The sequence below is a fragment of the Eretmochelys imbricata genome, chromosome 2, assembly GCF_965152235.1.
Source record: "Eretmochelys imbricata isolate rEreImb1 chromosome 2, rEreImb1.hap1, whole genome shotgun sequence".
Taxonomy (NCBI): domain Eukaryota; kingdom Metazoa; phylum Chordata; order Testudines; family Cheloniidae; genus Eretmochelys; species Eretmochelys imbricata.
Window position 1 is genome coordinate 22,054,008 of NC_135573.1, and position 144,179 is coordinate 22,198,186.

The window sequence follows — 144,179 nt, forward strand, 5'->3', positions numbered from 1 at the left end:
TTCATTGGAGCCAAGCAAGCCTCCTGCATGCCATAGTGCCACTCCTAGCAAGGGCATAAGGTGTAGGATGGCCCCAAGACCAGTGAGTTCCTTCACCACCCTCAATCCTGGGGAAGATGGGTGGGTTGTGGGATCCACAGGGCCAAAACATCTCAAAGAACCACAGTTACTGTAAGGTAAGTAACCATTCTTTCATCTTCAAGTATCTGTCCACATCTTGATTCCATGCTTGGTGAGTTAACCTCCCAAAGAAGTGGGAGCTAGAAATCCTACTTAATAAGCATTAGTAGGACTTCCCTGCCAAACTGGGCATCAGATCTAGAAGCTGACAATGGAAAATAAGGACTAGCAAAAGTATGTACTGAGCTCCAAATGGCTGCACTACAAATCTCAACTATAAGGACGCCTGAGCTCTAGCAGAATTAGATTTAACTTGCGAGTGGGGAGCCACTTTGTTCAAATCACATGAAAGCTTGTGGCAGGGCTCGCTCACCCTTGGAGCACCCCCATGTGCTGAGGTAGGATTTTTCTGCTACGTTCAGCTCCATCACATCCTGCCGGCTGTCTACCTCTGGCCCCAGATCTTCTGAGTCTCAGCCAGGTTTTGGACCTTTAGAGCCACAGCACAAACCTCTACCACCTGAACTAATGGAGTAACTGGTAGCAATAGTAAGTTATCTTCTATGTGGATCGGTCACTAAAGAAGGGATGAGATACACATTCTGTCAGTGGGTTTCACACCTATTGGCTGAGAGCAGAGGAATATAGAGACTGCAAACTCTGGGCTCTGAAGGGGAGTGTTTTCAAGTGGTTATCTGCCCCTGTGCCTCCAGCCTGCCTCAGTTTCTTTCCATTCCTATCTGACCACCCTCCAGCTCCTGCTCTTGATCCAGTTCTAGTTCCTGTTCTTGCGCAAACCCTGTTCCAGCCTGCTCCAGCCTTGTCTTTGCCCTACTCTGACCTTGTTCCAGCCCTGCCTCTGTCTTCTGGCCCCCCCTCCTGGGACCCTCGGACACTGATCACTCAGCTTCGACTTTTGCCTTATATCTGGACTCCAGCTAGAGTACTGATTTGGCTTGTTGATGGACTCTGATCTCAGCTCTAACCCTGACCTGTCCCTGGGCCTGGTCCCGACCCTACATCTGGTGCCAACCTCCTCTCCAACCCCTAGGCCTGACTACTGGGCACCAGTGCCTGACACACTGTGACTGAGACACCTCTCTGAGTCACAATTCTGTTTCTGCTTCTTCCTTGCTCTGTGAGCTGGCTAGAAACTTGCTGCTGGCCTATACCAGCAGCTAGTTACAACACCTCTGTGCCAGCTCAGCTGCTCTGACCAACAAGGGCTTGGTTCTGTGCCCACTGAAGTCAATGGCAAACCTCCTGTTGATTTCAATGGTGCAGGAACAGGCTTCAGCCAGTCAAGAGTCTGTCCACCTCTTGCTCCGACCACCTCCACCGGGAAGGAAAAAGCAGACACATAGCACCTGCTTATTGCTCTATACCTAGACCCAGTGGTAGCCACTGCATGGGTGCCAGAAGAATTCTTACTCTCTCATGTTGGCACATAATCAAAATCATACTCTAATCCTAAAATCAGTAGGGAGGTGGCACCTTGAAGGATCAGACCTATTGTCCTATACTTAAACAGAAGGTTCTGCTTAAAGAATCAGCATGTTGCCTTCCAGACTATTATAAGACGGTAGAAACTGTTCAGCTGAGCTTTTTTATTAAAATAATTTTATTTATGCATAACAAAATTAGCTCAGTTAAATCATCATAATTCAAAGGTTCATAGACACAGAAAGGCTTATTAGGAGAAACAGGATTTGTACTTCAGTGTAATACAGAGTTAAGTACACAGTGAAATAAAAACTAGCAGTGTTAGAGGAATACTTAAAAATGCCAGGCAAGCATGTACCATACTGGGTTAGGGCCTCTTAAAGACAATGCAGAGTGTCCTCAACTCCCATTGTGATCAGTGGATACTGAGAGTGTGCGGCACCTGGCAGCATCACTTCCTTATCCTGTTAATGAGTAACTAGAACAAACACCATCTATTTATTTGTCATATTAAACACATAAAGGTAAAATACATCATGTGAAGGCCCCAGTCCAGCAGAGCACTTAAGCATATGTTTAATTTTAACAGGACTGCTCACACACTTAAAGTTAGCTTGTTAATGTTTATAACACACTTAGAATGTGAAAGCCACAAGAAATACTAAATCTTCTTGTCACTATTTTCATGGAGTTTAATCCCGTTTAAACGCAAAATGTTTGCTATTTGGCAGTTTGATTTATTTTCATTTTTTAAAATGACCTCAGTGCTTGCCAGATGGACAGCCCTGGAAAACCAATGTCCTCTGTAGCGCCCCAGAACAGGCAAAGCACCAGCAGTGACAATGCAAGCTTCCCCACACTGTCTTGCTAATGTGCTTCATATCCTCACATAGAAAGATCAACCTACCTTGAAGAGAAGAGAGCACATTTCAGGCTCTTTGCCCATTCAATCTCAACTGTGTGGCAACACTGCATCCAAATGATTCATTTGTATTACTATGTTAAAGTGTTCATGCTTTCCTGAACACACAAGAATAGCTAGTCACTTAACCAGAGAGCTTACATTTTAATTGTTACTCGTATGGCTTTAGAATGGTGGAATGAATTTCTGGAAGGTCAAATCTACTCCATGTCTGTCTAACCAACTATCAGCCCATGGGGATTTTTTTGGCTGTTAATTATTCATATTCATGGATTATAAGGCAAGAAGGGAACATTATACAATTCTAGTCTGACCTCCTGTTATAACAATGTATAAAATGTTCTGTGTTCTGGACTGGGATGGGAGTTGTGCCATTGACTTCAGTGGGGACAGGATTTTACCCCTTGTTTTTTAAATCCCCCATGACTTGTTCCAGCCTCCACCTTCTCTTTGTTTCCTTTCTCATTCTCTCTGTTCATCTAGCAGGTAGAGGGAATTCTCTTCTCAGTACAATGTTCCCACTACTTATGCAAGAGCCCTTTCTCTCTAGTGGACAATCTTTCCTGCATCTCTCTCCTTCACTAACTCTCAATAGGTTTTCAAACCACATCTGAAAATAGATTTTCCCCCCTTCTCCTATGCCTCCTCATTCCTCTCTCCCTCATTGGTTATTTACATGAGGGCAATATCTTGAGATTTGGGAGCATAATACATTTATTTTAGAAATTTTAAAATGTGTATATGACAACAAAGGAGAGAATTTCACCTTTGATTTTCATGAACAAACTATCTTTAAAAATCAATATAAAATCATGAAAAAACATTAAACTCATCAGGTGCCACATTATGCAAAGAACACACAGGGCATCCTTCCTAGTTTTCATGTTTATTGAACATTTCTCTCTCAATATTTGATAATATAGATATAATATTAATTAATATTTACTCTTTATAACACAGTTTTTGTGCAATATCAAAGAATGTATTTTCACATTTAATAATGGACACAGAATCAAACTTTAAAATAGTTAATAAAGTTCTGGCAGTTCTTTAATGATAATGCACATTGTGGTTGCTTCTGAATAAGCAGCCAAAGGAGTAGAGTGTTAAAATATTTTGAGTCAGTTTCATTTTCCTGAAATGAATGGTTATGTCTTTATCTTTATAACTGGCAGAATGTGTTTCAGGTTCATTAATTGTGAAGTCACGTTTTTATTTTTAACTGCAGTACTTGTGTATGATTAGTTACAAGGAGAGATGTAATTGTCTAAGTTCCTACAACGATCTTACGACTGATTGCACCAGGCAAAGTGTAAATGAAAAGCACCAAGAAGATCATCAGAATAATCAGAATCAGCGCAATGATGATGTACTTCTTGTAATTTCTCCAGATGAGGTGATACAAACACTTGAAAGGATTTACAAACCAGGAGAAGGAAGTGTCTGGGCGGCTGAAGGGAAGAAAAGAGAGAAAAAATTGGTAAGCGCAGATCCAGACATTTCCAAAAGATATTACATTATAAAACTCATGTTGTGTAAAAAATATCACTTACAAAAGGACCTTTTAACACCTTGGAATCCACTAAAAGTTCTGAATACTCAGAGCATTTTTGAAAGTGCTAAGCACCTTTGGATCACTCAGCAATCCATCATGAATAGAGAAAGTGAATAGGGGATGCATTATTTATTTCTTGACATAACACAAGAACCAGGAGTCATCCAATGAAATTAACAGGCAGAAGGTTTAAAACTAACATAAGGAAGTATTTCTTCACAGTATAGTCAACCTGTGGAACTTGTTGCCAGGGGATGGTGTGAAGGCCAAAACAATAGTGAGGTTCAAAAAGGAATTAGATAAGTTTATGGAGGAAAGGTCTGTCAATGACTATTAGGCAAGATGGTCAGAGAGACTATCCCATGCTGTGGGTGTCCCTAGACCTCTGACTGCCAGAAGCTGGGATTGGATGACAGGGAATGGATCACTCGTTGTTTGCCCTGTTCTGTTTATTCCCTCTAAAGCATCTGGCACTGGTCTCTGTCGGAAGACAGGATACTGGGGTTGATGGATCATTGGTCTGACCCAGTACGGCCATTCTTCTGTTCTTAACCACCACATCTCATAACACACACCCACGTGCTACTGTGAAGAGTGAACTCTATATTTTAAATTTCATAGCTATGCAAATTAAGACAAATCTGGGGGTCCTAATTTACATATTAACCTACATCAAGTTTTAAATGTGAAGTTTAGAGGTCCTGTGCTTCTTGGGCCTGATCCAAAGCCCAGTGGAAAGACTCCAGTGTCAATTGCATTAGGATGAGAGTCCTAGCGAGTAGCCACTACAAATAATCTGCTTTCCTGGTTATAGTCACATTGCTAGATTTTTCAAACACGTATGGCATGTGTGAGTTAGTCCCAGCAGAGTGCTGGGAAGCCTTAGAATGGAATCCACTCACATGCAGTTTTAAAATCTGGGTCTTGACCAAACATTATTTGGGAATCTCCGGCCACCAAACCCCAGTGGCCAGATTGTGGTTGTTTTTTGCATGTGTGCACAGGGGTGGGAAAGGTACGAGGAACCTTTCCACTATGGAGGGGGCAACCAGAGCTGCAATCCCAAAATTCTTCTGAGTGCTGGGATGCTTTTTCCTGCCCCAAGACTAGAGCACATTCATCAAAAGAGGTAGGACCATGGCCCTGATCCTCTTCACACAGCCCAGCAAAGCTGACTGGCTGCAGAGAAAAGTGCAAGTCACACGCAACCAAGAGACAGTGTAATAGCCATCTCCCTGTTGCATGCCAGGGAGCTCTGGAAGACATTGTGCCTCTCTGACTTTAAAGGCCTTACCTCAGGAATGAACTGAGCCAGTGTCTGTCAGTTGTGTATAATGGGACTATTCAGAGTACAAAATACTATTTGGAATAATTCAAGGTAACAGAATATGTTCTTTTGAGATATTGCTTATTGATCCTATACCAAGTATACCCCAAGGTTGCGAAGATGTTACAATAAGGGAAATAAAATTAAAATGCTATATCATCATGAATATTGTCTGCATATTTTTTCATAAAACTGTTGAAGTCTTGTAAATAATCTCATTGTCACCCACAAATGCCATCTTGTAGAAGATCAGAAAATCTGGAAGCTCAACTGAACATCTTTTTGATGTAGAGAATGAAATTCTTCACCGGTTAAAATTACCACTTGGAATAAGATTTTAAAAATCTTTTGTAGTAGGGAATCTCATTTCAAATTCCTTGTCTTTCCATAGCTCATCCCTGAATTAACTGCATAAACCTAAACTGACGACATGAATGTTTTTCTGATTCAAAAACCTCACCTGGCAATTTTTTGAGAGTGGTGGAATTTGGTTAGATAAAAAGTTCATTCTGGACCTTTTGCTTTGTGAAAGGACTTTAAAAAAACCTTACGCAGTCTTATGTTGAAAAATAGGTAGCCTCATTCTTTGACTGTGAAATTCAATAAGTGAATATAGATAGATGTGATAAAATTGCACCATTCCCATGTGCGCAGTTATTGGCATGTGTCTAATTTATGCATATAAGTACTAGACATATACACACAAATCAGATTTGTGGATTCCTTCACGTATGGGCAAAGAATCCCTCACATCTAATATTGAGAAGCAAGCCCCTAGACATATAGGTTAGCAATGACAGGCATAGCAGATATTGATTAACATAACAATTGTAAAGCACTTAGCAAATATTAATTATTTAAGCCTAACGATATTCCTGTCAGATACTCTAGGTAAATATCATTACTCCACATTTTTATATCTGGGCAAACTGAGTCACAAAGAGGCTAACGGAGTCTGCTGGAGTTACATAAAAAGACAGTACCAGAGACAGAAGCAGACATAAGAAGCATTCCTGCTAAATTCCTTGCTCTAACCACTATATCAGCCTCCTCATCTCACTTAGTGAATATGCTCCCACTCACTTGGGTTTCTCCAAAGGCTCAGGTTCCTTCCGAGCTTTCCCTACAGGACTCTTCTCAGCTTCCTCTGCAGTGACTAAATGGAATTCAGCTTCCACTTTGCCCTACATCAGAGAGTAAATTTTGATTAATATCTGTTCAAATATTTAATCCAGAGTTATTAACCAATAACCATCCATTAACCAATTAGCACCCGTGAGACAGTCACAAAAATAGATATGCCTAGTTTTAGATTAGTTGACTGAATAATAAAGAACTATATTCATTAATAGTCTGCTAGTAAAATTCAAGAATTGACAACCACAAGCATAGAGAAGCAATTCTTGATTTACCTTTCTTAGTTATTATGAAGAGTCTATAACAATGTAATTTGATACGGCTCACCCCCTAAATGTTAATACTGATAAAAATCATGTCTATTGGACCATCTCATAAAGTTATATCACTTGAATTATTAATGCTCTTTTTAATAACAGCCACAAGTGCAGTCATGTAAAGTTAGGTTGTCCTACATGGAAGTTACAATACACAATATTACTGCTCAGCTGATCTATGTGAGATTAGTACTTTTCTGTCTCTTTGTAAGGTGCCTATCATCAGAGAATCTGTACATGAGAGAGGCACTTCTGGTCATCTCAGATTGCTCATTTTAATCATTAGTGATCTGCTTACAGTGAGATCCCCAGCTTTGATGAAAGGCCACCATCCTCTGACACGCTTTTGCTGAAATATGGATATCTTGTTTTCTTTACTTGTTGCTATTACCATGCTGATGTCACAACTCTTGGCAGATTTTGCTGCTCGAGGAAATTCATTCAGTTTCATTTCAAGGGAGCCTAGGGAAAAATATACCATCTCTTAGACATTTCAGATGTAAACACAATCAAAGAACAACCAATTAATTCATGCATAGCCTAGCTTGGACACAGCAGTAAACTATTCTGAGATCATATATGTAGCTAAATATAATCTGGATGTATGGCCTCCATGTCTGTGGTATCTGAGTGCCTAACAGTTCACTTTGCTACTAAACACATGGCTCTTATTTAAATACACCTAGTTAGTTTGCTATCCAAACTGTTACTCAGCAAATACCCCAATACCTCTTCCAAGGATCTGAGCAGTAGTTCTCAAAGATATTGGCAAAGCAACCGTGTGAACTCTGAAGGGTCCACCAAAGCTTTTGAAAAACATCATCAGAAGTTGGACAGATCAATCTGCCATAATAAATGAGGATTTTTAACTCCCTTATTAAGACAGGCAAAGAAAGGTGATGTAGAACATTTGTTATTGATTTGTCTAGATTTCATTGTTGTTTCTATCTGGGTGTGTTATAAAATCAGTATAAATGGATCAGTGAACAGGAAGACAGCAAACATGAGTTCCTAAGAGAGTTCACAGAGAGAGCAGGATAACACACCCTGTCAGGATCCAGCAAGACTGGTCAAGTTTTTCCGAAGTGATTAGTCATCTAGGGTGCATCAGTTTTTTGGGTGCCTGACTTGAGACACTTTAAAAGGCCCTGATTCTCTGAAGTAAGGTTCTCAGCACGGTCTGAAAATTGGGCCACTTTAAAGTGTCACAAGTTGGACATTGAGAAATGGAGGCACCTGAAATCAGGTTTTTGAAAACCGTGGCCAGCATGGCTAGAGAAAGCTGTCCTAGTGCATTAGTTTGAGGTGGAAAGCCAAGCAGTCTAATGCAGATGGTGTGCAATACTCATGCAATTCAGGGCATCTCAATACCAGAAAGATGTTGACCCATCAAAAGGAATTCATGGAAGAGAAATAAAAATGGATAAGGGAGTGAAGAAAATAATTTACGAGAGGTGATTAAAGGGACTAAATGTGTATGGTCCTCCCATCTTCCCAGCTGGATGCAGGACTGATGGGGATGAACCACTTCCCATTGACTCATGGAGCTAGAAAGCTTCCAAAACACCCTTTACTTTCTCCATCACTCCTTTTCTTCTGCCCAGTTCAGTCTCTTTCATGTTGTATCATGTCACATTTAAATTGAAAGCTCTTCAGGGCAGGGACTGGAGGTGAAATCCCATCCCTAGTGAAGTGAATGAGAGTTTTGCCATTGATTTCAATGGGGCTAGGATTTCACTCAGGTTTTTATTTTTTTGAGGTGCCAAATTTAGGCACTCAAAAAATCCAAACAATAATACAAGAAGAAGAAGGTCTCGCTACGTTTAGTGCACAGTGCAACGCAGACCAGCTTGCATAAGCCCTTCCTAAGCATCATCTCTCTCACACACATCCACCAAACCAAAACCCCATGAATCCACAACCTAATCTCCTAAGGCTGGAGCAGAACCATAGTATCATGGAAGCATAGGACTGGAAGGCATCTCAACAGATCACCTAGTTCAGTTCCGTGCACTCAAGGCAGGACTACATAATAGCTAATACATAATAATACATAAAAGCTCATGCTCAAATAAATTGGTTAGTCTCTAAGGTGCCACAAGTACTCCTTTTCTTTTTGCGAGTCCTGACAGGTGTGTGTCTAACCTGTTCTTTAAAACCTTCAAAGATGGAGATTTCACAACCTCCCTAGGCAATTTATTCCACTGCTTCCACCCTGACAGTTAGGAAGTTTTTCCTAAAGTTCAGCCTAAACCTCCCTTACTGCAATTGTCACCCTCCTCCTTGTAACAGCCTTTTCACAGCTTCATAGAATTATGGGACAGGAGGGGACCTCAAGAGGTCATCTAGTCCATTCCCCTACATTCATGGTATGACTAAGTATTATCTAGAACATTCCTCACAGGTGTTTTATTTACTTCAAACCTGTTATCATATCCTCCTCCCCCCATCTTCTCTTCTCCAGACTACACTAATCAATTTTTTTTCAATCTTCCCTCATAGGTCGTATTTTCTAGACCAATAATCATTTTTGTTGCTCTCCTCTGGACTTTATCATATTTGTCCGCATCTTTCCTGAAATATGGCACCCAGAACTGGACACATTTCTCCAGCTGAGACCTTATCAGTGTAGAGTAGCATGGAAGAATTATTTCTCATGTCTTGCTTACAACACTCCTGCTAATACAACCCTGAATGATGTTTGCTTTTTTTTGCAACAGTGTTACACTGTTGACTTATATTTAGCTTGTGGTCCACAAGATCCCTTTTGGTAGTACTCTTTCCTAGGCAGTCATTTCCCATTCTATATGTGTGAATTGATTGTTGCTTCCTAAATGAAGTACTTTGCATTTGTCCTTATTGAATTTTATCTTATTTACTTCAGACCATCCGCAGTTTGTCCGGATCATTTTGAATTTTATTCCTATCCTGCAAAGCACTTGCAACCCCTCCCAGCTTGGTATCGTCTGTAAACTTTATAAATTTACTCTCTATGCCATTATCTACATCATTTATGAAGACATTGAACAGAACTGGACCCAGAACTGATCCCAGCAGGACCCCACTCAATATGCCCTTCCAGCTTGCTTGTGAACCACTGATAACTACTCTCTGGGAACAGTTTTCAACTAGTTGTGCACCCACCTTATAGTAGCTTCATCTTCACTATATTTCCCTAGTTTGTTTATGAGAAGGTCATGCCAGACAGTATCAAAAGCCTTACTAAAGTCAAGATATACCACATCTACCACTTTCCTCCATTCACAAAGCTTGCTACCCTGTCAAAGAAAGCTATTAGGTTGATTTGACATGATTTGCTCTTGACAAATCCATTTTAACTTTTACTTATCACCTTATTATCATCTAGGCATTTGAAAACTGTTTGCTTATTTGCTCCATTATCTTTCTGCAAAAAGAAAAGGAGTACTTGTGGCACCTTAGAGATTAACAAATTTATTTGAGCATAAGCTTTCGTAAATTTGTTAGTCTCTAAGGTGCCACAAGTACTCCTTTTCTTTTTGCGGATACAGACTAACATGGCTGCTACTCTGAAACTGGTCATTATCTTTCTGGGTACTGAAGTTAAGCTGACTGGCCTGTAATTTCCCGGGTTTTCCTTATTCCCCTTTTTAATAGATTGGCACTATACTAGCACCATGCTGAAGTTTGAAGCTCCTGTATTCGATACCTACCTACTACAGTAACTAGAGCAATATAAATATGTAGATGAGACAGAGATATATAGATAAGTAAGAGGGAGGAGTATTTGTCTAAATGATATTTATAGGACATAAGAGAGAGGAATACGATATTTGATGCATGTAAAAACTAAGAAGAGGAATTGTTTTGGGTGGTTTAACGAGTAATGGAATGAACTTGAGTAAAAGATACTTTGGGATGAATATCAGGAAATATTTCCTAACAGTGACCTGTGTTAGTCTGGAATAATCGTTGAATGGGTGTAGTGGAAACGCAGCCACCAGAGCAATTTTATTCTCGACTGTACAAAGCACTTGAGAACATACTCCTGGCAAATAAGATGAAAATCCTGCATTGTCAGAGAGATACTGATTGGCCTAAATCTATTCTTTTCATTGACAATTTCTAGACTTTGGTCCATATTAAGTAATGCCTGACATTATAGAAAAATGTGACCTTCATTTAAACATGGTGGTTGAATGGGACAACTTTTAATCAGCCTCCAAGAATATGCCACTCCAACCCATCCATTTGTGTAGCCAAAACCATATATGTGTTAGGCATTTTAGCTGTTAAGTGGATTCATAGAAGGCAATTGATAATTGGGCCTTAGATACCTCCTTCAACACTGTTTTACAAAATAAAGGTCTATGACGATTTTAGCTGAAGTTCAGTTGGCTTCACTGTTTGCTTACCCAAGAAATCATCAGAAGAAAGTCTTTCAAAGTCCCAAACTTGGAGCACTAGGACTGCTGGCATTTTGCGTTCTGTCTTTTCCAAGGAAAATATGTTTTCTTTCTTACTGACCACCATTTGTTTCTCAGCTGGGAGGTAGCGGAATGGAAACACAAAGCGCCAGTTGAAGTTCCCTTCTCCAGTCAAGGAGTTGTAATGCACATCTGTCTCCTGCTTGTCATCTTCCAGTCCCTTTAACCACCTATAGCATGCACACAGGTGAATAAAGTAAGGTTAATAGGGAAGCTGTATGGTAGGTATTCAAATTCAATTACAAGAATTTTTATTTATCAATCCTTTCTTTCATAATCAATGTTAGTATAGCAACTGGAAGGCTTAGGTGGTGGCTAATATCTAAAACACCATTCAAATGTGGCTCAGGCTTTCAGTGACTGAAAATCATGATCAAAAGTTTAGTGGGATAATGTGAATTTTATTCAGGTCAGACTTGCAAAATTCTAATTGCCCATTTACCAATGACTAATCATTAAAAATATTTTTATGGGCAAGGAAACTATCATGAGTGTTTTCATTATCAGTCACCATGATAAAAGGTATATGAGTAGATTTTGTGCCTTAGCTGGTAGACTTTCTGACAGTCTCAGATGCTGATTTAGGTACTTGATGTTAGAACCAAAATTATTTGTATCTGCAAGTGCTCTAGAGTGAAGGATGTCAGGTGTAAGCATAGCTGACTTGTTTCTCCAAATTTTCTTCTGGTTTGTTCTTGTTTTCTGATGCACCACAAACAATGTATCATGTGCAAAGGAAATTACAAAAAATCCATATTATGCTTCTCTAAAAATACATATCTTTTGGAGATACCCATTCATTTATGAATGTTTCTACTTGGTTTTTAGTTCTGCAGATGATTGGCTATAATTTCTAATCAAAATTTAAAAGTTTGCACCACATCTAAAAAAGTTAACCAGTACTCATGTGCGGCAATTTTATAAAAAGGTGATTCAAAAATATGAACTGTTTCAAAGGTAGCATTAAGGACATAAGAACGATCATACTGGGTCAGACCAATGGTCCCTTTAGCCTGGTATCCTGTCTTCCAACAGTAGCAATGCCAACTGCTTCAGAGAGAATGAACAGAACAGGGCAATTTTTGAGTGATCAATCCCCCATCATCCGGCCCCAGCTTCCGGAAGTCAGAGGCTAGGGACACCCAGAGCATGGGGTTGCATCCTTGACCATCTTGACTAATAGCCATTGATAGACCTATCCTCCATGATCGTATCTAGTTATTTTTGAACCAAGTTATAGCTTTGGCATTCACAATATCTCCTGGCAATGAGTTCTACAGGTTGACTGTGCGTTGTGTGAAGAAGTACTTCCTTTTGTTTGTTTTAAACCTGCTGCCTATTAATTTCATTGGGTGACCTCTGGTTCTTGTGTTATGTAAAGGAGTACATAACACTTCCCTATTCACTTTCTCCACACCATTCATGATTTTATAAACCTCTATCATATCCCCACTCTGTCATCCCTTTTCTAAGCTGAAAAGTTCCAGTCTTTTTAATCTCTCCTCATACGGATGCTGTTCCATACCCCTAATCATTTCTGTTGCCCTTCTCTGTACCTTTTCCATATCTAATGTATCTTTTTTTAGATGGAGCAACTAGAACTGCACGCAGTATTCAAGGTATGGGCGTACCACGGGTTTATATAGTGGCATTATGATATTTATTGTCTTATTATCTATCCCTTTACTAATGGTTCCTAACATTCTGTTAGCTTTTTTGACTGCTGCTGCACATTGAGGGATGTTTTCTGAGAACTAGCCATAATGACTCCAAGATCTCTTTCTTGAGTGGCAACAGCTAATTTAGACCCCATCATTTTGTCTGTAGAATTGGAATTATGTTTTCCAACGTGCACTACTTTGCATTATCAACACTGAATCTCATCTGCCATTTTGTTGCCCGATCACTCAGTTTTGTGAGATCCCTTTGTAACTCCTCACAGTCTGCTTTGGACTTCACTATCGTGAGTAATTTTGCACCAGTGTAATAGCAACAGGAAAGATAAGCTATAAAATGCTAATGAAAAATTCTTCACGCACACTCTTCCCTGCCATTCACTCACACACATACTCCAGTCAAAAAACAGCTGGTTAGAATTGATTTCTCACAGGAATCTCTGAAGATACTTCTCATTTTCTTTTATTACTAACTTCACTAAGGTGGCTATAATTCTTCTCAACTCATTATGTAACAGCACTCTGTATCCCTATAAGCCAGGGGTGCTGGAACAATTTGTATAGTGGGGGTGCTGAGAGCCACTGAAGCAAACTGTAAACCCTGTATCTGATGGAACCACTTCAAGCCCAGGGGTGCAGCAGCACCCCTAGTTCCAACACGTATGCTATAAGCCCTTCAAGTTTAAAATACCGTAGGCATTTGCATTTAACCCATGAAGTTTAGGACTCGATTCTGTACTCACACCAAGTGAATGGCACTACTCCTAATTTTATTCTGTGTGAGTCGTGAATTAGGTCGAATGAGGCTATATTTAAAGATGAGAGGACTAACTAGTTTCCAGAATGGCTGGCTATTTTTGGCACACACTCACAACAAATTATCAAGATCCCAGAAATGTCTCACAAGGAGACACAGCCTTGTTAATACAAGCCATAAGTTCTGTGACTCTGGTCTTTAATGGATGGCTTGAACCAGATGTTAATTGTCCTCTCAAGGAATAAATGAAGAGACGCAAAAGGTGATATCCAGATGAACACACCCTTTTACATAGATGTCACTTGATTTTTGTCCTGTGAAGATATTCTCATCCTCTAAAATTACATCTTCTGTATTCCAGATGATTACTCTCAATTCATAACTGAAAAAGAAAGAAACCAACATTTTGCATATTTCAATTCACAGTAGCAAAAGGCCTTCTAGTTGATTTCATTTCATCCTTCCTGAGTACACATATGGCCTGGGTCTAATCAGACCCTGGTATGAATCATTAGCAATTTCCATAACATAAAGAGTGTTATGTTGATGTAAAACTGGTTTGAAGAATGGGATCAGCATCAGACTCCTTGTGTCTATTGGAGTCTCCTGTGATATAATAGAATTAGGGGCTGTTCTCTTAGCTCATGAGACTGCAGAGGGACAGTAGGTGTCACTGGCAGCCTCAGAACAGTGGAAAATTCCTCGCTGGTTGCCTGTGTTCTTTTTTTAATTCTGATCACAAAAATACTGCAATGAAACAGGGCTACTGGACTGAGCAACATCATCTGAGCATCCACAAAATACTGAGGAACTTGCCAATGAGGGCAAAACCCATTTGGCAGACGGGGGGGTGGGGGGTGGGGGGGCGAGGTCTCCTTTTCAGAGATTTTGTTGTTGACAATATATGATATTTTGTGTAATCTAGTACATGAAAAAGGAGGAAAAATGCTATTCAGAAACACCTTTAAGAAGCACGGATAAATGTAATCTCCAGGAAAGACATTTTATAGCACCACCCAGGAAAGGGAATGAACTCCTCTGTGCTCTTGTATGCAGTACGTGTTGGGAGCCTTAGAACATATATATCTACCTGTTTGTCTTGCACTATTTCTGTGCACCTTTCTTCAGACTAACTGACAAACAGCATCGTCCAAAGTCAAGGTTTCTTGCAGAAATCTAAACCCCTCTGATGATTAACATTTCAACAACATTTGTCTATGTTTCCACAGACTGCAGCATGGCAGCAACATTTTGTTCTTGCCAATATTATTAGGTGCAAATCTTTCTGGTTTGAAAAATTCACAGCTGATAAATAGCCTCATATAAAATCCTTGTGTAAAAAAAGCACTTGTTAGACAGCCTCCTTTTTGGTCAAATTATGGACCTTACTTAATTCGGCATAGACAGGAGCAAAGCGTTATTTTGTTATTGCATCGTCTTTTGTTTGAACATAAATAATGAAGACACTGCTTCTGTGAAACTGTTCCAGACATAAAGATGACCTAACAAAGCCCTTATTATAATATCTCATTAACGTTTATTTGGGATGAGCCATGAATTCTCCTAGTCATTTGTCATTTATTATCTATCAAACACTAGCAGCGAGGTTGACTCATCTAATGCAATGTCAGAGTAGGATATACATCTGCTTGAAATTACAGAGACGCTTACTATTCCAAACAAATCTCTCTCTACGGCCTCCTTTTGTGCTTCTTGTCCTCATTCTTGCCCAAAGTAGTGAAAATCCCTCAGGTACAATAATACGAGATAGAAGATCTTGACCAACGGTCAAGTACGTTATGTATTTGAGAGAGCTAAAGTGACATAGAGACTAAATTAGAACTTTGGAGTTAGAGTTCAGTGGAGGGATAATAACTTTAAGACTCACTAAAGCTGCCTCTTGTACTTTCATCTTTTTACCACTGTTGAATGAATCACGTGAAGTCTTTAAATCAAGATTGGATGCTTTTATAAAAGATATGCTATAGCTCAAACAGAAGTTATGGATTGATGCAGAAACTACCGGTAAGGTTCTAAGTCCTGTGTGTAACACCGACAGACCCCAGTCGTTGGTGGGCGGGATCAAACCTGGGACCTCTGGAGCTTAGTGTATGAGTCTCTATGGTATGAGTTAAAAGCCACATAGCCCTTAGCTAAGGCTGTAGCAGACTCATTAATCTCTAAGTGGTCTCGGTGCCACTAGAGGGGACAGAGCACCAAACTCTGGAGATATGTGGGTTACATACTTCCCCTAGGTGAGGAAGTGCGCCCTGAGCTTCAAAGACTTCCCAGTTGAAATCCCAGACGAGCCCCCACTTGTAACACCAACAGGCCCCAGTCGTCAGTGGGTGGGATTGAACCTGGGATCTCTGGAACTTAGTGTATGAGCTGCTACTGCATGAGCTAAAAGCCACATGGCCCTTAGTTAAGGCTGTAGTAGAGTCATTAATTTCTAAGTGGTCTTGGTGCCACTAGACAGAACACCCAAGAGGTGTGTGGGTTACATGTATTATGCAGGAGCTCAGACTAAATGATCATAATGGTCCTTTCTGGCTTTAAAATCTATGACTCTATGGCATTGTTTCTCAGTTTAAATAATATTTTATAATATTAAAATAAATATTAAATAATATTTCTTACCAGACATTGGGTCTTTTTTATACGGCCTTGCAGTGCGGACTACAGAGGAGTGAACTGCAGCATGCGCCGAAGTGCTGTGCTGTACCTGCCCCATACAGTGTCTGCTAGCACGAACCAAAAGATACCTACTTCATGTTACTGCAGTCCTGTCTGAAATGAGACTATGAACTAACATGAACTCGATACCTTTTACCTGATACTAGTTCGGCAGGATGTACATGGGGCAGTTACAGCACACCACTTCAGTGCGTGGTGAAATTCACACCCCGATCTTCCACACTGTAGGGTCATGTAGAAAAGCCCTTTCGAAAGATTCAAGATTTGCGGGATGATGCCAGTACATTGACAGCACAACAGGAATGCGCTCTGAATTACCCTTTGGGTTTCCTTGGTGAAATATCAACAGGTGGTCCTGGCGGAGGCATGTCTTTGGGAAACATGTCCACCCACATCTGCACACGACCCTTTAAGAAAAGAAACAAGCAATATTGTCACCCTTCTTTAGTGAGAATTTTAAATAGCACTAAAAATTAGTGCTAAGTTTTTCATATACAGAATCTATATTAGTGTATGTGATCACACCAAGAATCAACATTTCAGCCAGTAGTCCCAGAGCAATGCCTATATTTCACGATTTTGTGCTTGGTTCTTTGGACTTCCCCTCCCTACACTAAAGTTATTCATCTGTGTGGGGGGCCTGGTGCATCACTGCTGTCTGCCTCCCATCCTGCACTGTGTGCTGTAACCTCCATAGAATTGGGTTGCTCCAAACCCCAGTCTTGTGATTGTGCCGTAACTCATATTGACAATGGGGAAACCTCCATGCTGATACCGCTTCACTTCTATTTCTACTTATTTTATTACATGTGTTTATACGGGGCCAGATGTTTATCGGAGAGCTAAACCAGAACCACGTTTCTATTTCTATAGCCAAACTCAAACTTGATCCTGCTGTAGGATTCTGATATGTTCAGAAGTTTAACATTTTCACTTGCTTACCACTCTTGAGTTCCTACCAGCACAGGACATGGTGAAACACCACAAAAAACGGTTACTCACCTTTTTGTAACTATTGTTCTTCGAGATGTGTTGTTCACGTCCATTCCAATCTGGTGCGTGTGCACCACATGCACGGTCATCGGAAAGTTTTTCCCTTAGCAGCTCCCTTTGGGTCAACTGTGGAGCCCCCTGGAGTGGCGCCTTCATGGCACTCAATATATGACCCTGCTGACCCAACCCGCCTTCAGTTCCTTCTTGCCAGCTACTCCAACAGAGGGGAAGGAGGGTGGGTATTGGAATGGACATGAACAATACATCTTGAAGAACAACAGTTATGAGAAGGTGAGTAACCATTTTTTCTTCTTCGAATGTTTGTTCACATCGATTCCAATCAGGTGACTCCCAAGCTCTCCCCCAGAGGTGGGGTAGGAGTTAAGGAATCTCTGATTGGAACACCACTCTGCCAAATGCTGAATCATCTCTGTCATGCCAGGTGATAACAGAGTGAGTGGCAAATGTATGCACCGATGACCAGGTTGCAGCTCTGTAGATCTCTTGAATGGGGTCCGGGCCAGGAAAGCAGCTGATGAGGCTTGTGCCCTTGTAGAGTGTGCTGTAATATCCGGGGCTGGGGCCTTAGCCAGCTCGTAGCATGTGAGGATGCAGTCCATAATCCAGGAAGAACTGCATTAGGAAGAGTTTGGGAGCCCTTTCATCTGGTCTGCCACCACCACGAATAGTTGGTTCTATTTCCTGAAAGGCTTAGTGTGCTCGATGTAGAATGCTAGTGCACGCCGGACATCCAGTGAGTGAAGCCTCTGTTCCCATGCGCCAGTATGAAGCTTGGGACAGAAGACTGGTAAAGACTGGTGCATTTGGCTAGTATGAAATTGGGACACCACCTTGGGAAGGATGACTGGGTGAGGCCTGAGTTGATCCTTGTCCTTGTGGAAGACCGTGTAGGATGGGTTGGAGGTTAGTGCTTTTAACTCAGACACCCCCTAGCTGATGTAATGGCGACCAGGAATGCCACCTTCCACAACAAATAGAGAAGGGAGCAGGTAGCCAGCAGTTTGAAAGGGGGCCCCATTAGTCTTGAGAGGACCAGATTAAGGTCCCATGCAGGCACAGGTTGTTAAGCCTGTGGATATAATCTTTCCAGGCCCTTGAGGAAACGCCCTACCATGGGGTTGGTGAACACGGAATGCCCCAACTCTCCTGGGTGGAAGGCAGAGATAGCAGCGAGGTGTACCCTGATGGATGACCCTGCCAGGCCCTGTTGTTTCAGGTGCAGAAGGTAATCCAGGACGAGTGGTATAAGCAGCTGGAGTGGAGACGTGTGATGTTGGGCACACCAGCAAGTGAACCTTTTCCACTTAGCTAGATAAGTGACCCTGGTGGATGGTTTTCTGCTGCCAAGCAGAACCTTTCTTACAGGTTCCAAGCACCGGAGCTCCATTGGATTTAACCATGAAGCTTCCAAGCCATGAGATGGAGGGACTGGAGGTCTGGGTGGTGAAGGCGACCATGGTCCTGTGTGATCAGATCGGGGAAAAGTGGTCACATGATCGGGGTGTCCCCTGACAGCTGCGGAAGCGTGGTGTACCAATGTTGGCGGTGCCACCTGGGGCCAGCAGGATTACTTTTGCCTTGTCTCTGTGGATCTTGAGCAGCACCTTGTGCACAAGTGGAATCAGTGGAAAGACATACATGAGGCGTTCTCCCCAGGGTAGCAGGAACACATCTGAGATTGAACCCAGGCTGTGCTGCTTGAAGAAGTAGAACGTTGGGCACTTTCTGTTGCTCCAGGTGGCAAACAGATCAACCTGGGGAAACCCCACCCCCCCTTGGAAGATGGAATGTATGACATCTGGATGGATGGTCCACTCATGGTTGTGGAACAGCCTGCTGAGGTGGTCTGCTAATTCGTTCTGCACTCCCAGGAGATATGACACCTCCAGGTGAATGGAGTGGGCTATGCAGAACTCCCATAGCTGGACGGCTTCCTGGCACAGGGAAAACATGGCATTTGTGTTGTCAGTCATCACTGCCACACACTGGCCTTGTAGTCAGGACAGGAAGGTGTGGCCGGCTAGCTGCACTGCTCTGAGTTCCTTGATATTGATACGGAGTGAGAGGTCGTCCTGCGACCATAGGCCCTGCGTTCGGAGATCTCCCTCGTGAGTGCCCCAACCCAGAGCTGACACATCCATTACTAGGAACAGAGAAGGCCGTGGGCTGTTGACGCGAAGGCCTTCGCAGACAGTCCAAGGGTCGAGCCACCAACAGAGGGACTTGAGAACATGTTCTGGCACCGACACCACTGAGTCCAGACTGTCTCATGCTGGACGACAGGTTGAAGCAAGCCATGCCTGGAGTGGTCTAAGCCTCTGTCTGGCATATCTGACCACGTAAGTGCAGGCTGCCGTGTGGCTGAGGAGACTCAGGCATCCCCTTGAGGTCATCACCTTGGGGTATCAGCTGAGGCTTTGGATCACGTCTGTCATCACTTGGAATGATGCCTCTGGCAGGACTGCCCTTGCTTGCCCTGAGTCAAGCACCACCCCAATGAATTCTATTCTTTGGGTCAGTGACAAGGTCGACTTGTTCACGTTGAGGAGTCCCAGCCTCTCGAAAGTAGCTCTGACTAGTTCGACTTGAGACTCCGCCTGTTCCCTGGAGAGCCAATCGTCGAGGTAGGGATACACCTGAACCTGCCTCCTGCGAAGAAAGGCTGCGATCACCGACATGCACTTGGTGAAGACTCGGGGGGTCATCGACAGGCCGAATGGGAGGACCGTGTACTGATAATGTTTGTGGTTGACCACAAACCGCAGAAATCATCTGTGCACCGGCCGAATGGATATGTGAAAATATATGTCCTTCATGTCGAGGGCGGCGTACCAGTCTCCCGGTTCCAAGCAGGGGATGATCGTGCTCAGGGAGACCATGAGGAACTTCAGCTCAACCAAAAACTGGTTGAGTCCTTGAAGATGCCAGAGACTGATGTTGCTACGATGGTGCTGGAGACCAGTGCCACTTAGCCCATGCTGGAGACTACGCCGGAAAACCACAAACAGGATCCCGAGCTGGGGAACGGTGACTCAGCGATGGTGAACCCAAGTGGTGCCGAAGTGAATGTTGCCATGTCGGAGAGGGTGACCGCTGCATCATGGCCAGCTTGCCTCTACATGGCGCCGGATGCAGCAGCACCGGAGGCTTGTCCCTGATAGCCAGAGGTTGCAGGGCCATCATTGCTATTAGGTCCCTCATGGCTTCAAAAGTGCCTGGGGTGGAGGGAGACTCCAATTCCTCCAATTGGCGCTGTCTGTCCAGGGAGTCACTGGACTCAATGGTCCCCTCCGGGGAACCAAAGTCAACGGCACCGACTGCTGGTCCTTGGGCACTGGGTGCTCCTTCATGGGACACACTGCTGTTGTGACTGGCACTGCCTTCGGCACCGAGGAATGACCCCAGTCCATCTTATTGTGTCACTTGTGTGGCACTGGTGAGTGCGAACGGTGCCTGGTTGAATGCATCACTTGCAGTGCCAGGAAGCGCTGGTGCCGAGGGTCTCTTGAGTCAGAGTCTTTGCTCGGCGCCATGTTGCACACCGAGGCTGGGGCACTCCGTGGCGGGCTGCAGATGGAGAGTGGACCCCGTCAGAAGTTGTTTCAGCCAGAAATCCTGCTCTTTCTTCATCCGAGGGTGGAAAGACCTGCAGATTTTGCACCTGTGTGTTTGGTGCTCTTCCCCCAGACACGCATCATGGGGGTAGCCCGTTGGCATGGGCTTCCCACAGGTCCCGCAAGGTTTAAACCCTTGGCCCTGAGGCATGCCCAGGAGCCGAGGGAAGGTAAGGTATAAGGGAGTACCCTGCACACTAACCCGAACACTATATACAGTATGTACACAAACTAAAACTAACTACTAACTGAAACCTAGACTGAAACTACAGACTAAAGAAGAAAGCTAAGGGAAGCCCTTGCTAGGCAAGCAAATGCAGTTCCAATGGCCATCACAACAGTAAGAAGGAACTGAAAGGGGGTCAGATCGGCAGGGTCATATATTGAGCACCATGAAGGCACCACTCCAGGGGGCTCCACAGCTGACCCAATGGGAGCTGATCAGGGAAAATGTTTCCGACGACCATGCACGCGGCGTGCGCACACCTGATTGGAATCAACGTGAACAAGCACTTGAAGAAGAGAGGTGTTTCTCGTGGTATTTTCAACTTAGGCCAGAGGTGGTAGCAACTGAAATCTTTCAAGAAAGCCTATTCTTATGAGACTTCCAGCCCAATTTTGGAGACTCAAGAGGGTTGGATAATTATTTGGATCCTTAATTGAACCTAACTCAGATTCTGAGTTGTTTTCAGTTTGGCCATCACAAATAAGAACATCTTGTAACAAATCAGTGACTATCTAGAATTTTCATCACTGTCATTGTGATACACATTATCAGAACTGCGCAATAATGAGGGCAGACTCTTAAGCCCTTAAAGTTGAAGTCCAAAGAAGAATCACGGTTAGCTGTTCACACTATAACAATAATACTTATCCAGACACACCTCTTGAGCAATTCTGATTCCTCTCCATAGATGGTCTGGAGAGGAATCAGAACATATATTGAATAGTTAACTATATTTTCCTAATGAAATACATGCATATATATTATATTAGGGCTTTCAAGCGATTAAAAAAATTAATTGTGATTAATTGCACTGTTAAACAATAATAGAATACCATTTACTTAAATATTTTGGATGTTTTCTACATTTTCAAATATATTGCTTTCAGTTACATCACAGAATACAAAGTGTTCAATGTTCAATTCATATTTATTTTTGATTACATGTATTTGCACTGTAAAAAACCAAAAGAAATAGTATTTTTCAATTCACCTAATACAAGTATTGTAGTGCAATCCCTTTATTGTGAAAGTTGAACTTACAAATGTAGAATTATGTACAAAAAAACTTCATTCAAAAATAAAACAATGTAAATTTTAGAGCCTGCAAGTCCACTCAGTCCTACTTCTTGTTCAGTCAATCGCTCAGACAAACAAGTTTGTTTACATTCGCAGGAGATAATGCTACTCGCTTCCTGTTTAAAATGTCACCTGAAAGTGAGAACAGGCACTCTCATGGCACTGTTGTAGCCGGTGTCGCAAGATATTTGTGTGTTCCTTCATGCTTCAACCACCATTCCAGAGGACATGCGTCCATGCTGATGCTGGGTTCTGCTTGATAACAAGCCAAAGCAGTGCAGACTGATGCATGTTCATTTTCATTATCTGAGTCAGATGCCACCAGCAGAAGGTTGATTTTTTTTTTCGTGGTTCGGGTTCTGTAGTTTCCGCGTCGGAGTGTTGCTCTTTTAAGAATTCTGAAAGCATGCTCCACATCTCATCCCTCTCAGATTTTGGAAAGCACTTCAGATTCTTAAACCTTGGGTTGAGCGATGTAGCTATCTTTAGAAATCTCACCTTCTTGGAGTTTTGTCAAATCTGCAGTGAAAGTGTTCTTAAAATGAACAAAATGTGCTGGGTCATCATCCGAGACTGCTATAACATGAAATACACCTCTACCCCAATATAACGCGACCCGATATAATGCAGGTTCACATACAACGTGGTAAAGCTCTGACATGCTGCTCTGAGAAGTGTATTAAGGGTGCCGGGCTGGGGCTGAGGGGTTGGATAAGGGGCAGAGGGTCTCGGGCGTGATCAGGTGCTCCCTCCCCCACCCAGGGTCTGGGAGGCAGGAGCTGTGGGGGGCACTTTCGGGGGGCCTGCAGTCCCAGAGTGGCCCAGGGGATTAGTGGGGGGATGGGAGCAGCCCACTCAGCTTCCCTCTCCCCGGCCGCAGCCGTGTTGCTCAGGGGAGGGGGCTTGGGGGAAGGGATCCCCCCCGCACTCACTGGCAGTGGTGGAAGCGGAGCAGCCCAGCCCCAGCCCACTCCACTCCATTCCGCCAGCTCCCAGCTGCGGCGCTCTGCTTCCCGCCGCAGGTGAGTGCGGGACCTTTCCCCAACCACCCCCCCCCCCGTGACACAGCTGGGGCCGGGGCAAGAAAAGCAGAGTTGGCTGGGCCACGTCGCTCTGTTTCCCGCCACCAGTGAGTGTGGAGGGCGTCCTTTCCCCAACCTCCCCGCACTCACCGGCAGCGGGAAACGGAGCGGTGGTGGAGGTGGCGGAGTGGAGTGGGCTGGGGCCGTGTTGCTCCGCTTCCTGCCGCTGCCAGTGAGTGCCTGTTAGAAGGCAGGGGGTATAGATAGGGGTCGGAGCAGTCAAGGGACAGGGAGCAGGAGGACTGGGTAGGGGATGGGGTCCTGGGGATGATTAGGGATGGGGGTCTCTGGAGGGGGTGGTCAGGGAACAAGGAACGGGGGGGCCAAAGCAAGTTCGATATAATGCAATCTCACCTATAATGCGGTGAGATGTTTTGTCTCCTGAGGACCACATTATATCGGGGTAGAGGTGTATATGGCAGAATATGGGTAAAATAGATATACAATTCTCCCCCAAGGAGTTCAGTCACAAATTTAATTAACACATTATTTTTTTAACAAGCATCATTAGATGGAAGCATGTCCTCTGGAATGGTAGCCGAAGCATGAAGGGCATACGAATGTTGAGTATATCTGGCACGTAAATACCTTGCAATGCCAGCTACAAAAGTGCCATGTGAATGCCTGTTCTCACTTTCTGGTGACATTGTAAATAAGAAGAGGGCAGCATTTATCTCCTGTAAATGTAAACAAACTTGTTTGTTTTAGAGATTGGCTGGACAAGAAGTAGGACTGAGTGGACTTGTAGGCACTGAAGTTTTACATTGTTTTGTTTGAGTGAAGTTATGTAACAAAAAAAATCTACATTTGTAAGTTGCACTTTCACGACAAAGAGATTGCATGATGGTACTTGTATGAGGTGAACTGAAAAATATTATTTCTTTTGTTTATGATTTTTACAGTGCAAATATTTGTACTAAAAATAATATACACTTTGAGTTCAATTACAACACAGAATACAATATATATGAACATGTACAAAAACATCCAAAATATTTAATAAATTTCAGTTGGTATTCTATTGTTTAACAGTGCAATTAAAATGGCAATTCATCGAGATTACTTTTTTTAATTGTGATTAATTTTTTGAGTTAATTGCGTGAATTAACTGTGATTAATCAATATTATATATATTCATTTTAGCATATGCTGAAATTGCATTAGCTTCAATGTGTCTTCATGAAGTCAGTGTAACTTAAACATGTGCTTAAATGCTTTACTGCAGCCAAATTCCTAAGTAGTTATTTTCAGATATGAGCAAAGGGACACTTGATTAGATTCCCTGAAAAAAAAATTGTGTGGCAAAGTTAAAGCTGAGAGCACCCCTACAAGAACTTTGCAGATAGTGGGAGAGGGAAAGCAACAGTCATTAAAATGCAATGAAATGCAGAGTTAACATTAAATTGACAAGATACCCCAAAATTTGAAAGTATGAAAATTTGTAATTAAATAGCATCACTCTTGCTTAGGTGCCTAAATATGAATTTAGGTGCTTCACTGTACATATGCATATTTGACAATTTTGAACTATGTACTTATGATTTTGTGCAAACTATAACGGAAACAGGAGCACTTGTGAGATTTCTCTGTTAGCTCTGAGATAGTAACAGAAACAACGGTGGTAGGAGAAATGGAAAACCTCTTCCGTGTTTCGTGCTTTCACCGTAGGCTTATCTACCTGTTCCATGCCTGGTTTATCCTTGTGATAGAGAGGCCGGGTCTCAATGTGTTCTGGAACCAGCTTACATCCAATCCCTGGGATTTCATCCCAGGAATGTAAAACCTTTAGGGCAAGTTGTTCATAGGATTCAACTGGCTCTTCTATAGGAAAGAGTAATTAAAAAAAGAACAACCAGAGCAGAATTAGCATATTAAGCCTCTGATTAATATGGTCTGTCAGTTGTGAAAGACACATGTTAAAAATCTGCTCGAGTTTAGAGCAGCATTTAATGCATCCCAAGGAAGAACAGAGATGTAATCAAACACATTTATTCCTTTAAGTTAGAGCACCCACAGGAGTAACTGAAAGTTTAGTGCTGAGAAGGAACCTAATTACAAAATACCGTGAATCATTACAAAATTAAACAGGCCTATTTTAGTGCTGTCTCTAACAGTAGGATGGTAAAGACTTACTGGCTTTCTTTCTTCTTCTTCTTCTAAATAATTAAGTCTTTTTCTTTAAAAAATTGTAGCCAATCAGAGAACAGGGGATTTGGCATTTCCTCGAGCTGCCAGGAAGTGCCAGTCATAGGTGCTAGGGACTGTACATTAATTTTATTTTTGCCTTGTGATGGCAACAAGGAAGACCCCTTGAGTGCCAAATTCACATGCTGCGTGTAGGGAGCAGAAAGATGCCAAAGGTATCCATGGATAAAATTATGCCTTGTTCTGGGCAGTGTTGTGCGAAGCAGGGGAAAGGGAGGGCCAACCTGCAGTCCCCCGGTGACACTGTGCCTCTGAAAAGCATAATGGCTCCACTGGCACTGGGGCAAGAATACTGGGAAGCAACTATTGCAGCCACTTCTCCTAGTATACACCTGTTGGTAAGCGGAGGGTCAGGTCTAGTCCTGCTCTGCCTAGGCCCCTCTGGAGTCATTTGTTTGTCTAGCACTCTTTTACCTAATGTATCCTTTCGAGAACAGCCATAGTTTGGCCCTGTCCTTATACTGAAGCATGCTGAGCCCTATCTTCCCTGGTCTGCTTGTCCACAGGAGAAACGGGAGCAAGATATATGAGCTAAGACAAAGATCAAACTCTGAAAATAGACTAGACACTGACGAAGAGGGAAAGCACAGTCCTTGTGCTGCTTCCCTCTCTTGGGCTACCCAGTCAAAGCATCCATCCTAATGCATGTCATCTGCCCCTTACCGTCTCCTTCCCTCAAATACGCAACCTAGCCACTGGTGACTCTGTCCCACCCCTCACCACCCACATCTACAAACCCAACCCCCTGGTAGCTTTGCCCCTCTACTCCTCTTGGAACTTGACTCTTCCCCTGGTGGAAGCAGCAACTCCCTGCAAAGACCTCTAGACTCATGGATCCCCAAGCTCAACAGGTCTGCAGGGAGTAGGTTTTATACCAATGCCCTCGCAGAACTAATGATGATAGTGGTAATAGTTAATAATAAACAAGAAGTGTAACAATGAAGAGAGGCAGCCTGGTCTAGTGGATAAGGCACTGGACTGGGAATTAGGAGGCCTGAGTCCTGTTCATGAATTGACTATTGGCCAGCTGTGTGACCTTATACAAGTCCCTTAACCTTTGTGCTCCTATTTCCCTTCCCACTCTTTGTCTGCCTTGTCTATTTAGATAGTGAGCTCCTCAGGGCAGAGACTGTCTCTTGCTATCTGCTTGTCCAGTGCCTAGCACAACAGGACCCCAATCAAAGGTGGGACCTCTAGGGGCTACTGTAATGGGACTAAATAACAATAAATGGCATAATTACCATTCTCTTCTCCATTAAAGCTTGTCTTCCCAGTGAATACTTTGGTTCCTATTTGTATTGCCCCAGGTCGCTTGTGGGGCTCAGGCAGTTTGTTGTCCTTGCATAACTTGTTGAGGATCTCAGTTGGCTGAACTGCATCTCGCCAGGCATTGTACCCTTCTCTGCAATGAGGGGACAAAGCAAAGAGAGGAATGGAGAAGGTTTTCCATTTGGTTAAAGGCTGTACCTATTCAGGAGCGCCGATCCAACGGTCAGATGCCCTAGCAGACGCATTTACTTTAAGGGAGTTTAAACCCGACTGGGTGAAAGTGAACAGAATTAATTTTACACAAGTGAAATGGAGCCAGAGCTTCACACGTCCTCTGCTTCTCCTTTCATAGTCCCTTAGAGCCATCCCAGCAAATGTTCCCCACATTGTATACGTATACCCTCATTATCAAGGTCTGACATCACATCAGCCACCAGCTGTTTGGTCAAGAAAGTCATGGCAGGACTCCTTTTGGAGCTGGCCAGTGCTAGTCCTTGATCATTCACGACCTGGTCCAACACTAACTAAAGTGAATGGAAGTCCTTCCACTGACTTCAGTGGGCATTGGATCAGGCTGTCAGGTTGACATAGAATTTTAGAAATAATAGAAATGTAGGGTTGAAAGGGACAATCAAGTCCAGGCCCCTGCTTTGAGGCAGGACCAAGTAAACCTAGATCATTCCTGACACATGTGTGTCTAACCCGGGGTGGGCAAACTTTTTGGCCCGAGGGCCACATCAAGGTTGCAAAACTGTACGGAGGGCCAGGTAGGGAAGGCTGTGCCTCCACAAACAGCCTGGCCCCCGCCCCCTATCCACTCCCTCCCACTTCCCGCCCCCTGACTGCCCCCCTCAGAATCCCCGACCCATCCAATCCCCCCTGCTCCTTGTCCTCTGACCGCCCCCTCCTGGGAACCCCCGCCCCTAACCGCCCCCCCTGGGACCCCACCCCCTATCCAACCCCCTTTGCTTCCTATCCCCTGACTGCCCCAACCCCTATCCACCCCCTCGCCCCCTGACAGGGCCCCCAGGACCCCCGACCCATCCAACCACCCCCCCACTCCTTGTCCCCTGACCACCCCCTCCTGGGACCCCCGTCCCTAACTGCCCCCGCAGGACCCCACCCCCTATCCAACCCCCCCTGCTCCCTGCCCATCTCCCCTGGAACCCTCCAACCCCCAGGACCCCGCCCCCTATCCAACCCCCGCTCCCTGTCTCCTGACCGTCCCCGCCCTCCCACCAACCTCTGCCCCATCCAACTGCCCCCTGTTCCCTGACTGCCCCCCCGGGACCTCCTGCCCCTTATCCAATCCCCCTCTCCCCCTGCCCCCTTACCATGCCACTCAGAGCGGCAGGACAGACTTATTGGAAAGCCTGGGAGGTGGGGGGGTGCAAGCCACGCTATCCGCACGGCAGCATAACTACAGGGGTGGGGGGACAGCGGGGGAGGGGCCAGGAGCTAGCCTCCCCAGCTGGGAGCTCAGGGGCCAGGCAGGACTGTCCAGCCCACAGGCCGTAGTTTGCCCACCTCTGGTCTAACCTCTCCTTAAAAGCCACCAATGACAGGGATTCCCCAACCTCCCTTAGTAACCTATTCCAGAACTTACCCACCCTTATAATTAGAAATTTTTTCTAATATCTAATCTAAATCTCCTTTGTAGATTGAGCCCATTACTTCTTGTCCTACCTTCAATGGACATGGAGAACAACTGATCACAGTCCTCTTTGTAACAGAACAAGAGGTTCTCTCTCATCAATGGGAACTTAGTGCACTCCCTCCATCACATTCTCCGCCCCAGCCAGCTTGAAGAGCTGGGACTAGTACCTGGGACAGGAAGAGAGTCCGGGTCTCCTCCATGCCGTTGCTAACACTAGGGCACCAGACAGGCCCCATAGCTATTATTTTGAATAGTGTGGCGATGGGGTCGGGGCCACAGGCATAGATCACGGAGATCATACATGATGGATGTTACATGGCTCTAGTATAAGCAGATGTAACTCCGTTGGCTTCTGTGGAGTTGATGTTACTTACACCAACGTCCGAATTTGACCCTATAAGGAAAATCAAACTTTCAGTGACTCTAAGGGTATGTCTACACTGCAGCTGGCAGCGTGCTTCCCAGGTTGAGTACACAGACACCCACTAGCTCTGCTCAAGATAGCTCACTAAAAATAGCAATGTAGCTGAGGGTAGCATGGGCGGCAGCTCGAGCTAGCTGCCTGAGTACAAACTTGCCCAGACTCCCTGGGTGCGTGTTAGCTCTGGGTAGCCCAAGCTGCCACCCATTCTACCCCCCTCCTCCCCCCCTCCCGTCTACACTGCTATTTATAACACATGCAGCCCTTAGGTTATTTCTAGGGTGACCAGATGTTCCATTTTTAAAGGGACAGTCCTGTTTTTTGAGACTTTTTCTTATTTAGGCGCTTATTACCACCCACCCCCTGTCCTGTTTTTTCACATATATGCTATCTGGTAACCCTAGTTATGTCTACACTTTGAGCTGGAAGTATAAATCCCAGCTTAAGGAAACAGACCAGTGCTCATTCCAATCGAGCTAGCATACGGACCCTGGACTTCAGAAAAGCAGACTTTGACTCCCTCAGGGAACTGATGGGCAAGATCCCCTGGGAGAATAACATGAGAGGGAAAGGAGTCCAGGAGAGCTGTCTGTATTTTAAAGAATCCTTATTGAGGTTACAGGGACAAACCATCCCGATGTGTAGAAAGAATAGTAAATATGGCAGGCGACCAGCTTGGCTTAACAGTGAAATTCTTGCTGATCTTAAACACAAAAAAGAAGCTTACAAGAAGTGGAAGATTGGACAAATGACCAGGGATGAGTATAAAAATATTGCTTGGGCATGCAGGAGTGAAATCAGGAAGGCCAAATCACATCTGTAGTTGCAGCTACCAAGAGATGTTAAGAGTAACAAGAAGGGTTTCTTCAGGGATGTTGGCAACAAGAAGAAAGTCAAGGAAAGTGTGGGCCCCTTACTGAATGAGGGAGGCAACCTAGTGACAGAGGATGTGGAAAAAGCTAATGTACTCAATGCTTTTTTTGCCTCTGTCTTCACGAACAAGGTCAGTTCCCAGACTACTGCACTGGGCAGCACAGCATGGGGAGGAGGTGATCAGCCCTCTGTGGAGAAAGAAGTGGTTTGGGACTATTTAGAAAAGCTGGACATGCACAAGCCCATGGGGCCGGATGCACTGCATCCGAGAGTGCTAAAGGAGTTGGCGGATGTGATTGCAGAGCCATTGGCCATTATCTTTGAAAACTCATGGTGATCCGGGGAAGTCCCGGACGACTGGAAAAAGGCTAATGTAGTGCCCACCTTTAAAAAAGGGAAGGAGGAGGATCCGGGGAACTACAGGCCAGTCAGCCTCACCTCAGTTCCCGGAAAAATCATGGAGCAGGTCCTCAAGAAATCAATTCTGAAGCACTTAGAGGAGAGGAAAGTGATCAGGAACAGTCAGCATGGATTCACCAAGGGCAAGTCATGCCTGACTAATCTAATTGCCTTCTATGATGAGATAACTGCTTCTGTGGATGAAGGGAAAGCAGTGGACATGCTGTTCCTTGACTTTAGCAAAGCTTTTGACACAGTCTCCCACAGTATCCGTGTCAGCAAGTTAAAGAAGTATGGGCTGGATGAATGCACTATAAGATGGGTAGAAAGTTGGCTAGATTGTCAGACTCAACGGGTAGTGATCAATGGCTCCATTTCTAGTTGGCAGCCAGTATCAAGCAGAGTGCCCCAAGGGTCGGTCCCGGGACCAGTTTGGTTCAATATCTTCATAAATGATCTGGAGGATGGTGTGGATTGCACCCTCAGCAAATCTGCAGGCAACACTAAACTGGGAGGAGTGGTAGATACGCTGGAGGGTAGGGATAGGATTCAGAGGGACCTAGACAAATTGGAGGAATGCGCCAAAAGAAATCTGATGAGGTTCAACAAGGACAAGTGCAGAGTCCTGCACTTAGGACAGAAGAATCCAATGCACCACTACAGACTAGGGACCGAAAGGCTCGGCAGCAGTTCTGCAGAAAAGGACCTAGGGGTTACAGTGGACGAGAAGCTGGATATGAGTCAACAGTGTGCCCTTGTTGCCAAGAAGGCCAATGGCATTTTGGGATGTATACGTAGGGGCATTGCCAGCAGATCGAGGGACGTGATTGTTCCCCTCTATTCGACATTGGTGAGGCCTCATCTGGAGTACTGTGTCCAGTTTTGGGCCCAACACTACAAGAAAGATGTGGAAAAATTGGAGAGAGTCCAGTGGAGGGCAACAAAAATGATTAGGGGACTGGAACACATGACTTATGAGGAGAGGCTGAGGGAACTGGGATTGTTTAGTCAGTGGAAGAGAAGATGAGGGGGGATTTGATAGCTGTTTTCAACTACCTGAAAGGGGGTTCCAAAGAGGATGGATCTAGACTATTCTCAGTGGTAGCAGATGACAGGACAAGGAGTAATGGTCTCAAGTTGCAGTGGGGGAGATTTAGGTTGGATATTAGGAAAAACTTTTTCACTAGGAGGATGGTGAAACACTGGAATGCGTTACCTAGGGAGGTGGTGGAATCTCCTTCCTTAGAAGTTTTTAAGGTCAGGCTTGACAAAGCCTTGGCCGGGATGATTTAATTGGGGATCGGTCCTACTTTGAGCAGGGGGTTGGACTAGATGACCTCCTGAGGTCCCTTCCAACCCTGATATTCTATGATTCTATGATTCTACTAAAAACAAAAGTGTAGCCACACTAGTGTGAGCGGCAGACAGGGCTAGCTGCCCCATACACCATCCTGTCCGAGATGCTAGGTATGTGCTCAGGAGACTAGTCCCTCCCACCGCTTGCACTACTACAGTGACACATGTATTTTTAGGATGCTAGCTTGATCAGAGCTAGTGCAGGTATGGCTTCTAGAGCTGGAATTTACATTTCCAGCTCCAAGTGCAGATGTACCCTTTGGCTCCTAAGTAACTTTTGAAAATGGGACTTAGACACTTTTAAAAATTGTGCCCTATATCTCAATAAGTGTATTGAAATACTAGGATTGCCACAATGATTCTTACTAGGGCCTAGGTCACTACTCTGTGACATTGGATTTTCCCTGGTGTAAATCAATTGATTTAAATGGAGTCACGCAGGTGTGACACAGCAGGGAATCTGCTGCCCCTCCCCCCCCCCCCAGTTTTTAGAGGTCATGGAAGTTATGCAGCCAAGCAGTATTCCAGTTTCTTTTGATTAGTTAATTTCAGATGCTGTACTTGAGACTCCATTATTAAGAACAAAATAACAAATTCTAAGCACTGCATAACATGCCTGCTAAAATAACAAGGCAGCTGGAAGCTAGAACTGAGGCACTTCTGGTTATAAAAAAACCTGTATAGGCAACAGAAAAAATGGTCTTTTGGAGTCAAGTTGCAATAACAAGGTAAAATGTCAAGAACTCTGCTTACCAATTTATTATGCAGTTTAAAATCACTCCCCACATTTTTAGCATATCAACTGAAGTACTGCAATCAGGCACATCTAGGGATAGATCCTCAGCTGGTGTAAATCCATTAAAATCAATTTAAACTAGCTGAAAATATGACCGTTAGTGTTAATGCAGTCCCAACATTTCACGCTTCTTATCATTGTAAGGGGAAAAAAGGCAAAATTCACAGAGGAATAGACATGGGGAAGCACTGGCGTGTGGCTACAGAGATGAGTTTATTAAGTACAGACATAGACCAAGCTAAAGCCAGTGAGGATTTCTCTCTTCAGGTGGTTGAATCTAGAAACCAATCGATCTGTGATCACAAACTATGTGACGGTAATCATTGGAGTCAATGGACACCAAAATCCTGGGCTTGCCTACGCAGTGGGTAATGGAGTCTACAGGGGTGTGGTTTCTAAGGCAGACTAATGTTGGTGTGCATTACCTGATATATGTAGACCCAGGGGTGCTGGAACAATTTGTACAGTGGGGGTGCTGAGAGCCATTGAACCAAACTGTAAACCCTGTATATGATGGAAACCACTTCAAGTCAGGGGGATGTGGCAGCACCCTTAGTTCCAGCACCTGTGTGTAGTTCCCTAGTGTGCTTTAACATAGTACTGTTTTAAACAGCACTACATTAAATTGCACCAGCAAGGTCTACATGGACCAATTAATGCACAACCCATTAGTGCACTTTACAAATCACATCCTTGTAGAGCACATTACCCCACTGTGTAAACAAGCCCCTACTCATGGGACAGGGATATTATACTTTAAACCCTGGCCCAGATCAGGTGACTGGGGCCAGGAAATAAAATTCAGTCTCTGATCAATACTCCTTGTGACACGCCTTTACTACCCACTATCTCCAGAATCTACAGCCAAATTCTGTTCTCATTGACACACGAAAATCCAGAGAAACTCCAGTGGCTTCAAGGCAGTTACTTTGGATTTTTACAAGTGTAAATGAGACCAGAATTTGGCCTTACCACTATTGCACAGCCACCTCAGACAGAGATTTTTATTCACCCTTTGATTCAGTAAAATCTCCACCTTATGTTTATCAAACAAAGACACTTAAATATAGACAGTTTGCTATCTGGAACTAATTGTGAGTAAGTAGGACTGTTGGTTTTAAAAATACTCACTTTCTACTTCTGAGCCTTGTGACACAATTCACAGACACACCCCTGGAACCCCGACCTGGGGTATTATATCTGCTAACCAAGATCCATAAACCTGGAAATCCTGGGCGCCCCATCATCTCAGGCATTGGCACCCTGACAGCAGGATTGTCTGGCTATGTAGACTCCCTCCTCAGGCTACACTACCAGCACTCCCAGCTACCTTCGAGACACCACTGACTTCCTGAGGAAACTACAATCCATCGGTGATCTTCCTGAAAACACCATCCTGGCCACTATGGATGTAGAAGCCCTCTACACCAACATTCCACACAAAGATGGACTACAAGCCATCAGGAACACTATCCCCGATAATGTGACGGCAAACCTGGTGGCTGAACTTTGTGACTTTGTCCTCACCCATAACTATTTTACATTTGGGGACAATGTATACCTTCAAATCAGCGGCACTGCTATGGGTACCCGCATGGCCCCACAGTATGCCAACATTTTTATGGCTGACTTAGAACAATGCTTCCTCAGCTCTTGTCCCCTAATGCCCCTACTCTACTTGCGCTATATTGATGACATCTTCATCATCTGGACCCATGGAAAAGAAGCCCTTGAGGAATTCCACCATGCTTTCAACAATTTCCATTCCACCATCAACCTCAGCCTGGACCACTCAACACAAGAGATCCACTTCCTGGACACTACAGTGCTAATAAGCGATGGTCACATAAACATCACCATATACCGGAAACCTACTGACTACTATTCCTACCTACATGCCTCCAGCTTTCACCCAGACCACACCACACGATCCATTGTCTACAGCCAAGCTCTATGGTACAACCGCATTTGCTCCAACCCCTCAGACAGAGACAAATACCGACAAGATCTCTATCAAGCATTCTTATAACTACAATACCCACCTGCAGAAGTGAAGAAACAGATTGACAGAGCCAGAAGAGTACCCAGAAGTCACCTACTACAGGACAGGCCCAACAAAGAATATAACAGAACGCCACTAGCCATCACCTTCAGCCCCCAACTAAAACCTCTCCAACGCATTATCAAGGATCTACAACCTATCCTGAAGGACGACCCATCACTTTCACAAATCTTGGGAGACAGGCCAGTCCTTGCCTACAGACAGCCCCCCAACCTGAAGCAAATACTCACCAGCAACCACACACCACACAACAGAACCACTAACCCAGGAACCTATCCTTGCAACAAAGCCCGTTGCCTACTGTGCCCACATATCTATTCAGGGGACACCATCATAGGGCCTAATCACATCAGCCACACTATCAGAGACTCGTTCACCTGCACATCTACCAATGTGATATACGCCATCATGTGCCAGCAATGCCCCTCTGCCATGTACATTGGTCAAACTGGACAGTCTCTACATAAAAGAATAAATGGACACAAATCAGATGTCAAGAATTATAACATTCATAAACCAGTCGGAGAACACTTCAATCTCTCTGGTCACTCGATTTCTGATCTAAAAGTGACTATTCTTCAACAAAAAAACTTCGAAAACAAACTCCAACGAGAGACTGCTGAATTGGAATTAATTTGCAAATTGGAAGCAATTAACTTAGGCTTGAATAGAGACTGGGAGTGGCTGAGTCATTATACAAAGTAAAACTATTTCCCCTTGTTTATTCCTCCCCCTCCCACTGTTCCTCAGACATTCTTGTTAACTCCTGGAAATGGCCTACCTTGATTATCACTTCAAAAGGTTTTCTTCCACCCCACTCTCCTGCTGGTAATAGCTCATCTTAAGTGATCACTCTCCTTACAATGTGTATGGTAAATATCCATTTTTGCCTGGTCTGTGTGTATATAAATCTCCTCGCTGTATTTTCCGCTTTATGCATCCAATGAAGTGAGCTGTAGCTCACGAAAGCTTATGCTCAAATAAATTGGTTAGTCTCTAATGTGCCACAAGTACTCCTTTTCTTTTTGCGAATACAGACTAACACGGCTGCTTCTCTGAAACAATTCAGTTTAACAAAATCTACAAAACTCAAAGGCTGAAAAAAGTGCAATGTTTGGCTAGATCAGTTTTCATCAAGAAGCTTCCTTGCAGGTCACTCATTTCTCGTATATGCACAAACCAAGTGACTGAAGAGGATCTTACTTTTCATATTCACTTTGTAGACCACAGGTAGCCCGGTGCCTGCTGTAGAAACGATTTTCCAAATCAATTTTAGTTTCTCCAATGAGGTCATCCGCTCCAACCATATCATGGTCATAGATCAGGATGGAGAGCACAGATTCCTTAGGGAAAGTGGCCTGAATTTCAAATGATCTGAGGCAAAAATAGATAGGATTTTATAAGACAAATCATTTTTAAAGCTACAAGTATCAGTCATAAAAGGTATAGTGGATGCTACAAGTGCACAGTATGCCCGCAGGCATGAATAGTTTCTTCAGTTAGGTATTTTTACTGAATACCTGAACACACTGAAAACACGCTGAATAAAAGGAGTATAGTGCCCTACCTAATCAGTTCCAACTGAGGTTATGCATCTGCATTTTGTTTCTGAATGGTTTCTGAATGTATTCTTGAAACAGGAAGTACTAAAACTCTGAAGAGAGAACCCATTTCCATGAGATTTCTTGCCGAATTCCCAGACCAAAGAAAAGTGGCTAAGTTCAGATAAACTCTGATTACAAACTGAACTGACCCTTTGAACCTGAGGAAGTCAATAGGAGCTGTTCATGCTAAGCACCTCTGCAAAGTACACCATAGTGGCTTAGATTTTCAAACCTGGCCCCAACTGTGGGCGTGGAACTCTTTTGAAAAAAGTGGCTAAAGCAAGGCACTCAGAAATTGACTGGCCCAAAATCAAAGGCTACCTTTGAAAACTGGGCTCTGGTTTGGTCCTAAAAGTCTGAGATTGTTTTATAGTAATATTCAGATTTAAAAACACCACCACAAAATTTGGAAATTAAATTTTGGAAATTAAATTTGGAATTAACTAATCAGGAAAGAGAACTTGGAGTCATCATGAATAGTTCTCTGAAGACATCCACGCAGTGTGCAATGGCAGTCAAAAAAGCAAACGGGATGCGGAGAATATCTTATTGCCCTTATATAAATCCATAATACGCCCACATCTTGAATACTGCGTACAGATGTATCTCAAAAAAGATATACTGACATTAGAAAAGGTTCAGAGAAGGGCAACTAAAATGATTAGGGGGTTGGAACAGGTCCCATATGAGGAGAGATTAAAGGGGCTAGGACTTTTCAGCTTGGAAAAGAGGAGACTAAGGGGGGGATATGATAGAGGTATATAAAATCATGAGTGGTGTGGAGAAAGCGAATAAGGAAAAGTTATTTACTTGTTCCCATAATATAAAAACTAGGGGCCACCAAATGAAATTAATGGGCAGCAGGTTTAAAACAAATAAAAGGAAGTTCTTCTTCACACAGCGCACAGTCAACCTGTGGAACTCCTTGCCTGAGGAGGTTGTAAAGGCTAGGATTATAACAGGGTTTAAAAGAGAACTAGATAAATTCATGGAGGTTAAGTCCATTAATGGCTATTAGCCAGGATGGGTAAGGAATGGTGTCCCTAGCCTCTGTTTGTCAGAGGGTGGAGATGGATGACAGCAGAGAGATCATTTGATCATTACCTGTTAGGTTCACTCCCTCCAGGGCACCTGGCATAGGCCACTGTCAGTAGACAGGATACTGGGCTGGATGGACCTTTGGTCTGACCCAGTATGGCCATTGTTATGTTCTTAAATTTAACTGTCACTGTATCTATTTCACTTTAAGATAACTAATCACCTCATTAATCTGAGCTGACAAGATCATTTGCTGCTTCGTTTCTTGTTGTGAAATAAAAAGCCTTCTGCAGATTGAATTTCAGGAGGTGTTTGACTAGCATAAAAATTGAATAATTTGTAATCATACAATGTGACACAAATTCTTGCGATTTTAATTATGAAACCTCCAAACACACACATATCATTGCATAATAAATGCACTCTGCTCTTCAAAACAAGCAGAAATAACTGTAGCAAAATCCTAAGGCAGAAATCACCACGGACATTTAAATAAAGCCATCACTCACCTTCCAAAAACTGGGTTTAGTTGTTTGGGGATGTAATTGGCCTGGTCTTTAATTTCAGTTTTGCCTAGTCTGAGCACAATATAGGGATCTGAGGTGCCATCTGGATCAGCTGGGCTAAGATTATATGCCTGACAAAAAGAAAATACTCTTTCATCAAAATCCAAATGCTTCATTAAAGGTAATAATTAAATGTGGTTGTTTTCTAATGGAGCTGTTTTTCCACTGGCGCATGGGATGTTCTGGAAACACAAATGCTAAGCTAGTCCTGTCTACTAAAATAGAGAGAGCTCCACTCGGGAGAGAGTGTTTGGAGACTGCTTAGGGCCCAAGTGCAAAGCCGAAGAGAGCAACTAGAACGGTCCCGGGCACTGTTGCTGATCAGAATGGAATGGGTGAGGTGAGAGGAAGAGAAAGAGCCAAAGGAAGAAGCTGACTTTGCTGGAGGTTTTCAAGTCCAAATCTATGTGGGATTCAAGGGGATTTTCCCATAAACAATGGGCCAGATCCTCAGCTGGTGTAAGTCATAGCTCCATTGACTGGCCCATTGTCTGTGATGGATGTGATCTGAAAGCATTTAAACACAGAAAAAAAAGTGTCTTCTTTCTCTGCTTCTCTTTTGTCTTTTAATTTAATTTCCTCTCCCTAACTCCAGGTTTTTCCTACCTTATATCAACTGATTTTCTTTTCTGCTTCTCTTTTGTTTTCTCACTAATACAGCTCACTAATGGCTGTCTCTCTCCTCTGACTTCTCCATTTCCCACCACGTTTCCTCAGTATTTGACCTTCCTAATTTCTACCATTGTTCCTTCAAGTTCATCATTCAGACTCCTACCCCTTTGCCTTCTCTTAAAGATATATTCTTCCATTCTCTCCTTCTCCTGCATGCTTCCTGCTTTGTTTGTCCCTTTTTTGCTATGATCCTCCCAAAACAGCCCCTAGAGTTTCTCTTCTCCAGTCAACTGGGCGTCTTTGTGATTTACTATGAGAAGTCCTGACTGGCTGCAGATGCTACTCTGTAGTACTCTTAACACCCCCTCCCCCGCCCCATTATTTCAAGGCAGAAATAGAAGCTGTACACTTACTCTCACGATATACACCCGAACCAGAACTTTGACTGAGTTATTCGGTGGTATCCCTTGCAGAACTTTAGGCTGTCCTCCTTCCATTGAGCTGGAATCTTCAGGACTTTTGTATATGCAGAAAGAGCCCTGTGGATATACAATGTTTTATTTCCCTGGAAAAAACAACAGACCCAATCCAAAACAAAATCCTGGTGTGCAGACAAAACTTAATGAATGCAGTTTGCATAGACACATATTCATGTGTGCCCATCCACATTTTGCACAAAGGAAAAAAAGTGTAATAAATGCACTAAACCATGTTTCTGAAAATATTTCTGTTTTGTTTTGTTAACCTTCCAAAGCACTTCCTTTCAATAACTGTATTTAACTTTGTCAAGACATTCCCAGAGATACCTGCAAGCTCCTAGTCACAGCAGTATTAAATAAATGAATGCAACAGTTGTGGCTATTCCCATCTTCCAGACACCAATATTCTAAGGGTCACCATTTTGCTCTGAATCACACTCGTGTAAATTAGAAGAAATTCCATTGACTTAAATGGAACTCTACTTACAACACTGTGACTAAGAACACAATTTGCCTTTAGGTATGTAGTAAAAACTTCAGCCCCCATGCACATCACAGTATTAACTCATCTTACTTAAATAACCATTATTACCTAAAAGCAATTATCAAGTCATTTTAACAGAGATTTCCCCGATAGAGAAAGAAGAATCCACAGGCTCCTTTAAGGCACTGATTCCTCTGAAGTATAAAATACATCAGTTTTAGATCACACAACTATTATATTAATTGTGCTTTGAAGTATACTTGCAGATTTCCATATGGTAAGTTGTATTAGGTTGGGTAAGAGAAGTAAGTAGAAGGCCAATCATTTAAGCTAGATAAGATAAAGTACCAGAAATTATACTGAAGAAATAAACTTGCATGAGCAGAGGCTGGACTGCATAAAGTAATAGGTCAATTCTGGCTCTACTTACTATGAATCTGTGATTTAACTCAGCTTTAAATAAAAGTCCTGACTCAAAATGACAGTAAACATTGTGGGTTGGAAACTGCCTCCATCAGTCAGACAATAAAAGAGAATAAATAGCAATCCTCATATGTAACACATTGTGTCTTTGGATCTAATAAGAGAATTAACTATGTCAATAGCAGATGGGCAATGTAATTGAAATGCATTTTCTGTACACCTGGAATATCACTGAAAACATGCATTTCTCTAAATTACAATATATCCAATCAGCATTTAAACTCACCTTAAATTTTCCTATTATTCTGTCCTCATGGTCACTGTGATCTTTGCCTCTGAAGAGTTCAAACGTTTTCACCCAGTCTTCAAAGTTATTAAATTCACTCTCCAGGTCTCCATCATAGATCTTTGAAAAAATGTGATAATGCTCATTTCACAAGACATAGCAAGTAAAAACACAGCAACTGTTGCATTAACTGGTGACTTAAAGTTCAGCTCCAGCTCAGTGTTTAGGTTTTATAAAATCAAGCACCTGTAAAACCTTTTAGTAACCAACAGAAAAATATCCCGTTCCCCACCAGTGATGGAAACTTTTAACAAATTCACCTCTGGAGTAGCAATCCAAATACTCTAGTACCGTATTAATGCATAAGAACCTGAAAGCAAGATGGATAAGAAAAGGTATTCTGGAGACAATCTTGCCTAGATAGGTAGAGATTGGATTGCCTAAAAAAGGTCTTTCCCATCTCTAACTCCTACAGCATGTTTCTATGTGAAATAAAAAATAAACAAAAGTGAAAAAGGCTGTGTAAAGGTGCTCTCCAAGTGGAGACCTTTCCATTTAAAAATGGAAACAGTTTCATTGACCTGTATACTGGTTTCATGTCCCTTTTTATTCAATCCCTCTCTAAACAGCCCTAATCTTTTCAATCCCTCCACATGTCTCTAATCATTTTCCATGTCATAATCTTTTCTTTGACTTTGACTTTCTGGATCTGAATCCTTCCCATGCCACTCGTGCTTGGGGCATGAACAAGGCCCCACTATCCCTGTCTATAATGCTGATTGCTGGTATGGCTACCTGGCTGTGTTTCTATAACTTAACTTTTTTTGAGGATAGGTTGTTGATCTATCACTCAACTCCTAACCTGGAGGAGCCAATGGACTGCTTTGCATCTGATCCCTGCCTTTTAACGTGTCCTGCTTGGGTACCAGGAATAAAAACTTCCACCGGAATAGCTCTCAGGGTCATTGGAGCACACAAGCTTTTCCAGCAAGTCAAGGTGCAGTTCTACCTTTGATAAGATACAATGACCAGAATCTAATTTATATTCCCAGTGAGGGTCTACTATCATTGTATCTAATCCTTTCAACATTAGTTTCTATCCCATTCTTTATACACCCTAATATTTCTGAAATGCCTTGTCATTTATTCCCCTAATATCCACATTTCTGTGCTTTCATCAATATAAAAAGATATTTTAGGCTCACACATTCAGATGAATTCAGGTGCCTGGGAAGGAGTATTGCGGAGAGGGATCTGGGGGGTCATAGTGGACCACAAGCTAAATATGAGTCAACAGTGTAACACTGTTGCAAAAAAAGAGAACATCATTCTGGGATGTATTAGCAGGAGTGTTGTAAGCAAGACACGAGAAGCAATTCTTCTGCTCTACTCTGCGCTGATTAGGCCTCAGCTGGAGTATTGTGTCCAGTTCTGGGCATTTCAGGAAAGATGTGGACAAACTGGAGAAAGTCCAGAGAAGAGCAACAAAAATGATTAAAGGTCTAGAAAACATGACCTAGGAGGAAAGATTGAAAAAAATTGAGTTTGTTTAGTCTGGAGAAGAGAAGACTGGGGGCAGGGGGGAGAAGGGGGCAGACATGATACATTTTCAAGTACATAAAAGGTTGTCACAAGGAGGAAGGAGAAGAATTGTTCTTCTTAAATTCTGAGGCTAGGACAAGAAGTAATGGACTTAAATTGCAGCAAGGAAGGTTTAGCTTGAATATAAGGAAAAACTTCCTAACCGTCAGGGTGGTTAAGCACTGGAATAAATTGCCTAGGGAAGTTGTGGAATCTCTGTCATTGTAGATTTTTAAGAGCAGGTTAGACAAACACTTTCCAGGAATGGTCTAGATAATGCTTAGTCCTGCCATGAGCACAGGGGACTGGACTAGACAACCTCTTGAGGTCCCTTCCAGTCCTATGATTCTATTATTAAGTGCATAAGTTAAGCACACTTTGGCATGATAAAGTGTACACATGTATGTGATTAACTATAGACAAGGTGCAACGAGAACAAAGGGAAAGAAAAGGGGAATGTAACTCTAATATTTACAGTGTATTCCATAAGGGTGAAATTCAACCATGTGAAGATGATCAGCATAAGAGCTAAATTCCCCTCCAGTCTCACTTCAGACTAGCCCTCTGCCCAGCAGTGAATTTTGTCTGTCCCAAATAACCTGAATTACAACAACAACGCATTTTTTACCTTCAGAGTTGCTAGATTTGGGTCTTCTTCCTTTTTTTCCTGTTTCAACAACTTTTTTCGCTTTTTTTTGTCTGGCTCATCTTCAATGCTTAATGCTACGTGGCCAGATGTCGACCTAGCTACAGAGATTGATGACATAATTTAGGTTTATAGCAGCTGCAGTAATGGATAAACCTCTAATGGCTTAGATAAGTCCTTAACATAAATCTTGGGGGATTTTACTCCATTCCCTCTCCTCTATACTTCTCTTGCAATTTCTCCTGTCAAACCAGTCAGAGATTCTTTTCCTACAACTCCTCTCTACCTGATACACCGTTTTTTACTCCTCTCTACCACTAAATACAATCGTTGTCTGACTTATCCCCTTCCCTGTGACTTCTATTCTTACTCCCCTGCTTACACACATACACACACACACACCTTTTCTTTCTCCTTCTTCCTCAATCATCCCAAGGTCAAATCTACTCCAACAGACCCTACTACCTTTCCAAATGTTGAGAAAAATTTAAGCTGAGGTCTTACCAAGATGGAATGCCATTGCCAAGATGCAGACTGCCTTCAGATCTCATATGCTTCAGGCCTTCCTCAGGTCAAAGGCACCAAAAATGCATGCCAGTGTGCCTCTGACCTTAGGAAAGCCATGGAGAGAGTGGAGATAGATGTAAATATGGCAACTGCTCAGCAGAAACTGCCTACCCGGTTGACATCCCACCACTGATTTTGACAGCTATCAACAAAGGCAGGAGGAGCTTGTTGGATCTAACTATCCAAACCTTATTCAGGTTTAGTGTTTGGGTTGAGGTTTGGATCAGTCCTGTTAATTTTGTTAAACTAATTCATCTATCTGTGATATAAATATCTATTAATACTATCTCTCTCTTATTCTCTCTCTGGCATTTATATGGTGCCAGTCACCATAGTATCTAGGCAATGATATAAAACATATCTTGTGCAAGTAAGTAGGAAAGTCTTTTTCAGTTCTCAAGTCACCAGCCTGGTCAAAAACAATGGAAAACCCTGGCATAACTGTCACCACTAAAGTTTGTGGATGGTAGAATTCTATCTATGTTAAGTTTCAGTAGCAGCTGTGTTAGTCTGTATCCACAAAAAGAACAGGAGTACTTGTGGCACCTTAGAGACTAACAAATTTATTTGAGCATAAGCTTTCATGGGCTAAAACCCATTCATCGGATGCATGCAGTGGAAAATACAGTAGGAAGATATATATATATATACACACAGAGAAACACAGATATATATATACACATGAAACAATGGGTGTTACCATACACACTATAACAAGAGTGATCAGTTAAGGTGAGCTATTACCAGCAGGAGAGAAAACAACCTTTTGTAGTGATAATCAAAATGGGCCATTTCCAGCAGTTGACAAGAATGTGTGAGGAACAGTAGGGGTGGGGGGGAAATAAACATGGGGAAATAGTTTTACTTTGTGTAATGACACATCCACTCCCAGTCTTTATTCAAGCCTAATTTAATGGTGTCCAGTTTGCAAATTAATTCCAATTCAGCAGTCTCTCACTGGAGTCTGTTTCTGAAGTTTTTTTGTTGTAATATTGCGACTTTTAGGTCTGTAATCGAGCGACCAGAGAGATTGAAGTGTTCTCCGACTATTTCCCCATGTTTATTTTTCCCTCGTACTGTTCCTCTTGTCAACTGCTGGAAATGGCCCATCTTGCTTATCACTACAAAATGTTTTTTTTCCCTGTCCTGCTGGTAATAGCTCACCTTAACTGATCACTTTTGTTATAGTGTGTATGGTAACACCCATTGTTTCATGTTCTCTGTGTATATATATATAGATCTTCCTTCTGTATTTTCCACTGCATGCATGCGATGAAGTGGGTTTTAGCCTACGAAAGCTTATGCTCAAATAAATTTGTTAGTCTCTAAGGTGCCACAAGTACTCCTGTTCTTTTTATCTATGTTAAGGTGTCAGTTAACAATATTGCTGTACATGGGTGCGGCATCAGAACTTTGTATAGCATTTCTTTCAGGTGGCTAGGTATGGTCCATGCGTAATTAGAATTTTGACTGATAGCTTTTCAGCACTGATAATCTGATAATTGAAATTTTGGTCAGCTGCCACATTCAAAATGATAATGACTGACATTTATGTAGTACCTTTCATCCAGAATGATTGCAAAATGCTTTGCAAACTAGAAATCATTTCACCACTAATAAAATATATCCATCTCTAGGATGGGAAGAGCCAGCCGTTTTATTCTGAGGAGCAAATCTACACAGAAAGTACAAATATTAGTTTTCTTTCTCTGCCTATTTAAATAGTCAGGTTAGGAAAATAATTTGCTAACGGCATGGTTCACTGTCACAGGGATATGTAAAGCAGTAGAAGATTCTCTTCCATTAGTGTATTTAATGATCTATTCTTGTCCAATCCCATCAGGCTCTTCTGCTGAAAATTCTTGAGTTGACTGAGTTTGACACAAGAATTAGCTGCTATTGTGATGCCTATCATTCTGGACTCTATTTTCAAATTCAGATTCCTGGAACTGAACCCGGTTTGGGTTCTCAGTTGGATCAAAATTAAAAGAGGCTCATTTTTTGGACCTGATACAGATGCAGACCAATACTGTGGTAATCTTTCTAGAACATCTAACATTGTAAGATTTCCATCATTTTGAGGCAGAATTCTGCAAAGAATTGCTTGTGCGATTTGAACATCGTTAAACCCAATCCTCAACCCAGTTTTGTATCTCAGCATCTAAACTACCCATAGTCTAATCCAGATATGGATTAGGACCTAAACGCTGCCCCTCTCACAACTCTAGGAAGAACAGACATTCAATAAGAACAGGGTAAAAATGTTCTTGAATTAGCACAGAAATAAATTATTATAGTAAGTAAAAAAGTACATATACAAATATTTTACTCACTGTTGCCTGGTTTCCCCTTGCTGGGATAGATTGATTTTACCTTTCAAAATAAAAATAGAATAGTCAGACTCCTAAATACAAATGGAACATTAAAGAGGAAGCCATTTTGCATAAATCTAGCTTTAAAATACCATACCTCCATTCAAGTATGGGGCTACTGGGGCCCTTACCTTTTTCATTTTTTCCATAGAAGCATCGTACTTTGACCACCAATCAATAACATTTTCAGCAGATTCGTCTGCTATTGTTCTCTTTTTTCTTTTTGTGGATCGTTGGGAGTATTTTCTTGAGACCTAGCAAGGTATAAGGAAATGCTGTTCACCTCTAGGCTTATGTCAGCTATTAAAAACCAGCTGGGCTATCGAGTGGAACAGATGTAGGTGGAGTGGATTTCAGTCTGTAAGACCTACATTATTTTGTGTTTCTATCTTTGCATCCCACTAAAGAATCCATTGTGATCATCATGTTATTAGTACAGTTTCTCTAGTACCTTCAGCTGGTATCAAATATTATACTTTTAAAATTTGGGGCATTGCAACAAAAGCAAACTATTTAAAGGGAAGATCTAACTTAGAAAGAAGAAGAATTATATTTGGAAGGATACAGACCTCCTGACATCCCCTGGTTCCCTCCAATATCACTGCATTTGCAGATACATTCAGAACTTTCAATATGATCAACACTTGAGTTTTGAAGACAACTAGGATTCTGAATAGCCATTGAGAATTCAGCCATCTTCCCTTTGAAAAGATAAAGAGCCTGATTCCACAAACCAACTGCTTCTGCAAGTAGGCCCACTGACATCAATGGGATTGCTCATGTGAATAACGACTGGACCCTGTTAAATTGCGCATTCGGCCTTTCACACGAATAAAGAGTTGCCACTTGCAGCTATCATGTATTTAGCAGTGCAGCTACAAACAGAAGGGTGGCAATGGTGAGCTATATTAGACACAGAGTTACAATACTAGGCTCTATATTTGGATGAGTACTTTACTATATTTCACTCACTCTTGTATCTATAAATTGTGTTGTTACAGAAGATAGACACACAGGGGTGTGTACATGTGGAGTTGAGACATCACTGCCTTTCCTTGTCCTTCAAACTATGCAGAACATTGGCAATGTGTAACTAATTACCAGTGCATCTAGGTGCTACAGGTAAGAAGTGGCTACTTTATCCCACTCCAAAAAGTGTAGCTCAAATGGAACACAATGTCAAATAGTTTTGTCACTCCTTCCATTTCATTTTTGCAAAAGAAAGAAAGAAAGAAAGAAAGATTGGTTATTTCCCCATCCAAAAAGTGATAGTTTATAGGGCTGATCAGAAAAAGGTTTCTGCAGTCTGGAAATGTTCTTCTGATCAGCTGTATGAACTAGAATGCATTCGGCCTGTCATGCTGACCAATATTGTCTCATTGTTTCGTTGTTCTTCCCTCTCTGACTGTATGCACCCATTGTCTTATACTTCAATAGTAACCTCTTTAGCACAGGGACTGTCTTTTTGTTCTGTGTTTCTACAGCACCTAGCACAATGGGGTCCTGGCCTATAACTGGGCTCCTACATATTACCATCATAATAAAGTTATTATTATTATTATTATTATTTTATTTTAAAATAGCTTGCTATCTGATGGTTCAGCCAAGTCCACCTTCTGCTTTCCATCTTCTGCTGGTTCAGAGGATGGGGGTGTAGATTTAAGTGCAGATGGCAGTGAAGAAGCAGCAGCAGATTTTGCTGGATCTGGTTCTTGCATTCCTAATGCAGCTGAACCACGCTCCACATCAACATAAATGTGATCCGCTGGACGTGATTGTGGTTGGGGTGATGCAGGCAGCTGTGGTGACTCCGGAGCAGCTGAAATTAGAAACACAGCAAATTGGCAAGATTATGCCAAAAAAAGAGACAGTCATCGTATTGGTTCTCAAGAAAATATGAATAATGATATCTCTTAAAAGTTGCACAGGGCTTGATCCTGCAAGGTGCTGAGCACTCCAGCCCCAGTCCAGCAGATCCCTTAAGCATGTGCTTACTCCCAGTGCAGTAAACTATTATTATTTACTATTTTAGCAAATATCACCTTGTCTTTTTATTTGGGGACAAGATATATTGTGCATTTACCTTTGTCAGTTTCTATAACGTCCACTTTTGCTGTAGGTGCAGGAAGCTCCTTGGGTTTATATAAATATTGCTTAAGGCAATTGATGGCGTGTGTTCCAACAAAAGTGCTGCGACCAAAAGCTCTCCAGTCAACCACACAGATACTGAGTGGTGGGTGCAAAAGCTCGTTTTCAGGCAATTCCTGGCAGAAAAGAACAGACAACAGCATGAGAGATTTGTTTTCCTTACTAGTGTCCAGAAAAGTGTCCTGAAAAGTGCTGGATTGAGAACCCTGACTATTGATGTTCTTGATCCATCAAACAGGTACAGCATGGGCAGTGTAGTTCTGTCCACTACCCTGCCAACCCTGCCTAGAAAAGCACCCTGGCTCGTGGGTGGGCTGCTAAAAATGTGTCAGGGAAAACAGTAAAGCCTAGAGGAATCAACACAGTGTTGGGAGTCAGGAATTTGTGAGTTCTAATCCAGCCACTGACTTGGCCAAAGTAATTTCACTTCACTGCCTCAGTTTCCTAGCTGTAAAAGGGGATAACATATATTGCCCTAGTTTACAGGGATATTGTGCTGATTAACTAGGTAATGTCTGGATATCAGTTTGAATGCGTAAAGTGCAATAAAAATTAAAGGTACCACAGGTACTTAGATATTATTATTGGTGCTTAGATACCATTGTGCCTTATAAACACTTAGATAGACTTTCATCTCTGTTGGTGTCGCCAGCTAGCGCAAATCCTTGTCCACTAAGACCTGAAGTGAAAGCACCAGTTCATTTCGCACATGCCAATGGACAGCTAGGAAACTTCAAGGCACTACTGGCCAAGGTCAAATTCAAGTCAACAACCTAGAGGTAAAAGGTTCAAAGCTCATGGATCGTAACTAAGGTTAAGATTTTATCAGTGTTATTTTTAGTAGAAGTCACAGACAGGTCACGGGCAATAAACAAGAATTCACAGAAGGGTAATTCCCGGAGCAAGGGGGCTGACAGACCGAGTCCCGCTGCCCTACCCACTATGCGGGGGGCTGACAGCCAGAGCCATGGTGCCCACCCAAGGGGAGGGGACTGAAAGCCTGAACCCCACCATATGGGGTTCACTGCCAGAGTCCCACTACACAGGGCTCACCCTGATGCTCAGGGAAGGGGGCAGGCTGACAGCCTGAGCCCCACCACACAGGGCTCACTGCCAGAGTCCTGCCATATTGGGCTCACCACACCACCCGGGGTGTCCTGACAGCCTGACCCCCGCTGCCTGAGGCTGACAGCCAAAGCCCTGAAGTCACACAGGTCATGAAAAATCATGGAATCTGTGACCTCCATGACAGACTCGTAGCCTTAGTCATAACCAGTCAATTACTTAACTGTCCAGTCTGGCAACAGCACAAAAGTGCTTAAAAAGTAAAGAAAATCGAACAGTGCTATAGCTTGTGTCTTCCACTGAGTAAAGAAAAGACAATCAGAGAGAGAGGGCAGTGCATGGTACATACCACTTCAAACCTGTCTGCTTGGACACTGAAGTTGGGATTGTTCTTGACACTCTGGATGACGGAAGATTTAACTCCTTTCCCTGCGCATTCTATGAGAACCTGTGGACGGTCCACGGAGAGGAGCTGTACCTTCTTCAGCTCACGAACGCCCCAGAACAGAACCTATGGCAAGTGGAAGAAAAGTGGTCAGCAAAACATAGGTTATAGTGGGCCAGACTCACTGGGATGCTCCTGACAGGAGTACACAGGTAACACTGGGAATCATGGACCAGGTTCACCAGTATGCTCCTGCCACTTTGTGCCACTCAGACAACGCATAGCTGCCAGAAAGCGCTGCTGAATCTGGCCCCAGTTATCTGTAAGAAATTGTTCTAAACACCTGTCAGAGTCTGAAATTAAAAAGAAGACTTCATGTCTTTGAACTGAAAGTTAAGCCAACTAACAATGTTAAACTGTTAACAAAACATAATCAGTTAATAATAATTTTATTTCTAACAGTCCCTCCTCTTCAGGACAAACATGCTCAGTCCCTATTAATCTGACGAGTCAGATCCTCAGCTATTGCCTACAACAGAGCTATATCAGTTTATACCAGCTGAGGATATAGCCCATGGTATTTTGTCAGGAATAGTTTTATCACCTTTAGATGCTTTATGCATTGATTCACTGCATACTCTCTAGAACTCTCATGGAATTCCAAGTTTTCTTACACACCGGTACTTATTAGCAATACAATTATTTAAGCTCTAAGTATAGAAAATAGCATTAAAATGACCATAATTACAATAATATAAATTAGGAATTAGAAAATCCAAAATAAAATTCTTCGAATGCCAAACCACGGCCATATCATTCAGGAGTAGACTGTGGGTAATGCCCTGACTGAGTACTATTTAAGCACATACCTAACTATAAGCACATGATTTGTCCCATTGACATAAATGGAATTCATGTGCTTAAAGTCTAAGTATGTGCTTAATTAACTCACGGACTCGGGCCTCAGGCAGAAAACACATCTGAAAAAGAGATTTTTTTCCCTTTGTCCAGTGGACGGTTGTCATTTCTCTTCCTACTTCCCTTTGCAACAATTTGACTGTTTGATCCCCTGCGCAGAAAAAGTCACAGCAAGAACTGCTCCTGTGGTTGAGTTCACACACAAGCATTTCTAGTGACTGGCTCATCAGTCTCAGCACAGTTCATATAATTAAAATCTGACTTGATTTAGAAATCTTCAAAGACAGGCAATTAAACACATTATGTGTAGTTATAGGACCAATGACAGGAAGTGACACAACAGGACTGGTTAGAATTTGGTCATTATTCTGACAAATGAGGAGTTGCCAAATTTCCCTTACATTCTGTATAATAAAGTGACTTTAGGCCCAAATTGTAGCTGACTGTTCACAGGGGCACTAGAGGGGTTGGGGAGAAAGCACAAACACATGCACACAGGAGGCAGCCATCATTTGGCTGCAAGTTTTGGGAGCAGAGGAGGAGTGGCTAACACTTAGCCACTAGCAACACTAAATAACCCAAAGAGGGTGTCTTGGTGCAGCAGGGCAGGCCCATACCTGCCTGCCCATCAAGTGTTGAAGGTGGGATTGAGAGCAGGCGACACTTCCCAATTGTCCAGCCATTTTACACGAGCATCTTCCATACTCATGTACTGTAGCTAGAAAGACTGGTTACTTATGTTGTACAGTAACTGCAGTTCCATGTGTATTCTGCTCAAGGTGCGCATGTGCTCCACACACCTGGGACCAGAAGATTTTCCATTAGCAGTGTCTGTTGGTCCTCGCCTGTGCCCCTCTCCTCCTCATGCTCTGAACCAAGGGTGGAAGGGACGGTGCACACTGACCACATCTCCAGCTCCTTCCTTAGCATGAATAACCTTAGGACAAAGATCCAGTGCAGAAGAGGAGGAGGGCAGGTGGCGGAACCACACATCTTGAAGAACTCATAAGAACAAAACATAAGAATACCCATACTGGGTCAGACGAAAGGTCCATCCAGCCCCGTATCCTGTCCTCTGACAGTGGCCAATGCCAGGTGCCCCACAGGGAGTGAACCTACCAGGTAACGATCAGTGATCTCTCTCCTGCCATCCATCCCCACCCTCTGACAAAGAGAGGCTAGGGACACCATTCCTTACCCATCCTGGCTTATAGCCATTAATGGACTTAACCTCCATGAATTTATCCAGTTCTCTTTTAAACCCTATTTTAGTCCTAGCCTTCACAACCTCCTCAGGCAAGGAGTTCCACAGGTTGACTGTGCGATGTGTGAAGAAGAACTTCCTTTTATTTAAACTCCAGTTACTATACAACATAAGTAACCAGTTGTTCTTCTTCGAGTGATGGTCCCTAGGTTTATTCCATTTATTCAAGGGTGATGTCATGGTGGGAGTCTACTATAGACCACTGGACCAGGGGGAAGAGGTGGATGAGGCTTTCTTCCGGCAACTCGCAGAAGTTACTAGATTGCACACCCTAGTTCTCATGGGAGACTTCAAACACCCTGATATCTGCTGGGAGAGCAATACAGCGGTGCACAGACAATCTAGGAAGTTTTTGGAAAATGTAGGGGACAATTTCCTGGTGCAAGTGCTGGAGGAACCAACTAGGGGCAGAGCTCTTCTTCACCTGCTGCTCACAAACCGGGAAGAATTAGTAGGGGAAGCTAAAGTGGATGGAAACCTGGGAGGCAGTGACCATGAGATGGTCGAGTTCAGGATCCTGACACAAGGAAGAAAGGAAAGCAGCAGAATACGGACCCTGGACTTCAGAAAAGCAGACTTTGACTCCCTCAGGGAACGGATGGGCAAGATCCCCGGGAGAAGAACATGAGGGGGAAAGGAGTCCAGGAGAGCTGGCTGTATTTTAAAGAATCCTTATTGAGGTTACAGGGACAAACCATCCCGATGTGTAGAAAGAATCGTAAATATGGCAGGCGACCAGCTTGGCTTAACAGTGAAATCCTGGCTGATCTTAAACACAAAAAAGAAGCTTACAAGAAGTGGAAGATTGGACAAATGACCAGTGATGAGTATAAAAATATTGCTCGGGCATGCAGGAGTGAAATCAGGAAGGCCAAATCACACCTGGAGGTGCAGCTAGCAAGAGATGTTAAGAGTAATAAGAAGGGTTTCTTCAGGTATGATGGCAACAAGAAGAAAGTCAAGGAAAATGTGGGCCCCTTACTGAATGAGGGAGGCAACCTAGTGACAGAGGATGTGGAAAAAGCTAATGTACTCAATGCTTTCTTTGCCTCTGTCTTCGCGAACAAGGTCAGCTCCCAGACTACTGCACTGGGCAGCACAGCATGGGGAGGAGGTGATCAGCCCTCTGTGGAGAAAGAAGTGGTTCGGGACTATTTAGAAAAGCTGGACATGCACAAGGCTATGGGGCCAGATGCGTTGCATCCGAGAGTGCTGAAGGAGTTGGCGGATGTGATTGCAGAGCCATTGGCCATTATCTTTGAAAACTCATGGCGATCGGGGGAGGTCCTGGACGACTGGAAAAAGGCTAATGTAGTGCCCATCTTTAAAAAAGGGAAGGAGGAGGATCCGGGGAACTACAGGCCAGTCAGCCTCACCTCAGTCCCTGGAAAAATCATGGAGCAGGTCCTCAAGAAATCAATTCTGAAGCACTTAGATGAGAGGAAAGTGATCAGGAACAGTCAGCATGGATTCACCAAGGGCAAGTCATGCCTGACTAATCTAATTGCCTTCTATGATGAGATAACTGGTTCTGTGGATGAAGGGAAAGCAGTGGATGTGTTCCTTGACTTTAGCAAAGCTTTTGACACTGTCTCCCACAGTATTCTTGTCAGCAACTTAAAGAAGTATGGGCTGGATGAATGGACTATAAGGTGGATAGAAAGCTGGCTAGAGTGTCGGGCTCAACGGGTAGTGATCAATGGCTCAATGTCTAGCTGGCAGCCGGTATCAAGTGGAGTGCCCCAAGGGTCGGGCCGGGGGCCGGTTTTGTTCAATATCTTCATAAATGATCTGGAGGATGGTGTGGATTGCACCCTGAGCAAGTTTGCAGATGACACTAAACTGGGAGGAGAGGTAAATACACTGGAGGGTAGGGATAGGATACAGAGGGACCTAGACAAATTGGAGGACTGGGCCAAAAGAATTCTGATGAGGTTCAACAAGGACAAGTGCAGAGTCCTGCACTTAGGACGGAAGAATCCCATGCACCTCTACAGAGTAGGTACCGAATGGCTCAGCAGCAGTTCTGCAGAAAAGGACCTAGGGGTTACAGTGGACGAGAAGCTGGATATGAGGCAACAGTGTGCCCTTGTTGCCAAGAAGGCTAATGGCATTTTGGGATGTATAAGTAGGGGCATTGCCAGCAGATCGAGGGACGTGATCGTTCCCCTCTATTCGACACTGGTGAGGCCTCATCTGGAGTACTGTGTCCAGTTTTGGGCCCAACACTACAAGAAGGATGTGGAAAAATTGGAAAGAGTCCAGCGTAGGGCAACAAAAATGATTAGGGGACTGGAACACATGACTTATGAGGAGAGGCTGAGGGAACTGGGGATGTTTAGTCTACGGAAGAGAAGAATGAGGGAGGATTTGATAGCTGCTTTCAACTACCTGAAGGGGGGTTCCAAAGAGGATGGCTCTAGACTGTTCTCAGTGGTAGCAGATGACAGAATGAGGAGTAATGGTCTCAAGTTGCAGTGGGGGAGATTTAGGTTGGATATTAGGAAAAACTTTTTCACTAGGAGGGTGGTGAAACACTGGAATGCATTACCTAGGGAGGTGGTGGAATCTCCTTCCTTAGAAGTTTTTAAGGTCAGGCTTGACAAAGCCCTGGCTGGGATGATTTAATTGGGGATCGGTCCTGCTTTGAGCAGGGGGTTGGACTAGATGACCTCCTGAGGTCCCTTCCAATCCTGATATTCTATGATTCTATGATTCTATTTAAGATGACTCTCAGGCAGTATTCTTTGGGGAGGAGGGGTGAGGAACCCTGCTGTACCACAGATTGGAAGACTGCTGTGTTGAAGGATGCATCTGCTGTAGACGCCTGTACCAAGGCATAATATCTTCCAAATTTATGCACAGAGACCCACGTTGCTTCTCTATGGATCTGCAGAAGAGGGACATCTCAAAGGGAATTTACTAATGCCAAGGCTGGTGAGATATACAGAGAGCGGAATTTCCAGTCTTCTTTGGTGGCGTGGGGTTTCAGGTAGAAGACAGGTAAGTGGATGACCTGGTTCAGTTGGAATTGCAAGATTACTTTCAGAATGAATTTAGGATATAACCTCAGGGAAACTTTATCCTTATGGAATACCATATAAGGAGGGTCTGCGATAAGGACCCCCAGTTCTCCTCCTCTTCTGGCTGAAGTGATGGAAACCAGGAAGTCAACCTTCATAGACAGAGGGGTGAATAAACATGAGGCTAAAAGCTTGAATGGTGAATTTATTAATGGAGGTAGGACTGGATTGAGGCCCCAGATTGGAGTAAATTTTAGCACTGGAGGAAAGATTCTGACAAGACCCTTCAGAAACCTTACTGTAGTCAGACAAGCAAAGACTGAATGGATGTCCACAGGAGGATGAAAAGCGCTAATAGCTGTCAAGTGCACTTGTAAGGAGTTGAGAGACAACCCCAACCTTTTCAGAGTGAGAGGAGGTTGTCCAGAATAGTAGAATCTCAGACTGGGAACAGTCAATGATGCTGATGTCATATAGAGAATCTCCTCCATTTTGCTGTATAGCACTTTTTCACAGAGTCTTTTCTGCTATTGCCAAGAATGGATTGTGTAGCTACTGAGCACGATCCCTCTAAGTTTGTCATCCATCCAAATACCAAGTTGCCAGATGAAGAGATGCTGGGTTGGGATGGAAGATCTTGTCTTTGTCCTGGGTCAGCAGTCTGAGATCTAGTATGGGCCTCCAGCCTCCTTTCTTCTTGGGGATGAAGAAATATCTTAAGTAAAATCATTTCCCCCCATGTTGGGGTATACTGGCTCTATAACTCCCATTTGGAGCAAGGAGTGTACTTCCTGTCAGCAGTAGGGAGGGATTTTGAGAGGGTGGATGGATTCGAACTTTGTATATTTGGTGATGATGAGTTCCATAACCCATTTGTCTGATGCTATATGGTGCCATGCCAAGGAAAAGTAAAGTAAATGGCTCCCAAAAGGGGTGGGGAAATCTGAGCCCAGTAGACTTGGTGGGAGGATTGGTTTGCAACTCTGAAAGGTCCCATCAAAAGGACTGCTTAGTGGGAGGCTGGGCCTGGGAGGACAATGAAGGAGGAATGTTCTGCTTTCGGTGCTGCTTTCTTTGATGATTTCTTGGGGGCTCAGAAGCCCTCTGAGGGTGAAGAATTGCGGAGTGGGCTGTTGTTGATGGGAAAACTGAGACTTAGGATATTTTCTTTGTGGTTCTGAGATATTGATACCCAGAGAATGGAGTGTTGCGCTCAAGCCCTTGAGGTTATGTAACAAACTTCTGTTTTCTCACTGAGTGGGTTCTTTCCTTCGAAGGGCAGATCGGATTTCCTTGGAGAATCCAGAGGCCTGGAGCTATGAAGTCTGTTTCACGACTATAAATGTTGCCAGGGAGTGGGAGGCTGTATCTGGTGTGTGTACCAAAGCCTGGGAGGCAGAACTTGCGAGCAATTTACCTTCCTCAACGGTTGCTCAGAACTGAAGTCTACACCCCTGAGGCAGCTTGTTGACAGAAAAGTTATTATAATTCATACAATCATACTTTTCCATTAAAGCCTACTAGTTTGCTGTGTAGAACTGAAAACAGAAGTGAAGATTTTTTCCCCAAAGAGATCTAAATGTTTGGCCTCCTTGTCTGTGGATTCAGATCTGGGTTAGTCTTGCTTGTTCCTTTCATTGACAGCCCACACTCGCAGCTGACACCCTACAGCTCACTGAGACTCACACTAACACTAGAAAAGAAATCAGAACAGGTAGAACTATTTACAATATTTACACTAGAAAACAAAGACTGCAAGCTAATGCTGCGGACACTGGAGAAGTTTGCTCTCCAGTCACAGGTGGTAGAAAGGAACTGGAGAGGCTGTTGGTCCGCACCATCCCTTATGTCCTCGGTTCAGAGCACGAGGAGAAGGGTACACGCATAGACCAATGGACACTGCTAGTGAAAAGTCTTCCAGTCTCGGGTGCATGGAGTGCATGTGCATTTGAGCAAATATGTATAGGGACCGTCCTTTGAAGAAAAGTCTGGCCCTAGTTGTTTTCACTATCTAATTCAATGGTTGGAGTTACTGCCTTATATGTGTTGTGTTCAGGAATTGCACCTGATCTGGCCCTTTTAGTTACATTTGAACAGTCAATTGAACAGTTACATTTGCGTAATTCCCACTGATTTGAATGTCAAAAATCACATTGCTAAACCCTGTGCTCCACTGCAAAAATGTAGAATGTCTGGGAGACTGAAAAAGTCAAAAATGTTATTCTTTGTAACTTACCTCCACTCTGTATTTGCTTAAAACAGGCCGGATGTTGGCTGGAACTGGGTAGATCTGGCTTACGTCAGGTGGATCCACTGGTGGAAGGCTCACTGGACCAGAATCTGGAATCTGAAAAATGAAATAGTCATAACTCTTTGTCACTGCTCTGTGAAATATAGGCTCAGGTCCCCCTGTAAGTTGTCCATTGCATACAGTACTTTACAGCAACTAGGGCCATCATGCAGACAGAATACATGCTCGGCATTGTGAGAAAGACATGCTTTGGAATGCTCTCTGCTTTGCCATGAGGCCAAAGCACTTCATGGGAACAGGTAATTTTAAATTCAATAGACTGAATCATGGAATCATAGGACTGGAAGGGACCTCAAGAGGTCATTTAATGCAGTCCCCTGCACTCATGGCAGGACTAAATATTATCTAGACCATCCCCAACAGGTGTTTGTCTAACCTGCTCTTAAAAATCTCCAATGATGGAGATTCCACAACCTCCATAAGCAATTTATTCCAGTGTTTAACCACCTTGACAGTTAGGAAGTTTTTCCTAATGTCCAACCTAAACCTCCCTTGCTGCAATTTAAGCCCATTGCTTCTTGTCCCATCCTCAGAGGTTTAGAAAAACAATTTTTCTCCCTGCTCCTTGTAACAACCCTTTATGTACAGTAACTCCTCCTTAACATTGCAGTTATGTTCCTGAAAAATGCGACTTTAAGCAAAACGATATTAAGTGAATCCAATTTCCCCATAAGAATTAATGTAAGTGGAGGGGTCAGGTTCCAGGGAAATTTTTTTCACCAGACAAAAAACTATATTATATATATATATATACACATAGTATAAGTTTTAAACAAGCAATTTAATACTGTACACAGCGATGATGATTGTGAAGCTTGGTTGAGGTGGTGAAGTCTGAGGGTGGGATATTTCCCAGGGAATGCCTTACTGCTAAATGATGAACTAGCATTCAGCTGAGCCCTCAAGGGTTAACACATTGTTGTTAATGTAGCCTCACACTCTACAAGGGTGCACGAATGGAGGAAGGGGAGACAGCATGGCAGACAGAGACAGAGACACACACCCTGTGTGTGGGAGAGAGAGAGAGGCGCATTGCCACTTTAAGTACACTGACCCCACTCTAGGTACATTGCCTTTAAAAAGATCAGGAAGTTGAGACAGCAGCTGCGGCCAGCTCTCTCGTCCTGAGCCCTGTCCTGTGCCCGCCCTGCTCTATATGGAGAAGAGGTAAGCAGGGGGCAGGAGTAGGGGGGAGGGAGGCACCCTGACATTAGCTCCTCTCTTCCTCCCCCTGCACAGCAAGCAGGAGGCTCCTGGGAGCAGCTCCAAGGCAGAGGGCAGGAGCAGCACATGGCAGTGGGGGGAGGGATACCTGAACTGGCCAGCAACTGATAGCCTGGTGGGCAGCTGCTGCACAGGGAACTTAGGGGGGCTGCCGGCCCACCCTGGTTCCAAGCCCGCACCAGCTAGCGCCAACGGGCTGCTCTTCCTGCAAGCAGTGGACAAAGCAGGTGGCTGCCAAACAACGTTATAAGGGAGCACTGTGCAACTTTAAATGAGCATGTTTCCTAATTGATCAGCAATGTAACAATGAAACAACGTTAACCGGGACAACTTTAAGTGAGGAGTTACTGTACTTGAAAACTGTTATCACGTCTTCTCTCAGTCTCCTCTTTTCTGCACTCCCCCACAATCTCTCTACAATAGATCTATGCCCCTTCCTGGTTTGGTATGCCTTTTCTTCCTCTAGTACTCCAGGCTGAGCCAAAGGGGCACTGATCTCTTCTACCAGAAACTCAATTTCTAACGCTGACAAAACTATGAATTGCTATTTCACAGATTACCTCCTTTTGCTCAGAAAATTCTGTTTGGCTTCATTATGAAACACAACACATAAAGAGGTGACTATGGGACAGGATTAGAGAGGAAGGATGTGAAATGTCTTCTGGTTAACTAAGAGCAAACAAAATTAGATCAAATAGATGCGCAATGGTGCGATAATGATCACACACAAGTGAAAGGGTAAGGATTCTGGGAAATAGTCATAGTAATGTAGTGTCTAGAGTGCTTTATAATTATTGCCACTGAAATGTTAAGGCTATGAGAGAGTCACCAGGGAACCTGTAAAGTTCACATCTTTTGTTTCTTTTAAATAGGCGTCATCTGTCTTCTGTGTCCTGATATGTGCTGCTGTGTGGAAAGTTCATTTAGTATAAGGAAGAGGAGATATTTTCCTTACCACGTTGTAGGCGCAGAAAACAGAAAGGTGTAAAACATCTCAGAGTGACAGCATTACACAGTACAGTGGTGATAATGATAATAAACTAAAACAGTAACTCATATTTATATACAGAAGCACCTCTGATCCAAAGCAATCCCAAAGCACTTTATAAACTGAAAAGTGGGATCATATCCCCAGTCCTTCCCTAAAGTGGTGAAACACAGCAGCTATTTAATCACAAACACTGGGCTGAATCTTCTCTATTCCATCATGAAACTCCGTCAACTTCAGAGGAATTGCACTGGTATAACGAAGAGGAGATTTTGGTCCAGTGCCAGCATGCCACAGTTTAGGATAGAAAGTGAAGAATTACACTGTAGTTAGCTGAAATTGTATGGGGAATTTTAGGGGTCAGGAGAAATGTAATTACTAGAGGGTTAAAACTCTTTTCAGCAGAAGATGAAACTATTCAAAAACTCATTCTTTTCATCTTGTTACAACCTTTTTGTAAAAATGTTGTTAAAAAGCTGGCCAAATTTTTCTTTAAAAAGGAGCTTTTTTTCTCGTGAAAATAAGGCCATTTTCAACAGGTGGTGGGCCCATTCAGAGTAAAAGGTGGCTGTGAGACTCTAAAGCCAAAATTCAAAAGTTAACATTGGAATTGTCACATGTTTTTGATGTGTACATAGTCATTGAATCAAAACAAAATGTGATGAGTGAAATAAACTGAAATGGTTTAAATTTTAGTCTGACATTTCAGGGGGAACATTTCCAGACAATTCTAGTAACTACACAGATGGGAACCATACCAAGATATCTAGGCCAGCATTCCTAGCTCTCAAGAAAGGTGCCCTGTGAGCGTTAATGACTTCAAATGATCAACACTAGCAAGTGAGGTAATATCTGTTATTGAAACAACTTGTGTTGGTGAGAGAGACAAGCTTTCCAGCCACACAGTGCTCTTCTTCAGGTCTGGGAAAGGCAAATCACAGCTAAATGCAAGATGGAACAGATTGTCCAGCATAAGTAGTTAGCACATATTGTAAGGGACCATTCAAGGTAGAGTGGCCTATTACCACCTCTGCAGTCATAAGACACAAAGAGGGGGTCAGTGGGTTACAGATTGTTGTAATAAACCATAAATCCAGAGTCTTTGTTCCATCCAAGATTATTAGTATCTAGTAGAGTCATGAATTTAAGCTCCCAGGACCGTCTTTTGAATGTGTTATGCACGTTTCCTTTCAGGATGAGGACTGATAGGTTATATACAGAATGATCACTTTGTGAAAAGTGTTCACCCACAGGTGGTAGGGTGCTTTTGTCTTTTATCATTTTCCTGTGTGAATGCATTGCAGAGCGTAATGATTGTCTGGTTTCACCCACATAATTTTTATTGGGGTATTTAGTGCCCCGGATGAGGTATACCACATGTTGTGATAGGCAAGCGTAGGATTCATGGATCTTGAAAGGTGTCTTGTGCCAGGGTGTTGATCATTGTAGCAGTGGAGATATGTGCACTGCATACATATTAAGACTAGCAAGTGTCCACTATTAGTCATTGTTTCTCTAATCTCCTATTTCTCTAAGTGTCTCAACTGTTCTGTTACACTGAAATCAACTTTAACCCTTTTGCAGTGACCTAGAACTACCTCAGTAATTTCAAAAAGGGATCTTCTCTCATACATATTGTTACTCCAATTATAAAATAGCCTGAATTGAAACAAACAACAATTTGTAGATCGGAACTACCTAATGTGGTATATGTGGCCAAAAGCGTTATTGTCTCCGAAGTACAGAGCGAATTAGAGATTGTAGAGTTTCTTCTCACTGAGCATCATCAGGAATCCTTTGATACTAGAAAGAAACTGCCAGCACATCAGGCCTCTGAGAATGCTTTAAAGCCTCTCATAGTGTTTTAACACATCTTTTCTTGAATGGTTCTTTAAAGTCCATGCTCTTGAGCATTATCTGTGATGAAAACAAGCATTCTTTAGGATGTAATCACCAAGACAAACAGTGAAGGGTCTGAGAATGCTGAATGCCAGCGCTGGGTCATTTTTACATTTATTTTCAGCTCTTTATTCAGGCCTTAGATATTTTCAGATCAGTCTGGTATGTTGTGCTGTTTCCCTTCGCCCAGATAAAAGTGAAATAAAACTAAATGTTCACTCTGTTCACTAGAAACATGGACTAGATTAAAAATTGAGAAAAATATTGATTATGGAGCTAGATTCTGTCCTTAATTACACCCCACTAAGTTGGTGCGTTCCCCTCCTTGATGTTATTTAGGTTTAATTGGGGAAACAATTAGCCCCACATGCTTTAAAATGCAATTTTACTCTGGCAAGTGATTATTAAAATGCCATCATGGGGGTTGTGTGTTTTACATGTTATGTCTCACTCATTCCAGAACAAATTTGTTCAGTTTACAAGTAAAAAGAAGTTTCTTCTACCTGTCAGCCCTACAAATTCTGCTTTGGGTCTGAAAGTCAAGCTGTCTTGTTTGTGCATTTGCAAAGCCATGCCCAGATGTGAGGGCAGAATTCAGCCCTGCAACTGGAAACTGGTTAACAATTCTGTTTATGTGCTACAGCCAGAACAGAACCCAGTTAACTCTCCCTTCTATACATTGCCTCCATACTGGTAATAAGAGTAAGTAGCAGTAACAATTTATTAGTGTTGTTAAAGACATAGACCTCTAAACAGACATAGGGAGCAGTAAGAAGATGCCATGTTTACACAGTAACTTCCCAGAACAAAACGACACTTTACCTTGCAGTCAATAGAATTAGAGCAGGGTAAAACCAGTGGAAATGCGAGGTAAGCCAAGCTAGAGGATTCAGAGGGCCAGCAGCGGAAGTAGGAACAGTGTTTATTGTTCCAACTGCAGGATGAACAGGAATGACAACTGCATCATGTTCTAGGCATATGAGATGTAAAGGAGAAAGGATCCAATTCTGCTCTCTCCTGGGTGCAACTCCTTCTGATTTTAACAAGGGATGCACCTGTATAAGTGAGGACAAGACTAGGACCACGGCGTCTCTTTGTACCCTAAATGCTTTTACATGCCCCAAAGGTAAATGTTAATACTCAATCCCTCACCTGCAGCAGCTCGAATGCAGCAAGAAGGTCTCCTCCAGACAGATTTCCACAATGCACTGGGTGATAAGATAGTTTAGGTGGCTCGTATTTCTGATCAGCGAGTCTCACCACAGGGGCAGCTACTGTTGAGCCAATATAGTCTGATTTACCCTAGATAAATAAGGATACATACTTCGGGTTATTTTGTAAGTAGTCTAAACATAGCAGCAGCCTTAGGAACTGCTCCTCCCACCCTCAATCCAAATGTGGGAAATGGGCTTTTAATATATCTGACAAAACTACCCAGTCAGGTGCACAGCAAAATACAATGGATGGCAACTATTGAAATGATAGAGGGTGTTCTTTAAACTCATCTGAAGTTTACCAATGCCTTGATTTCACATTTCAGCAATTCTGAAGGCAGTATCCTAATAAGCAGTGAGATGGCACTAGATTTCTGTGAGCTGGAGGTAAATTCGGGTCTCTGAACATACATAAATACAATAATTACAACTGCGTACAAGTAAAAGGATGTTTCTACTGCAAACCCCTTTTTGGATCTGAGAGTCAAACTGGAACAACAAGACCAGGAGGTTACAAAGACGTAACTGAGGACTGGATATAAATCTGGTTCTCAGACTACGTCCCATCACAATATTAATCTCCATTTTAAAGGGCCAGAAACTGATTTACATGGCCAGAAAAACTACTTTTAAATGTCTGTTAAATGACATAGCTTTGATTTTTACATAGATAATACATTATACTGCAACAATTCAGATTTTTTAATAAGAGGCATTTCATCTTTACCACTGCATCATCATCGTACAGCTCTATGACAATCACTGGTGGGAATTCAGCAATTTCCTTCCCTTCACCATGGAGCACAATGTTATTGAACAGCAGCATCTGATTCCACGTAGGGGATAATGTCTGAGAAATGATCTAGTGAAAAACAAACAGCATTTTAAGAAGGTTGGTAAAAGACTGACTGGTGTGCTCCAGCAGAAAGTGGCTGCACCGTGATGAAATCTTTTCCAGTGGACTAAACTAAACTATTAAGAGAGGGTGAAATACAGAATCAGCACAAGGCCTATTTTAAATGTCACTCACCTCTGCAGAGGTCCTGCATCAGAACCCATGCAAGCCTCATTTAGTGCCCAGTCCAGCAAAGCACTTAAACCGCATGTGTAACTATAATCCCATTAACTTCAGTGAGGGTACTCATTTACCTAAAGTTATGCATGTGCTTAAATAGTTTGCTGGACTGGGGCCTAAAAACCTTAACATGGGCCTTCATAAGTGCATTGAAAGTCTTTCCCACACAGATGAATACCACCCCTGTTCATTCCGAGCTGTAAATGTTCCCCCCTCCTTGCCTTACAGGCTCTTCCTGAACAAATAACCAGATATCTGACTTTATATCTTGCAGTCCTTGTGCATGCAAAACTCATACTGCAATCTATGGGAAGGCTGCCTGTTTGGAGACTGCAGGATCAGGCCATGTATAGTTAAAGAAGAACTTTGAGCAAAATGTATTCCACTTTTTCATTCTGTGGGGTAAACATTTTCCAAGTAATTTTTCTTCAAATACAGATGCCAATAATAACTCACAATGTTCTTATTGAACAAGGTAATTTATTGATTAATTCATAACAAATCAATTTTTTTTTATTTTTTCCTTGCAATTTGCTGCTGCACTTCAGACATGCTGGGCTGGTCAAGGCACTTCCTCAAAGACAACAGTTTAGCTGCTTTGGCAGGAAATGTATCTACCAATGTTAAATTTTAAAGAAAAAAATATCCGCTGCAAAATCTGACTCTCATCATCTGCTGTTGTTCTGTTAAATGGAAATGTCTTCTTTCACTGTGGTTTATTGGAGCTTGGTGGACACCATTCTAAAAACAATTCAAATGATTGCATGCAGTATTTTATTCAGACAATATGTTACTTCGCACTTATGTGTGTACAAAATGCTGTCATACGTAGGTCTGATTCTACTCTCAGGTATGCTAGCTTATACCAGGATCAACTCCGTTGATATCCAGAGAGCTACAATGGGGGTAAACCAAGATTAACTCAATTGATCTTAACCATGAGGGTAAAACAAGCACAAGTGAGAGCAGAATCAGGCCCTATGACTCTAGAGAGCCACCTGGATAGAGAAACCTTTTCCTTGCCCTGGCCCCCAGAATCTGCTGCTATAGAAACTTCCTTCAGAGAGCCAGAAGGGGATAAACATTATTTTTCTTAAAGCTTTGTTACCCTGTGAAAAGTGACTATAAAAATAGTTGATTTGGGTTCCACATTTATTGATCCTTGATGATTTCTGTGTCCAATGTGCTCTATTTACAAGTGAAATAGTGGGTTACTGAACTTCCACCCTTGCAAAATTAAGATGGGCTCTGAGAGTCAAGCTGGGTTTTTCCCATCAAGCTGGGTGAGTGAAAGTGAAATCCAACTCTCCCACCCAAGCCCGGGCCAGGTTGCAGGGTTGCCATGCAGAACCCTCCCACCTTCCCCATGGGTAATAAATCAGTTGTCCCTTGTACCGGTTGCACAGCATACTGAAACCACAGGATCTGGGTAGAAGCCCCTCTCTTGTCCCCAGGAAACTCCTTGCTCATTCCAAAATGGCCTTTCATGCCAATCTCTGTGCGGCTGGTCTGGAGACCATTTCTCCAGTTCAAAGGCAGCCCTAAGGAGGCCTCTCAATGAGCAACTATTTTTCAGGACTTAAGTAGTGCAGAGAGTCTCTGCACCTGGTGTGCATTTTACCTGGTAATGCCTCTCTGAAACCATCCTTGTGCTCTACTAAACTCCATTCCAAAGGGCCAAACTGACTCACATAGCCACAGCAGCACTTTGGGCTTTTTTAAAAAGTGACTCAGCCTTGCTCTTAACACACACAAAAATAGTGGCGGGGATGCAGGACACAGCATCTGTCCCCCTGCCAATGGAAATGGCCTAATCTTAAAGTCTAAAGAGGGAGAATTTCAGAGAGATACAACCCAGCCCACACTTGCTGTTTCGGTCCAATAATCTCAGAGAATCTAACATCCAAAGGAGTCAAAACAGATTGGCACTAGTCTAATTGCAGACCAATTACACTTGGAGAGCAGATACAAGGCTGCATCTGGTGACTCATTCTATATATGCTATGCCATCAGAGCAGCTGTCCCTGATGGTATATTTGTTAATTTAATCATACCAAGAGCTAGAATGGCAGTGGTGTTTCTTTAATGACAGGCACATGTCCTCAAAACAGACAGCCGCGCTAGGACTTCTGTTTTCAACCACACTTGGTATTCATATGGCTGGATATTAGTGCTATGATATAATATACACTGTGACTGGCTCGAAGAGATACTGCAAATAAGTAACCACTCATCTCAATAATACACTATAATCCTTTACATTTCTGGAGCCCCTTGCATCTAAGAATCTCAAAGTGCTTTACAAACTAATGAATTAAGCCTCACAACACCTTGTTATGGTAGTTAAGTAGTTTTTCATTAAGCATTATCCTCATTTTACAGAAAAGGAAACTCAAACATCTAATATTGGCCACTGAGAGTGACAGAAGACTGCACTAGATAGACCACTGATCTGATCTGGTAAGGTAATTCCCAATTGCCTTTGAGAATCAATATTTTTTCCCATTTTCACCACTTTAATGAGACATCTCAGTTCCTTATTTACACAAGGAGAAGGAAGACTTTGCAACTTACCTTGGTGGTCTGGCAGTGCGAAACAAACGTTACTTTGGCAAAGGGATCAGAAAGTCCAGAGCTATCTGCCGCAATGAGCCCCCTGGCCTGATACATGTGGGCTCTTAACTGGAAGAGGTGCTTGGCTGTGTCAGGACAATGAATACAATGTTATCAGTTTTGGGGAAATGATGCCATGAATACATGGAAAGAGGACCACCCACAAATTCCAAAACCTTGACCCTCACAGCACTCCAATGAGATAGGAAAGTGCGATCACCATTTTAAAGATGGGGTATCGGAGCGACAGAAAGATTAAATTCACACAATTCACACAGTGTCAGAGCCAGGGTTATAAACCAGCTCTGCTAATTTCCAGTCTTTTCTCTCATCACTTGACCATAGTATCTCCCTATGTATATTTATCACCTACGATGAATTCAAGCACATATGCTTTTATCAAAAGATCCAGTGGAAGACTCCTCATTTGGGACATTTAAACTAGGGAGCAAAAACAGTGCAATATGTGCTAAGGGCAACAACCTTGCATTGAGAGGGATATGGAGGGAAGGGCATAATGTAGTGTGTCTTTTCCATCTCTAATGTCTATGATTCCATGAAGCATCAATGGAGGTTTTAAGCATTCAGTAGCTGCCAAAGTGGCATTCAGCAACTAGTCAGTGTCTCTGATTAAACAATGTGCTAAAATGTTAATTTAAGCATTTTTGGGGAAAAATGCAATTACATCAAGTAGATGTTTTGCTGTCCTCCTAATTTAGAGCACCATATGTCCAACATTCCATACTACCGCTAAGTATCCTTGCTACTGTACTGCAGAAGTATTGTCTTACTTTTGTACACCAGACTGGCAGGTGAAGGAGGAGGAGGATGTCCTGTACCATCTGCGGAGGGCACTTCAGTCTCATGTCCTAAAGGTAAGTTCTCCATAATGGTATGGGCATACTTGATGGAACCAAGCCACAGATAGGTGTCTACTTTTGCAGGTACATTCCAACCCGACAGGCGTTTTCCTGGTAACTGAAGAAACATAGGTCATCAACCAATACAAAGTAAGAGAGATCACTGAATGTTATTTATAGTTTGGGCAAGCTGCACTGCTGAACAAAGGAGCATCCACTCAGTTGCTATCAAGCCGGTATCAAGTGGAGTGCCCCAAGTGTCGGTCCTGGGACCAGTTTTGTTCAATATCTTTATTAATGATCTGGAGGATGGCTTGGATTGCACCCTCAGAAAGTTTGCAGATGACACTAAACTGGGAGGAGAGGTAGATACGCTGGAGGGTAGGGATAGGATACAGAGGGCCCTAGACAAATTAGAGGATTGGGCCAAAAGAAATCTGATGAGGTTCAACAAGGACAAGTGCATCTTCTTAGGATGGAAGAATCCCATGCACTGCTACAGACTAGGGATTGAGTGGCTAGGCAGCAGTTCTGCAGAAAAGGACCTAGGGGTTACAGTGGACGAGAAGCTGGATATGAGGCAACAGTTGTTGCCAAGAAGGCTAATGGCATTTTGGGCTGTATAGGTAGGAGCATTGCCAGCAGATCGAGGGATGTGATCATTCCCCTCTATTCGGCATTGGTGAGGCCTCATCTGGAGTATTGTGTCCAGTTTTGGGCCCCACACTACAAGAAGGATGTGGAAAAATTGGAAAGAGTCCAGCAGAGGGCAACAAAAATGATTAGGGGGCTGGAGCACATGACTTATGAGGAGAGGCTGAGGGAACTAAGATTATTTAGTCTGCAGAAGAGAAGAATGAGGGGGGATTTGATAGCTGCTTTCATCTACCTGAAAGGGGGTTCCAAAGAGGATGGATCTAGATTGTTCTCAGTGGTACCAGATGACAGAACAAGGAGTAATGGTCTCAAGTTGCAGTGGGGGGAGGTCTAGGTTGGATATTAGGAAAAACCTTTTCACTAGGAGGGTGGTGAAGCACTGGTATGAGTTATCTAGGGAGGTGGTGAAAACTCCTTCCGTAGATGTTTTTAAGGTCAGGCTTGACAAAGCCCTGTCTGGGATGATTTGGTTGGGGATTGGTCCTGTTTTGAGCAGGGGGTTGGACTGAGGTCCCTTCCAACCCTGATATTCTATGATTCTATGATATGCTGATAAATGACTTGCCTATTTAATCACAGGATCATAGAAATGTAGGACTGGAAGGGACCTTGATAGGCTCTGAGGCAGGACTATGTATTATCTAGACCATCTGTGGTGGGGCTTCAGCCCCACACTGGCAGAAGAGGGGTTAAAGTAGCCCAGGGAGGCTGTGTAAGAGGCAGCCAATTAGGAAAGGGCTTGTAGAGACAGCCAATCAGGAGGTTTAGAGAGACAGCCAATCAGGGCCAGGTTGGGTCATATAGGAAGGGATGCTGAACAGAGCAGCTTCAGTCATTCCCTGGAGTTTGAGGAGTGAGGACTGGCTGCCCTGAAGGAGGGAGAAGAGACAGCACCATGGTCCAGGCAGTGCTGGACAGGGTCAGGGGAGCATGAGTGAGCTCCCGGCTGACTGCTGCCAGACTGAGGCCATGATACAGGGGCAGAGAAGGTGCTAGGGCTACGGGGAAGTGGCCCAGGGAAACAGACACCAGGGGTTGGAGGTGACACAGCGTATGACTGCTAGTCCTCTCCCCCTTTGGCCCCAGTTGCTACTGATGCAGGTGGCTAAACCCTGGCCTGCAGCCTACCACTCAGGCAAATGGCTGGACAGAGGACTGCTGGCCTCCCAGAATGGGGCGGGAGGGAGAGAACCGAGTGGGGCACAGCCAAAGAGTTATGTCCAGAAGAGGATACCATGGTCCTGAGAGCAACACGGGTCCTGATGGCAGAAGTGATGGTGGTGAGACATCACTAGATGAATGCGCACTGGTGAACCAGAGCTAATTCCCAGGACGGCCAGCAGGAGGCACTGCAGTGGTGAGTCAAACCCCATTACACCATCCCTGATAGGTGTTTGTCTAACCTGTCCTTAAAACCTCCAGTGATGGAGATTCCACAACCTCCCTAGGTAATTTGTTCCAGTGCTTAACTATCTTTACCATTATGAAGTTTTTCCTGTTGTCTAACCTAAATCTCCCTTACTGCAATTTAAGCCCATTATTTCTTTTCCTGTCCTCAGTAGATAAGGAGAACAATATATGACCCTCCTCTTTATAACAACTTTTTATGAACTTGAAGACTTATCATGTCTTCCCCTCCCCCTCACCCCAATCTTCTCTTCTCCAGACTTAACAAACCCCAATTGTTTCAATCTTTCCTCATAGGTCATGTTTTCTAGACTTTGAATAATTTTTGCTGTTCTCCTCTGGACTTTCTCCAATTTGTCCACATCTTTCCCAAAGTGTGGCGCCCATAACTGGACACAGCACTCCATATGAGGATTTATCAGTGCTTAGTAGAGTGGAAGAATTACATCTCCGCTCTTGCTTACAACACTTCTACTAATAAATCTAATAATGATGTTTGTTTTTTTCAACAGAATTACATTGTTGACTCATATTTAGTTTGTGATGCATTATAATCCCCAGACACTTTTCTGCAGTACTCTTCCTAGGCAGTCATTTCCCATTCTGTGTTATATTTGTCCTTTTTTTCACGATTTCTCAAAGATAATAGGTGATGACTCAGAGATCTCTTCAGCCAGTTCCTTAAGTATTCCAGAATGTGTTTTGTCAGGCCCTGCTGACCTGAAGTCATAATGGGGGGGATGGCCATGTGACCTACTTGGTACAATGTATTTCAAGATTCAAAGGAAGGAATTGATAACAAACCTAGTTGTTAAAAGTCTGCTTTCAGTGGGATAGTGTACAAGCCTTTTCTTGCTAAATAACAGCTGTAAATTTGCCTCTGGTGTTTGCTATGTTAAATTTCCAAGCCTATGGCACACTGTCCACCTCATGCTGCTTTCTGACTGTATTATGGCTGCTCCTAAATAAGTTATTACTTCACAGGGCAAGTCAGAAAACTTTTGATGAAACTTTTTCCAACATAAAATGTTACATTTTTTGACAATACTTTCAACAATATTTTTTTTTCTATCAAGCTCTGCTTAATTCAGTTTTTTTATACTGCTTATTCCTAAAGCAATTCATGACATAAAATGACTAGACAGTCACTACATTGCAATGTTTTCCTGACAGACCCTAACAATTGATGATGGCTTAACTGGTGCCTTTTTGTTTCACTTGGTGTAACAGTGTGTCTTGTAAGCAACAACCTTTGTATTTTAAACAGGGGGGAAACATCCCACCTTCTGGGTTATCCATAGTGCTTCCTAGTTGTAACTTTCTTTCAAGTGAAAATACAACTACTTGTACTGTGCCTCTGAGGTTTAATCTGATGGATAAATAGAATTGCTACACCAGAGTATCTTAATGACCGTTTCATTTTGTTTGAAATGACTACTTCTAAAATTAGTTTTTACTTCATTCAAATAAAATAGAACATTTTGATAGACCTGGGAGAGATTTCTCATAAGAAAGCTCTAAAAAGATTCAAGAAGCCTCTTTAAAAACTGTAAGTAGAAATGCACTGAAATGTTATTCTATGCAGTAAGTAGTATGCACAATAAATTACTCTTGATAATTAGCAGAAGTCTGGATACCTCTATCTGCTGACGAGCTACGTTTTATTTGCCTGGTTCCAACAACAACCATCTTAGGTGATGAGTTTCTATACCCTTAGTAAGCAATGTTACCATTGCTTATTATTCCAGAGTGTCCAGGCTTTTCCTTCCAGCTGTTGCTGATGGACAGTGACTACATTCCATTGTTGCATACTGTTACTGTGCATGTTACCTCTCTTTGTATAACACTGCTAAAATGGTCTTGTCAGATAAGTATATTATTCAATATTTTATATATCTAACATCTTTCCTGTATGGATCTCAGACATGGACTCTTTATAGATGGCACATTTAACAGCTTGAGCAATTTCACAAGCGTTCCCTCCGCTCGATAATGAGTAAGGCTGTGAATCATTCACAGACGTCATGGCTTCCGTGACCTCTGTGAATTTTGCAGGGCTGGTGCAGCTGACCCCAGGACCACCACAGCATCTGGGAAGCCCTGGGGCCAGCCGCACCGCCCGGACCAGCGGAGGTGGCAGTGGGGCCCCGGGCTGTCCCTCGCCCGGACCAGCAGAGGTGGCAGTGGGGCCCCGGGCTGCCCCGTGCACCAGTGGCAGCAGGGCCATGGGCTTCCCCCCCACCTGGACTGGTGGCAGGGCTGCCCCCAGCAGCAGCAACAGGGGCCCCGGGCTGCCCCTCCTCCAGTAACAGGGGGACACAGGCTGCCCCCAGCTGCAGCAGGGGCCTGGGCTGCCCCACCCAGCAGACACATCGCCCAGCTCTGCCCCCACCCCCAGCAGCAGTCTTCAGGAGTGCCCCCCTCCCAGCAGGTAAGATTTAGTCACAGGTATTTTTAATAAAAGTCATGGACAGGTCCAGGACCATGACTTTCTGTTTATTGCTTGTGACCTGTCCATACCCATGACTAAATACCCGTGACTAAAACGTAGCCTTAATAATGAGCATTCGCTGGCAGGACAGAGTGACCAATATTAAGGTCCCTGAAAGAGCAAACACAACAAAGCAGTGAGGAAATGCTATTGAGAACACAATTTAGGTAGACTGGACATGTCATCAGAATGGAAGATCTGTCTCCCAAAACAGATCTTGCATGGGGAGCAAAAGAAGGAAGCGTCGTCCGTATAAGCGTTTAAAGTTAACCTAAAGTGCAGCCCACTGGAGACTATCAACCTCAAAGAACTTGAGCAAATGGCTCAGGACAGGACACACTGGTAGTCTCTTGACAAGATCAGGATGTAACAGGTTTGAGTAGGATTGACGAAATCATCTCCAGGCTGCATGTGAAAAGCGCCACAGAACTGCACTGTCAAACATAATATTTACAGACTTCCCATGGCCTTAGTGTAGCCAACTCTATGCATCATGGTTCAGACTTTGGAGTCATGTGTGTAGCCAGAGCTGAGAATTGCTACAATATTGTCATCATTGTCAGCGATGGAGTACCAACATATATCTCACATGCACATTTTAAATTGGAGTTATAAACAGAAATGTTTATATTATGTCTGATTCTCTGCACTTCCTCATTGTCTGAGTGTGGTGAATGTCAATCTGTTGGAGTTTCCCTTGGAGTTTTCAAATGCTGCTTAATGTATTCATCAGAGAAGAAAGGTTTAGTGATCTACCTATTTACATCTATTTGTGCATATTTGGATTCATGGTACATTTGGCAGAGGCAGGAAGCCAGGGGATGAATTACTTAGACACCATGATGATGAGCATGGTATTAAAAGCAAAACAGAAAAGTAGAGAATATAGATAAAATAGATCAGTGTTTCTCTACCTTTTCAGGTTGGTGACCCCTTTTTAAGACAAAATTTTTCTATAAGAGTAAAAATGTATCCATGACAACAATGATAAACCAATAGAATTTATTTGTGTGTATTTTGAGAATTTGACAGAGCATATTTAACTTTGAAGAGTGAGGCTGTGAGGTGAAGTTGGGGAGTGAGATTTCATTTGCTTTAGATTGCAATAATGGTTTCAACACTTTTGCCCTCCAAATTGCCTTTTGTGACTCACTGGTTGAGAAATATGGATCTAAATCATACAGATAAACCCACAGATTCCTTGCAGATCAGATTTCAGATTTTTGGTATCTCAAATGAAATCCTCTCCTGCATAATTTCACTCTACATATATTTAAGGTAGATGCATGTGGGCTGAGTGAAACATGGATAAAAATGGTTTCAGAGTAGCAGCCGTGTTAGTCTGTATTCACAAAAAGAAAAGGAGTACTTGTGGCACCTTAGAGACTAACAAATTTATTTGAGCAGTGTCACAAGTACTCCTTTTCTTTTTATGGATAAAAATGGTGTTCATGGAGTTATCTGCTCAAAACATCTTTGTAAAAGATCAAAATGTCTCAGACTTACTTTCAGGAAATGGGTTTTAATCTTCCCACAGTTTTTCCCTCTCTGTTCATTCACTGGGGAATAGAACACGTCTTTTGCTGGGATTCTTGCATATGCAACTCTTTTGTTGTTGCTGAGCATCCAGATGAACACATCAGGCACCGTATGCTGCGGCTATTAAAATGACATGGAACAGAACTTGTATGCTTTGAACACTAGAGCTACATTAACAAATATTCTTTTTATGAGCAACGATCATTACTTTTTGTTAAACATGAACTAACAAGACCTAACTCTTTTCAACAATTTGACAAGACAAAGCCAGCCTTTACTGAGAAGAGACAGCCAGCATCATAATCTAGAAAATCTATCAATTCACACCTAAAAATCCATATACCGGACTGTGATACATAGTATCTGCCCAAACCTCAGTTCCTGAGCACAGTCAGAGTTTGTTCCTTTTAAGGTTTTAAGCTTTTAAGGACCTTAAACTCTGTTCAAATATCAAAGAGGGTTAGTAGGTGACTTGATCATGGGCTTACACAGGGGAAAAGTATCACATACTAAAGGATCTTTAATGTAGCAGATAAAGGCATAACAAGCTGCAGTGGATGGAAGTTGAAGCTACGGAAATTCAAACCAGAAATAAGATGTAAATTTTGAACAGAGAATCTCACCGAGGGACATGGTGCATACACCATCACTTGAAGTCTTTAAATCAGACTGCCTGCAATTCTAACAGATGCTTTAGCTCAACCAGAAGTTATGGGACTCGATGCAAAAATCACTGGATAAAAAATATATGGCCCGTGCTATGCAGGAAGGCAGACTGGATACTCAAAATAGCTCCTTCTGATCTTAAAATCTATGGGCTTGATACTCATTTACCCAAAGGCCTTAAGGAAAATGAGAATTAGGACCCACCATTCTACTTTCTATGAGGTCCTGGTTGAATAAGCTCTCCCAACACATGGAAGAGCAGCAGAGACGCTTTCTGGCTGAGACTACAACAGGGCTCCTGCACTACCCTCTTTTGTGTGAGTGAGAGATTCGCCATGGATCCTCCGTGTAATCACAGATCCACTGGTCACAATCCCCCTCTTCCACAGCCCCTCACGCTAGTGCAAGTGAAGCCTGTACAGGCACAGCTGTGTGGCAGGCAGAGGGTGTAGATCCCCTGTGGGATACCCTGTATACCACTCCTCCATCCTGCACCTTTCCTTTAGATGCTTCTTGTGCCCTAGATTCACAGTTTACTTTCAGATGAAATTTCACCAGGGAGGTCATTCTTTATTGGGCAAATGCATGTACAGTGTATCCAGTTTTCCCCTGTCACAATGCCCTGGCCACAACCCCATTTTCCAGGACATTCCCCATGCCAAGGGCTGTACATGAGGCAGAGGTGCCAACTTTCTGATTATCCTGGGGCTGCTTGACCCCCACTCCAGGCCAGGCCACGCCCCCACTCCACCCCCTGCCTTAAGGCCCCACCCCCACCCCACTTCTTCCTGCCCCCGCTCCACCTCTGCCCCACCTCTTCCCACCCAGTTCTGATCCTCCCCACGAGCGTGCCCTGCCCCTTCCTGCCCTGCTCCTCCCCCTCCCCCCACAACGCCTCCTGCACGGTGCTGAACAGCTGATCACTGGTGGGTGGAAGGCGCTGGGGGAGTGGGAGGAGCTGATTGCCGGGGCAGGAGGTGTGGAGAGGAGGGGAAGGAGCTGATTAGCAGGGCTGCCGGTGGGTGCTGAGCACACACTTTTTTTTTTCCCCTGTGGATGCTCCAGCCCCAGAGCACCCATGGAGTCAGTGCCTATGAGGAGATATAGAGTAGTGGGGATCACCAGCTAGTCAATCTAGTCAAGATCTAGCCCAAGGTTTTACTGATTGTACTGTATTATAAAGACTTGTGTCATCTTCGTTAAAACATTCGACATTGTGACCTAGGTAAAATCCTGTATCAATGGTGAATTACCTCATCAACCAAGAATCGAATTTTCTCTATGAAGTTCTGTGTTTCACGCATCAGTTCATCTACTGACATCTTTTTTTTCTGCTGCTGAACAATGCCATTGGCATCCGAGGACATTGCTTCCTGGAACAGGAGTGGACAATAGGTAAGTATTTCATATACATGGCGAGTTCATGAAAAACTTATTTCAAACTATCCAACTGGGCATGTAAGGGGAAATAGCTACCCAGGTTCACTATGAAATATTTTTTTTTTTCAAAATTTCAAAGCAGAGGGCAAATGAACTTTCAGGAAATGATTCCAGTTATACAAAATGTGCATTTTCTCCACTATGTGTGTGTGTTTATGCAGTGAAGGTCCCCAGAAATTTGTGTTTACTGCTCACAGCATAATAGGGCCCTGATCCTGATGGAGGGCTTTGATCAATACTGTACTGCAAACAATGGCATAAAAATAATACATACATTTACTGTGCAACCACAAGGTATAGTAGAAAATGCAGGCCTATTAGTAGGGTGACCAAATAGCAAGTGTAAAAAATCGGGACGGGGTCGGGGGTAATAGCCCCAAAATCAGGATTGTCCCTAAAAAATCGGGACATCTGGTCACCCTATCTATTAGGATATGTAAAGATCCCTCTGCATTATACTGCATTATAATGATATTTTATGATACTAACATGATCCTGCTCCTGAAAGATGGTGTTAATTTCACTGAGTTGCTAGTACTCATCAACCCTCTGGATCAGTCCCCCTATGTGTATATATTAAAAATGGATCCTCTGATACTGAGAAAAGATGGTCCACTGGGTAGGTTGGTAACTGAGGCCTCAGAAGACTTAGGGTCGATGCCCTGCTCTGCCACTGGCTTTTTTGTGTAACCTTGGGCAAGTCACTTAGTCCCTCTGTCTCAGCTTCTCAATGGATCGGTGCCTCAGTTCCCCATCTGTAATATGGGGGTAAGAGTATTTCCCTACCTCACAGGGTTGTTGCAAAGAGACATACATAAAGATTGTGTGGCAACTCAGATGCTACAGTACTGGGAGCCATACAGGAGAGCTAGAACACAGATGTATATACATATAATCTAGGGAGAGATGAAAAAATGTATGGATATTTAATTCTCTTTAGATGTTCTGTGCCAGAGTCTCATTTATAGTAAGATCTTTTTATGCCACTCTGGCAGTGTAAAAGGGCCTTACTATGGATGCAAATGTGACAGAGTGTAAATGAGGCTTAGTGTAAATCAAAATCAAATTAGCAGTATTAACTTTGAAAAATCAAGAAACAAAAAATATTTTTAAATATACACACATTTATTTATGACAGGTTTCAGAGTAACAGCCGTGTTAGTCTGTATTCGCAAAAAGAAAAGGAGTACTTGTGGCACCTTAGAGACTAACCAATTTATTTGAGCATGAGCTTTCATGAGCTACAGCTCACTTCATCTGATGAAGTGAGCTGTAGCTCACGAAAGCTCATGCTCAAATAAATTGGTTAGTCTCTAAGGTGCCACAAGTACTCTTTTTCTTTTTACACATTTATTTATGTCTATCTATATAGCTCTTGCTATATGGAGATATATGTAAAAACAGCAAAAATATGATGGGCCTGATTCTTCTATCACTTAGGCCCAGATCCATCAAAGCAATCAGGCATGGGCTAAATCCGTGCTTTACAACTCGTGTAAATCAGGACTAACTCTACTGAACTGTCAGGAGTTGCACTACTGTAAAATCAGGATAGGTACGAAGAACAAAGCTTTTTGCTGTAATTGCTTGCTTTAAAGTTCAACATGAAATATCTTAAAACCTTTTGCTTAGCGCAGTAGTCTTTTTTAAAAAAAAAGCTCTTGGATGTAATTTTCACATTCATTATGAAACACCCTGGCACCAAGAAACCAAATCCAAATTACTACACACACACTGCATCTGATTAAGATTAACTCATTATATATTGCGCTAGAGCTTAAAGAGGGAGCCTTTCATACCAGTTCTTGCCTGCACATCATAAGTCTTTTTTTGTCCAAAGCAGTCTGGTTCATCCCTTGGGGCTTCTTTTCGGCATGAGCAATGAAGGCTCTGAGATCAGGGAATAGTAATACAGAAGCATTTGTTATGAGAGAGATTACCTTATTATGATGGCTGATAAAATAGACTGCAAGTGAATTATTATCTGGCACAGTGCGTGAAGCAGAAGATGGTGATGCTGGAATTGCCAGACTAATATAAATGTTGAAGGTACCACCTATATTGGAGAGAGTTAAGAAGTGCATACAATCTGTACTGTAATGTTTAGATATAAATTAATTCACTCTTGGGCTTTGCCTCTGTTTTGGATCCAATCCTGTCCATCTTACTCAGGGCACAATGGGAGTTCTGCTTGTGCAAGGAGGCCCTCTGTATTCATTTTAATTTTGCATGATTTTTATAATGTCTGTCTTGCACCTTATTGCTTCTCAATTATTCTCATAACTGTTTTATTTTTAGAGTCCAGAAAGCTTAAGATCAAATCCAGTAATTGACAAATGGAAAACAAGTCCTGGAAATTAAATAAAATTGCACAAAATAGGAGCCAGAGGCTGTAAAATTCTTTTACAGCAGACTACAAAGTACAGCAAATTAAGTTCATTGTATTTTTCATGCATCTTGCCAATTTATGGGTCCATAGCCTGGAAATTGCTACCAATGTATAAAGTAACTTCATGCTCCAATAATAAATTAGGTTACCTGCATTGACTGATAAAGGCATTTAGAATGGTGTTCATTTTCTCTTCTGACGCAGTCTCTGAAACCTTGATCAAATCTTTTACTTCCTCTAACCCATCTTCCTAAGAACAAGATGTGGGGGGGAAAAAAAAACATTGTAGAAAGAAGAGCTGTCAGTGTAATAATTTGTACTCCGGTTATTGAGTCTAGCCAGTAAGAGGAAGACTTGTATCTTGAAAAGTCTGAGCTTTGACATACCGCTAAGCTTGGAGCATGCAAAGGAAGGACCACTCTGTTTGGGCCTTCCTACAGCCTTTCTATGCCTAAAGTATTGATTTAGGAGCCAGCTTCTTTACCTAATTTATAAATGTGAATGGGGAGTATTCTTTAGTGGTTAGATTACAAGACTTGTGGCTTCCTAGATTCTATATATAGCTTTACCATTAGCTAGGTGTTTGTCTTAGGCAAGTCATCTAGGTCATAATTGTTAAATTTTGGGTGCCTAAAATAACACACATTCATACATAAGGCCCAATGCGATGCCCAGTGGCATCAATAGGGATTGGATTGAGCCCTCAGGTGATCAATTAAGTGGCTTGATTGTCAGAGATGACCTCCCTGACAGCTGTAGGTGCTTAGACACTCTGAAGAGAGGCATATGCTGACTGCCATGAGCTATCCCATTCAGGAGACAGGCTGTGCCACTGCACAAGGGTTAAAGCAAAAGGCAAAGTAATCTGTGTTTCTAAGACCCTCTACTCCCAGTGCTGCACAGCTCCCTGCATGGGTTTCTTCTCTCCTGCTGTGCCTGCACAATCTGTGAGCTGGAATAACTCCCTTGCTTCAGCTGCAGTGGAGAGAGCCATCTACTCCCTTCATTTACCTGCAAGTAGGGAGGAGGGAATCTGTCCTTCATTGAGTCTCAGTGGGGGCCTGCTTATCAGATATGCTGGTGGAGCCCCCTGAATGAAGGACTGTGGGAAGGGTCCCTTTCCCTAATGTACTCTTATTGGAGATGTTTCTGGGATAAGTAGTGCTCTTCAGGTCATACAACCCCTCTTCATCTCCAGGGATAAGGTCGGTTTAGTGCTACGGACTGGGGGTGGGTGGGGGGTGCTTCAGAATATGCCACCCCAGTCAATTAGCCAACCCAGAAGAAATCCTTTGCCCTCTACACACTCACTGTGATCTGGAATATCAGCCAGAATGGCTGTACTGTAGTGTGTGTGTGTATATATAGCAAAAGGATTGGGGGAGAGTCTGGGACTCATCCCTGGCAAGTGAGCAAGTTTAGGCTGCTGCATAATGCCAAGACTGGCTTTACATAACTGCTTCCTCAGGGAGACAGGGTGAAGCTGCCTGTGGTAGCCCAGGAACGTGCTGGGGTCTCCACAGGCCAGGAGCTACATAGTCTTATTTGGACAGGATAGACACCAGAGTTGGTGGAGGAAAAAAAATTTTTCCTATAGAAATTTAGACAAAAACAACAAAATATAGCTTTTGTCAAAATTTTCAGTGGAAAACAGAACACTTGAAATGCTTTTGGTCTTTGACTAAATTTTCAGTATTCTGAGGGGGCGGAAATTGAAAATTTGTGAGGAACAGACACTTTCCACAGAGGTTTTTATTTAGTCAAAAAACAAATTTTGCATCAAAAAGGGTTTTGACAGATTTTCCAACAAATCCTGACAATATGTAGCACCAGGCTTACCAGCAGATCTGCCATTTTCTCTAGGACATTGGACAAGTACAGTCGGAAGGTCTGATCTCCCCAATAGCTCTTTATATAGACACAGGGCTTCTTCTCATCATATGGCAAGTAGTGATAGTTCCTGTGAAAATACATTAAATGCTGTGAAAAGTCTGGAATCAGATGTAAATAACAGACCAAATCCTTGGTTTCCAGGATTATATGGGTGTACTTCACTCTGTCAATGGACTGACCACCCATTGTTACACCATTTTAATCTCTGAGTGAGAGTATAATAGTAGTGTTTGTGTAAGTAGTAATTGCACAACTGTTGGCTTAACTAATCATTTTTATTTTTAATAAAGTTGGGTTGTATCATTCAGAGTGTCACCTAGTGGTTTGATACTAAATATATTTTCTGTAACCAACCTAGAGACTTGCCCCTGAAAACTAAGCTGGGCTTTTATTGCACCATTATCTTTAATAACATCATATTAATTGGGAACATTTCAACATAATAAGGTCACAAGGCCACACTATTGGGGGAAAAAGAAAAAATCCATCCACACACTCATCCCCCCCCCCCCCCCAGAGAATTATATGATGCAAACTCATTGAATTACTAACAGGAGTGAAGAAACAGATTGACAGAGCCAGAAGAGACCCAGAAGTCACCTACTACAGGACAGGCCTAACAAAGAAAGTAACAGAACGCCACTAGCCGTCACCTTCAGCCCCCAACTAAAAACTCTCCAGCACATCATCAAGGATCTACAACCTATCCTGAAGAACGACCCATCACTCTCACAGATCTTGGGAGACAGGCCAGTCCTTGCTTACAGACAGCGCCCCCAACCTGAAGCAAATACTCACCAGCAACCACACAACAAAAACTCTAACCCAGAAACCTATCCTTGCAACAAAGCCCATTGCCAACTGTGCCCACATATCTATTCAGGGGACATCATCATAGGGCCTAATCACATCAGCCACGCTATCAGAGGCTCGTTCACCTGCACATCTACCAATGTGATATATGCCATCATGTGCCAGCAATGCCCCTCTGCCATGTACATTGGCCAAACTGGACAGTCTCTACGTAAAAGAATAAATGGACACAAATCCGACATCAAGAATTATAACATTCAAAAACCAGTCGGAGAACACTTCAATCTCTCTGGTCACTTGATTACAGACCTAAAAGTCGCAATATTACTACAAAAAAACTTCAAAAACAGACTCCAATGAGAGACTGCTGAATTGGAATTAATTTGCAAACTGGACACCATTAAATTAGGCTTGAATAAAGACTGGGAGTGGATCATAGAATCATAGAATATCAGGGTTGGAAGGGACCTCAGGAGGTCATCTAGTCCAACCCTCTGCTCAAAGCAGGACCAATCCCCAATTAAATCATCCCAGCCAGGGCTTTGTCAAGCCTGACCTTAAAAACTTCTAAGGAAGGAGATTCTACCACCTCTCTAGGTAACGCATTCCAGTGTTTCGCCACCCTCCTAGTGAAAAAGTTTTTCCTAATAACCAACCGAAACCTCCCCCACTGCAACTTGAGACCATTACTCCTTGTCCTGTCCTCTGTGTAATTACACAAAGTAAAACTATTTCCCCATGTTTATTTCCCCCCCACCCCTACTGTTCCTCACACATTCTTGTCAACTGCTGGAAATGGCCCATCTTGATTATCACTACAAAAGGTTTTTTCTCTTCTGCTAGTAATAGCTCACCTTAACTGATCACTCTCGTTATAGTGTGTATGGTAACACCCATTGTTTCATGTTCTCTGTGTGTATATCTATCTTCCTACTGTATTTTCCACTGCATGCATCCGATGAAGTGGGTTTTAGCCCATGAAAGCTTATGCTCAAATAAATTTGTTAGTCTCTAAGGTGCCACAAGTACTCCTTTTCTTCTTACAGATACGGACTAACATGGCTGCTACTCTGAAACCTGTCACTGAATTACAATTCCCAGAACTTCTTGACACTTTCAAGGGTTGGTGGTGTTTTTGTATTTGCAGAGGGGACAATTTGGCCCTATTGTGATAGAAAACACTGTACTCTTAAAAGAATGAGACTTGACATCCTACCATTAATGTCGCTATGAGGAACTGAACAGTCATTTTTTCATGGTTAGTTTGTCCTTGTTATACATAAACATGAAAAATCCTGGCAATTTACTGGTGTCTGTTTGCACGGGTGGGAGGGGCTGCGTGTAACTGGTTGGCAAAGCCATTTTCTATACTTTTGTTAATCTGCTAGCAGTGTGAAATGCCAAATGGGATTTTTTTGTTTCTGTTTTTACTGTTAATTTATGGGCTTTAGCACAATATTTATTGGACAAGTTGAATGTCCTACTGAAGTACTGATTAATATTAGGAATATCCTTTCAGTGACAGTGAATACAATTACCAATGACATTCCTGCTGTCTGATGGCCCGAGCAGGTCAAGTGGCTACAGACACCATAAGAAGAGAAAAATAAAAAAAACAAAACAATTTATATCCACACAGATTTGAGGGAAATGGATCCTTAATGAGAGAGAGCTTTATAAATATCTGAGCAAGCTAAATATGGAATTGCAGGTTTCAAGAGTTTCATTCTTTTACTGCAGCTGTTTAAACCCGAATTCCTGTCAGGGGAAAAACTAAAAATCCTGCAATCTGCTTTATAGGATAATAACCTAGCAGGAGCTCATTCTGTAGCCCTATTATGAGACAAGAGGGGCAACTATATTCTTGACAGCAATGATTTTCATCTCTGTAGTGCCAAAAAAAAAGAAAACGAGAAAAAAGAAAAAGCAAAAAAAGCCTTACAAAGTCTTTCATTCTTCCTTAATTTCATTGACCATTATTTAATTTAATTGCATGATTTACTGTCAGGAAGGATCCGGTCCAAACACTTCTGAACTTTGTGCAGGTTCAGAAACCAAAACAGAGATCCAGATCCAAAATTCCGAGATGGTCCCTGTGTCTAACTCCTGCTGGCAGTGCCTTGAAGCCTACAGGAAGAGGTACTGTCAAGTTTTGGACCTCCTGTATTCTAGAACTTCCTCTGCTTGGCACTCAGTAATGTCAGGAATAGTTCTATCTACTACTGTGTTTTATTGATACCTTTGACATGAAATGAAATGTGTGAGTGTGAGAGAGAAAAAATCACCCCTGTACTTTAACAAGTCCATCTGCAAACTTCTTTTTGTATTTGCTCCATCAACTCTCCATCTTTTCTCCATGGTCTGTTCTTCTGTTTCCCCCCCACCTGTGCTGCTATTTGTTATTTCACTCTTATTTTCCAAATCTTGAAATGTTTTGGAAATTAATCTGATTATCTACAAAATAAGGAACAGATTCTGATACCCTTGTTCACTTGAATACTACCTACTCTTCATGTAGTCTCTCTGATTTCAGCGGAGCTACTTACAGAGTAAGTGATTAATCACTGTCATTAAGGGTATTGGACTCTGGACCTAAATTTGTACTGAACAGACTTGAAAAAGCTACTCTCCCTTCTCTGACTCTATTATGTGGCACTGTAATATAGTCTTGTTAAAGGCACCAAAAGTTTTAAGGCCAACCCTCATTTGAGCCAAGATTCTACGCTGGTGAACCCAGCACAGATCCATTTGACTTGCATAGGGCTTTCCTGATTTACACTGGCCAATTATGTTTTAGCACGTTCTACAACAGGCTGTTCAATGCTGCTTGCAATTGTTAAATCAAAAACCTACATCCTAGTGTTACAGGGCAAAAGCCAGAAAACTATACATTAAGGTCATGAAGTTCAAACATTCTACCGGTTTCCGTCTGTGAGGAGTGGCTTCTCAGGGTGGGTGGTGGATATCATTGGTATTCCAATGTCATGTGACGCTTCACCCTCCCCTTCATGCAGCAATGGGGCACTTTCTTCCTCTTCTCCCTCATGTCCCTTCTTTTTACCACCAGCCTCCGGTGACACTCCATCAATAACATTTCCAAAGTTACCTAGAGATACAAAACAAGGTTGTAAGGGCAAGGAATGGAGTCAGGCTACATAGGAGATAGGGTGATAAACCTGAGTGAACTGTAGTTCTTTGCTTTATTGTTAAGGCACTCCAAAATGGCATTTGCCTATTTTAAAAAAGTGATATAGGAATGTAGATATTTTCAATTGTTCCGCTCCTTGAGGGCAGCTCCCATTTCCTTCTTTCCTACTCTTGTGCAGGAGCTGCCCCTAGCAGAGATACTAGGCTAACTCCTGCTCCTTGTTTCTAGTTCTCTTTACAGCGTTACAGGGGCTTTTCTTTGTAGTGAAGAGCCTGGACAGCTGTAGAAAGAGCTGCAATCACCAAGTGACCTGCCAGGTCTCCACTGACCAGCTCTCTGAATAATCTGTTCCCAACAGTCCCTAGTCTACAGTTTGAGAATCACTGGTTTAACCACTGTATGATGGTATAGAGGTCACATTCATGGTAAATAGGCCCAATGGCCTGTGATGGGCTATTAGATGGGGTGAGATCTGAGTTACCCAGGAAAGAATTTTCTGTAGTATCTGGCTGATGAATCTTGCCCATATGCTCAAGGTTTAGCTGATTGCCATATTTGGGGTCAGGAAGGAATTTTTCTCCAGGGCAGATTGGAAGAGGCCCTGGAGATTTTTCGCCTTCCTCTGTAGCATGGGGCACGGGTCACTTGCTGGAGGATTCTCTGCTCCTTGAAGTCTTTAAACTACGATTTGAGGACTTCAATCACACAGATATAGTTGTGAGGTTTTTTTGTCAGAGTGGTGGGTGAAATTCTGTGGCCTGCGTTGTGCAGGAGGTCAGACTAGATCATAATGGTCCCTTCTGACCTAAATATCTATGAATCTAGGAGCTGGATTGTCCTCTTGCAATGGTTTTACACTGGGGAGCTTTACAATGGTGTGAAGCCTTAGTGCTCATAACAGACATCCGTGTTGTCCAAGAGACTGTCAAATGGAAACATTAGGCTCTGACAAATTCGGGGATAGGAGGGAGCATGTCCTGATAATTTTCAGAGTAACAGCCATGTTAGTCTGTATTCGCAAAAAGAAAAGGAGTACTTGTGGCACCTTAGAGACTAACCAATTTATTTGAGCATAAGCTTTCGTGAGCTACAGCTCACTTCATCGGATGCATACTGTGGAAAGTGTAGAAGATCTTATTATATACACACAAAGCATGAAAAATACCTCCTCCCACCCCACTCTCCTGCTGGTAATAGCTTATCTAAAGTGACCACTCTCCTTACAATGTGTATGATAATCAAGGAGTGCAGAGACTGGTGAATGTCTGAGATCCAGACAGTATGCATTTAGTTAAAAGCTCAGCAGAGTTTGTGATATTTTTACAGATTTCATTACAAAGTTAAAGGAGCCACAGGATTCTTTTGTAGAATTGCTGGAGTGAAGTACGAAGTGGACAAACCCTGTGTACAAAAAACCAAAGTGATTCCAACTGAACCTTTCTGCCCCCATCTCTTAGCTGACTATTCTGACAATGCCCTGTTGCTATTGGTTATGGCAGCAAGGGTTAGCCACATTACCTGTCTAGGCTCCACCTCAGCAAGATTAATAAGGTGGTTACTTCCTTTAACTGGTAATACAGGACTGCTATATAAGGTATAGCAATGTGGTGCCTTTGAATGGGTGATGCTGCCCTCTAGTAGCTGGCCCACAGAGAGAATATGGAACCTACATTAGCTAACAGAATTCTAAACGGTGCCTGAATTTTTGGAGTGGATAGTACAGAGTTGTAGCCCCAGCTCCCAGCGTGTGCATGAGATTTCAATGGTGACTGTATCTGTTTGCAACACATGGGTCCTAATTACAAAAGCTGTTCTCAGAAGTGTTAAAGTCTGTTTTCATTCAAGCTAATTTAGTATTGTATGGGTTCGGAAGGGGCCTTATTGACAGCAGTACTGTGGGGAACATGCACTCATGATGCACAAATTTCATTAGTATCATACCTATAGACATGTACCAGAGAGGGCAGTTATCAGTGACATGAGGAGGGTATGTATTAAACTGGCTATTAAAATTTTGATTAGAGATGGGCTTGAGGCTGAAACTGGGATCTGAATCTCAGATGCTACAATGTTCCGACCTAGATTTTGGTTCAGTCCAACAGCTATTAGCCACGTTTGGATCCCAGTTCCAAACACGCACAAAGCTGGAGGGTGCCAGAACCATTTTTCAGATCCAGACGCCACTGCCAATTTTAATTTCTAACGTGAACTGGTCTTTGGCCTTTATTGCACAAGTACACAAATGAGCTTTCTGTTAATTTTGGCTTATTTTCCCACTGAATGTCAGCATAAGTCAATATTACACATTGCTTTGTTTGCCTGTGAGGTCCCTCCCTGCACTCTCCTTCAGAAGGAACACCTATCCAGACACGTGAGCGAACATAAGGAAAATATGGGACTGTCACTGTGCACAGAGACCTCATTAGGGTGGTAAACCAAAAACAGATGCGCAAAGTCCTTCAGGTGAAATCAGGTTCAATCCAGGCTTTCGCCTGGAGCTGATCTTTCTGAGGTTTGGAAATGTTCAGCTAACTTTTATAAAAAGATCTTTCATTTTCTCTTTATGCTGCACTTAGGGCAGTTCCTGGCCCCACCACCACAGCTGCAGAGGAGCCCTTGTGCAGCAGAACCAGTAGAGGGCAGGATATAGCCAGGCTTCTAAGAGGAGATGCACCTGTGGGTGTGGTGTGGGACTCAGCTCTGCACTGACCTCCTCTACACCAGCATGCAGGAAGGGCCAGGGTGTCAGTAGGGTTTGGCCAGATCCCCTGCAGCGAGGATCCATTAGAGCCACAGGAGCTGCAGGGGATCATGCCTCTCACAGAGATACCCAGGACACCGTCTACTATGCTAGATGGCACTAGATGAAAGGATTTGGACCTATGGAATCCAACTGCAACTGAAAACAACAAAGGCTTGGTCTTCCAGGTTGAGTGGAAGAAGGAAACACCAAGAAAATTGACACCCAGTGCCATGATGTTCAGAGATTAATTGAAATGTATAGGTATTTCTCTGCAGTCAGCCCCTTCAATGACATAGTCACCTTGATGCACTGAGAATTAACTCCTTCATTGGAGAAGCGTTTTACATATCCTTACCAACAGAAACCTCAAAGCTTATTGGTTTATCTCCAACTTTCCTGTCAATCATCGTGGCTTCAAAAAATGCCCCAAAGAGAAGGAATTCCTCAGAGTCCTCTTTGTGGATCTGTGGGGGGAAAATGACATTGAGGTTTTACCTTTTACTATTTTCTTAGCACACAGAACCAGTGTTTAATTTGTGTCAGGGCTTGCCAGGGCTGATCCCCCAGAACCTCTAGGCTTGAGAGTTCATAGCCCCGATGCCTCTGGGTTTTTCACATCAGTTATGAAAATAAAAAATTTGTTTGAGCCTCAGCATCTAATTGCTTGATCCCCAGCACCTCTTTCATTACAAATTTAAGCACTGCACAGAAGTCTCTATGAATGGTTTCAGCATGTTCACCTACCGTCATACAATCATTCAAATGATCTGTCTCTAAGAATTCCTGGGCACTATTTTTGTTTCAGTGCTACAGTGAAATTTCACTCTCTTGAAATAAGTCGTATTAAACTTCGTGTGGCAATATAACTTCCAAGCAATGATGTAGTAAACTACAGTATATAGCATTCTAATGAATTCCGACCCTAGAGTTTTCACATCTGTGCTGCCCCCTTGTGGCTCCTCAGAGTCACTTCATAAAATCATAGAAATGTAAGGCTGAAAAATGTAGGGCTGGAAAAAAGCCATCTAGTCCAGCCCCCTGTGCTGTAGCAGGACCAAGTAAACCTCCCAGACCATCCCTGGCAGGTGTTTGTCCAAGTTATTCTTAAACTTCCAGTGAGGGGGATTCCACAACTTCCCTTGGAAGCCTATTCCATTGCTTAACTATCTTTATAGTTACAATTTTTTTCTCAGATCTAACCTAAATTACTCTTACTGCAGATTAAGCCCATTACTTCTAGTTCCTACTTTCTGTGGGCATGATAATAATTGATCATTGTCCTCTTTATAACAGCCCTCAACATATTTGAAGACTTATCAGGTTCTGCCTTTGTCTTTTCCCAAGACTAAACATACCCAGTTTTTTAACCTTTCCTCACAGGTCAGGTTTTCTAAACCTTTTATTAGTTTTTTGGCTCTCCTCCGGTCTCTCTCCAATTTGTCTACATCTTTCCTAGATATGGTGCCCAGAATTGGACACAGTACTCCAGCTGAGACCTCACCAGTGCTGAGCAGAGCAGGACAATTACCTCCCTCATCTTACAACATTCCTGATAGTGCACTCCAGAATGATATTAGCCTGGGAGATGCTGAGCATTCTCAAGTCAATGAGATGAGAAGATGCTGAGCACCTTTAAATCTCAGGAAGCACTCAGCACCTCACAGTATTAGAGTCCCAGTCCAAAGCCCATTGCAATCAACGGGAGTCTTGTCATTCAATTGGCTTTGGATCAGACCCCAGGTACACTGTTAGTTGTTCAAAGGCTGTAAGCACAGTGATGGTATGGATGGTTCTCTGACATTTTCTTTCACTGTGTGCATGCTGATTTACTGAGTGTAAATCCGAGCACAAGTTGGCCCAGTGAGTCTCCTAAAAGACAGCATAACGGGGCAATGAATAAAAGAAACCGTGTGTATTTTAATACTTGTTTGCCTGCCTTTCTCAAAGGAACAAGCCGCTCTTGGTATAGCCCAATATATATATGTCTTGAAATAAGTATGCACTGTACAGCTGCAGGGGATAGCTCTAAGCTGAAAGAAACATCAGCATGTCATAGTAAAACTACCAAAGACAATGCATTGCAGTTGAAGTTCAGTTTTGATTTCCCTGTTACATGATTTTTTAACATTACCATGAAGCGTATGGCAATGAGTGAAACCAGGACTCAAATCTGTGCCACACTCTTCTATTCCCATTTACAAAAAGTAATTAATTTTGAATGCTCTTTATGTTCTTGGTGTTGTGCTCAGTCAATAATGTCAGATTACGAGGCATGGTGATTTACCCTAATCTGCAGAGAGACCTCATAAAAATGTTGCAAATTTTATCACTTTTCAGTTTATTTGTAATCTCCAGCATTCTTGACTTTCCTTTTACATGTCTGTAACACAATGATTCTGTCTACAGCAGCAGGAAATATATTTGAATGTCAACAAGGAAAGAATATCAAACAGTATGGAGATGTGTTATTGCATTTTATTCATTCTGAATTTGAGTCAGACACCAGTTGCTAACAATTATCTTGATTGTAATAAATCCTTATTGTTACTATTAATTGGCATTACAGTAGTGTCTATTCATCCACGTGAGATACTTCTATAGCCCCTATTACTTTATCTGAGCACTTCACAATCTTTAATGTATTTTATCCTCAGAACACCCCATTATCCTCATTAACAGATGGAGAACTGAGTTATAGACACTCAAAGGTATTTAAGTTCCTAACTCCCATTAAAATCAATGGGAGCTAGATACCTTTGAGGACTTGACTTAAGTGACTTGCCTAAGGTCACGATAGTAGAGCAGGAAATTTGAACCTGAATTTCCAAGTCCAGTCTAGAACCCTAGCCACTGGACCCCACTTCCTCTCACAGTGCGCTAGGCCCTTTTAACACAGAAAGGGACTGAGCCCCAGGCGATGTAAATCAGCCTAACTCAATTTGCATGAAGTTAATGGAGCTACACCAATTTACAGCAGCTGAAGATCTTGCCCATAAGTTGTGATCCCTGCTCCAAAGAGCTTGCAATTCCAGAAGAGAAGCCCTATGAAGGATAAGAGAGGGGGGGAAACCATGCAATTGGGCTGCTTCTCCTCACACTTCCACCAGTTTCACACGAGTGACTTTAATGGCACTACTTCTGATTAGCATAAATAAAGGAAGACAATCAGACCCAGTGCCTATCAATCCCAACTATCCCCGCTGGCTCTATACCTGGCTATTATTAGTTGCCAGTTTCTTGTAGGTATTGCAGCAGAAGTGGGCCTCGAGGAGGGATTTAAAGGAGGAGAGGCTAGTGGCCTTAATGACTATGAGCCAAATTCTCTGCTGGTGTAAATAGGTGAAATTCTACTGAAGGCAATGGAGCTATGTCCATTTACCCAGCACACAATTTGGCCCTAGTTCAGAGAAGGTGGCCCTCGCTACCGTGGTGGCAGTCTGCAAGCAGCATTCTCCATCCTGAATGACCTAAAGAAAGGAAATGCTGATGGCCATAGACCTGAGAGAGGCTAGGTTCTGCCCCTTCATATCACAAAGTTTTCTAACACAGTAGAGCCTCTTGTCCACCATGCTCAGATGCCCATTAAAGGTACCCACTGAGGGTGGATGGAGCCTCCCAATTCAATGAGTGCACTACAGTAAACTGCTGAGGGGGCACCAGCCAGCTGCAGCAGCACCCTCTGCCCCAGCACCACAACCCTAATCCCAGCCTGGTGTGGAGGAGAAGCCACGGGTAAGGGGATGGCTGGAGAGCAAGCCCGCCCCACACTCACCCCGGAGCAGTAGTTCCTGTCCTGCGGATCAGGGCCCAGTTCCCCGCTCTGAGCATTGCGACCTGGCACACAGGGTTGCAACGCCCCTCAGGTTTGGGCTGGCTGTCCCTCCATCTTCATGAGTGGTACTGCAATTCCATGCACCAAGCCCAGAGTGGGGAGCCAGGATCTGCTGCTGCAGGGGGAGTGTGGGGAAGACTCGCTCTCACCCCTGCCCATGGGCCTCCCCTCTGCACTGGGCCAGAAGGAGTGTATATTTTCCTGTGAAAATGTACATTTATCAATGCAGTTCTGCTCTTGGGGTCTATACCCAAATATGATTAACGTGAAGCCACGCACATCTATCAATAGTGTATCAAAAACATTCAGTATTTTCGCACCCTTGGTTTTATTATTTCTGTAGGTGCACTTGAACTCATGAATGCACAGTAAAGCCACTGCTGGTGTCCACCCATTGTTTCAGAAACAGTTTATTTCCAAGAGAGAATGAGGAACCTAATTTTTAAATGTGGGTGTCCTATTCTGATACCCAAAAACTAAGCTTAAATAAAGCTACTCAACATTAGATTGTGAACACTTCAGGTCTAAGATTTAGGAACATCGGAATTGCCGTATTGGGTCAGACCAATGGTCCAACTAGTACAGTATCCTGTCTCTGACAGTTGCCAGCACCAGATGCCTGAGAAGAAGGTACAAGAAACCCCACAATAGGAAGATATGGGACTGAGTCGTCCTATATGTGTGCAAAGCCTATATGTGGGTGCTTGTACAGTACCTATAGTAAATAATGATTTCCATCCTATTCAGCATATGATAATGAAATATATGAATTTATGATCCGTTTGCATGGCAAACCCTGTAACTGGATGTGAGCGCATGACCCCACTGCATCTGTGGTGATTCACATCCAGGTTACAGACCTGACTGCATGACTGGGGCCTTAGTTTGTCAACTAGCTACATACTTTGAACCAAGCATCAATCAATCTCTTTTATATATAGATATATAAAATAAATTTTAAACTAACCTCAACGGGCACATCAAAAGACTCAACTTCCGCCTCGGTGGAGTTTGCCTTGTCTGAAGGAGAAGATGATTTCCCATCCTCTGCTTTGTCTGTTTTCTCTTTTGCTTTAGATGCTTTGGAAGGTAACTTTATCTCTTTGATGATCTTTGAAAATTTAGACTCTTGTGCTCCCCCTGAAAGTATCTCCACTGCAATTTCAATTAGGATGCGGCCTCTAAAGGAGACACCTTCCCCAAAACCTTCATTGAGCTCATGGTGGTCGTCCATTAGGGAGTGGTTCCTAGGTGAGCCATAGAGATTGATCCAAGCTGGTCCAAAGGTAGGCAAGAACCCTGGGGATGATGCATATTTTACAACATTTGCATTACAAGCTCTCACTCTCTCACACACTGTTTGCAGAACTCGGTTCTCTGAGAGTTTTACTCATAAAGGGGCTCAATGTGGCCCTACTTCTATGGGTGCTGGTGTCCCTCCAGCTGCAGAATGTGATTTGGGGAGGCTGTACTTGTGTGCATACCCCAGTACATAGCACTGCTCGACAGGGGAAACCTGTGTACTGTCACTAGGGACTGGGGTGGTGCAGCATGAAATAGTATCTACCACAATGAGCCTCCTCCAGCAATTCCCTCTATGGTGCCAGAGCCCTGGAGTGGCTCCATTCATGCTCTGCAGATTGAGACTGGGATGTGGAGGGAAGATCCCTATCCTTGGACCAAAGAGTTCCAATGCCCATCCTGTTACTTGGACTGGGAACTGGGGAGAGGATTTAGCTCTATGACATTTTAAAATGGTTTATTTTTCTCTTTTTGAGTAACTAGGAACAAATAGTTGCCATTGAGTCTATCAGAAATAGAAGGCCGATCTGCCCCTGAAAAGTGATCCATACTTGTTTGCCTGGCAATTCAGGTGCCAGTGGCATTAGCCCTGAATTCACATCACTTGACCCTAACTGAATTAGAAATGCCACATGGTAACAGCTCATTGCCACATTCCCAGAGAGGGTAAGAATCCTTTTCATTACTGATCAAAATGATGCTATTTAGGAGTATTTGTAACAAAGGGCACAACACCATTCCATTAAATACACAAAAAGACTCAGCTCTGTATAAGGTAGGAGGATTTTTCATACAACCAACAAAAGGCCTACCCCTCACTAAAACCCTTTGGAGCCTTTAACTGGGTCTTAACTAGGGTCCAGTCATCATGCTAGTGAATTTTATCCTACGGGCAGGGGAGAGTTTTTATAACTAACACATTTTCCCCTTTACCTTTATCTCCATCTTGTTCATTTGAGATTTTTTTCAGGTCTATGAAGTGTGTGGCTAAGGCCACATCATTCATGCTGCCTTCATCCCACACCTGGATTTTGACTCTTCGACACAGTGGGGGGAACATTTCCTTGAAGACAATCTGTTCATGCCACACAGGCTCAGCACAGCTTTTTTGCACTGTTGTTCGTCCCTGAAATGAAAGACCAGCAGCTCTAGACCTTGAGGCTAGACCAGATTCTGGAGAACAATGCTGAGTGTAACAAAGTCCTCTAGCAAGCCCTGTCTTTTCTATCACAGAGAAAGCATATGGTCTAAATAAAAATAATTTTTAAGCACAGTTTTCCAGTCTAGTATATTTCCCGAAACTTGAAAGCATCTCTGCTTTTCTATTAGTCAGTGTTAACACACAGCATAATGATACATTGCAATAACTACCGTGGGAGTTTCCTTGTTTGTTTTCTCCTAAGTATTTAATGAAGGGCCACATCCTGGCCTTGGAATTCTCACGCAGAACTAGTAGAGTTTAATGTGATGTATAACTCTTCAATGTCCCAGTTCAATTCCTCTCTGTGCACTTAGAGTGATATTTCTGCCATGCAAAACTGCACACATGGAGATGGCCTTTTTAATTATAACTCTGGTTCTAAGGAACCAGTGGTACTTTAGTGCAGTTGTCTCCTGTCAGGTGAAATCCATTCCTGTGTAGAAGGCCAGGACAAGGCTTTCTGCATCACTTGTAACCCATTTCGACTTACTTATTTGCAGGATCATTTTAGTTTACCTTTAAAAGGAGGAATTAAATTAGAATGGGGCAAGTTCTGGCTGCAGTGTGCACCCCATGTGACTGGGCATGTCAGGGAGGACCCAAAGGGGCAAGAATCCTCCCCCTAGGCCTGAAAGTGACAGCATGCTGTCCTGGATCCATCCCTAACTCATCCCTCCTGACGTTTCAAGTGACTAAAGCAGGATGCAGCATCACTCAGGACTGGCCTGTCTGCTCCAGATGGGAGGATGGGCCAAATCTGAGAGGTGCTGCAACTCTGTGCACCAGGTTGCAACACCACTCAGTTTGGGGGCCCTCTCAAACAAGAGGCCAAGGACAAACTGCTCCTTTCTGGATGGCCCTGAATGCAGGAAATATTCACTTCACCTGGGGGTTAAAACGGGACAGTTCTAGAAAACCTGGGACTCTTGGGAGGTCTGCCCTAATCCTAAACCCCAAATCCCATAGTCAACACCACTGGATAAATTCTACCCCTATAATTAGAACCAGGTTCCACAGAAAACGAAGTGCACAAAGACTTTCACAAACCCACAAATAGGTCAGATATTTGCACCCACATCTTTTTTCAGGTGTAAAATTTTACATATTCAGAAAGTCAGATTTGTGCACACGAACTGAAAGCATGGGTTCAAATTAGGAAGCTAGAAGTCTGCAATAATGGCATTTGCAGTCGCAATGCATTTGTCATCACAAATATGAGTTTCTGCAAAAGCCTCCATATGAACAGGTATATGAAAAGTTAATGAAAAAATATGGCTGTAATTACTCAGCCTGATTCTGATCTCAGTTACACCAGTGTAATGAAGACAAACTCCATGCCAGTCGATTAAGTTACACCAAAGTAAAACTGGTGTAATTGTAACCCATGTGCCTAGCAGTGAGCTATCTCTTTAAGAGACCCAGTGAGGGGAGATAGGAGTGAATTGTCTCTGGGTCATTGTTGCTCGTCAGATTTAGCACTCCACACCCAGAAGCTTCTGGAATTGGGTGTGGTAGTTTTGGGTCTGCTCCAACAGGTTCCCCGTGGCTGAGGTCAGACTCCATGAGGGCAAGCAGTCAGGGCAGCTGCTCCCTGTTGGGAGAAGCTGGGCCCAGGAGCAGGAAGCAGGCTGTCATCCCTAACTCGCAGGCATTTTGCAGCAGGTTAGTGATATTGTTAACCCTCTAACAGGGCAGCATGGGCAACGCTAATTATAGCAAGGGGAAACTGGGAGGGGGAAATAACGTATTCTATTTTAATTGTATGCTTTGAATGTTGTTTTGATTTTAGCCAAACTGTTTTAGTTAAATTGTCTCAATTAGTCTGAGTCACCAACTAATGGGGAAAGAGTCATGTCTATTTTTCTATTCTCTGTTTTGTTTTTTCTTGTAACAGGGTTTTCTTTAAATCTATACACTTGTGACTTAACTGAGTGGTTGGTTAATCAGTCAGCTGACTGGCTAGCAGTGATTTCAGCAGAGACAGAGTCTGCCTGGATCCCAACTGAAGATTCCTGCAAGCATGTGGAGGGAAGATGTTGTTTTAGACTCAGCCGACTGCCTAGATCTGGTGATCAAAGACTCTAGCTGAGACTTAGGTGAACTAAATCTAAGCTTTTGTGAACTCTCAGTTTCTTTTCACTGTGTTTCTGTGGGGACTGACCTGTTCGGATTTTAATTTGTTTTCTTCATTTATGTGTATGTATAACTGTGAAGATAATGTCCATGGATTATAAAATAGCCGTGTTATGCTGTAAAAATTAGATTATTATTTGTTTCTGTATCATATGATTTTATAAAGTTATTTTACTTAAATTTATTTCTTTAGTTCCTTTTGGGACTTGAATGTGCGGAGGTTGACCCTGTGCAATCCTTCCTGAAAATCCTTAGAGACTGAACTCTGGGTCTCCAGCTATTTTTCTATGGGAGTTGGGTATTTTTAGGCACTGGAGAAGGGCAGCGAAGTGAACTCGAGCTCACCCAAAAGTTACATAAGGCAAGAACTAGGCCCTTGGGCCTTGTCTGCACTAGCAAACTTCCTAGCCTGAATGAAGCATGAGTGAATCTCCACCAGTGGTAGCAATGCTGGAAATTACAGTACAAACAGGCCTCATCTGTAGGGACAATAATAAAAACAGCAGCACCGCTAGGGCCCTGTGTCTGCAGTACAGCTTCCACCACAGCTACCGTCAGAAGAGAGTACAGAATGAGAGCTATGAAATTCATTGGTAAAGATGCAGCCTTAGAATCCAGCTTGTTCCACCTTGGGAATTTTAGCCTTTCTTGACTGTAGGAGAATTAGACATTACACACTGTGGTATTATAATACCACAGTGCAGCTGTGCTGATGCAGTGTTTTAAGTGTAGACCTGCCCTAAGTAAAAGTGCGTCAGCTTTAATGTTTGCACATAACTTAACTGACAGGAAACAAGGCCTACATTTGTGAGCAATACAGTCCCAATTTACCATTTGACCTGCAAACATGACCACCACATACGGATCCACAAGGTCCTTACTGTCGCCCATGAACGCTTTGGTGACATTAGCCATGATGCTGGAGTTCATCTTTGGAAGCCCTTCTGCTTTATAGATTCTCACATAAAATCTGGCCCAAGGTCTTTCAGACGGAAATCCTTTGGGGATCAAGAGGTTCCTTCAAGAAAAAAAAAAAGCCATTTCCCTCAGAATGAAAACTCAGCTAGACAATGAAGTGATTCCAAGACAATGTTTTTACCAAAAGGGTCGCACCATTATTTTACAGCATAACCTGTGATAAATACTGTGTCCCAGAGGCGGGGGATGGGAATGGGGGACATGGAGTGTGCATTTGTTTTTCCACCTAAATAAAAGCATTTTCTAGCAACCCATAACTGCAGTACGCGGCAACACCACTTGGCAAGCAGGTGTCTATGAAGTGCCCCTGCTAGAAATGTTTACACTTCGTACAGTGTGTGTAACTTGTAATGGGGGCTGTGTTTGTACATGTATATAAAGAATACACACACACGCAATAGGAGGATAAGGAATATCTTCCTGTCATATTGTTTTTGGGGTGGGAGGTTTTTTAAACACCTGAAGTTTGCTGCAATCTGGTGCATTTTCCAGGCAAAAAATTGCTATTCAGAAATATTTCAAATGGCCCCAGAGTAAAGTCATTCAGGCAGTGATGATTAAGCAGTTAGCAGTATCCTGAGATGAGAATGAACTCCCTCTGAGGCAGGGAACTGACAATAATCCCTCCCTTTCATTTGGTGGCGGAATTAGAACTACTCTCCTGCCCCCCACTCCCCTCCCAGCACATCAAAGCAGAACATACAGAGACTTTTGTTAAAATAGTGCCAGATTACACAAGCAAGGCACGTATTCTATAAACAGGGGAAAAGAACTTTTCATGGATTTTTTTTTCTCTTTGACAGATGCAAAGTAAGGAAATTTTTACAGTACTTTTCAATTTGCTCTTCAGCATCACTTTCTTTCTGAATGGCTTGTATCGTGTCCCCTTTCCCAGCAACACTGATATCACACTTCAGGTATCCCTTGGCTCCTGTCCTAATGTCAGCAGGGTCTGTGAGAAGTGCCCACTTGTCACAAAACTGATGACCTGTAAAACATACAAGTTTATACAAGTCATGGAAGACGGGAGACATTCCAGAAGACTGGAAAAGGGCAAGTATAGTGCCCATCTATAAAAAGGGAAATACGGACAACACGGGGAATTACAGACCAATCAGCTTAACGTCTGTACCCAGAAAGATAATGGAGCAAATAATTAAGCAATCAATTTGCAAACACCTAGAAGATAATAATGTGATAAATAACAGCATGGATTTGTCAAGAACAAATCTTGTCAAACCAACCTGGTAGCCGTCTTTGACAGGATAACAAGCCTTGTGGATGGGAGGAAGTGGTAGATGTGGTATATCTTGACTTTAGTAAGGCTTTTGATACTGTCTTGCATGACCCTCTCATAAACAAACTAGGGAAATACAACCTAGATGGAGCCAATACAAGGTGGGTGCATAACTAGTTGGAAAATCGTTCCCAGAGAGTAGTTATGAGTGGTTCACAGGTATGTTGGAAGGGCATAACAAGTGGGGTCCCACAGGAATCAGTTCTGGGTCCAGTTCTGTTCAATATCTTCATCAATGATTTAGAAAATGGCATAGAGAGTACACTTATAAAGTTTGCAGACGATACCAAGCTTGGAGGGGTTGCAAGTGCTTTGGAGGATAGGATTAAAATTCAAAATGATGTGGACACACTGGAGAAATGGTTTGAAGTAAATAGGATGAAATTCAATAAGGACAAATGCAAAGTACTCCACTTAGGAAGGAACAATCAGTTGCACACATACAAAATGGGAAATTACTGCCTAGGAAGGAGTATTGCAGAAAGGGATCAGGGGGTCATAGTGGATCACAAGCTAAATATAAGTCAACAGTGTAACACTATTGCAAAAAAAGCAAACATCATTCTGGGATGTATTAGCAGGAGTGTTGTAAGGAAGACACAAGAAGTAATTCTTCTGCTCTACTCCACGCTGATTAGGCCTCAACTAGAGTATTGTGTCCAGTTCTGGGTGCCACATTTCAGGAAAGATGTGGACAAATTGGACAAAGTCCAGAGAAGAGCAACAAAAATGATTAAAGGTATAGAAAACATGACCTGTGAGGGAAGATTGAAAAAATTGGGTTTGTTTAGTCTGGAGAAGAGAAGAGTAAGGGGACATAACAGTTTTCAAGTACATAAAAGGTTGTTACAAGGAGGAGGGAGAAAAATTGTTCTTCTTAAGCTCTGAAGATAGGACAAGAAGCAATGGGTTTAAATTGCATCAAGGGTGGTTTAGGTTGGACATTAGGAAAAACTTCCTAACTGTCAGAGTGGTTAAGAACTGGAATAAATTGCCTAGGGAGGTGGTGGAATCTCCATCACTGGGGATTTTTAAGAGCAGGTTGGACAAACACCTGTCAGGGATGGTCTAGATAATACTTAGTCCTGCCTTGAGTGCAGGGGACTGGACTAGATGACCTCCCGAGGTCCCGTCCAGTTCTATGATTCTGTGGTTCTATGGAACACCATTCAGTACAGTTTCTGAGGGCTGTGACGCTGGGCATGCAGCTGTCACAAACGCGCCCACCGCAGCATGCATGTCAGCAGTCAGAAAGCTGCAAACAATGTTTGTACTTTCCTGAGAATAACACTCCTACTCACCAAGAACATTTGCAAGTGATAATAATGGTGAGCGGTGGATGACGGAGAGTGAGAGGCACAGGCCAGAGCTGAGTGGAAATAAACACGCTCAGAGGAGCAGTGTGAAGTGCTGCTCAGTGAAGCCCTAGCTGGGAACTACAGGCAAGGCACAAGTACAGCAGCTGATTCAGAAGAAAACAGTGGGAGGATGGGAAAGAGAAGCCCCAAGGGAAGAGGCTGAAAGCCAAATCTATTAGAGGCTTTCAGTGTCAAAGTTTATGGCCCAGTGCAGCGCTCTCCAAACGATGGCGGGTGTCCTGTTTAAGCAAGGTTGCTCTCAGACAGGTTTGAACCAGGGTTTCTTGATCAACGTAGACAGAAATAATTCCCTCTGTGTTGACTACCTCAGAGGAATATAAGAAAGAGGGAGCCACTGGGGCAGTTCTGTTGAATGGCTTCATATTGTAGGACAGTTATAAGGGGTAAACCCACTGCCCTGTCTAGCCTGGTAAACAGACTGCAGACGGGGCCAGTGTCTTCCATATTCTGAGTAGCTAGAGTGATGAGTGAAATGGAGGAAATGCAGCACTATGACCTTCCTTTCTGTGCCTTCTCATTTGCATTTACAGCTCCGTTTTCCTACCACTTCAATGCCTGGATATTTATTTACATATTTACAAAACACCCTTGGCAATGCCCTTTGTGGGGGTAACTGAAGAGGAAGGGTGGTCCAGTGACTGAAGAAGACAAACAGCAGAAAAAACACACATGTAACAAAAGAGAACTTAGAAAATGCATCTCCTACCTGGCTGATTATACACTGTCCCCACATCTACTTTAAAGGAGCCAATCAATAAGCTCCCGATCAGCTTGTTGTGCATAACCTGTTGAAGAAAGGCACATTAGAGATTCCCTTCCACTCAATATATGAAACAGAATTCCAAGCAAAGATACTTGATATAGATGACAAAAGCAGCCACAGCAACCAGTGGGGATCATATGCAACAACAGACATAGACACCTTAGGGCTGGTCAGTTTTTGTGCTGCCTTAATTGTATGAGTTTAGAAACCAATATAGTTAAATCAGTGGAACCCTCTAACTTGGATGCAGTTATAACAATATAAAACTACTTATATATGTCCATTTAAACAGGCAAGAGGGATATAAGCAGTTTTATCCCAGAATAACTGCATCCATACTAAGGGTTGCGCCTGTTTAACTATATTGGTTTCTAAACCAATAGTTAAATTGGTACAAAAACTGTTTGTAGACAGAGGAGAAGGAATTACATTGTCACTTTCCAAAGTTTCAATATGTATTTTACTCAATGGGCCCAATTCTGAGCTCACAAAATGTTATTCTATTGAAGTCAGTGGGTGACACAGATGTAAAGTGGTGCAAATGAGAGGAAGATTAGGTCCATGGGACACTTGCTCCATCCTTCCAGATTAGGGACTCAACACCAGCTACTCCTGGTCAGATCATTCCCCCTCACATCTGGATTTGGTTTTCAAATCCCTGTGTGTGTACCACTGGCGACAAGCAGGCTGCAGGACAGCAGCATTTCCTTGTGGTGGGGTTGGAAGAAGAGCTGTGTGAACCTTTTGTTATGAAACAAATCTTACTGGTTTCGGGTTTAATTAAAAATCTGGAACTCAACCATGTTTGAGAAAAAGATTCACAAGAGCTAGCACATCTTTCAGACAATCTTTGGCCAAACTGGAAGGAAAGATAGCTCTGAAATTAAAATCCTAGATCTGGGCTAGGTTCTGAGTTCGTAGTTCATGTTTCTAGAACAACCAAATCGACACACCCCAAACTTGGGAAGAATTCAAATTTGGATCTGGATTTTGAGCCCCCAAATTTGGAAGCACACATATCCAGGGCTTCAATTCTATATATTCCAGATACAGACTTGGATTCAGCTTTTGGTATGGATCTGTCATGGGGGAGATAGATCTCGAGTCTCCTCTCAAATCATAGGACTTGTAGCCCAAGGATCATGAGACTGTAGCCTTCAGCAAGGCCTTCTGGGAAACTGAAGCAGCAGCCAACCTAATGCCAGACCAGTTAAATCATTAATATAGCATCCATCTAATTTTCAAGGAACCTAAGTTAAAATAGGCTTTGGGGTTCAAGAAACTGTGAAAACTCAGTGGTTTCACCTTGAAGCCAGGGAAAACAACAGCTTTGGATGAATTTCACTTTGACTTTGTGGCTGCAATAGGAGCGTGAACCCATGGAAACCAAAGTGGCAGCCCCACTCCACATAAAAAACGTTCACAAGTCCTGCGCAACCAAAACCACAACGTTTCATAAAGCTTTAGTCAGGGCAAGAAAGGGATCTATTGGAGTGAAAGTCAAGGCTAGGGTCCAGTTCTCTCATTGCTCTCCTTTTATTTTCTCTCCCCTCTCCAGAGTCTGAGTGGATATTCAGGGATAGTCCCATGTGAAAACTACACTTTGTGGGCACGTAGGGGCCTTCCGGTGTGAAGAGTGTTGAACCCCTGTGCAGTGGTTCTGGAACAATTTGTATAGTGGGGATGCTGACAGCCATTGAATCAAACTGTAAACCCTGTATATGATGGAAACCACTTCAAGCCAGGGGGTCTGGCAGCACCCCTAGTTCCAGCACCTATGCCCCTGTGAGATTCTGAGTGTTCTCTATTCCCACTGAAGTCCCACAGGGCTCCACCCCTTGCAGGATGAGGCTCTTAAATTGACAAGGAAAATAAGTAACTAACAGCTCTTGTGTGCAGTGCTCTGTATATATTTTTTTCACTCTTATTTCTCAAGCTTCCCCCACTGTCCAACCCTCCCCGCTCTCCACCCAGATGTAGTAAAGCAGGCAAGTTTGACGTTTCAAATCAAACTCTGTTTCTTTTCTCCTTGGGGGAGGGGGAGGAAGGCAGAAGCAAGCACAATAACCAGCTGAACAGCTAAAAACCCATGGTGGGTTTTTACACAATCAATAAACTCAAAAAATAACTGAAGGGATTTTCTTCAAACTTTCCAGCTGAGAAGGAGCAGGAGAAATATCAGTCTAGAATGTAACTGAGTACTGAGGATAAGGGTTTAGAGTGAAAGTACAATATCAATCATGCCTACAGCATTGAAAGGATGTTGCCATAATGTGTCTGAAGAGGTTAATGAGAAGGAAATCTATTCATTTTTAAGGGCTTGGGAGACAGAAAAGGGCCCTGTTCTCCCCCAAGAACAGGAATCGAATGGCAGTTAGACTAACCGCTGGGCTGATACATGGTAGTGCTGCTACATTATTTGCTTTCCTGAGGCTTCTAAACACAGGTCTGTACATTTCCATGATAATACGGATTCAGTGTGTGAGGGATTAGTAGTCCCGAAGGCTGTTAAACTTTGCTTCTCCTCAGGCTAGCTTCAAACCAAGAAAATGTAGGAAGTTTTCCATCTCCTGTGGTGCTGTTTCTTGCCAGGACACGTATTTGCTCACTCGTTCAATTTTATTCCCTTGACATGCTGTTTATTTCTAAAGCCATGTTCCAAGATAACTGAAATGAATTCCTGATTATAATAGCATACATTAGCATTGCATTAGATTGGCCATATTTTGTTTATGGCCTAATCATTACAACCTTGGGGCCAAATCCTCTCCTGGTTTGTCCATTGAATTCAATGCAACTAGGCCAACTTACACCAGCTGAGGCACTGGCCCATTTTCTCTGTTGAAACTTGGCATTCAGGCCCTCAACCCAGATGTTGACAGATGGCTAAGCTACCGAAGAAAAACTTAATCAGTAAGATTAGACGTGGAAGTAAAAATAACAGACATTTACCAGGTGAAGGCTTCTTGTAATTATAGTATAATTCAAAGAAAGGGATGTAGTGTGAAGAAAAAATGAATAAGCAAGATATTGATTTAATATGCTCTACTTACTTTTGTATCTTTTAAACATATGTAGATAAACGTATAGAATTCAAATGGAAGAACTGTTTCTCTTGGGAAAATATCTACTCTTCACATGCAGCAAGTATTTTACAAAGAACTAATTCCATGCCCTATGGGTTTGATCCTGCGGGACAGCACCAGGCACCAAAACGTGCATGCAATTGGGGCTGAAATACACATCTGTGCGAAAGGCCAACAAGGGGGCCGACGCACTAGTTGAGCCCCACTGAAGCTTTATATTAAGGGGGTAAGCAGAATTTAACTGGTCAAAAGACCTTGTGTTGCTGCTCTGCATAGGGTGAATTTCACCTTTATATGCCCAAGCTAAAGAGGCAAACACCACAAAATTAGTTTGGAATTTGGAATACAAATTAGAAATTTGCTAACACAGCTGACTTGCTGGGCCTCAAATTGGCCATTCTTACATGAAAATACCCACTTTGTGCACCCAGCCAAGATAACTGCACTTGAAGAGCTGCACTTCTGATGGTATGAAAACTGAGACTGGATCCTGGCTCTTCAAATACATAGTGAACATCTCTGAATCTTACAACAACAGGTTTTGTATGCATGGATCCATGTGACTCTTAGACAGCCATCTGGTTCTGCCACTCAAATGTGGGCCCTGTTCTGATATAGGCCTGGTGTGTTTGTTATAAATGGGCGACGTACTTCATAAAAAAAATAAAAAACAACCTTTCCCAATACCTGGAACCATTGTTCATTTCTCTGACCAAATTCAAACTGAACCATTTTTAATGGTTTGGAAATTTTTGGATATGAGGCTGTGACTGGAAGCAGAAATGCTGAAATACTATATGAGAGGCCAGACTTGTGGTATTTCTAGCTACAAATGCAAGTGGCACTGGCCCATATCTCTTGCTCAAGTTCTAGCCCAGTTTTAGGTTTGAAAAGGCTTGGGATGCATATATAGGACCAGATGCTCCACTGGTGTAAATCAATGTAGCTCCACAGAAGTCTGAAGATTCATCCCTAAACTCTAGATGTTTGTCCAAACCCCCAAACCAACCCCTGCTTTGATACTCTCATCATCTTGGGCTTCAATGGGAAACAAATGTGTACTTCCTCAGTATCATTCCATTTGCGTCTGTGCAACATTCAACTACTGATTTCTCTCCAGGGAAAGTGCTAATTAGATCTATATTTGTTTTACATATTAAACCTCTCAATGCTATGCGAAACACACACATTCCCCACAGCATACTTTAAATGCTTCTTCATTCCTAGAATCAACTATTTTAGGAATATATTCCTGGCAGAGATTAGCAGTTAATTCAGCTTTCCCCAGGTGCATGAAACCATCTTTGACAAAATGAGTAGCTGTATGTTTGTTCATTTCAGTATTCAAAGCAAGACTGATTGGGATAGTTGGATTTGCTCCTTGGGATTTCACCGCACCAGAGTCAATGCAGTGCTGAGCATAGCAATTTAACTTACAGTTAAGTTCCTTTTCCTCCTGAATAACAAGCAACAATTAAAATGCTAGGATTATTTGAGCACTGGTGTTGCTCATGCCTAACGAGCTGGAATGCAGCTTTCAAATTTGAACTTGGGTTGCATCGGAAGAATTGAGATAAGCCTCCCCCCCCCCCCCCCCCCCGAAAAAAGTTTCAGCTCAGTAAACTGAGAAAAACTGATGTGAAGGTTGAAAATTAAAGGGATGAAGACAATGCTGAGGGCTCCACTAATATTGGGTGAAATTCATCCTCTACAGAGGGCCAATGTGAGGCCAATGCACCACTCAAATATCCAACCAAGTAACACACTGTTCACTAGTTTATCATTTACTTTCAAAAAGATGTCCATGAAAATTCACACTGGATCTTGCTGTTCGGTTGTTTTAAGTCTCTTTAAGTCATTACCAGTTGACACTTCTCCCTTTCCCCATCCCTAACTTCACCTTAGTGCACACACTTTCAACCTTGTGTTACCATTGGCATTTAAAACATAATGGTTTCTCTTTTTATGAACATCACTGTTAGACCTAGTATAACACACACAGCCAAATATTTGATCCTTGTTTAATAAAACAACATAAAAGTTCCCAAAATACTTACAGAGATTTTGATAATTTTGTCAAATAAATGCACTTGAGGTCCAATGAAGTCAAACACAAAATACTGTGGAAAAACAAAATTGCAGATTAGTATTGTTCTTAATGCTGTCATTAGCAAGCACTATTTGCCACACAGTTTGAAGTTATGGTCTAATCTAATATACTTCCACATATGCTTCTATCAGACTATTTTTAAACACACACTACATTTATTTAAGAGCTCTAAATCTAAAAGCTATAGGCAGAGAAGATGGGAAGCCCAGAAGAAGAAATAATTTGGTTTGCTTTGGAAGTTATTTTATCAAACTCCTTGTGTAACTTGCAAAAGCAAGTGTCGGAGCAATTTGAACTTGAAGAGAGTGATGGTGGGTTGGGGGGGAACTAGTCTGGGAAGAGCTCATGAATGAGGGATGGGAGTGGTAGAGGAGGAATGAGACACGGCGAATCACGTCCTCAGCGGATGAGATTGGAGGGAAAGTGAAAAGAGAGAGGTTGAGAGACGCAAGATGGAGCAGAGTTGTCACTTTTGCTCTTCCATACTTTAAATTTAAACAGCTTGCTGACACACTTTCCTTGTCAGAGAGATTAGATTGCTTTAGTCATTAATCTCTAGTTACTGTAATATGAACAGTCACCATTCTGCAACCATTTCCAACAGCATCTTCCCAACTGCAAGGTACTTACTTCATTGTAAAATGGGGCATTTGTGCCTTCTTTGACTGTCGTTTGCTTCTTTTCATCTCCAATCTCTATGATCACCACTGGATCAATATTCTCGCCAACTAATTGCCGGGCTTCAATGATTGTTATTGCAATCTGCAGGGCACAAATACAACACATGCACGAAAGCAGTCTCAGATTCAATCTCATCAGTTATTTTAATAAACATAAGTAGTGTTATTATAAATGTGTGCACTGCAGTCTACTCACCTGATAATTCTGGGATTTTATATCGCCAGCATGAATTTTGGTCTCCAGTTTTGCTCTGTTTAAATTATGGAACAGAATATTATGCATCACCCATCAAAAACATTACATTCTTAGTTCTTTGACACATGCTCAAGAGATGTGTTTAATACCATTTTCCTTGAAACGACTATTTTTAGTGGCTCGTTTTGAGATAGGCTACTTGGTTTTATATCACCAGCAGTCACTTCATATGTGAGCCCTAGGATCTTTCTTGGGGATAATGATACCATGTATTTTCATATCTCCCAAAAACAGCTTTGTGTGTCTTCACATTTTATCTTAATGCTTAGTATGAAAATGCAAAGAGGGAATTAATGCCAGGAACTGAAGGTCTCTGTCTGATTCTTATCCAGTTCATAGATTCGTAGATTTTAAGATTGGAAGGGATCATTATCATCATTTAGCCTGATCTCCTGCATAACACAGGACATTATATTTCTAATTTCATCAGACATTTCTCTCTACACACTGATATATGTAACCCCTGCTTGCTTGGAGTGGCACTCTGTCCCACTCTAATGGTGTCTAGGCCCGGGGGAGATTAATAAGCCTGCTACAGGCTCGGCTAATAGAAAGATGTCTTTTAGCTCAGGCAGTAGAGGCTTATGCATTAAGTTCCAGAGATCGCAGGTTTGATCCCCACTGCCGACGCCCCATGTGGGTCAGCATTTCGTAACAGACGCATGTCTCTTAGCCAAGGTTGTAGCAGGCTCATCAATCTCTAGGGGACCTAAACAGCACTAGAGGGGGACACGATGCCACTGTGAGCAAGTAGGGGTTACATATATATGAAGTAACTCTGCACACGCAGAATATTATATAGCTATAGATATATAGCAGATATAAATACAGGGTCTGATACAATGCTCACCAAAGTAAATGAAAGAATTCCTGCTGACTACAGTGGGACTTGGATCAGACTCACATTTTTCCCCAGATTATCAACCACGACAACTCTGAAGATTTCTGTCTTCTTTCTCTAACTCACTTTCATTAGCAGCTTAATCCTGGTTCTCCTTCCTTTACTCACACTCTGCAGTGCCCTGCATTTGGTGACAATCACCATATACCATGTAGAAGTACAACTGGTGAGAGATCAGTACTTTCAGCAAGTTGATATTCGAGCCATGGGAAGTGCTGCCAATGGCAGTGCTGTCACCAAGAAGAACAGGATGGGGAATAACTGGAAATATTAGTGATTTAGCCAAGTACCTTTTCCTCTGCGGCCCTGCGGGTGCAAAGCCACTGTAAGATGCAGTGTCATCATACATGAAATCACCCTCTCCCACTTCTTGTCCTCCAGACATCTCATGGTGAAGACTCTCACTTTCATCGTGCTCACCTGAATAACAAAAAAATAAAGAAAATGTATCCCCTTCTATCACAGAATCATAGAAAGGTAGGGCTGGAAGGGACCCTGAGAGGTCCTCTCATCCATTCTTCTACACTGATGTAGTACCAAGTATAACTAGACCATCTCTGACAGGTGTTTAAACTGTTCTTTAACTCCTCCAATGAAGGGGATTCCACAACCCCGTTTGGTAATCAATTCCAGTGCTTAACTATCCTTATAGTTACAAATTTTTCCTCATATCTAACCTAAATCTCCCTTGTTTCAGATTAAGCCAATTACATCTTGTCCTATCTTAAATGGACATGAAGATCAACTGATCACCATCCCCTTTCTAACAGCCCTTAATCTATTTGAAGACTGTTACCAGGTTCCCTTGCAGTCTTGTCTCAAGATTAAACATACACAGGTTTTTTAACCTTCCTCACAGGTCAGGTTTTCTTAATCTTTTATCATTAATGTTGCTCTTCTCTGGACTCTCCAGTTTGTCCACATGATCATCTTTTTCAAGTTTGGTGCCCAATGTTGGACACAGTACTCTGCTGAGGCCTCACCAGTGCCAAATAGAGTGGAACAATTACTTCCTGTGTCTTACATACAACACACCTGTTAATACAACCCAGAATTATATTAGTTTTTGTGGGGGAGGGTAGGGGTTGTCAACTGCATCACGTTTTTGGCTCATTATAACTCCCAGATCCTTTTCAACAGTACTATTACCTAGCCAGTTATTCTCCATTTTCTAGTTGTGCATTAGATTTTTCCTTCCTAAGTGTAGTACTTTGCACTTGTCTTTACTGAATTTCATCTTGTTGATTTCAAAACAATTCTCCAATTTATCAAGAATTCTAATCCTGTCTCCCACATTGCTTGCAACTCTTCCCAGCTTGGTGTCAGCTGCAAAGTTTATAAACAGGCCCTCCACTCCTTTAACTGAGTCATTAATGAAAATATTGAATAGTACTGGACCCAGGACTGGTCCCTGCAGGACCCCACTAGATATGTCCTCTTAATTTGACAGTGAACTATTGATAACTACTCCTTGAGTGTGGTTGCTCAATCAGCTGTGCACCCTTCTAATAGTAATCTCATCTAGACCACATTTCATTAGTTTGTTTATGAGAATGTCAAGTGGGACTCTGTCAAAGCTTTACTAAAATTAAGGTATATTACATCTACTGCTTCCCCCCTATTCACTAAGCCAGTAATTTTATCAAAAGAAGGAAATTAGGTTAGTTTGTTCTTAACAAATCCATGTTGGCTATTAGTTATCACCCTGTTGTCCTCTAGGGATTACAAATTGATTGTGTAATAATTCATTCCAGTATCTTTCTAAGTATCAAAGTCAGGCTGACTAGTCTATAAATCCCCAGGTCCTCTTTGTTCTCCTTTTTAAAGATAAGTACTATGCTTACCCTTCTCCAGTCCTCTGAGACCTTACCCATCTTCCATGACTTTTCAAAGATAATCGTTAACAGTTCCAAGATTGCTTCAGCTAGTTCCTTAAGTACCTTAGGGTGAACTTCATCAGGCCCTGCTGACTTGAATACATCTAATTTATCTAAATATTCTTTAACCTGCTCTTTCCCTATTCTGGCTTTTGTTTCTGCACCCTTGTTGTTAATATTAATTGTGTTTAGCGTCTGGTCACAATTAACTTTTTTTAGTGAAGGCTGAAGCAAAATAGGAGTTAAACACCTAAGCCTTCTTGGTGTCATCCGTTATTAGCTCTCCTTCCCAGCTAAGTGGTGGACCTACATTTTCCTTGATCCCTTTCTTGAAGATGCCGGACTCCTTCTTCCATTAAAGATAATAATGAACAAGGCAGTGTTTCCAGCAGGGAGTATATCCCACCTGTGCTCTATAGCCTGCACTGACTTCCAATTCAAGCTCTAAATCAATGCAGGTTAGCTTAGAGACTACATCTCTGCTGTATCCTGCCATTAAGATCAGCCAGAGCACTCAGGCTAACAACTCCCAGATATAAATGGGAAGAGGTGGGAAGTGAGTCATTTACCATGAAGAGACATCAGCTCTGAAACTCACTCCCTGCCTCTGCATGCGTGGCCTGACACAACCCAAATCTGCTATTCTTTGTGGCACATCACAAAGCTTTTCAGTTTGTGCAGGCTGCCCCCAGCGGGGGGGAGTAAAGAAGGGGTGAGTGAGTTGTGAGGATAGTTTTAATTTGGGGTGACTTTGAAGGATTTTTATGCAAACATGGTAAATGTTGCAGTTCAGCAATAGTTACGGCAAGTATCCAAAACATTAAGGCCACTGAAGTTGGCTGTCCAACTAGAAACACTTTAAGAGTAAAACTGATGCACCCAAAAGCAGAGGACATGGAGGCATCTGCATAAACATTGGTGTGGTTCTGACTGAATCCAAGGGCTTCAACCTCAACTGGCATAAATTGGTATTGCTCCCATTAGGACCAACTGCACTGATTTAGCCCTAAGGGTCCCTCTGTACATTTTTTCTTTTGTTTTGCTTCTGCATTGCTGCAGTCTCATGATCAATTGCCCCTATCCTATTTACTCTAGCATGTGGTGTTTGATTACTGCACTTTATTGCTTTACTTTGTTTACTTTGCAGGCTGAAACACTCAGAATTCTCTTCCAGCTGGGAAGGGCCATGTGCCAGAATTATATTCTGTCAAGAAAAATCTTTTCAGTTTCAATTTAAGTGAGCTGTAGCTCACGAAAGCTTATGCTCAAATAAATTCGTTAGTCTCTAAGGTGCCACAAGTACTCCTTTTCTTTTTGCGAATACAGACTAACACGGCTGTTACTCTGAAACTTAAAATAATTTTGTAATAGTTTTCCTTTAAAATGTCCTTATGCTATCTGTCATTTTGATATCTGAGCAGATGTTTTTGATACTTCTACCCAGTTCCTGCAATAACTGAGAACTCCTTTCCATTACTACTCAGCCACAAATATTGCCTTGTGTGAATTCACTGATAGAAAATGAAAATGATTCAGCCAGTGGAACATAATCCCTCGGTGTACTCTTTCTTTGATACATCTTGTGAGCCCCAGCAGGAGACAAAATCATAGAATCATAGAATATCAGGGTTGGAAGGGACCTCAGGAGGTCATCTAGTCCAACCCCCTGCTCAAAGCAGGACCAATCCCCAAATAAATCATCCCAGACAGGGCTTTGTCAAGCCTGACCTTAAAAACTTCCAGGGAAGGAGATTCCACCACCTCCCTAGGTAATGCATTCCAGTGTTTCACCACCCTCCTAGTGAAAAAGTTTTTCCTAATATCCAACCTAAACCTCTCCCACTGCAACTTGAGACCATTACTCCTTGTTCTGTCATCAGCTACCACTGAGAACAGTCTAGATTCATCCTCTTTGGAACCCCCTTTCAGGTAGTTGAAAGCACCTATCAAATCCCCCCTCATTCTTCTCTTCCACAGACTAAACAATCGCAGTTCCCTCAGCCTCTCCTCATGAGTCATGTGTTCCAGTCCACTAATCATTTTTGTTGCCCTCCCCTGGACTCTCCAATTTTTCCACATCCTTCTTCTGGTGTGGGGCCCAAAACTGGACACAGTACTCCAGATGAGGCCTCACCAATGTCAAATAGAGGGGAACGACCACGTCCCTCGATCTGCTGGCAATGCCCCTACTTATACAGCCCAAAATGCCATTGGTCTTCTTGGCAACAAGGGCACACTGATGACTCATATCCAGCTATTTGTCCACTGTAACCCCTAAGTCCTTTTCTGCAGACCTGCTGCCTAGCCATTCGGTCCCTAGTCTGTAGTGGTGCATGGGATTCTTCCATCCTAAGTGCAGGACTCTCCACTTGTCCTTGTTGAACCTCATCAGATTACTTTTGGCCCAATCCTCTAATTTGTCTAGGGCCCTCTGTATCCTATCCCTACCCTCCAGCGTATCTACCTCTTCTCCCAGTTTAGTGTCATCTGCAAACTTGCTGAGGGGTGCAATCCACACCATCCTCCAGATCATTAATGAAGATATTGAACAAAACTGGCCGGAGGACCGACCCTTGGGGCACTCCAATTGATACCGTCTGCCAACTAGACACGGAGCCATTGATCACTATCCGTTGAGCCCGACACTCTAGCCAGCTTTCTATCCACTTATAGTCCATTCATCCAGCCCATACTTCTTTAACTTGCTGGCAAGAATACTGTGGGAGACCATGTCAAAAGCTTTGCCAAAGTCAAGGAACAACACGTCCACCGCTTTCCCCTCATCCACAGAGCCAGTTATCTCATCATAGAAGGCAATTAGATTAGTCAGTCATGACTTGCCCTTGGTGAATCCATGCTGACTGTTTCTGATCACTTTCCTCTCCTCTAAGTGCTTCAGAATTGATTCCTTGAGGACCTGCTCCATGATTTTTTCAGGGACTGAGGTGAGGCTGGCTGGCCTGTAGTTCCCAGGATCCTCCTTCTTCCCTTTTTTAAAGATGGGCACTACATTAGCCTTTTTCCAGTAGTCCAAGACTTCCCCGGATCGCCATGAGTTTTCAAAGATAATGGCCAATGGCTCTGCAATCACATCTGCCAACTCCTTTAGCACTCTCGGATGCAGCGCATCCGGCCCCATGGACTTGTGCTCGTCCAGCTTTTCTAAATAGTCCTGAACCACTTCTTTCTCCACAGAGGGCTGGTCACCTCCTCCCCATGCTGTGCTGCCCAGTGCAGAAGTCTGGGAGCTGACCTTGTTCGTGAAGACAGAGGCAAAAAAAGCATTGAGTACATTAGCTTTTTCCACATCCTCTGTCACTAGGTTGCCTCCCTCATTCAGTAAGGGGCCCACACTTTCCTTGACTTTCTTCTTGTTGCTAACATACCTGAAGAAACCCTTCTTATTACTCTTAACATCTCTTGCTAGCTGCAACTCCAAGTGTGATTTGGCCTTCCTGATTTCACTCCTGCATGCCCGAGCAATATTTTTATACTCTTCCCTGGTCATTTGTCCAATCTTCCACTTCTTGTAAGCTTCTTTTTTGTGTTCAAGATCAGCAAGGATTTCACTGTTAAGCCAAGCTGGTCGTCTGCCATATTTATTATTCTTTCTACATATCGGGATGGTTTGTCCCTGTAACCTCAATAAGGATTCTTTAAAATCAGGTTTTTCTGCAGTTTCATACTTGAGCTCTGAGCAGTCATACTGCTCCCTCACATACAGTGCAACTCCCCCACCTTGCCTGTCCTTCCTGAACAGTTTATATCCATCCATGACAGTACTCCAGTCATGGGAGTTATCCCACCAAGTCCCTGTTATTCCAATCACATCATAATTCCTTGACTGTGCCAGGACTTCCAGTTCTCCCTGCTTGTTTCCCAGACTTCTTGCATTTGTGTATAGGCACTTGAGATAACTCGCTGAGCGTCCCTCTTTCTCAGTATGAGGCAGGAGCCCTGCCCTCTCACGTGCTTCTGCTCATGCTTCCTCCCGGTATCCCACTTCCCCACTTACCTCAGGGCTTTGGTCTCCTTTCCCCGGTGAACCTAGTTTAAAGCCCTCCTCACTAGGTTAGCCAGCCTGCTGGCAAAGATGCTCTTCCCTCTCTTCGTTAGGTGGAGCCCGTCTCTGCCTAGCACTCCTCATTCTTGGAACATCATCCCATGGTCAAAGAATCCAAAGCCTTCTCTCCGACACCACCTGCGTAGCCATTCATTGACTTCCACGATTCGACGATCCCTACCCCGGCCTTTTCCTTCCACGGGGAGGATGGACGAGAAGACCACTTGTGCCTCAAACTCCTTTATCCTTCTTCCCAGAGCCACGTAGTCTGCAGTGATCCGCTCAAGGTCATTCTTGGCAGTATCATTGGTGCCCACATGGAGAAGCAGGAAGGGGTAGCAGTCCGAGGGCTTGATGAGTCTCGGCAGTCTCTCCGTCACATCGTGAATCCTAGCTCCTGGCAAGCAACAGACTTCTCGGTTTTCCCGGTCGGGGCAGCAGATAGATGACTCAGTCCCCCTGAGGAGAGAGTCCCCGACCACCACCACCCACCTCCTTCTCTTGGGAGTGGTGGTCGTGGAACCCCCAACCCTAGGACAGTGCATCTCATGCCTTCCAATCGGTGGAGTCTCCTTCTGTTCCCTTCCCTCAGATGCATCATCTAGTCCACTCTCCGCATTAGTACCCGTGGAGAGAACATGAAAATGGTTACTTACCTGTCTCTGCGTTGCTGGTACATGGATGCTCCCCTTTCTTCTTCTGGAGGTCACATGCTGCCAAATTTCTTCACCGTCCTCCTGTCCCTGCTGCGCAGCCTGCTCTGAATCTTCAGAACATTGTGCCTGTAGAAGCATATCCTGACGTCTGTCCAGGAAATCTTCAGTTTCTCTTATCCTCAGTCAGAACCAAGAAGGAACCTGCTGTCATGTTAAAAGATTTCTCCCGTAGTTTAGTAATCAAAGGCACTAATGATGCGTATGAAGATACAACACAGTGATGTAGATGTCTAATGGCAGAATCGACTGTATTAAGCAGTTGCTGCAATATGAGTGTTTGCATGGAAAAGTGCAGCAGATTTCACTGACCGCAATGTAACATATTGTAAAAAAAGAGGACCACCTAGGAACTTAGTGGTTATTGCTATGCTGCACACCATGCTCCTTCAGAACTACATGGCAGTAGTGTGGACAGAAGTCAGATCTTCCTGCTCCACTAGCTCAAGCCCTTGCCATGTGAGTGAAAGGAGAATCGCCTTTGGTGTAGCAGCTGTTAGCAATATAGTGTCTATGAGTCACAGTTAAGTACTTCTGTTTCTGTACAATAGAAGGTCATGGTATATATATATGTACCAGCCAGTTTTTTACTGTATAATAATTCATAGAGTGCAGTAAACACACTAAAATCCACATTTTAAAAGACCCCACAGAATTCAAGGCATGACCACACACCTAGGATTTATGAGACTCAACTAACCCCTTCTGTATGAGATAGCTGATGTGGTGGAGGTGAAAGGGAGAGCTATAGGAATAGGAGGGTAAAGTAGTGGGGGAAGACACCTAGGAGAATTTCATGTGGGTTTGGAAGAGAGAAGTGCAGTAGGAAAAGGAGAAATAGGAACCTGTGTAAATTATGGATGCAAGATCCATGTATTAGATAAAATTTTAAAAAATATTTAAAATGACTGGACTATAATTCTATCTCAGGCTTCCGACAATCACACAAACCACTATGTTTTTTCTCTTGTGATTTACAACTTCTGGATGGAATCACAGTGACCTGGATGGAATTCAAAATTTCCTGTAACTTAATCAATATGTATCTAGAACAGATTGAATTGTGCAATACTCAGTGCTTCCCTAAAGGAAAAATGGTTTTGACCATTTACTTCTATAACATTAGACTAATTTCAGATGCTATAATCTGCACTCATATGATCTCTGAGTGCCTTTGACCAAACAGCTAATCCTGTAGGAGTAGGCTGTGTTTATATTTAGTTAGGATTGATAAGGAATTTACTGTCCATTTTATCATTTCTTAAACCAATAGTTGTAAGGCTCAATTCACATGATTTTACAGGGGAAGTTAGGGATAAAATAATCTCACCCTTGTTCTCTTTTCTAACCAGGTGTAATATTGATTTACTAGGCCTTACCCACTGCACCTCTGTTTTCAATAGTTAACCCCTTCTCGCCTTTTTTCTTCTTCTTCAGCTTTATGCCAGCAAACAGCCCCTTTCTGAAAAAGAAGTTAAAAAAAATCATAGCAATGATAGCTTCAAGTTTTGTTCTACACAGACGTCCAATTTCATTTAAGCAGCTGTCCAAAAGGAATGTTAATATCCAAGTAAGATTGTTTATATTCCATTTCCCCTGCTACAAAAGTAATAAAAGCAAACAAGGAAACTTTTTCTATTGTGTTTTTGTGCTTTATTCTATTTTTGAACTTACAAACATACAGAGCAATATATTGATTTATTTACTTCTTATAGAACATACTGGTAACTTTATTTCAAACAAAGGCAACCAAGGAGGTCAAGAGGTCAAGAAAGGAAAGCCAAGCTAAACGTCTATTTCTGCTGACTTCCCACACAACGTAATTACTGAGCATGATGAGACCAAAGATGTATTTGCTAGTTTGAAAGCTTCTCAGCAGATTAAGTTTATAGGTTCCAAGTCAAAAGCAGCTTTTCAGTGAATTGAAATAAAAATACAATGTTTGTTTAGGCATACTTTAACCACCATCTTGTCTGCTGCCCTGCTGCCACATCTCTTGCTACAATGGCCTTTGGTGACATTATGAAATGCAAGACAGAAAAGGCAATCTGCATGGAGGGGACCCAGGGCTCAATTCTGCTTCTGATGAAGTCAATGGCAAAACTCCCGCTGACCTCAGGAAGAGCAGGTTCAGGTCCCCAGGGGGAAACAGTTAAAGCAAAAGTGCTAAACCCCATTCTCACAGCTCTGGAACAGACCCGGGTTGGGCTTTCAGAGTTTTGTTCTGTTTCCCCTTTTTCTTTTGTGTTTCCTTTTTCATGGCCCCACAGCCATTTAAAATGTGTGTTGAACTGTTTTTAAACATGGAAAAGAAAGCCGAAAGCTCCTCAAATGTAATAGAAAATGCTTTCTGCTGAAAGAATATTACAGCATTTTCTCCCCTAGCAAGATTGAACAAGGGTGAGGGGAAACATAAACCATCCATCCACCCATTTTTGGTTACATGACTCCCCAATACCCTGTCCCATTTATTATTATTAATTATTTGCATTGCAGTAGCTCCTAGGAGCTCCAGCCTGGAACCATTGTACTTGATGCTGTACAAACACAGAACAAAGACAGTCCTTGCCTTTAACAGGGTGTACCAGCCCCACACTGATTGGGTGAGGATTAAAGGACTGCTCTGGGCCCAAGAGGCCACATCCCCTCACCTCTGCTGGGCATGCTACCAGTGGAGGGAGCAATTACAAGGAAGTGACAGCTCAGTCTGGGCTGACCAAGGAGGAGACCAATTGGGTGCAGCAGCCTCCTGCTGGGAAGCCTCCAGGACTCAGCATTGCCAGGGCCAATCACTGCATATGCCAAATAAATAAATAAGGACTAAGCCCCATTGCTGAGCAGCTAGAAATCCATTGACTGTAGGAGCTGAGGGCGATGACTTGCTGTTGCCAGTGGAAGAGACTCCAGAGACGGATCAGAGGGCACCCTAAGTCCAACCCAGGATGACATTGGAGGGTCTGGAACAAGGGTAGGAAGTGACCCAGGGAGCTTGTGTAAACCATGCCTACTTGGTATGGCACTCTGTTCCCCTCTAGTGACAGCTACAAGAGCTAGAAATTGATGAGCCTGCTACAACCTTGGCTAAAAGATGTGTCTTTTGGCTCATGCATTAAGCTCCAGAGATCCCAGGTTTGATCCCAGCCAACAACCACTGGGGTCTGTCGGCGTTATATGTGCTTAAGGGTACCAAGCCCTGAACCCTGTCCAAGGGCCACTGTTTTGAAGGGCCATGGGTTGGAACCCAGTGGAGTAGGGTGGGCGTGGGTTCCCCCATCTCACCAGTGGGCGACACTACCCTGGAACAACAGCTGCTAGGCAAAGTGGCCATTGGACTCTTGCCAGTGGGCGACGCTACCCTGAGCTATTGCCACTAGGCAAAGCAGCCTTTTAGCTCTTGTGATTGGGTGATGTTATCCCAAACTGAAACTGCCAGTGAAATCGACCCTTGAACTCTTGCCATTAGGTGTTATGCCCTGGAGTATCACCATTGCAGTACCGCTGGCCTGGGGCACACAGGCAACCCCCCCTTCCTCCCAGTGCCCCCCAAAAGCTTACAATCTAAGTAATCCTGGTGTTGTCCAGTCTAGTGTTTCAGCTTGCTAGGGCTAATCTCTATAGTGAGCCATGAAAAATAGGTCCAAACATTACAAACTTTGGAGATGTTTTCATCCTGAGCTGCACTGACAACCTCTAACCATTTTTCTACTGCAGTCAGACACTGATTTTCCTGGGACAAAGCATCTATCACTAGTTCTTTGTCAAATGTCTCATTTAGTCCTCTTCTAATCAAAGCCGTCTATCTAGGGGAGTGGTGTGTACCACATGGGCCAGAATTTCAGAAAAGTGTACATGTGACCGCAAATGCAAAAATGTACAAACTTTGCAAACCTAATTTGTGGACACAACTGTAGCAATTATTTATGCAGTTGCAGTGAGCACATGTACAAAATCAGAGTGCAAATGCATGTGCATATTTGCATTCATAATTGCATGCACAATTTTCTGAACATCTGCCCTACAGATAAAATAGGTGTCAAAGGAGTATAGACAGATTTTTGCATGGCTCTGTGAGTTTATGGTGGCCTGCTTCAAAATCCTATCTCTTCCTGAACTTATTTTTTAAATGCTGACTCGGGACCCTGCGTGATACTGTTTTATCATAGCTAGATGCTGACTCCAAGACTTCTCTGTCCCAGTGCAGCATTGGTGTCCTTATAACATATAATAAATACTCAGAAATCAGTCTTGTCAGGAAAAAAGGTCCAGAACATTTTATTAACTGTAGAAGCACTCTGCTCAGTCTAAGTCTGCACAGGCTTCTGGAAAAATCTCATTCACAGTGGGCATGCTCCAAGCCTTACGATGGGCATTCACATAGTGCTCCCATACTATATATCTAGGAATTTATAACATGCCCATATACATGATGTCAGCTCATCTGCATAATCACCCCCATGTTACTAACTTGATACCTTTGCTATACTTCTGTTCCAAGGGCAGTGGTTAAGGATGGCCCATTTTCTCCCATCCTCTGCTATCTGAATTGTAGAAGTATACAGATAATTACATACAAAAATATATTTTAAAAAATGTTACTTAGGTTGCAAAGTCAAGCACTTGAAAATTAAGAAGTGCCAGATTTACAGATGTCTGTACAATTTTCATTCACCCCCCCCCTTGGGCGTCAAACTTGTGCAATAAATGAGGCAAATGTCCTGTGGAAAAGAAACTATGCGATTAAGTTGTTAAATATTATAATGTGCATGCACAAGGGTGCCAAATTAATGTTGCATGGGCAACTGTATGTCTGGTGTGTCCTAGCTTTTAAGTGCTTGACTTGGCAACCCAAATAATATTCTTTTAACGTCGTTTTTATGTACTTTACTAGATTTTTTTTAAAGGAAAAAGATTTTTTAAATTCTAATATGGACAACTGTAGCAACCTCCCCATTATGCATCATCATGCAAGGTTTGACCAGATGCTTTTTGCACAAAAAACCCATTTGCACCAAAAAGCAGTTTCCAAGGAAAGTTTGTGTCCACCAGCTGATGAGACAGCTGCAGCATCTTTGGAACACACTGCGGTGTAACATCACTGGTGCCAAACTGTGAACGGATGGAGTAAGGATGAGTGGACTCGTGGTCCAAATGTTGGATCGCTGCCAAAGCCTTCACCTCCTGACTTGTGACCCTTGAACTACTTCAGAATGAAAACAATGAAGACACTGCTCTAACATTAACAATAACTGCATCACCAGTCACACTACAGAGAGTCACCCAGATGCATCCTTTGCTAGTAACCTACAGAGAAACCGAGCGCCTTAAATGGATCCTGAACGGAAAGCTCAGGGGTGTGTAAAGGCTAAAACTGTGAGTATGGAGGCACACATGTTCACTGACATTTCACCAACCCAGAAGGGGTGAGCAGCCAGACTGGGGCACAGCCAGCTGGAAGACAATGGAGCACCTTGGTGCAGACCAAGCAATCAGATAGGGTTTCACAGTTTCCAAAAGTTTCGTCTGTGTTGACCAGCTCAGAGGAAAGCTATTTCCCAATGCAGTGGAGAGGCCAAGAAAACAAACCAGCCACCGTGAGGAACTGACCTATCCATTTTTTCTAGGAAACACGTGTCAGACCAGATGATCATAGTGGTCTCTTGTGGCCTCAGAATCTGTGAATATGCCGATCACACACTGATGTCTTTTACATAAAAACTAGTTAATTTCTTTAGAATATACGGCTGAGTGGAATTGCTGGAAATTATACCTAGCTCAGCGTGTGAGCGTGATCTCTGTTTCAAGAAGCGAGACTAGGACTGGGGAGGTATATCAGTGACAATTTTAGCAAGTGGTACCTGCAAACATTTTCCTCCTTAGTGTGTGCTAAATATTGTGTCCCAGGAGTACATGCACTGTAGAGAGAAGGGTGGTGGGATGAGGAATCTGTTCAGTGGTTTTCCAATTGAAACAAAAATTCCTTTCTTCAAAACCATAACCAAGGTGGAAGCTAGAAACAGCTGGCCAAACAGATTGATCCCAAGCTGCACTTTGCAAGAAATCTTTATACTTTGTTCCTGAAAAAAATATACTGCATATACTCTGAATATAGCCCAGCGTTCAACCTAGTTGATCTGAAATGGGGTGCACGGGTGTTGGAGGGAGCGAAGACCTTTCAGGATTAGTTAGAGAGGTAATTTGAAAATACCTGACACTTGGCATAGACTGATGCATTCTATTATAATATATGGAATGAGTAATAAAACTCCTCTCAATGGGAGGGAGGAAAGGAGAGAGAGATGGATAAATAGATGGATCCAGGAGGAGGCTCTTATGTACTGCTTGTTGCTAATAATGCAGAGGTGGGCAAACTCCAGCCCGCAGGACCGTCCTGCCCGGCCCCTGAGCTCCTGGCCCAGGATGCTGCCTTCGGCCCCTCCCCTGCTGTTCCCCCTCCCCCGGAGCCTCAGCTCACTGCACCGCCGGAGCAATGCTCTGGGCGGGGGGGCTGCAAGCTCCTGGGGCAGCACAGCTGCAGATCCCGGCCTGACCCGGTGCTCTGTGCGGCGCGGCTGCCTGTCCTGGTGCAGCCACGCCGCCAGCCACCAGTGCTCCAGGCAGCACAGTAAGGGGGCAGGGAGCAGGGGGGGTTGGATAGAGGGCAGGGGAGTTCGGGGGGTGGTCAGGGGCCAGGGGTGTTGATAGGGGTCGGGGCAGTCAGAGGGTAGGGAACAGGGGGTTGAATTGGGGCAGGGGTCCCAGGGGAGCAGTCAGGAAGGAGAGGAGGGATTGGATGGGGCGGCAGGGGGCAGTCAGGGGTGGGGGTTCCGGGGGCGGTCAGGGGACAGGGAACGGGGGGGATGGATGGGGCAGGGTCCCGGGGAGGGCAGTCAGGAAAGAGGGGGGGGTTGGATGGGGCAGTGGGGGGGAAGTTAGGGGCGGGGGCAGTTAGGGAAAAGGGGGGGTTGGATGGGGCAGCGGTCCAGGGGTGCAGTCAGGAAGGAGGAGGTCTTGGATGGGGCGACAGGGGGCAGTTAGGGGCAGGGAGTCTGGGAGTGGTCAGGGGACAGGGAAGAAGGGGTGGTTGGTTGTGGCAGGGGTCCCCGGGGGCCATCAGGGGATGAGAAGCAAGGCGGGTCGGATAGGGGGCGGGGGCCGGACCATGCCTGGCTGTCTGGGGAGGCAGCCTCCCCTAACCGGCCCTCCATACAATTTCAGAAACCTGATGCGGCCCTCAGGCCAAAAAGTTTGCCCACCCCTCTAATAATGTATGCAGTGTAATTGTAGTTCTGTCGGTCCCAGAATATTAGAGAGACAAGGTGGGTGAGGTAATATCTGTTATTGAAGCAATTTCTGTTGGTGAGAGAGACAAACTTTTCAGCCACAAGAGCTCTTCTTCAGGTCTAGGAAAGCTACTAATTATTACTAAATTATTACTAAAATCTCAATTCAAGACCAGCTCTCTGTGTGCATGCGTCTCACAATGCAGTTTTCCCCCCAAGAAAGAAAGGGCATCACACATTTCCAAGGCAAAAATCTGAGCTCCTAAGAACTTAGTGTCAGTAATGAGGCTTGCAAATAATTCAGATGGTGTTAACTTAAGCCATCTTGAACAACGGCAATGCTGGTCAGGTCTTTCATTGTATATAGAACAAATACAGTAGAAAATGAGTACATCTTCTTTTACTCCCCTCAGAGGAACTTAGCTCTTGTCTACACTACAGGGAAATTCGATCTAAGCTATGCAATTTGAGTTACGTTAATAGCATAACTCAAATCGACGTAACTTAGATCTACTTACCGCAGGGTCCACACTACGCGGTGTCGACACAAGACGCTCTCTCGTCAACTCCCCCTACTCTTCTCAATCTGGTGGAGTACAGGAGTTGACGGGAGAGCGATCTGCGATCTTCACTAGACCCGCTAAATCGACCACCGATGCATCAATCGCCATTTGTGGATCACCTGGTAAGTGTAGACAAGTATGCAAATTGCTATAGGAACAAAAAAAATTTTCATAAAATGTACAGTCTGAAGCAGCTAGGGAAAAGACACAGACATCTAAGCGGTAAGTGGAAGTGATAGTTGCTTAAACAAGCGAAAATGAATTTCCTGGAGCCTCCAAGTGCACCTAATTATGGGGGCAATGTTACTGAAAAGTGGAAAGGTTGCCTGATCAGGCTGAAATGTATTTATCTGAGCTAGTGGATTCAGTCCAATAACCAGACACAGCAGGAATCTCAGCAGTACTGCATCTGACAGGGATAATGCACTACAGATGTATGGTTCCTTCCACATGGACCTAGTGAAAACTAATTAAATGCTAAAATTTGAACAGTATCAGCAAAAGTATAGTGCCAGGAGAAATCAGAAGATGAACAAACCAGACAGCCACTATAAAACTCAGCTAAGACACAAAGCAGCCCTTTGCCATTTTTTTGTATGGTTCTCAGACCAATTAATGATAGAACTGAAGGAGACATAACAGAAAGAACAATGATAAAGATGTGTGATGAACTTCTGGCTCCACTGAAGTTCAGATTTGACTTCAGTGGACCAGGATTTCACCCCTTGATTTTAAACCTTCCACAAGCAACTGAGATACAGAACTGAGGAAGCAAGCAATGTACATTTGCAAGCATCTGATCAAACTGAAAAGGCAAGAACACTGAAATTTTTCATTTTCTTTCATTTTCATCTACATTTTTCATACACAAAAAAAATCATTTACCCACCTTCTTCATATATAAAATCAAAATATCTCTCAGATATTCATTAACTCAGAGGGTGTTAAAGTAGCTCTATATAACTTACTAATATGGGGAAAGAATGGCACAAAGCAGATTGCAAGTGTTAGAGCATGTCTGGGGGAAAGGAATTCAAATTAGGTTTAGGGAAATCACGTGTGTCAGCCATATACTATGTGAACATCATCAGTCCTGAGCCAAAATAGCTAATGCTTTTTTTTTTTTAAATGGAACACAGCAAGAAAAAGGTACACTTCAAAGACTGGCAGAGATGATGATGTATCGGAGTAAAGTCATTCCAAAACTGTATCAATTACTCCTGAGTAGATTATAATAGCCTAATTTGGTACCAGCCGTTTTAATGATTCAGGAGTTAGTTGTTTGGGCAAGACCACTGGATTTAGATATGCCAGGTGCAGACATCTAGAGCAATTAAAAGTTTCTGTAATTCAGTTTATGCTCATGACTAAGGCTCTACCAAATTCACAGCCATGAAAAACGCATCACAGACCTTGAAATCTGGTCTTTTGTGTGCGTTAACCCTATAATATACAGATTTCACGGGGGAGACCAGCGTTTCTCAAATTGGGGGTTCTGACACAAAAGGAAGTTGCAGGGGGGTTGCAAGGTTATTTTAGGGGGGGCCACGGTACTGCCACCCTTACTTCTGCGCTGCCTTCAGAGCTGGGTGGCCACAGAGCGGTGACTGGAGGCTGTTGGCCGGGTGCCCTGCTCTGAAAGTGGCACCCTGCCAGCAGCAGCACAGAAGTGAGGGTTGCAATACCATGCCGTGCCACCCTTATTTCTCCACTGCTGCCTTCAGAGCTGGGCGGCCAGAGAGTGGCGGCTGCTGATTGAGGGCCCAGCTCTGCAGACAGCAGCGCAGAAGGAAGGGTGGCAATACCACACCAGGCCGTCCTTCCTTCTGCGCTGCTGCTGACGGCGGCTCTGCCTTCAGAGCTGGGCTCCCAGCCAGCAGCCGCCGCTCTCCAGCTGCCCAGCTCTGAAGGCAGCACCGCAGTCAGGAGCATAGCAATACTGCAACCCCCCCCCCCCCCGCAACAATAACCTTGAGACCCCACCCCCCCACACACACAACTCCTTTTTGGGTCAGGACATCTACAATTACAACACCGTGAAATTTCAGATTTAAATAGCTGAAATCATGAAATGTGTGATTTTTAAAATCTTATGACCATGAAATTGACCAAAATGGACCATTAATTGGATAGGGCCCTAGTCATGACCTTTAATCTTTTTACAGGTTTTCTCAGATCCCAAGGAAGGTAGATGCGGCAAAAGCAGAATCAGGGGGCAGGAGATCAGATTTATAAACAGTATATAAGAAAAAATGTTATTGACTTGTTCCGTGTGACCACTCAGAAGTTTGTCTCCTCTTACACAAAGTTTCATAACATTATGCTTTGTCCCATCAGTTATTCACTCCCATCTGTTGCCACCAACACAGGGCATGTGGGTGTGTTTGCCACCTCTTAAGAAGATTTTTTTAAAAGAAAACTAAAAAAAGACCACAATCTGTTCAGATAAGAACAGCTTAAAATTCTAGGGGTCCTTATATGATCGTCACCAATATCCTTGCAAAATCTCCAATTTCCCAACAATCTCTCCTATTCTGGTGAAAGAACACCAGAACAAAAAAATGGCGCCATGTTTGTTCTTTTAAATAATCTGTTTGCTCTGGGGAGAGGTGACCAACATGGAAAAGAGGCAAAGACAGAAAAGAGGTTGCAAAATGAGACTATCTGACACTTCAGGGACTTGTTAATTACTAAACATAAACTAAGAGACGTATTTTCCTTCTACAGTTGATCTATTCAGCTTGTAACCAGCCAGGGCACTGAACGGACACTCTGGAGATAGAGGAGTCACTGGAGGCACCTTCCTCTTTACATATTAGTACTCTTCATCAAAGAGCATTGACAAGCCTTTTTGATGGTGGCGACCACAGGCATTCATTTTCAGACAGTTAATGCACACCTTTCCAGAGCTCAGCCAGGGATGGCACATCCCCTTAAGCACGGACTGAGTAGACAGAGCTGCTAGCACATTTCCGAACTGGTGCACTCACAGCCGGCACACGTACAGTCATGCCCATTGTTAGGATGGCATTGCAAATTGTCAGACCCTTCTGACGAGGGCACAAGAGCTGTACCAATGTCTTCTCCTGTCCAGGAAAATAACTCTCTCACAATGGCAACTAAAGCATTTAATGCTCATGCTTTGTTATAATTCATCACACCTGTGGATGCCATGAAAAAATACCTAAGCAGTAATGAAAAGCAAAGCAGCAAGCTCATAGGATCTTTTGGTGGCAAATAAGGTACACTGTACTGGGAAACTACAAGGAACCTGGAGGGATCACCTTCTGGGATGAAAAGGTAATTAGTTCATTCTCCATGCCGTTCCAGTCCTTGGCCTCTGCTGAGCTTATCAGCAAGCATGACACTGTGTGACCCCTAGGATGGTGATTTTATCATATGATATTATTTATTATTTGTATTGTGGTAGTACACCAAGGGCTCAAGATTTTGACCCTTTGTGGTAAGTGCTGTACAAATACTGAGGAAGACATGGTTCTTACAAGCTCATTTAAGACCAGATAAAACAAGTGAGAGTAACAAAACAAAAGAAGGGGTGGGGGAAAGGAAGGACAATGGCAATAATATACAGTATAACTTCAGTGTTACGGACACCTAGGGAATGGAGGTTGTTCATAACTCTAAACAAAATGTTATGGTCGTTCTTTCAAAGGTTTACAACCGAACATTGACTTAATACAGCTTTGAAAATGTACTATGCAGAAGAAAAATGCTGTTTTTAACCATCTTAATTTAAATGAAACAAGCACGGAAACAGTTTCTTTCCCTTGTCAAATCTTTTTTTAAAACTTTCCCTTTATTTTTTTGGTAATTTATATTTAACACAGTACTGTACTATATTTGCCTTTTTTTTTGGGGGGGGGGTCCTCTGCTGCTGCCTGATTGCATGCTTCTGGTTCCAAGTGAGGTGTGTGGTTGACTGGTCAGTTCATAACACTGGTGTTCTTAACTCTGAGGTTCTACTGTATCATGTGTTCCCATAGGCTAGTTATGTGAATAACTTGAGGGTTCACAATCACTTGACGTGTTTTGTTTAAATCAGGTAAATATCAGCAATCCCCATTGATCTAGAAACACCTGCCCATTACAAGGTGGATGGAGACCATCAACTCATTTAACATGAGATACTTACTTACACTGTAAGCTCTTTGGGGCAGGGACTATTTTTGTTCTTTGTTTGTACAATGCTTAGCATAATGGGGTCCCAGTCCATGACTGCTGGGGCTCCTGATCACTACCTCAATACAAATAATAAATACAGTAATAATAGGACACCGAACGCTCCAACAGACGAGTAACAACTTCTGATCATTACCCTCCTGGGTTGGATTTGGGCCAGTGACCTAGAAAAGGGAGGTTCCAGATGCCATTACCAAAGCCCTAAATCAACCAATCCTCCAGATTAGAAGGTTTCACTACTCCCTTTCCTTGAAATGTACACACAAACTATATACTGTAATGCTTCCCCATTAGCTTTTTTCATGCTAGCTTCACATTGTCTTGCAAACTTTCCAAAACAATATATTATGCCTTTTCTTTTTCATTTAAGCCTTACCTTTCACAGATGCTTTCTGATTACATCTGGCACTGTATGATATTCTCTCAGAAACCCGATAATTACAATTTGCATTTCATGTTAGAAGACAGCTGGAAAAATTTGTTTCAATCTTGTTAAGAGGAGGGTAAGAGAGTAAGCCTTTCTAAAAATTGAAATTATTTGGAGTTTTTCCTATCACCTACTTGTTAAACTTAATTTCCCCTTCTCATCAAATTGCTTTATGAGTTTATGCCTTAGACAAATCAATATGCAAGGACAGTAGCTTCTTGCTGCAGCTTCTTGCTGTTGGCTCTACTGGAACGAAAGGTCTGCACACCCAGGGGTTCTGGCCACTGAGGAAATCCGCTGGCATAGAGAAGACCCTCACTGACCTACAGCCAGCACAGAGACTCTGCCATCACCTCATCACTTTGTCAATCCCCCGTTTAGGAAGCATGTAGGGGGCATGGCTAGAGTATTGCTGTGCTCCCCCTGTTCATGACTGCTGGAACAGCTCTTTGAGGCCCACAGGCAGTTGGGCACAAATTAGGGCAGCCCTGAGACTTCTCTTAGTAGTGCCGGGGCTGACCTGGCTGGTCCCAGAAAAGCCACCTTTCCCCACACCCTCAGACTCTGCTCCAAGCAGATCTTGGCCACCCTTGAGAACAGCTTGATCTTGATCACACTTTATTATTTAACATAATGTGTTGTCATAAAGTAGGATGACCAGTGAATAGGATGCAGTCAAGCATGCACTGAACAGCCAACAGGGTACATGTGTGTCCAGCGTCAACTGAGATAATCTTACCATGACGGGAACACAGACATTTTGATGTATTTATATATCACTAAAGTATTCAAATGTGTTAATTTAGGTTTATTTTCCTGAAATCTGAAATTTGACTCTGTAAGGATGTATGGTCTACCCAGTAGTGGCTCAGAGGCTTCATGAGCGCATTGTACTATATGTTCCACTATTACTGCCACTATAATTGACCCTTTGGAGAGTGTAAAACAAAAGAATTCGAGAAGCTCAAGGCTGTGCGTGAGCTCTGTGAAGCCCATACATAGTACAGATCCTATAGCAGTCCTGTATGTTTGCCATAACTTGATATAAACAGATGGATTTTCTTTATGTCTTTGCAAATTCATTCAGGATTTACACAGAATGTAATACCCAATACCAAGTGCACAAGATTGTTTCTTCCCTCCCTAAAGTCCTTTTCTGCATGTGCTTTCCACCAGCTGGCTGGCTTGGGTGGAATTCACTCTTGTGCATAGTCAGCATTAGGTATATGCACTACTTACATCCTACTTATGCTTAATTTTGAGGGATTAAGCAGGATTGTTTGGCTACTCTCCTGAGGCCCTTTCTTATCAAAAGTAGCTGTTGGTGAGGTGGCTCTTAAAAAACATTTTTGAACCATCAAAAAAAAAAATGTAGTTCACGAGATGAGCAAAAGTTTTGGTGACGCTCATATATTAACCTGTCCTAACTGCCATGGTCCCAATGACCTCCACTAGATTTGCCTAAAAAAATGTAAAAAAGAAAAAAAAAATCACTTTCGACACACACCTTTATGTGAAATTCAATAGGTGAGTCTGGTTTTGTGCATAGGTTTTTTTTGGCTGTTTTAAATTCTGACTCTTTCAATGAAAGCTTAACTTTCCATGGAATTTTCCAATAAATCAAATAACATTTTATTAGGGTAATAATCATTAATCTCTGTCTGCGCTGAACAAATGCAAATGAAGGGAACGTAATTCTCTTGCATCTATACACATTTCCTAAAAAATATTTTTTTAAACGAAGGCTCCTAGTTTCCTTAATCATTTCCCAATACATAGTGCTCTCAACAGGAGGGAAATTAGAAGGGAAAGTAAATTATCTCCCTAATTTAAATGGATCATTTCTAAGAGTAAAACCTACTTACTATGTAAAAAGGAACTTGAATATAAAAAGTAATCAGCTAGAAATTATAATGTAAACATTATTGGTTAATTCAGTAACAATTTTCAACAAACTAGTATTCCATTCATACCGCTAGAGAAAGTCCAAGGAAAGAAATTCACTGTATCAAATTCATCCGTTCTATTCTGCCAAATGGAATCCAGGATGCATCTTAACAGTGCATATAATGAAGAGTTTATTTCATGCTTCTTTTTCATAGAATCATAGAGGTTAGAAAGAGACATTACCTGTTCACCCATACAGTATATTTTAAAATGTTTTGTCCTACTATGATTCAATAATGGGATTTCTATTATTCCCACACCACTTTCCTCTGGAATCTATTGCACAGTCTCACAGATGTAGCCATCTTCCTTTGCTCATTTTCATCTCTCCTAATTCTACACCATTTTTGCATTTTGAAAGGTCAAAGGATTTGTCATATTAAAGATTTAGTTTATTCACAACACAACACACCAAACCCATATGACTCAACCAGATACATATCAAAGGGAATCACTGAAGATCATTTTGGGCAGGTGCCAAGACCACTTCTAAATGGAGGTCTTCCGATCCCCAAAGTTTGCCTGCACCTCTTGTAGCTGGATTAATGCCTTGGATACGTGATCCTATTTGACAGCTTATTGTGTAAAATTAACTGCTGCCCATGTGCATGCACCAGAACTGGAACTAATTTTTATTAGATACACAGTGATATGTCCCTATATACTGCATTTGAACCTTTAATATCTAATCAATCAATATAATACCATGAATGATGTCGTACAGGTCAGCCACTATGATCATCTGATTTCATCAGTGCTATTTGTCTAAACATTTACGTATTTTAATAACTGACAGATTTGACAGTTGAACTATCAGGTTTATTCAAAGCAACCTTGCTAAATGGATCATTATTTGCTTCCTTTGACAACCATAAAAACACACTCTGGCTAATCTACATGCTTTGAACAGGTGTCAAACTATATCACAGATGATTTAAAACCTAAAAATATGACAACACTGAAAAGACCTCAGAGTTATCTGTGCTATATGATGGAGGAATTCTTCCCCCTGCCTGCTGCCAAGCCAGAGTATCCAGTCTTGGCTGAGACTTAGGGCCCAGGCCACTGAATAACATTAGCACCTTCCCAAATGCACAGACATGTGGCCAGTAGATCTATGTAATCCCTAACCACCAAGCCCTTCACACTGGCCCTCCATGCAGTGGACCTCACCAATCTTATTGCAGCTATAGCCCTCTGATGCCACAGACAAAGAGACAAGATTTACCCCTGTATTCACAATCCTGGCTCTCTAAAATTCTTCCTGTCCTGTAGGAAGGCAGCAACTTTTACAGGAATGCAATATTTCTAATATATTATGTTACAAGTTATATTATAAAATGGGCCAGATCCTCAACTGGGATAGAGCGATGTTACTCCATGGAATGCAGCTATATCAATTTACACCATCTGAGGCTCTGGTACATTATATAGACACATACACACAAATTCACAGAGAGACAGATTATACACACAGAGCCTGTATCTCCACTTCCTTGCACCTTATGTAGTCATTTACATCTGATGTGGGTGTAAGCCTTCACAATCCCGACCTCAACAAATTTTACACTGACTTTGCACAGGTGTAAATGACTGGATAAAGTGCCAAGAACTGGGGAACATGAACATATAAAACAGCAATGGCAATTACTACTACTTGGTATTAATTTTCAACCTTACTAATTGCACATAGCCAATTAAACAACATTAAGGGGTTTGATAGTTTTCTTTTCCTTCAAGAAAGATTTAACTAGCTTAATAAAAATCAAGCCTTGGAAGAAAACCTTGAGGCTTTTAGACATACCTGTGGGACTGTGGGCTTTCTGAGGGCTCCATCCTGTTAGAGAATGTTTTGCTTGCAGTGATTGCCTGTTACATTCTGAACATACTCCCCACTTCATATCTGTATTTATGTTTCATCTACTTGCATGTATAAAATGCAGTGACAGGTTAGTCAGATTGGTAAACACTGAACCAGGACTAAGAACTCTGTGATTGTGTAAACATTAACTCTCCTTTAGTCTACTGAAATCTTTGTTCACCAAATGCTACTGAAGAAAAAGAAAAGAAAAGAAAAGAAAAGAAAAGAAAAGAAAAGAAAAGAAAAGAAAAGAAAAGAAAGAGCCCGCCACCTAATGTTTTCTAATAACATTTCTGAGCCAAAAGGATAGTAAAAATTGCCCAGGCTATTATAGCCAAGATTTACAAGTGACTAGTGGTTTTGGATGCCCACTTTGAGACTCCTTAAGGGGGCCTGAATTTCAGGAAGTGCTGAGCACAGGGCCGGATTTCCAATTAGGCACAGTAGGCACATGCCTAGGGGCGCCGGCATTCTAGGAGCGCCTTACCTCTCTGAAATGTGTGCAACATGAAGGTCAGCTGTAGGCAGGGGGAGCGCTGAAGATCCTGTGCCTATGGATGCGTAAGGTGTAAATCTGCCCCTGGCTGAGCACCTGCCCTCTGAAAATGAGGTCCCTTTAAGGTGTCTTACCATGGCTTGGGTTATGCCTTTTTATTCCAGACAGAACATAGGGCCTTCACTACCACCTTCCATCTTTGATGATCTCTTGTGGCAGTCTTGGCTTCTTCCCATGTCATTTTGATAGCTTTCAGTTCTGCTTTGACTGTGCATTTCCATGTTGTCCTTGGTCTACTTCTTCGCCTCTCTCCCTGGGGATTCCAATGCAATGCCTTTCTTGTCATGTTGCTCGTGTCTTTCATACATGAGTGTCCTAGCCATCTCCATTTTCATTCTGTAATTTCCTGTCCTACTCGTTTCTGTTTTGTCCTGCTCCAAAGCTCTCTGTGATTTTTTTTCTGCACATCTAATACTAAGAATTTGTCTCAGGCAGCCATTTATGAAAACTTTGAGTTTAGATAGTAAAGTGTTAATAAGTCTCCAATTTCATTGCCATACAGTAAGACAGACTTTACAATGGTGTTAAATATTCAAAGTTTGGTTTGGTGAACAAGGCTTCTATTTTGCCAGATTGGCTTCAAAGTTACAAAGGTATGTCTGGCTTTTGCTATTTTGGCTTTAACATCTTCATCAATTCCACCCTTTTCGCTTATGATGCTGCCAAGAGATGTGACATGTGAAACCTCTTCTATGTCAGTCCCAGAAAGTGTTATGGGTGTTTCTTGTTGTGTGTTGATTTTCATGGTTTTCATATTGTTGGTGTTAATTTTCAACCTTACTAATTGCACATAGATCTGAAAAATCATTTGTTTTGGTTGAATGTCTCTGTGGGTATGAGACAGAAGATTGATGTCTGCAAAGTCAAGGTCCTCTGAGTGTATGTGTGAGAGTCCACTGTATACCCGTTGGTCACTCGGTGGTGTCTCTCATTACCAATAAGAAAATCGTGGGTGACAGAAAACATCTTTGTCTGATGCTGGAAGCTTTCTCGAATGGCTTAGTCAATTGGCTATTATGTATTACTTGTCATGTCATATTTTTATAGAAACTATGGATGATGTTAACAAATTTCTGGGGGATCCCACAGTGGCATAGCAGCTTGCACAAGACCTTTCTATCCACTGCATTAAATGATTTTTGGAAATCTATGAAATTCATCTAAAATGGTGACTGACATTTGATCAATAGGTCTATGGTGATACATAAGGTTACTGTCTGATCTGTGCAGGATTTCTCCTCCCCATCAGTGTTGTAGCCTTGAATCTACTGCTTTCTTTATTCTGCCCAGGATAATGCATAGTAAGTACTTTATTTGGGATGGACAGCAGTTGAATGCTCCTCCAGTGCAGCTTCACTATAAAACCATTTTTCCACTCATTTGTTATTTATTCTTCTTCCCATATCTTTTTGTAAGAGGCCTCTAAAAATTCTTAAATTAGGTATCCAAGAATGGAGGCATCCCAAATCCCTAGTCCCTTTTTAAAATGTTGGCCTGTGTTGTGTCTTTCTGCAATATAAACTTGATAAATCAAAACTCAATGTGCAATATTAATTTCAATGAAGTATTGGAATATAGTCAGTGGTGCACGCACATCTAATTATTTACATAACAAAAACATCCTTTGGTTTTCCCCACCTTGTATTCCATCACTATCATCATGACACCCATGACATGTCCACCATTCCCTCACTGAGGATCTGGTTGATGCTTCTTCAAGCATCACTCAGAAGGCATTGAAAGAGAGGGCCCCATTTTCTCCTGCTCTTCCCTCAAAGTTGTTTCCACAGCATTCCCAACCAATCAACAGAATGATGCTAAAGAGGAAGAGTTTACTGGTGTAAGGCCAGGAATGGTCCCGCTATTGTGGGGAACTTCCCTGGCTTCTGCACTACCCCAGTAGAATCGGATAGCAAAAGGATCTGAGTCCTCACCCTAACTTCTTTTACCCAGATGCCTGCCTGACCTCGAGGACTCCTCTTCCAATTTCCCATGTATCAGAGTCCTTGTAACCCTGACAAGGCTGGGCCCAGGATTCCTGGGAGGCTTAAACCCCACTTTTATCATGGTAATTTAGGACAGGGACTAGGGTGTCCCCAATCCAGGATACTCTCTCCTCACCAGCCACTTCCCGATCCACTGATCACTACATTAAGTTTAAACCAAATACAATTGCTTAAACAGCAACTGTAAGAAAAATATGAGAAAAATGGAAAAGGTTAAAGGAAAAAGGGGCCCTGCCCTATAGTCACAGGGAAAACCATAAACAGCAATCTCTGCAATTTAATGTCCTGCAATGTGATGTGTACAGGTAGAGTGCCACTGAGTTAACTGGGATCCATCCATGTGCAGCACATTGTAAAATCAGTGCCTAAGTCATCCAGTCATCTATTTCACTTATTTATCTCATGAGTGAGCTGCCCACTTACATTAAAAAGAGAAGGCTGAACGTTGGGAGAGATAGATGTAAAAATTATAAGCATCATCAGTCCCTAGGCTTTGGGGTGTACACTGATCACTAGCTGGGGTGAGGAAGAAATCCCACGGCCAACCTCATTGTACAGTAACTCACATTAAGATGAATTTTTGCTGGGGTCACACCTTTCTCTCTCTCTGAAGCACCCTTCACTTCTGAAGGAAGGATATTAGACTAGATGAACCTGGATCTGATGTGGCCTTTAGTATGCTATTGCAGACTGGAAATACGACATACATTGTTGAGAGTGAGGGTAATTATCCATTGGAACAATTTACCAAGGAGTCGTGTTGGATTCTCCATTACTCACACTTTTAAAAACCAAGATTGGATGTTTTTCTAAAAGATCTGCTCTAGGAATTATTTGGGGGGAAGTTCTATGCCCTGTGTTATGTAGGAGGTCAGACTAGCTGATCACAATGGTCCCTTCTGGCCTTGGACTCTGTGAATCTATGCTCTTACTTCACTGAAATGGGACAGGACAGCATCTTCTATTACTAACGTCAGTGTTTGCATATCCAGGTATAGCAGGCAATATGAAGTGCATAGGTATATGTTTTTTTAAGTAAACCAGACTTTCGTGAATCTCAAAAAGATGTTTGTTTTTATGCAAACCAGTTTAACCATCTTTATTCATTACACAATAATCAAGATATAATAATCTCTCTTCTGCTTCTCTGGGGCTGTTCTCTCAGTACAGCTTTAACCTTCTTCACCAGCTGAGCAACCTAAATGAGTGGCAATGACATCTGGAATATCAGCTAATAATAAACAAGTGCAATTACACAGCCCTCCTGTTTGCATCTTCATTGTATAAACATCCAGTAGACAGGATGCCACTGACATATAAACTGTAAGTTATAAGATTGTTTCATTGTTTTCTCATGCTCTCCCTGTCTGCTTGTATCTGCCTTAACTTGTCTTATACATTGAATGTCAACTGTTTGGGGCAGTGACTGTCTTTTTGTTCTGTGTTTGGACAGCACCAAGCACAACGGGGTCCTAGTCCATGACTAAGGCTCCTCAGTGCTACTGCAATACAATTACATAAATAAAATAATAACAAATTAGATATTTTTAAGAAAACAAAACCAAATCACTTAATCTCTCTGTACGTCCTCCCCTGTAAAATGGTGATAACGCTTTGTCAAGGTTCCTTCCCCACTCTGAACTCTAGGGTACAGATGTGGGGACCTGAATGAAAACTTCCTAAGCTTACTTTTACCAGCTTAGGTTAAAACTTCCCCAAGGTACAAACTATTTTATCCTTTGCCCTTGGACTTCCACTGCCACCACCAAACTTTATCTGGGTTCCTGAGAAAGCGTTGTTTGGAAACGTCTTTCCCCTGAAAATCCTCCCAACCCTTGCACCCCACTTCCTGGGGAAGGTTTGGTAAAAATGCTCACCAATTTGCATAGGTGACCACAGACCCAAACCCTTGGATTTTAGAACAATGAAATAGCATTCAGTTTTCTTACAAGAAGACTTTTAATAGAAGTAAAAAAGAATCACCTCAGTAAAATCAGGATGGTAAATACCTTACAGGGTAATAAGATTCAAAACATAGAGAATCCCTCTAGGCAAAAGCTTAAGTTACAAAAAAGACACAGAGACAGGAATATTCATTCTATTCAGCACAGCTATTTTCTCAGCCATTTAAAGAAATCATAATCTAACGCATATCTAGCTAGATTACTTACTAAATTCTAAGACTCCATTCTTGTTCTGTCCCCGGCAAAAGCATCACACAGACAGACTTTTTGTTTTTCCCTCCCCCCAGCTTTTGAAAGTATCTTGTCTCCTCATTGGTCATTTTGGTCAGGTGCCAGCGAGGTTATCCTAGCTTCTTAACCCATTACAGGTGAGAGGATTTTTCCTCTGGCTAGGAGGGATTTTAAAGGGGCTTACCTTTCCCTTTATATTTATGACACGCTTCCTTTCTCTTAACCTTTGCCTGTCTTGTCTACTTAGGCTATAAGCTGTTTCGGACAGGGACTGTATCTTACTATGCGTATGGACAGCGCCTGGCATAGCGAGGCTCTGATCTCATTTGTGCCTCTGGTCACCACTCTAATATAAGCAATAAATAACACCAGAATAATTCTGAATTGCTGTCTGCACAAAGCAAGCATACCTTGCTAGTTATTGTTCACATTTAAGTTTCAGGTGAACAGTCCTCAAATGACTTGTTAAATTTGAACAGAAATGTTTAAAATGTAGATTGAAATCATCACTGTATATAACATTTAAAATATATCAAATAAAGTCTAATAAAGTCATTTTTTTCCCAGTGCTCAGAATCCAACCCTCCCCTTCAGCTCCCACTGTTGTCAAAGGGAAAATATTCATCAACTTCACTGGAGCAGCACCAAGTCAATCAGTGTGAAATTGTTGGCACTATTAGGCCAGATTCACCTGTCCTCTCAGGCTATTTTGCACCTCTCCAGAGATGCAAAGCAGCCATCCGATAAAGTGAGCTGTAGCTTACGAAAGCTTATGCTCAAATAAATTGGTTAGTCTCTAAGGTGCCACAAGTCCTCCTTTTCTTTTTGCGAATACAGACTAACATGGCTGCTACTCTGAAACCTAGCCTCGCTTGAGTGATCAGTTAAACCAAGTTGATGGTTGCTTTGTGTCCAGAGCAGCGCAAAGCAGCCAGAGTGTGCTGGTGCTTTTTTTTCTTGTATGCATACAATGGAGATGAGAAAACTCTTTCGTATTTACAAAGGAGGTGTTTCTTTGGGCACTATGATAAATTTAGGTGGGGCTGTATCAAGCAACAAGTCATAATATATCGTCAGCATAATGGAACTAAACAGCTTACAAAAGGAGAGGTTTTTCCTGGGTCATTTAATTAAAAAATATGATTCAGCTTAGGCCTCGATCATAAAACATTCCTGACTTAGCGCTAACTCATGATTTTATTGGGAGGGCAGGTGGCCCAGTGGTTGGAAGTGAGAAGACAAAAGCAGAGCTTCAGGATTCTATTCCTAGCTCTATCACTGATCCTCTCAGAAAAGTTACGTAACCTTTTGGGTGGGTCCCCCTTTTAGTGGTTATAAATTATTTACCTATCTGACAGGAAGAGTGTGGAGAGACGTAAGCAATGTTTGTAAAATGCTTTGAGATCCTCAGATGAAAGGCACTATGTAAAACCACAAGCCTGCATTTTCAAACTTAGGTCCTAAAGCTAAGCTCTTAAATCCATAGTTAGGCTTGTAAATAAAAGTGTTTTCTAGGAGCCTCCATATGGATTTAGGAACCTAACTTTAGGCACCTGGGTTTGGAAAATTTGGCTGCAAAGTATTATTAGTAGTTGTGTTTCAGCTCCACAGAACTCCACTGCCTTTTGCTCTGTGGAATTTAGAACAAGACAAATGCCCTCTCCATTCTATCCATGTGCAACTGTAACGCTAATTCTGGTTGAAGCCATGTTGGTTCTGGGATATGAGAAAGACAAGGTAGGTGAGGTAATATCTGTTATTGGACCCACTTCTTTTGGTGGAAAGGACAAGCTTTTCAATCTTTGATGGATCTGGAGAAGGTAGCCAGAGTGTCCAAGCTAAATACAAGGTGGACCAGATTGTTAAGCATAAGAGGTTCATATATGCTGTAGGAGACCATTTCAAATGAAGGGTTAGCAGGCAGTAGGATGCATTTTAAATTATTGTAATAAGCCATGAAACCAGTGTCTCTGTTAAGTCCATGGTTTTTAGTGTCTAGCAGAGTTCCAAAGCTCATCTTTTGAAGGTGTTGTGCAGGTCTCCTTTGAGGATGAGGACAGATGAGGAGTGATTGCTTTGTGAAAAGTGTTCATCCATGAGTGAGAGGGTGTTTTTATCTTTCATCTTTTTCTGTTGGAGTTCATTCGAGTTCATACCTCACCCATCTTGTCTAGTTCATTCTCATTATGTCAGAGGAACGGAACCTTCACACACAGCTTCTCCCAGGTCTCTTGAAAGCACTAAAACTATGTTAGCAGAGGGTAAGTGACACTTGGTAAATAAATGAGAACCTTAAATGGGCCACATTTTCAGCTGGTATAAACTGGTATATTTCAATACACTTCAATGGAGTGACACTAACTGGCAGTAGATGAGGGTCAAGCCCTAAAAACGAGATCATATGGAGGGAGAGAAATAATCTGTTTTGTAATCAGAGTAGAGGCATTCAGCTAACAGTCTGAGTGGAAAGCTCCACAAAGATATGGTGGATCATCATTTAATATTTTTTAAATAGACCCTTTAAGGAAGCTGAGCAGACTGACCTTTATAAATCATACTGCAGAGCTGACTGGGGGCAGAGACAAGGGAGACTGAGGCACTGCGAGCATCCATGCCTAACTAAGTCATCTAAACCATATGAGACACACATACAAAATACTTACAGCAGTGTTGGTGATTTTTGTTTTTTTTAATTTAGCAATCAGCTTGTTGCAGAGCCAAGATCTGCTGACGATGACAGGGTCTGGTTGGGAGCAGGGGAAAGGCTGCATCAGTATGAACGCCACTCTTATAGCACATTGATTTTTTAGAAGTGTCTTGAACTGCTGGATGCTTCACAAATAAAGCCTTTGTGAAAGTGAAGAACTGCATTAAATTTTCCACCCAGTGGAAACTTGGCTGAGTGCTACCCCAAGTAATGTCCACCTGATCGCAAGAGGACAAGATGGACCTAGCTCTTTTTACAATTGTTTTACTAGTCATGTGTGTTTTATGATCAGAGTAAAACATTGCAGTGCACAAGGGACTGGGCTGGGACTAAGGAGACCTGAGTTCTAGTCCTGGCTCTGCCACTGATCTGCTGGCTGGCACTGGGCAAATCAGTTCACTTCTCTGTGCCTCCCACCCCTCGTCCTGTCTATTTAGAGTGTGAGCTCTTTGTTCTGTGTTTGTACAGTGTCTAGAACAATAGGGCCCCAATCTCAGATGGTGCCTTTAGTTTTACTTTCATATGACATTACTTTTAATTATTATTATTACTTGTATTGTGTTAGTGCCTAGGAGCCGCTATACAAACCAAGGCCCCATTGTGCCATACACTGTACAAACAGAACAAAAAGACAGCCCTTGCCCCTAAAATCTTACAATCTAAGTGTATAAAGAGAGGCAGAGGGGGGAGCACAAGGAAACAATGAGTTAATATAGACTTAATCTGAAACTAGTGCTCAAACTGAAGCACACTGGTCTGTATCACATCTTCCCTCTATCTCTTCCTCTGTCTAATGTAGTGCATGTAAAATGCACAGGAATTTCTGTCTGCAGCTTCAGTATCTAAAGCAGTAGTTCTCAATCTTTTGTACTGGTGACGCCTTTCACATAGCAAACCTCTGAGTGTGATCCCCCTTGTAAATTAAAAACACTTTTTTATATATTTAACACCATTATAAATGCTGGATGCAAAGCGGGGTTTGGGGTGGAGGCTGACAGTTCGTGACCCCCCATGTAATAACCTTGCGACCCCTGAGGGGTCCCAACCCCCAGTTTGAGAACCCCGATCTAAAGTCTATGGTGTGAATTCATGTGTTTTATTCTGGGAGGCCAGGATAGGAGAGGGTTGGTTAATGCTAGTATATTCTTCACTTATTAAGAATGACATTAGTCCCTACCTGAAGAACTAACTGCAACCTTCTCCTGAAGAGATGTGTTATAAGGGGAGAGTGAGTAGGGAACCATTCCAACCACAGCCCAGCCATGCATGGAGCCGGCATATTCTGGTCTCGGAACTGGAGAGTGCCGGAGCGGGGAATGAGGTGCAACTGAGGCTATGGCTGCGGCACTGTCTTTGTCTGAGGCTATGTCTTCACTGAGGGGGAAAAGGTGTGTTTTTACCAGGGAATAACTAATGTGCATTCATTATCCAAACACAAAAGCACAATGGAGACAAGGCACGCTAGTTTTACTGTGAGATAAACGTGGCAAGATCAGCCACAGATAAGAGTGTAGTGCTGACCACACCTAGCTACCTGCAAGGGCCTGGTCTCCATTTAGGATTTTACAGCAAGATAACTATTGGGTGTTTGTTACCTTGCTGTAAAAAACCCACCTTTGTGTCAGTGAAGACACAGCCTGAGCTGCAGGCTTGAATCGGGCACCTGGGTGGTGTCATGTTAGGGTATGTCTACATTGGGAGCAGCAGTGAGGCTCAGAGCCCAGGTTGATGGACTCGGGTCTGTGCTGCTGCACTAAAAATAGTTGTGTAGATGTTGCAGCTCAGACTGGACCCCTGGCTCTGAAGCCTGGGGGGGGGGGGTGTAGGAGAGGGCATGTGACAGTCTGTATCCTTATGTTCACCCCTTTTAAAAGACTATGATAAATTTTGTACAAAGTATGCCTTGTGAGGTATCGTTTGAAAACTCATAATTTGCTGGTCATTATTGTCCCAGTAAAATGTGTGGCAACATTGTATCTAAAGTTATAATATTCTACTGTATAATGTTACTGAGACACGTTCCAAGTTTAGAAAAGCAGGCACAAACCAGTTCCTCAAAGAGAAAAGGCAAACTGACACCTCGGCCAGGTGTCAACAAAATCAAATGGCCTGTCAACTGGTTAAGCAGCTATTCTTTGGCAGGAAAAAGGTTGTGAGCAAGAAATGTATATTTTAGCACAGAAACAGCTGGAGATTCCTATCCCCACAGACTTCTTGTCTCCTGAACCTCAGCTGGAGATGATTTTCAAAGAAAAAAAGAACTATAATAAAGGGGAACAGATGCCCCAAAAGATCTCTCCCTTCATCTCTACTCACAGCATCAACAACACTTGAAGAACAAAGGAAGCATCATTGGACTGGGGGAGGGATCCTGCCAGAAAGGAATTCAGCCAGTAAGACTGCTAGAACACATGGTGAGAGACTTTTTCTTTGAAATCACTTAGCTTGTTAATTTAGGTTTTAGTTGCGTTTTACCTTTTGTTTCTTTGTAACCAATTCTGACTTGTATGCCTCATTACTTGTAATCACTTAAAATCTATCATTCTATAGTTAATAAATTTATTTAATTGTTTTATCTAAACCAGTGTGCTTGGATTAAAGCATTAGGGAAACTCCATTTGAGATAACAGGATTTGTGCATATCGTTTCCTATTAATAAAATGACAGACTTTATATGAGCTTGTGTTGTCCAGGAAAGGGCTGGGCAGTACAAAACACACATTTCAGGGGAACGTCTCGGACTGGGAATTTGCTGGTGTTACTCTGCAGTGTAATTTATGAGTGACTGGCAGTAGCACTCATACAGCAGAGCTGGGAGTAATTACCTGCAGAAGGCTGTGTGAGAGCAGACCAGGAACGGTTACTCTCATGGCAAAGTAGTGTAAAATGCACTCCAGGTTGGAGAACTGAGTGGACACAATGGTCCAGTTTGCACCCTGGGGAATGTCACAGAGTGAGCTTCAGAGCCCCAGCTCCAGGCTAAGTCACAACATCTGCACAGCCAGTTTTAATGCCATAGTGTGATCCTGAGTCTGCCGACCCAAGTCCTGAATCTTCCTGCCATGGGCTGCCACTTCCTGTGTAGATGAACCTTTAGTGGCTAGTATCTGGGTGGGAGTGTGGGCCCTGCCCTCTTGTGCACCAGGATAGCTGTACTAAGTGCAGCAACTATTAAATCTTTCCAGGTAGGATGCAAAGACTTAGGAGGAAGGATGGCCTAGTGGTTAAATGGCTGGCCTGAGATTCAGTAGATATGAGCTGGGTTTTCGTCTGAGCTCTGCTGCACACAGCCTTTGTGACTTTGGGCAAGCCACTTAGACCCAGGCCCTCCCATTCAAATCAAAGGAAGTGAGGTGCCTAAATATCTTTCGAAGATCTTGGCCTTAGTCTCTCCATGCCCCAGTTCTCCATCTGTAAAATGGGGATAATACAATGTCCCCACCTCACAGGGGTGTAGTGAGAATGAATTCATTCAGGTTTGTGAGGTTCCCAGATTCTATGGTGTTGAGGTCCATAAGTTCTTAAGGCAGAGAGATTTAAAGGTGGAGTAAATGACACTGCCCAGAGCTCAGGAGGCGTTGTGCATTATGAAAGTGTTCACAATACTATGGTAATGAGTGAAGTGTATGAGAAACTGGTGCCTTTCAAATACTCCCACCTATCTCCACTGGGTTGGTGGAGCCCTTCTCTCTCCCCTGCACAGCTCAGTCTCACAGGAAGCATGCCTGATTTCTCAGGCTTTGTCTATGCTAACACTTTTGTCAGCAAAATTTTGTGGGTCAGGGGTGTGAAAAAACACCCTGTTTCACCAACAGGAACACTGGTGTGGATAGCGCTATGTCGGCGGGAGAGCATCTCCTACTGATATAGCTACCGCCACTCATTGGAGTGGTTTAATTGTGTGGTGGGAGAGCTCTCTCCCCTCAGCATAGATAAATAGCTGGTGCCACAATCATGTCAGAGTTAAAGTAGAAAGAAAACCAGAAAGTTCTGCAGTTAGATGCTGATAAGCAGTCAAAAGTTAAGGTACTTCATCCAGAACTTATCCAACTCTCAGAAGCCTATTAAATTTGGCTTGAAATCAGCCTCTTTTGTGGAAATGCAGCCATTCTGCTTCCAGTTACTGACAGAGAAAGGAAATACAAACACTCATAAGAGGAAAAAAATTGTTGCAAGCTGCCCAAAGCAGTTTCAAAGCAGACTGAAACCCTAAATGCTCCAGGTCACCTGAAGATTCTGGAAAGAAGCTTTTCCCATCTCCCCATTCTATCATAGACAACCACGTGCCATTATTCAAAGCTGTCACCTCCATACTACACTGCTAAAAAAAGCTGTTCAAACAAAGGCTTTATAAAATGAGCATTGTAAAACCACAGCCCCAAACCTACGTCTTTCTGCATTGGTAATCATCACCTAAGGACTCTTTCTGCATTGGTAATCACCACCTAACAACCTCCTTTTAAAAACAACCTGCCTTGCAGGGGTCAAACTCAAAAGAATTTGCTGTTCTCAAGAATGAATCAGCCTGTGTAAATGATGGAAACAGGATAGTGAACCAAACAAACACTTCTGTTTCCATGGCATTTATCAACAGCTGTTCTGAGGCAGGGACATTCAGATATTTGTCAGCAGTATGGCTGGAATCAAAACTAGTTTAAAAACCACTGTAGATGAAGAACAGCCAGGAAGCCCGGCTTACAGGGGCACATGGGTGCCAGAGGCATCCAAACGACAATTTCTACGAAGCATTGTGCCTCCAAAGGCACATGCAGTCTAATGTCAAACCTCAACTGACTCAAAGCAAATCGTATCAATTCAGTTCAAACCAAAACTAAACGTTTCAATTCAGGAATGTCCATTTCAGAACTTTTTGTTCCACAAACTTTTCAATTTTTCAATCCAATTCGGGACAAAAAGAAATGTTGAAATATTGGAATTTCCCACAGGATGGAAATTCCACTTTTTGCTCAGCTACATTTACCAGTTCAAAGAGAAAAATCCTGAATGATCCTACTTGCAAAGGATCAGTACCAAAACATTGTCTTTTGGAATTCAATGTGTGTTTTATTGGGGGGAGAAGGGGTTAAATAAGATGCAAAAATGAAGCAACTCTAAACAGGATATAACATGTTATATGAAAAAGATAAGTGGAGAAATGAATAATGTGTCTCCTGTATACAAACATACAGTAAAATAATTCATATCCTAGCCCTATAAATCAAGAAAGACAGACAATATATAATTCAAGCCACCTAGTTTATCCAGCAACTCAAAAAGATATTTTTGAAGAGTTAGTTCCCTCTTCCCCACACTGCAATCCCTAAAATACACATATGGGATTTGTGGACTGAATAAATATGACTATTGGTTCATCCAACCTTGTATCATCCCTTCAGCAATGACCAGTACATAATGCTTTAGAAAGAGTGAAAGAACCCATCCACCTAGCAATTCTGCAGTGTGTGTATAGACATTAACCAACTCCCACTAAAGTCCATTAAAATACTTGTATGGGCATCAGTGAGGGTAGGATTTAATGGGGATTAATGGCATCAGTAAGGGTAGGATTTAAATCCCTTCCAGATGTCAACAGTTATATTTATATCCTAAAGCATTCTTCAACATGCACAGTTACAAATGATGTCATGAAATCACTCAGACCTTTAAAAACAATCCATCCACAATATGTGACTCATTGATCTCCTAGAGCAGTGAATAGAATTCCACATATTCACCATGTTCTGCAGGAAGAGAGATTTCCTTTAGTTTGTTCCATATGTATTCTCTTTAAATCATTGAGTGACCCCTTGTTCTCATATTACACCAACTTACATTGTGCTTCTTTCCTGAGGATTTCATAGTACTTTACAAGAGTAGATATTAACAGCTCTTTACAGATGGCAAAAGTGAGGAACAGAGAGGCTAACTGAATAGTCACACAATTAGTCAGTGACACAGTCAAAAATATAAGTAATAAACATAGTGCTTCCCACCTGCCCTGCTCAAACGACCGTATTATGAGACAGTAAAAAGGATGACGTGACAGAGAGGTGAGGAATGGATGCTAATTTTCACTTTAGAAAGGGTTATTTTACTTTTTTGTCATGAAGAATGCACATAGCAACTCTCTTCCTGGTCTCTGATAATTCCTGAAGAAATGATCTCCTAAAATAAACTAACATCAGCTGCAGGGGGTGTGGTATCTGCAATCATTACAGCCATTTGCTCTTAGACTGACATCACTCTAAAAGCATGTGTCTTAGACAATGCCACAATGTGCATCAGAATCCAAAAGTTCTTCACCTTAAGATGCAACATGGACAAGCCTAATTTAATGGTATCTTCAACATTTTCATTCTACGGGCCACTTTGTCAGAGAGAGGGATGCTTTTGCTGACCACTTCTCCCACAGTCTAGGGTTTCCAATAATGCTTGTTAAGTTATGTATTATTGCAGACAGTGACATTCTGGAGTTGTTAAGTTAGTGCTATCAGAAACCCTGAGCTGTAAAGGACTAGGTAGTTGGGAGGGGACATAGTCGACAAGAACATTGAGCTATATGGGCAAATTTGATAAAAAGATATTTGCATAGCCCTTGCCTGCATAGTTTCAGCATGGGCAATCAAAAAACCAAGACTCCAGTAGGCTTGCACCATCTCCACACAGTTAACGCACTGTGCCATCTTCCACTTCTACTTCTATATTCTTCCAAACTCTCTGTATTATAAATCTTTGACCATCAATTGTGATAGATCTGGATATAGACACAGACACCTTCAGCTTCTATTTCTAAATGGCCCAGCTTCACTACAATAATTTGAATGACATATTTTGAACAGTATCTCAACATTACCTCAAAAACAGCCACAAAGGTACGCAAGGATCCTGGATGGACTATGGAACTAAAAATGAGATCGAGAGCTGCCTTTCTCCAGCAGACTACCATTTCAAACCCAGCTCAGGTCAGTAGTGACTGATGTTTGTTACCACCTAATGACAGTTAGGTGGCCTTTGGTAAAATGGGTGTGATGGCCTCATTCCAGTTCCTAGTGGACAAGTGTCCGCTTCATGGAAACTACCACCACAACGGGTGCCTTGGTTGGCAGCCTCTGAAGTGGGGTGCAGATAGGAATGGGCCATGGAAAGGAAACTAGGATCTTCTAGCAACCCTCCAAGTCAGGGTTCAGGCACATTAGTGGGAAAATGCCATTGTCACAGGAGTTCTGTCCGCAGAGTAAGAGCAGGCAGCCTCCAATAGGGCTGCTACGTTCATTCAAAATAAAAACAAATAAACAATCAGGAAGGAACTCACTGAAAAGATCAAACATTTCAGAAAGTCTAGTGCCCCTAGAGATTCTGTCCCTTGTCCTCTGAAAGCAGCAATGACAGTGACTTAGCAGGAAAAATGTATTTGGATTCATATTTGACATTTACAAAGGTGCGGCTTGAAAAAGCGAGTCTGAAAGGGTGACTTTCACACTGAAGTCAAATTGGAACTGAGAACATAAACTGAAAAAGTAATTTAGGCTAGATCCCCAGCTGATGTAAATCAGTGTAGCTCCATTGAACTCAATGCAATTATCCCTCCCGACTGACACCAGTTGAGAATCAGGTCCTTGATTTGGCCAATGTCTTCACCTTACAATTATTGCACTTTTTCTTTTTTTTTTGGTGCTTGTTAGGGCTTTTTCCCTCTCATCCACCTTGTCCTTCTGCTCGATCCTGAATGAAGTCATAACATGGGATTTATTGCATCACAGCCTGTTGCAACAGAAATACATCATGTGACAAATGCATCATGATTACTGGTGTGCAAAAATGACAAGTGTGCATGAAACTTTGCAAATATATACATACACAGACAGAGAGAGAGAGAGAGAACTCTTTTTTATACTGATACTGATCTTTGAATGAAATCTTGGGGGTTTTTCTTGAAAGGGAAAAAAAAAAAAGGACTTCAGCGGTGTATAGGTGTTCCTCTGACCCCTGCACAGGTGGGTGAAATCTACCAGTCTGAACATAATCTGCCTAGCCACCTAGACTCTCAGTATTATGTGACTTCGTGGCAGTTTTACTTCAAGTGGATAAATGGGAAAGTCCCCTGCTAAGTTCCAAAGAACCATGTAACTTGAGCTCCGGCTCCAGGGTCATTATAAGGAAAATTGCCAGGCTCCAGCATGGCGTTCAGGATTATGAATCCTTCTCCACTCACAATGGAGTCACTGACAAGTTAAACCCTGCTCGTGTTCCCAATGCTTGAGCCCGGAAATGCCACCTTGTGGTTCTGTGATCAGCTTGGACATGTCATGTGGTTCAAGGTGTCAGTTTGGGAACATGTGGGTTTGAGTAACATTCCGTCACTGACTGTCTGTTGGAGGGAATCCAGGTTAATGCTGAAAACACTAGTTTGATTTTTTTTCTTCAACTGTTTATGAGAGAAACAAAATTCAAAACAAAGCAGCAGAGACCAGGACAGGGAAAAGAAAACCAGCATAAGAAGTTGATCCAGGCAGATTTCCCTACATATACGTGTACGCCAAGGGCAGCAGCACCGCACGCTTCTTCAC

General features: G+C 42.7%; 1 protein-coding gene across 1 annotated transcript; it reads right to left on the reverse strand.

Moving 5' to 3' along the window:
• Positions 1–3,752: 3,752 nt before the first annotated feature.
• Positions 3,753–105,602, reverse strand: FER1L6 (fer-1 like family member 6). Its single transcript, XM_077808407.1, is given in 40 exon segments — positions 3,753–3,936; positions 6,451–6,551; positions 7,120–7,283; positions 11,216–11,457; positions 14,004–14,102; positions 16,736–16,824; positions 25,109–25,248; positions 26,877–27,037; positions 35,672–35,842; positions 37,620–37,747; positions 38,702–38,827; positions 39,961–40,080; positions 42,141–42,229; positions 42,232–42,288; positions 45,088–45,127; positions 45,258–45,380; positions 46,740–46,945; positions 47,210–47,390; positions 48,689–48,850; positions 56,166–56,276; positions 61,504–61,653; positions 62,293–62,427; positions 65,215–65,339; positions 66,045–66,231; positions 72,175–72,327; positions 74,127–74,246; positions 76,113–76,203; positions 76,852–76,952; positions 78,542–78,662; positions 82,328–82,514; positions 85,655–85,763; positions 90,099–90,430; positions 91,367–91,559; positions 94,599–94,785; positions 95,577–95,733; positions 98,128–98,206; positions 103,328–103,390; positions 104,011–104,142; positions 104,257–104,311; positions 105,508–105,602. Coding segments are annotated over 40 exon segments (5,466 nt in total).
• Positions 105,603–144,179: the final 38,577 nt, after the last annotated feature.